This window comes from Carassius auratus, unplaced genomic scaffold, assembly GCF_003368295.1.
Source record: "Carassius auratus strain Wakin unplaced genomic scaffold, ASM336829v1 scaf_tig00214902, whole genome shotgun sequence".
In the NCBI taxonomy this organism is placed as follows: domain Eukaryota; kingdom Metazoa; phylum Chordata; class Actinopteri; order Cypriniformes; family Cyprinidae; genus Carassius; species Carassius auratus.
In genome coordinates, this window is record NW_020527851.1 from 8,362 (window position 1) to 130,257 (window position 121,896).

Genomic DNA, 121,896 nt, shown 5'->3' on the forward strand with positions numbered 1-121,896 from the left:
AGGTGTTCAAGCTGTGGGTGTGGCCCCTGAGGGGGCACAACTGTTAGCAGCTGGTCTCTCAACCGAGGTTGTTGAGACCCTCCTCCAGTCCAGAGCTCCCTCTACGAGGAAACTGTACGCCCTGAAGTGGTCATTCTTTACTTCATGGTGCAGAGATCGCCATCTTGACCCTGTTAACTGCCCAGTTGGTACAGTTCTGGAGTTTTTACAAGCTAGGCTCTCTGCGGGGTTATCCCACTCCACCTTAAAGGTGTACGTGGCGGCCATAGCTGCTTTCCATGTCCCTTTCAATGATCAGTCAGTGGGTAGACACCCCTAGTTACACGTTTCCTCCGAGGTGCATTGAGGCTGAGACCTCCAGTACGGTCCCGTATTCCCCCATGGGATTTGGTTGTGGTTCTAGAGGCTCTTTGTAAAGCTCCATTCGAGCCAATTCAAGATATCTCAGATAGACATCTGACACTGAAAACTGCCCTGCTACTGGCAATCACCTCGCTGAAACGAGTTGGAGATCTCCAGGCCCTTTCGGTGGCCCCTACTCATTTAGACTTTGCCCCTGGTATGGCCAAAGCATTCTTATACCCTCGAGCGGGTTATGTTCCAAAGGTTCCCTCTGTTACACCACAGCCTATCGTACTGCAGGCCTTCTGTCCTCCTCCCTTTCGGGAGCCAGACCAAGAGAAGCTAAACTGTATGTGTCCGGTGCGAGCACTCGACGCATACGTCCACAGAGCTGCCCTGTGGAGAAAATCCGACCAATTGCTTGTTTGCTACGGTCCTACTAACAAGGGGTCTCCTGCCACCAAGCAGACCCTTAGCCGTTGGATAGTCGAGGCTATCAACGTCTCTTATGAGTCCTCTGGTCTACCCCCTCCTTTGGGGGCCAAGGCTCACTCTACTCGGGGTATGGCGGCCTCCAAGGCCTTCTCAGCAGGTGTGTCCCTAGTGGACATCTGCAACGCTGCGGGGTGGTCCACGCCTTCTACATTTGTCAGATTCTACGATCTTGATATGCGAGCCGCTCCGGGCTCTTCTGTTCTCTCGTCCTAAGCTGTGCTCTCCGGATACACACTAGGCAGGGATTTGGTAGTCTGGCAGCGTGGGCACCTCGTTCCCCAAAGCGATATCGACGCAGCTCGAGTTCCCAAAAAGGAACGTCCCAAGGTTACGTATGTAACCCTAGTTCCTTGAGGGAACGAGACGCTGCGTCGCAGAGCCATACTCCCGGCACCCCTGCCGGCGCTTGCTTCCCTACTCGAAGCTGAAGCCAGCTGCACGGCACGTGCTTATATAGCTTCCTGGTCGCTACGTCACCCCGCTCCGTGACGTCACGCCCGTCCATTGGACAGTTTGCACACGATGTTCAGAGCCGGTCTCGTCAGGGACGTTCCCCAAAGCGATATCGACGCAGCGTCTCGTTCCCTCAAGGAACTAGGGTTACATACGTAACCTTGGGAAGTTTTTGTGCATATAACTTCTAACACATTAAAAACTGTCTTACAGCATTGCAGAAAACATTGTATTTCATATGGCATAAGCATTTATCAGTTTGGCAAGATTTGCACTGAATACTGAATGAAACAGCTTTCTCTATTAGAGAGACAAGCTTTTGAGCAGATTTGGGCTTGATTTCACTTCATTTGAACAAAAGCACTATTTCAACATTACTGGACTCAGAAAGCTGTAAACTGACAATCTTGATCATTAAAGTACTAACATAAGTTTTTGTGCATATAACTTTTAACACATTAAAAACTGTCTTACAGCATTGCAGAAAACATTGTATTTCATATGGCATAAGCATCTATCAGTTTGGCAAGATTTGCACTGAATACTGAATGAAACAGCTTTCTCTATTAGAGAGACAAGCTTTTGAGCAGATTTGGGCTTGATTTCACTTCATTTGAACAAAAGCACTATTTCAACATTACTGGACTCAAAAAGCTGTAAACTGACAATCTTGATAATTGAAGTCCTAACATTAGTTTTTGTGTATATAACTTCTAACACATTAAAAACTGTCTTACAGCATTGCAGAAAACATTTTATTTCATAAGACATAAGCATGTTTCAGTTTGGCAAGATTTGCACTGAATATTGAATGAAACAGCTTTCTCTAATAAAGAGACAAGCTTTTGAGCAGATTTGGGCTAGATTTCACTTCATTTGAACAGAACCACTATTTCAACATTACTGGACTCAGAAAGCTGTAAACTGACAATCTTGATCATTAAAGTACTAACATAAGTTTTTGTGCATATAACTTTTAACACATTAAAAACTGTCTTACAGCATTGCAGAAAACATTGTATTTCATATGGCATAAGCATCTATCAGTTTGGCAAGATTTGCACTGAATACTGAATGAAACAGCTTTCTCTATTAGAGAGACAAGCTTTTGAGCAGATTTGGGCTTGATTTCACTTCATTTGAACAAAAGCACTATTTCAACATTACTGGACTCAGAAAGCTGTAAACTGACAATCTTGATAATTGAATTCCTAACATTAGTTTTTGTGTATATAACTTCTAACACATTAAAAACTGTCTTACAGCATTGCAGAAAACATTTTATTTCATAAGACATAAGCATGTTTCAGTTTGGGAAGATTTGCACTGAATATTGAATGAAACAGCTTTCTCTAATAAAGATACAAGCTTTTGAGCAGATTTGGGCTAGATTTCACTTCATTTGAACAGAACCACTATTTCAACATTACTGGACTCAGAAAGCTGTAAACTGACAATCTTGATCATTGAAGTCCTAACATAAGTTTTTGTGCATATAACTTCTAACACATTAAAAACTGTCTTACAGCATTGCAGAAAACATTGTATTTCATATGGCATAAGCATCTATCCGTTTGGCAAGATTTGCACTGAATACTGAATGAAACAGCTTTCTCTAATAGAGAGAAACGCTTTTGAGCAGATTTGGGCTTGATTTCACTTCATTTGAACAAAAGCACTATTTCAACATTACTGGACTCAGAAAGCTGTAAACTGACAATCTTGATAATTGAAGTCCTAACATTAGTTTTTGTGTATATAACTTCTAACACATTAAAAACTGTCTTACAGCATTGCAGAAAACATTTTATTTCATAAGACATAAGCATGTTTCAGTTTGGGAAGATTTGCACTGAATATTGAATGAAACAGCTTTCTCTAATAGAGAGACAAGCTTTTGAGCAGATTTGGGCTAGATTTCACTTCATTTGAACAGAACCACTATTTCAACATTACTGGACTCAGAAAGCTGTAAACTGACAATCTTGATCATTGAAGTCCTAACATTAGTTTTTGTGCATATAACTTCTAACACATTAAAAACTGTCTTACAGCATTGCGGAAAACATTTCATTTCATAAGACATAAGCATGTTTCAGTTTGGCAAGATTTGCACTTAAAATTGAATGAAACAGCTTTCTCTAATAGAGAGACAAGCTTTTGAGCAGATTTGGGCTTGATTTCACTTCATTTGAACAAAAGCACTATTTCAACATTACTGGACTCAGAAAGCTGTAAACTGACAATCTTGATCATTGAAGTCCTAACATAAGTTTTTGTGCATATAACTTCTAACACATTAAAAACTGTCTTACAGCATTGCAGAAAACATTTTATTTCATAAGACATAAGCATGTTTCAGTTTGGCAAGATTTGCACTGAATATTGAATGAAACAGCTTTCTCTAATAGAGAGACAAGCTTTTGAGCAGATTTGGGCTTGATTTCACTTCATTTGAACAAAAGCACTATTTCAACATTACTGGACTCAGAAAGCTGTAAACTGACAATCTTGATAATTGAAGTCCTAACATTAGTTTTTGTGTATATAACTTCTAACACATTAAAAACTGTCTTACAGCATTGCAGAAAACATTTTATGGTAACACTTTAGAATACTGTTTCTTACTTACTACATAACTTATAAGGAATTATTGAAGAACTAACAGGTGATTATTCATTAACACTTAACTCACTACTGTTATATACTAAGGAAGATGTGTTAATTAATCAGTATGAAATATAATTTTATGATTATGTTAAGTAACAGTTAGCTAATCGATAACTAATGTATTCTGTCATACCTCCTGAAGAACTACTATTGATTATCTACTACTTAGGGTTCTAGAAAAATAACTATGAAGTAACTACTAATGAACAGTTTTACACAATTACATTGAATTGTGACCCTTTCATATAAATGCTATTAGCAATAATAGTAGTAGTATGAAAATGCAATATTAATGAATGCAATACATTTTATAGAGGTTTTGCCTATCTAGTAAATTGTTTTGTGAGTGTGTTTTGTAAGAAATCACCTTCTAGTAGGAACCCCACTCCAGTGCCTTGTGATAACTTACCTTGGTTTTTATATTTTATATCAAAACATTTCACTTTTGATCTTTTCGCGAAAAATAAATGATTATGTTACGTTTGTTTGTCTGTTATTTGTTTATTTATAACAGTAACGTTATTTAGTTTTAAGAAATGGTTATTGGTAGGTTTAGGAGTAGGTGTAGAATTAACGTTAGTGGCTCAAAATAACGTTTTAATGTTATATTTTTACTAAAATTGTGTTTTATTATGTTTTATTCTTTTAACATTCTGTATAAATTGGGTAGGTTTAGGTTCAGGTGGGGTTACGCATTTTTCTATGGATAACTAACTGGTCAGAGAACATGTTCTATCTGTAAATTTAGTTACGTATCGAACCTGTAATTACGTCCAGATAATACCTAAACAACACTGTAAATACGTAAAGGCACATACGTATTGGACAGTTTTCATTTACGTCTAAATATGTACGTTTTGATTGTGAGATCAGGCTGAATTATTAGATAATTCCGAAAAGAATTACTTCGAATCTGAAACAGTATTCTAAAGTGAAAACATAGGGAACCGATTAGTAATTAATAAAGAATTATCAAATAATTCCTGAAGAATTAATTAGAATCTGAAACAGTATTCTAAAGTGAAAACATAGGGAACCGATTAGTAATTAATAAAGAATTATCAAATAATTCCTGAAGAATTACTTAGAATCTGAAACAGTATTCTAAAGTGAAAACATAGGGAACCCATTAGTAATTAATAAAGAATTATCAGATAATTTCGCAGAACTTACAGAATTCTAAAGTGAACCTAGTAAATAATAAACTTCATCATTTGGCTAAGAACAACCTATAAAAGTAATCATAAACTTTGTAAAATACTCTCATCTGTTTATTTCAGATTTCTTAATACAGCATATTTTATTCCATTTTAACATGTATACTGCCCACATTTTAATTAATGTAACAAACATTTCATAATCAAAAGTTAAACATTTAGAAGCAAACTAAATCCTTATTTCATTTCCATTATAGGCTAATAATTGGGCTGTAACAAAGTTGCTACTGTAGTAGTTCTTTGTACTTGTCGTTTTACTCAAGTAATTTTGAAAATTAACAAGCCTACTTATAATTTTACTGGAGTAATATTCTATTGGGTTATCTGTACTTTTACTCAAGTACTTGATTTGTGGGACACAGCCTGATTATTATAGTGTTTTTTTGCGTTTAACTGTTCAGAAGTTGTTATTTCATAGTTATTTTTCTTGAACCTTAACTAGTAGATAATTAATAGTAGTTATTCAGGAGGTATCACAGAATATATTAGTTACTGATTAGCTAACTGTTACTTAACACAATCATAAAATTATATTACATACTGATTAGTTAACACATCTTTCTTAGTAGTTAACAGTAGTGAGTTAAGTGTTAATGAATAATCACCTGTTAGTTCTTCAATAATTCCTAATTAGTTATGTAGTAAGTAAGAAACAGTATTCTAAAGTGTTACCTGAACTTGTTAATAAATATAATGTACCAAAAGCTGTCACTGAGGTGGTACACTTTCAAAAGGTAATATAAACCATTTAGGTACTAATATGTACACGTCAGGTACTAATATGTTACCGTACCATAAAAGATCATAGCACCCTCACAACAGTGTTTCCAGTTATTCAGTTTTGTGTCATTGACACATTGAGTGGGTCAAACCTGTGGAGAAACAGGCCTGCAGGAACTCCAGCACTGAACCAACTGGGCAGTTAACTGGGTCAAGCCAGCAGTCTCCGCACCAAGAAGTGAAAAGCTTCCACTTCAAGGCATACAGTTTCCTCATAGTGGGAGGCGGGATTGTAGGATAGTCTCAACAACCTTGGTTGAGAGGCCGGAAGCTATGAGTTTGCTCCCATGTTGAGATGCCCAGGAATGTGCACTGAACTCAGCAAGAGGAGTTTCTCATGGCATCACACAAGGACATGGTTTTTCAGCCTGTAAAGGGAGCATGAATGCAGACCTTCCTGGTGGTTGATATAAGAGATCACCGCTTTGTTGTAGGTGCACACCAACACATGGCGATCTCTTAGGTCTGTGAGGAAGTGGTTCAATGCTAGAAACATGGCCAGCATTTCCAGGCAGTTGATGTGCCACATGAGATGGCAACCACTCCACAGACCACGGGCAAAGCGGACACCCATGACCACTCCCCAACCAGTGAGGGACGTGTCAATCGCTAGCATTCCACAGAACATGCAGAGTGGGTTTACCCTTGAGCCACCACTGTAGGGGTTGCTTTGACACAAACTTTTTAGTTTAAAGAGCTATATAAATGAAGGTTACTTGACTTGACCAGTCCTTGGACCTGATCTGAGACACAATCTGCTCGATAGTGAGCATCCTGAACTTCAGTTAGCATGTCTGAGCAGTTCAACTGATGCATATCTAAAATTGGACACAATACCCCTTTTTTGGATCAATGAAGTACCGGCTGTAGAACCCGGACACTCTTTAGTGAGGTGGGACCACCTCGATGGCCTTTTCCTCAAGAAAGTATTCACTTCTTTTTCCATTAACAGAGCCTGCTCAGGGCCCCCCCAGAGTGGGAATGAACCTGTTGAAATGAGGAGGAGGAGGACCAAACTGTATTCTGTAACCTCTCTCTACAGTGTGCAGGAATCATGAGACTCATTCAGCAGTAGTTTCCACACTGACAAATAGTCTACTAAGGGAATCAGTTTCTCAAGAATCTAGTTTTATCAGAATGGCTAGCTCGGTGCCCTGTAGCGGCGAACTGACAGAAGATGGCTGAACTAGCTTGTCTAGAGACCTCAAAAGAGGTAGCAAGCCTCTTAGTACTGCTACGTTCCCAGGCGGTAACGGAAAGAAGTGCTCGCATAAGACCCCTGGGCTGGAAGTGTAACTACATCTTGGTCAAGGATTTCTTAGCCTGAAGGACAGTCTGCAGATCCAGTTTTAGAAACCCCTGACCCAGAGTTGAGACTTGAACTTCCTCGCTCTGCTTTTGTGCCTCCCAGTATGAGGAGCTGGTTCATGGAGGGTACAACCAACAGCCCCCAGAGAGCAGTAAGGAAGGAACTGCTGAAATGCTGCCTCTTGTTTATGAGCCTCAAAATCTTTTAAAATCTTTTAAAATCTTTTAAATTGATCGTGAAAAACACAACTTGAACCCAAAGAACTAGTTAATTATAGACCAATCTCGAATCTCCCTTTTCTGTCCAAGATACTAGAAAAGGTAGAGAAAAATGGTATCTTTGGGGATTTCCAGTAAGGATTTAGACCATATCATAGTACTAAGACTGCTTACCAGACTGCATACCAGTTTGAAAAACTAATGGAATGCATAGTCGATATAAAAAAAACTGGATGACGAGTAATTTCTTACTGCTAAATTCTGAAAAAACAGAGGTGTTAATTATAGGACCTAAAAGCTCTACATGTAATAACCTAGAACGCTGTCTAAGACTTGATGGCTGCTCTGTCTTCGTCATCAGTTAGGAACCTAGATGTGATATTTGATAGTAATCTTTCCTTAGAAAGCCACGTTGTTAGCATTTGTAAAACTGCATTTTTCCATCTCAAAAATATATCTAAATTATGGCCTATGCTCTCAGTATCAAATGCAGAAATGTTAATCCATGCATTTATGACTTCAAGGTTAAATTATTGTAATGCTTTATTGGGTGGTTGTTCTGTACACTTAATAAACAAACTCCAATTATTCTAAAATGCAGCAGCTTGAGTTCTTAATAGAACCAGGAAGTATGACCATATTAGCTGGTTCTGTCAGCATTGCACTAGCTCCCTATCAAACATCGTATAACTTTTCAAATCGTACTTATTACTTATAAAGCCCTGAATGGTTTAGCACCTCAGTATTTGAACAAGCTCTCATTACATTATAGTCCTCTATGTCCTCCATGTTTTGATAATACCTAGAATATCAAAATCAACTGCGGGCGGCAGATCCTTTTCCTATTTTTCCCCTAAACTCTGGAATAACCTACCTAACATTGTTTGGGAGGCAGACACACTCTTGCAATTTAAATCTAGATTAAAGACCCATCTCTTTAACCTGGTTTACACATAACACACTAATACGCTTCTAATATCCAAATCAGTTAAAGGATTTTTAGGCTGCATTAATTGGGTCCACCAGAACCGGGAACACTTCCCATAACACCCAATGTACTTTCTACATCATTAGAAGAATGGCATCTATGCTAATATTTGTCTGTTTCACTCTTATTCCGATGTCATCATAGCCACCAGATCCAGTCTGTATCCAGATCAGAGAGTAATGCAGTCACCCGGATCCAGAACATATCCAGCCCAGATGGTGGATCAGCACCTAGAGAGTACCTCTACAGCCCTGAAAGACAGCGAAGACAAGGACAACTAGAGGCCCAGATACAGATGCCCTGTAATGACCTTGTCTCAGATGACCACCGGGACAAGACCACAGGAAACAGATCTATCTATCTATACACACACCTGTATTACACCATACCCACATTTGACAAGCTGTTTGGAAAAAGGATAGATGGATCCAACTGCAGATGCCATCATCTAGCTAGATGTAGGAATTTGTTCCGCATGACCCTTAAAGTGCATTAATTAATCAAAGTGCAAAGCACTACATCGGTTGTATGCTCATTATTGAAGTGCATTATGGGATTGTAAAATGGCCACACAATCAAGGAACGAGGCTGCCCCACTCAGAGTCCTTCCCCAAATCCGAGAGGATGCCACCTCACACCATGGCCATCCCTGCCTCCGGCCAGATAGCCTCGGACCCCTGGCATCTTTACTTCTTTTCACCTTTCCGTCCAGCCGACTCTACCAAGACCATCGTCAACTCCCATCATAACAAAATGGACAGTTAATGGATTTGCGGCATGCTCTTGCCTCAGCAAACATACATTTTTCCCATAGGCAAACCAAAGTACAGTTGTATGCTTATTACATGAAGTCAATATCTGGGCAGATTCGACCAATTGTACCTCCCACCTACTACCAAAAATCTTCCAACAGACCGTCTAAAAATGCTAGGCTAGCTTCTTTCAACACAGAGGCCGAGACAGCCTCAGGCTCTACCAGCGTTCCCTCCCTACATTTGTGTCACCAGTGTCACCTGTACTTGCGACCGCAGCCATAAATCCCCCCCAAACCCAGCAGTGCAGGTCTCGCAGCCATGGTCTTAAAACATTTGCTTTCACAGGCCAGTTTAGTCCATCAGACACGCTCCCAAGCACCCACCTCCACCCTTGCCAACACCATTATTCTTCCTGTCCAAGCCAACCTTTTACCCACCTCAGATTTGCTCAGCCTCGCCCATTCCTCACAAAATCCCACTCCTGTCCTTCCTCCTCTTACTTCTTTTCCAACTATCTCCGAAGTGCCCCCGAGCTTGAGGCTGCCTCCGCAATCGGGGTCCCATTCTGGTCTCTTGCCTGCATCCCTCCTATATTTTCTAATCTACTTCTTTCATTCCTCCCTCTAATGTTATTCCAGCCCGTCCTCCATCTGATACCCAGACAGCAACATAGTGTTGGCCCAGATCCGGCCCACATCTGGCCCGCATGAAATCCATGTGGGCCAGATGTGGGCCAGACCTGGGCCGAAATTGCTTGCTGTCTGGGTATACTCTCTACATGACTATTCCAACAGCACCTCCTGCTCACGCCATTACCATGGATCCCCATCTGAGTTCATTCCACTCCTCATCCAAATCCTCTCAGGTATGGACATGGACCTAGCATCTCTTCTATCTACCTTTACACAAAAAGATTGCTATCGATCCTTGGACTGTGGTTCTTTTTCCGTGACCCTTAAATGTTCTAGCTCCAATTGCATTCTTTCACTCAAATAATTCATTCTAGCAATTTGAAAATATACTGACGTAATCTGGCCTAACCTTTTTCTACAACACCCATGTCACGCTAGCCACCATTCACATATGCAGTCCTCTTCAGTTGGATTTGGGGGATGTTTCCATGGTTGCTGGTTCGCATCAACATGGCCTCCTGAACTCCTAAATTTGAAACTGTCCTTCTCCTCCGCTCTATTTGTGCTCTACCCAATCGTCGTTGATGCGACATTATGGGGAAAAGATCCAACCTGGCTTCATAAAAACATAGTTTAGCTCTATCCATTTTTTCCATAAACTATTTTTCAGCTACCAGTACCCCGCCATCAACAACCCTCAACTCTCCCTGCTCTTAAAAGGCATTGAAAAAATCCCAACCCCGCCTTCTAGATTCTCGCTTGCCCATCACCCACGAAATATTAAGCAATTGCTTACTCACCATTCGTTCAGGTTACCACTCTGAAAATACATCCAAATTAATCGATTCCCTTCTCATCCTCGCTTTCTTCAGTTTCCTCGGATGCTCCGAATTCACCTGTAATTTCAAATTCAATCCCAGGATCCATCTGGCTTTCTCCGACCTCCAAATATTGGACAAGGACACAAATTGCTTTAACATCAAACAACAAACAGATCACTTAAACTTACCCTCCCCCCTCCAGCCTTACAAATCCGCTTCCCTCCTCTAAGCCCACAGACTTTTTATTTAGTCTCCCACCGATCCCTTTTTTGTAGACGATAACAATAGCCCCATCTCCAGATTTTGTTTTCAAAAACATCTCAGATCAGTCCTGACTAAATCAGCCAATTTAGCAAACCATTACTCCAGCCATTCCTTTCGCATAATTGCCGCAACTTCAGCTGGCCAAAAGCTGGTTCTCCCCCTGAAATCCAAATACAGAATGAACGCCTTCCATTCTTACATCAGATCAAACCTTTTCCAAATCAGACAACCACACCAACCTCTCGTTTATTAATCCAGCTACCATGCACCTGTCTGTCATTAATCATCAAATTACTTTTGTTTCATTTCGTTTAGTTATGTTTTATTTATTTATATATTTATTTATTTTTGTGTTCCAGTCCTTTCAGAACTGAATGGTTTACTAGCGTTACTACTATTACTTTAAATACTATTATTACTATATATTTTAAATCTTTGATGAGCACAATTCACAATATCTATAAAGGCATAAAGAATATGGTACATATGTTTACTATACCCAATGGCAGAAACTGGAAAGGCCGCCTTTACATTTTATAGTGGTTCAAACATTGGCATTTCTAAATGTAGGAAGGTAGATGTTCAAGTAGCAGGTGGGAAAACTGCTTAATCAAGAGCTTTGACTGCTTTATACACAGATAGTTTATGCCAGGGGTTCCCAACTCCTTCCTGTGAAAAAGCAAACAAGACTTATTTATTATCTTTCTCTTTTACCAGGAGAGGGCGGTCAAACTCAACTCAAATGTTGTAATGGCCTCACCATTTTTAGAAGTATGTATATATATATAGTTCCTTTGTTTTTGGCTAAAGTGTGTGTCTGCTCCATATAGAAAATGTGGTTTTTTTTTTCTTTATTGCTTTTTTATGTTATGTATCTGTAAGAATTAAATCTGAAATATTTTTATTTTGTATGATGCCACCACAAGAAGATGATATCCAGAATAATCTATTGAACTGTCAAGTCATCATCAGTGTAACATCCCCTCACACAGTGAGTCCTACACACAAAAGCACAATCCTTCTTTCTCTTTACCATCACCTTGTTTGACTGTGCCACGAATGGTTATTCTATAGTTCATAACATCTGAACCTCAATTCAGCAGCAACAATAAGAGCTGCTGAAGGAGACATTTTCACCACACGCCCCATTTTAAAATTGTTGAACCTGAAATTACAGATGATCACAAATGCATGACATTTTTTTTTAAATAAAAATACAAAATACCTCAATTTAATTATATCAAATTAATATAAACCATACTGTATGGAAAATAGCCTAATGTTGAAAATAAACTAAATGGGCCTACATTTGAAATCGGCCATTAAATTGAATATCACTAGAATCAAATTTTGTGATATTCGAATTTTTCAAATTTGAAAAATGTATTATTTTTAACAGTGAGTCAGAGTAGTAAGCAAGCTGCAGCCTTACTTCTGACCTACATTTGCAAATCGCATCTAAATTAGGTTTGGGGAGCTTGAACTAGTTGATACACAAATTCAGCAGATTACTGGCCCAAAGGATTTTATGTAGGCTATTTTGAAAATGCCAAAATACCAAACATAAATGTATTTAGATACAGACATTACATTTTTTATAACTTTAAAATGCTAAATCTAATTTGTGTTTCAAGTAGGCTACATTTAGGCACTATATGAAAAGCTCCCCATTTATCTGAAAGCATAAAGTACCTATGGTTAAGGTTTGTCTATTTGTTTTATGTTGATACATTTATTAAGTAATTTAGATCTGAATAGTTCCTTGGACATCATTGTCAGACATACCTTTTTAAAAGGCATACTTTTGAAATCCTGCAATCTGCAGAGAAAAAAAGGAGGAAATATAGTTTAAACATATTTCTGGTCTACTTTCCTCAAAAATAATAGTAAGCCTGAATATAATGTAAAAGCGATTGTACTAATCAGAATTACGGAATGTTGTGAAGTGCCTTTTAAGGAGTCAACCTCATGCAGTCTACCGTTGGGCAACACAGTTACACTGAAACTTATTATGTTACAGTTATGTTAGTTATCACACTTTCTGTACATTTACATTAACAATTACATTTAGTCATTTTGAAGATGCTTTTATACAAAGCGACTTACAACTGGGGGATACATAATGTGATTATTCTTAAAGAGGCAACCAGACGCAGGAAGTGCTTGTAATACCAAGTTTTTTTTTTATTTTATTTTTTATTTTTTTTTTTTACGATGAAGCCAATTTGTTTTGAAAGAGATTATTTTAGCTGTCGCTTGAAAATGATCAGGGATTCAGCAATCCAGATAGAGGAGGAAAGATCATTCCATCAGTTTCATTTCCGTTTTCTGGACAGTGATTTTGAGTCTCTCTGTGATGGTACCACAAGGCGTCGCTCAATAGCGGATCTCAGATTTCTGGAAGGGATGTAGATTCGTAATTGTCAGTGGAAGAGGGCGGGTGTTGAGCCTGTGCCGAGCCGCAACCGGTAGCCAGTGCAAGGAAATAAAGAGAGGTGTAACTTGGGTTCGTTGAAGACGTGCCGCTGCATTCTGAATCGTTTGTAGAGGTTTGATTGTGCTTGATGGAAGTCCAGCCAAAAGAGCATTGCAGTAGTCCATCCTAGAAATGACAAGGGCCTGCACAAGAAGTTGTGCAGCATAATCCGTTAGAAGGGGCCTGATCCTTCTGATGTTGTGCAATGCAAACCTGGATTGAGCAGTCTTTGCAATGTGATCTTTGAAGGTCGGCTGGTCATCAAAGGTCACACCAAGATTTCTGACCGAAGTTGATGGGGAAATTGTAGAAGTGCCTAGCTGGATGGAGAAATCATGCTGTAGTATTGGAGTGGCAGGGAAGACAAGAAGCTCAGTCTTTGCCAGGTTGAACTGTATGATATTCTTTCACCGAGATTTCTGCCAGGCCCCTCCTCAAACCACCCTGAAATACCTATCAGTAAGTTAGGATTCAAACCAGCGAAGTGGAAACCCTGTAATGCCCAGTGATGAGAGGTCAGACAGAAAGATCTGATGATTGACAGTGTCAAAAACAGCAGATCCAGATGAATTAGAACTGATGATTTGGAATTAGTGACTGACAGTAGCGCAATCTCCGTTGAATTGCCAGTCCTTGTACCTTAGAGTGTTAATTTAATAAATTATCTTTATATTTAACTTCTTTTAATTTATTTTTCAATTCTGCTTAATTTGCTAGATGCAATAAAATACATTAAAATGAATTAGATTAAATCGTTCGTAACTGTAGTTAGTAAAAAGAAAGAATTATAACTGCGCTGTGCCATTCAGACAACTGTAAGGAGAGGAGCGGAGATGTTGAACGACTTGTTGCCATGAATGAAAAACGGCCTCTTTGTAACTTCCCCTCTGACATCCAAAGGCGCTTGTGCCTGCACCACAGTGTTGTGTGCAGCATAATTGTCACCTTTGGCACTTTGGGAGAGAAAAGGTTACACCACCGCGAATGCATTGAATGACATCTTTCACCTCCTCTAGTGACTTGTAACTACGAATGAATTCGTGAAAAAAAAGAGAAAAAAACGGACACCGTAGATTGTGTGTGTGTGTGTGTGCATATTTAATGTGTGTGCGTGTGTGTGGATAATTCGATTAATTATGTGGATAATTCGTTGAATGTTTAAGAAAAAAAAAAAAAAAACACGTTTCCTGGCTATTGAAAAAAAAAACAGTAGGCCTAGCCTATTTAAACATTACACAAAAATTATAGGCCATAAAAAGGTTTCACGATGATCAGCAATTTACATTTCAGCCTTTCATAAACAGACAGCGGCTCTTATAGCACCTACTCACGTTTTAAGAAACGTATGATGTTAACCACACATGTAGAGGGATCCTCTCAAATGTTAGATACGTCGTCGTCGGGAGACACGGTCCTGACTTTTTTAAAGCATATACTTTCTCACGTAATTTCATATGTGCAAAAACTAGGGCTTCCGTGCTCGCTTCTTTGTTCTTCTCCTGTGTCACGAAGCTGCTCTGCAGTCTGTAGCATGGCAGTGGGAAGCACATATTGTAACAGGCAGTAAGTGCTTAGATCTTAAACCATAATGAATTAGAAATATGTAAATATGGACTGTATAGCGCTGACGTCCGTAATTGTAATGTTGTTGTGTTGTTCTTTGTAAATTTTATTAGAATAATAAGTAGAGAATCCCTTACAACCTCGCCTGAAATTTGGTTATAAATGTTTATTATTCTTTACTTTAATTTATGAAATTGGATATCGCTATTTCTCAAACAGTGCCTCGTTGTAATCATTTATTTTGTTGAACTTAATTCTGTTTAATAACAAGTTATCTATTTACTGATTTGTAAAAGAGACATTTGCTTCATTGTATTGCTTCATTGTCTTTGATGTTATAAGAATGATCTTAAGAACGTGACTGCACGTTATCTGGAAAACTATTGTTTAATATATGTAGTCGCAGTATACATTTCATTGTGAGATTTCAGTTATTCACATTCGAACAGGTAGTTTTTGCTGAATCGGAACATCTATTGAGAAAAAAGTTATGTTTGTATTAATATATATAGTATGCTTTTTTTTTTTACTTTTAGTAATGAGTTTTCTTGTATATCTGCATACAATCCACTTGTACCACTGATTGTGCCGCAAAAACTGTTTTTAAACCTATACTGTATAATAAACGACCGTGAAGGTCCATAGTAGATATCTGAAGACAATATTCTGAAGATTACAATAAGAATCAGACAATTTCTGTCAATCCAAAAGCATCAATATATATAAGATGCTAATGAAACTTTGTCTGTATATTTGTGTGTTTATAACAGCAATAACACTGTTTATATATTTCAGTGTCGTGACAGCACCATTTACTGGAATCGGTATTAGCAGCCCGGCACCTCGGGCGGCTGTCCAAGGTGCTGAACAGGATATGCCCTCTCGGCCTCCAGAAGTAATTCAACCAAAGATCTTTGGAATTAAATTTTTAATTTTGTATGAATATTTAGAAGGTGTTTTAGCAATGTTTCAGGTAAATTAAGTGGATAAGTTAAAGAGGAAACGGGACAATGTTATTGCATCATACTCGTTTTTATCATCAACAACCATTTCAATGGTACACCTGAAAAACTATGTGCACATATAGAAATATTTCCTTCTTAAATATAAGCATCCATTACCTACATATAAATAATTCTAAAATCCTGAACAAAAACGTTTTACATTATGCTCACAAAATAGGGGAAATCATTATAAAATTGGACGGAGAAGACAACATGCAAATAATATATAAAGTAAAAACAATGTGTTGCATCGATTCCCTTTTTCCTCTAAAGAATGCGGCAGTTGTAACTTGTAAAACATTACAAAGACTCAGTGAACTACAAGGGGATGTGGTCTATGTTTATCTGGGACGTCAATACGTTTTAACACTATACAGTTTGAGCCACAAAAACACAGCTTTAGAAAGACACACAAAACGTTTACGTATTCCTTTCAACAATTGAAGTATGTATTTGTGCCATTTTGAAGAACATTTGCCTTAGATAAACAGTCAATATGTAAATAAATGTTGGCAGAGACCCTGTCTCTAAGGCTTGGTAAATTTATAGATAAAAATATATAACAGAGTGCCACATTTAGCTGTATTTTGTAATACAGACGTGTAACTTGCGCTATTGATACCTTTAGAGTCAATGTAAACAAATAATTATGGCGCCAAGATATAATGACGTGTATAATGATACTGAATAATAACATTGTATTCATGAGTCCTTGGTGTGTTTTCTTTGCAGCAGGAGCGCGCATCGCAGGTTAGTTTACTTAAATTCGTCAGAAATTATGTCGACGACCACATCCAAAACATAATGTGTGTGGTAGGCTATTGTTATCCAGCGTTTGGTGTAAACAAATGGCATCGAAATAGTCGAATGAGGACCAGAGGTGGTCTCTTCTTTCTACACCAGTGGGTAGAGATATAGTGCGTTCTCCTTTTGGCATTCTCCATTTTCACCTTATCAGTTGTCAGTGTATAAACGCTTACTTGTTTGTTTGTTGAATCTCGCAGTCGTCGTTTCTTTTCTGCATCCAGCACTAACTCAGAACATGCTAGTCTTTACTAAAGTGGTTTTGGCTCCGTTCTGTCTTTGTAATGAGGACAGAACACTAGCGAACGGTCCGCCTAGAGAGTCCGGAATGGAGGTGATGGTGCCCGTCGCTGAAGCCCAACCTTGACTCGGCGCAGTGCCTCCCATTCCAGCCACTGACGTCTTCACCTGTTCAACCGGGCCGTTCCCTGTGGCGCTGACCTGTCCGCCAGTGGGACTCGGTCCAACACAGTTGGAGGTTGGGTTTGGGTTAGGCCCGGGCCCACCAGTGCTGTCAGGATCGGTTGCCTTTGCCTCTTTGCTGTCCTCCTCTCGGGAGTCAGATTTCTTCCCAGACCCGTTCTTTGCTGCAGCAGCTGCGGCGGCGGCTGCACGTTCTTGTTTACGAAATTTGGCACGCCTGTTCTGGAACCACACCTGTAGAAAATGCACATCACAATGTCGTCTTTCATTGTACTTTCATTACTGATTAATACAATCTATGTCATTATTTAGTATGAATGTTCATTATATTAATAAAGAATAGTTCATTGTATTATTAGTAATGCACAACTGTATTTACATTTTTAAATGTAATGCAATGAACTATGAAGTGTCCACAGTTCTTAAACCAGAAAAAAATAATTAAAAAAAATAAAATAAACAAAAATAAAACACTTAAACGTACTTGTTCTTGTCGTACAATATTATATTGAACGAATTAACTTTTTTATGTTTTCTGTTGTAAGTTAAAAATTAAGAAGTCAGTGGAGGATATCCCACCTGCACTCTAGCCTCGGTGAGATCGATTTTTAGCGCGAGCTCCTCTCGTGTGTAAATGTCTGGGTAGTGAGTCTCAGCGAACACGCGCTCCAGCTCTTTGAGCTGCGCACTGGTAAAAGTTGTCCGAATGCGTCTCTGCTTCCGCTTCTCGTTCAGTCCTCCGTGGTCGGTAAACAGCTTGTAGGGGACTGTTCAAATGCATAAGTCAGATGTTAGCCATTTTGTAAGTATAATTATAAGAAAATGTTAATAAATGTCACCTTAAACTTTTTGAAGTAAAACGTGCAACTTGTTGAATAAAGTTTAAAACTAAGCGTGTGCAGTGGTTACTTGCGTCATAATTTTAGATAAAAGATAAAATCGTGGTAAAAGATAAGGTTATGAAAATCCGGAGTCAGCTGTAATCCTGCTATCTGTGAAATGCTGTTAATTAAATGTTGTTGGAGACTGGCTTGGAAACTTATAAATTATTCTATCTCTTCTATTATTGCTCCTGCAACTTCAATTCAATTTCAAAAATACGTTTAAATTACAGGTTATTTCATTATTTTCGAAAGTTTATGTCTCGTCGCAAACTAAATAAATTATGCCTATCATTTTGGCAGCTTAAGATAATTTTGTTGGCGGTTAGGGTGTGACTGGGATAGTGTAACCCCGTAACTGAATTATCTCTTGCCGGCAATCGCTTCTAACCTGATAAATTTTTTCATTTGTGTAAGCAAATTTCGTTTGGTAAATACTAAACACATTTCCATTTTCGAAAGCAATCAAGGCGTCCTATATACTGGGGCCATGATTTTTGTGCCTCTCAGCTGGCGAACTAAAGGTGACTCTGGGCTTACCTGCGGCGTACGGACTGCTCTGGTGGTCCCGCAGTGTGCCCAGACTACAGGAGCCCGGTGTAAGCGATGGGCACCCGGAGGTGGCCCCAAACGTCGTCCTGATGGGATTGTACTGAAAGCCACTGGCTTGACTGCAGGAGCTGAAGTCCGCATAGGCTGACGCCAGGCTCGAAGTGTCCATTCCGGCCATACAGGACTCGTAGGCAGAGGAATTGAGGTAAGAATACTCCATTTTATACATTGAAAAGGATCAGTGGAGAAAGAAAGCTGCACTCCCAAGGAAAAAATACACACAGACGTCAAATTCAAATTGGATTAAATTGGTGAAGAGCACATGAAGAAAGCAAGCCAATACGCGGACAAAGTTGGGGAGCTTGTGACGGCTGAATTTTTACTGGTTTAAAGGAGGCTCGTGCCGTCAGTAGATGTGCACTGCTCGGCGCCTGCTCAAAAACTGCCCTCCTTTATGGAAGCTGAGCCTTGTTTTATGAAAAGCCTCCCAAGGAGCCGCCTAGCCCCAGGTCTCTAGAGCATATAGTCCTCATAATAAACTTGGCTCTTTCCGCTTGGACAATAGCACGGCGTTTGGGTCTTATTGCTGGCACTTTTTTACATGACAATAACTCATCAGTCTACTGGGCTGGCACTGGGGGATCGGTCTGTCCAACCTCCCTATCATTGATCCCCTGCATCTCTATTTAGAATTTAATACCCCACCATTACTCGCTATAGCCCCCTCCACCTCGTATAGCCCTCTCGCTCAAACCGCCATCTTGCCCTTTAATTCAATCAAACCACTTGGAAATAATGAAAGCTGGGTGACGATTCTCCCTGATCCAATTTTCCCCAAGCTTTTAAGCATTTAAATCGGTGGTATACCTTGGGCTGAATTTTCGACAGTAGGCCTAGCCTATTTCCCCGTTTTTCCTCTCTCCCTTTCTCTTTTCTTTTGTACTGCACTGCTTGGGTACTCCCTTTCAGAAAAGAGACCATTGTGGTTGTCATTAAAGTTACGTACTTAATTTAGGAGGATACACAGGTATACAAGCTATGTCAATCTGAATGCAGCCGCAAATGAGTGTGTAATGCAAATATTCGTATTGCGTTATAGCTTAATAATAATAATTATAATTATCAATAAATAATTATCATCATCATCATCGTTATTCGAGCAATGGACAACTGCAAAGTTTGGATGTTAAACTATAGGATATTTGACTATATACAACAAGCACGGCTTTAGGTAAAATGTATATCTACCGCATGCATAAATAAAGTTAAACTGATTGAGCATTTATCTTGTCTATTTTATTTATTTTATTGTCGTTATTATTGTTTAAGGCCGAGTAACGCAGTAAATTCGCAAAAATAAAAATATAAAAAATAAAAATACAACAACAAAAACCAACTTAATCCCCAAACCTCTTATTTTCCAAAATTGCCTCACAACATAATTTTGTAACGGTAACAAGATTCTTGGTTTGCACCCATGTCTTGGGGATAGCACAATACATTTAAGGCATGCTTAATGTAGACTTCTTAAATGTTGAAATTAACTGTTATTATCAAACTATATTCTTTGAAAACAGCTGGGAATTTTTATTAGTGGCTTTCCAACAATTTTTTTTTTTAAATTATTATTATCACAAGTTATATAACAGGCTTTGTATATATTTATTTTAAATACACGAAAGATTGAAAAAAAGAATGTATGAGCCATAGATGAATTATCGCGTGTTTCTCACCTTTTTATCAACTGTTCGCCTTTGTTATTGATCGTATGTAAAGCACAAGCAAATACGAACAAAAGGCAACCCTATAAACGTTCAAAACAGTAATTAGTACTGTATAGGTTTAACCAGTGCTTTAAGTGGGCCGGTACGCACCGGTACTCAGTACCGCCACTTCCAAATATAGCTCTTGAGCGTACCGCCACCTCTCCGTGCGCCAGGAACGTGCTTTTAGCGTACCGGTACGCTCATTTGGACATCTGTTTTAATAGAGGTTTTAATCCTTTGCTGCCGTTTTTCAGAGCGCCCCTTCACAATGTAAGCTTCCTAATTCATCCCACCGAGAGCAGAGACTACATCACCCACACACCCATGACTTTTACAAGTGAGAAGCGCATGCGTTGCTTTTGTCGCTGTCAGTAACAACTTAACGTGGCCGGAGAGAATTTGTGAAACGCTCACAAAAATTCAAATACAGTGAACAACACTTAATATGTTCTCCTGGCTTCAGATTCTGAGTACTACAACAAAACGGTCAAAATCAAATGCCTCGCTGGCTGACACCCCGCCTTATCGCTGCAGGTCAGACGCAAACTATAATGAAGTAATGCAGTAGGCTAGCTCTTTCAGGCAAAATACCGTGGGCGGCTAGGCACGAATTTAGATATTCATTTATCGAAATAATCTATATGCACAAAGACAATGCGACCTTTTTTATCCCCTTTTTGTTTTAAATCTTGATGAAGAGAGCGCAAGTTGCTGCAGCTGCAAGGAGGACAGTGATGCACGCGTACAGGAGTGATTGACAGTTCGCGGTACTGTGTACAAAAAAATACTCCAATACACAATTATATATATAAAAACACTATATATATATATATATATATATATATATATATATATATATATATATATATATATATATATATATATGCTATAATAGTTACCGGCACCTCTTTTGGGCCACTTAAAGCACTGGGTTTAACTAACATAATAATTTACAATAATACTTCATATGTGCCGTTTATATATATATACAAAGTAATACGTAAAACACTAAAGGAAACGAGTAAAAAAAAAAGATCCATCTGGTGTTATACAAACAAAAATCTGGATGCAATATGCAGCAGACAGAGAGAGAGATAAAAAAAAAAACTATGATTAATATAAGGTCACTCGAATGAAAGCATCAAGAGTTTCGAATTTACATTTTCACCATTTCTGCACAGTTTAAATTCTCCTTTTTTACCTTCCAGTAAGCTTCGTATTTTTTTGTGAGAAATATATGACGATTAAAAAGTTCAGTCATTCTTGATAAAACCCGGCCCCTATTATGTTATTATTATTTTTTTCTTTCTACACGCGAGTTGTGACTAAACGATGTAGCAAATGGTCAATTTGATTACTGAAACCAAAGACCAACTGGACCGTCCTCCCTCCACGCGCCTAGAAAGGAAAAAGAAGGTACCGCGAGGAATTAATCTAATAAAATACAAAGGGCCGAGAAAAGACCATTCTGTTATTTTGCCGAGGCAAATACAATTACAGCTTTTACCACCCGTTACCCCTATTCAAACAGATCTTTATTCTCGAGATATGTGGTTCACCATCTACCGAAACGCCCATCTTTTATATTTTCAACATCTCCTTTCATAATGTCAACTGGTTCTGCGATCAGTTGGGCGGACTAAAATGTCAACGATAAACCTTTGATAATAGCTACTGTTTGAATGAGCGACCTGCACCTCCAAATTTAAAGAAAACAAGCACACGATTTTACAGGCTCGCGCGCAAACAGACGCACACGTTATTGTAAATGATAGCCTATATTTTTTTTTTATCCTTAGCTGTAATCTGTGATAAATCAGTTAAATCATCTTGCACTGGCACAATATTGTTAAAAGGTCACTTCACTTAAATAAATTAAATAACTACGGCCCTCACAGGATCCTAAATATTTGGTTGCAAAGTGGCTGACAACAGGGCTGTAAATTCGGAAGGCTCGGCAGAGACTTCTTCATTTTTCTGCAAGCCTGCTCTGTGTTGCTCTGGGCTGGTGAAATGCGGGTCGGCAGGAGGGAAAAGGAAAAAACAAAATGCATTTGTATGTGGATGGATAAGACGACCCCCCCCCCCACACTTCAAAAAAAAAAAAAAAAAAAGAGTGAAAGAAAGAAAAGGAGTGAATAAGAAGGGATGACAGAGGTGTGGGAGTCACCATGGCCGTAGCCAGCTATGGGGTCATCGAGGTCCGGACTTTGGTAAAATTTTCATGTTCGAAAATAAAATGTATACTCTGATTGACTAATTTGCTGCTAAACTCCTCATCTGAACGTCTGCATGAATAATTCTTAATGTTTAGCGTCCGTGGTATAGCTAAAAATAATCGCTGCGAGACGCTTCTGAAGTGAACGACTTTAGAATGTTAATAAAGTAGGAAGTTGCTGTTTATCTTATCTAATTTGCAAAATATTTAGAATAATTTCGGTAATAATTTTGGTTTTTGTTTATTTTAATAGCAACATCTGGCAACATTGCATCGCCGGCATTAGTTTGGCAGTTATCCAAAAACACAGCGGCTATTTACACTAAGTGCAAATAGCAGCCTTTTTTTAGTGATATACTATTTACACTAAGAGCAAATATCTCTAAAATATAGCTTAGTTTCTTTACTAAGCGTGCAAAACAACCACCCAATAAAGCATTACAGTAATCTAACCTTGAGGTCATAAATGCATGGATAAGCATTTCTGCATTTGACATTGAGAGCATAGGCCGTAATTTAGATATATTTTTGAGATGGAAAAATGCAGTTTTACAAATGCTAGAAACGTGGCTTTCTAAGGAAAGATTGCGATCAAATAGCACACCCTAGGTTCCTAACTGATGACGAAGAATTGATAGAGCAGCCATCAAGTCTTAGACAGTGTTCTAGGTTATTACAAGCGAGTTTTAAGGTCCTATAATTAACACCTCGTTTTTTTTTTTCAGAATTTAGCAGTAAGAAATTACTCGTCATCCAGTTTTTTATATCGACTATGCATTCCATTAGTTTTTCAAATTGGTGTGTTTCACCAGGCCGCGATGAAATATAGAGCTGAGTATCATCAGCATAACAGTGAAAGCTAACACCATGTTTCCTGATGATATCTCCAAAGGGTAACATATAAAGCGTGAAGAGTAGCGGCCCTAGTACTGAGTCTTGAGGTACTCCATACTGCACTTGTGATTGATATGATACATCTTCATTCACTGCTACGAACTGATGGCGGTCATATAAGTACGATTTAAACCATACTAATGCACTTCCATTAATGCCAACAAAGTGTTCAAGTCTATGCAAAAGAATGTTGTGGTCAATTGTGTCAAACGCAGCACTAAGATCCAATAAAACTAATAGAGATATACACCCATGATCAGATGATAAAAGCAGATCATTTGTAACTCTAAGGAGAGCAGTCTCAGTATATACCACATATACCATTTTTCTCTAAGAAGGAATATAATTGTGAGGATCAGGATTTCTAGTATCTTTGACAGAAAAGGGAGATTCGAGATTGGTCTATAATTAACTAGTTATTTGGGTCAAGTTGTGTTTTTTTTTCAAGTTTGTGTCCACGTTAAGTAATTCACAATTATTAGACCCAATCTCATAAATCAGCCAGCAGACCGTAATAATGGTTGAAGAAGCTTGGGCCACTGTCATTAACCAGAGCCCGTCTCCATGAGGCTAAACAAGCAGGATGGTCGGCCCCCCCAAAGGCATTTGGGTCTCTGTATGACCTGCTGGCTTAATATCACCCGTGTGTTGAGATAAATGCTTAATCAACCATGTGGAAGACAGCGGGCTATAGTATGGAACAAAGGTTTACTGGAATTAAGCGATTAATGACCAGCTATACGTAAAAGGGGACACAGCAACACATCAAGAATGATTAGGTGTTTTTTTAATGTTTGTAATGTTTTTCCCCCCTTCTGGTCTCTCAGGGTCTCCTTGTTGGCCTTCAATTTTAATCTCAATCACTGTAGGCCAAACAACCAATCTATTATCAAATGCTACATTTGCCTTTTCTCTCTCCCTAGCCTTTATTGTGTTATTGAAGATCTTTCTAGGCAAAATTCTTAATTATCAATCCAACATAATGCTATGTACATTTCGTATAAAAATACAATATATATATATATATATATATATATATATATATATATATATATATATGTTATATCCATGTTTATATATATATACATATATATATATATATATATATATACATATATACATATATATATATATATATACATATATATATATATATATATATATATATATATATATATATATATATATATATATATATATATATATATCCATGTTTCCTCAGCACAGTCACTGTTGAATATTGTCTCTCATTGGGAAAACAAGGACCGACATTCTTTATCAGTCATGTGATCCGTGTCATATTTTTTTTGTTTTGCATTTTTCTTGCAATGTAAGAAATGTTTTCGATGGATGAAAATTACGGATATTAGGTGTTACAGACATAGCGATCATGAACATTTAAACTCACGGTCTATAAAGCGTGGAGAGCCTTCTTCCTCTTTTTTCCGCTCTCATGTTGCTCTTTTATAAAAATCGTTATTGCATCACGCCACAATCTCCATACATTACTGATCACAGACAGCAACATAGTGTTGGCCCTGATCCGGCCCACATCTGACCTGCATGAAATCCATGCAGGCCAGATGTGGGCCGGATCTGGACTGAAACTGCTTGCTGTCAGGGATGCAAGGGTTTACAAGTGAATACTTGAAAATAAGTTAACGATATCCTCTCACTTAGCTGTTGATTTTTTTTTTTCCTTCAAATTTTCTGAGGTGCCCTGCTTTTAAAATCATTATGTCTCATCAGCATCACTTTAAATTATGATGAACCTGAGCTGGTGGTGATGATGAATTGCGTGATCAGCGTCTTCTTTTTTTGACCAGGGAGATTTATAAATTAGAATGAATAGTGTGAGATGACAAAATGCTCTGGGAGTTGATACCCAATACTCAAACGTATTTAATGTAGTTTAATGGAATGGTTCTGCCTGGAGAGCTGATGAATTACTATTGTATTCCCCAAACCTGCAGTTGCATTGTGTGATTTTATTCACCTCATCAATAGCTTTATTATTATTATTATTATTTTTTTTTTAAGACATATAATGTACATACCTTTAAACAGCAACAAAAACTATCACACTAATCAGGAGATAAAGCTATTAATGGTAGGCTAATGTCCTAAATAATTCTGTGCAACTATTTGTCTGTTTATATGACATGACATGAGGTGTACCAGTTGTCAAATGTTTTACTTGTTGACCTAGCTACATCCTAAAGAAAAGGAACTTAATTTTTATTTGAAAGTGGGCTGGGATTATTATTTACTAAATGTTATCTTTAGTTTGCTATTGATATTAAAGCTTTATTAAAATGTTTTATTAGTTGTTATGCTGAATTATTTACCAGTATTTGTTTTTGATTGTGAAATAACATGGATGTGATTAATACTTGTCATTATATATATATATATATAAACATACTAAAAATAATAATAAACTTAAAATAAAAATATTTTTGAAAGATATCATAATGTTATTGGAACATATGGATGCATAGGCCTAGAATGATGTAACATGATAATTCCTTCTTCCATAAGACAACTGTTAATAGCTAAAAAATAAAATAAAAAATCATAGAGTGCATATTTAAATCTAGTATAATTTTTAATACTAAATAGCAGTTTTCAGGCCAGACTCATATCATGGAAACAGAAGTTAGAGGCCTGGGGTAAGATATTGAGCTGCAGAGTCAGAACAACACCCGAAAGTGTCAATAACGCTAATGCAATAAAAGAAAATGGTTGTCTGAATATAGGTGGGTTGGAAGCAATAGCCAGAAATATAAATTTTCAAACCTTGATTAAAATGAAAGAAATAGAAAGCGAAACCCGTGCCAGACGCATTCCTCTTAGTTTCTCTTTAGTGAGACGGAGAAACTTTATTCTGACTGTGGATTTCATTTTTTAAATGTTAAATGTGTTTTGATTAAGGCCTGTTTGCCACAAAACATGGATGTCTGTTAATAGATTACATTTCAGTGAATGGATTATGAAAAACAGAAATTAAAAACAAACAAAAATAAATAAATAATAAATTGCTGTCCTACATAAATGTATTTTTGCATTTGACACATCTGTCATTAATCAAGTAATGGGTTTGTTTCTAGTTGTAAAAAACAAATGACTTCAGTTCTCATTTTATTACCCATCATTTAATATAAAATGCTTTATTATTATTATTATTATTATTATTATTATTTAATTGGGTGGAAAAAAAGGGAAGAGAGTTTTTCTTAACCACGTGCAGGGCAGATTTATGTCATTGTCCCGGCACACTGACCTTTGCGTTAGTACCCACATCAGACATCACAAACTCTCACATCAATTTAGTCCAATTGGATGTGGCATGTCTTGGGTAACTCAATTTGTGCAGAAATGCACCTGTCTCTGCCTTCTCTCCCTATAGATTTGCTCTGGGGAAGGAGGGGTTGCTTCTCTCACCCTCTCTCTCTCTCTCTCTCTCTCTCTCTCTGCAGATGCAGCCTCTTTGCAGAAGGCCTGGTGTGCCTTCCTAGGTCTGGGCAGAATGTCTCCAAGCACCAGAAGGAGAGGCCATTAGCTGCACACTAATCATATTACTGCACGTTAGGGGGAAGTGAAGGCAAGCAGGGGAGGAGGGAGAGGAAGGGAGAAAAGTTTAAGGTGTTATTGAGGTTGTTCATCTCTCATACAGCTTGTGCAATTTTGAATTGTCTGGGAGTGAGTCCTTGTGTGTGAGTGACTGTTTGTCTTGTATGTTTGTAATGTGGTTTAGTATATAGCTTATGGTATTTTGTGATTGTGTGTCTGCCATAGTTTTTTACTGTATATTGTACTTCTGTATATTACAGAGTTTATTTTATATGTATGTGGGTGCATTTGTATAAACTAGTTGTGTTAACTGTGTGTGCATATTGCATTTGTTAATGTGTGTTTGTTGAACACATGATAGTTTATGTGTGCGTGTAAGTGTGTGTTTGAGTGCAAAGGATTTGTTTAGGTTATGCAGAGCAGGCTGGCTGTCAGAGATGAATAATATGAGTGTCTTTATGAGCATTAGGTAATGAGAGGCATGCTGGGAATTGGGGGATCAGCAGCAGCTCTCTGCACAGAGTCTTTCATTTGTGCTGACCCAGTGATTACACCATACACACACATTCACATGCACATGCGCATACACAGACCCATGCTACCTATGTTCTCAAATACTAGACTTAGTCAAGCAGAAATATCTCTAAATTCAAGAATACATACTCATACAGACAGTTTAAATGTATATATGTATACTTCTTAAATTCACAAATTTAAAAGAATACAATTATTAAAAATGTATAATTAAATAATTAAATTCAGTTGAAAGTGTTTGTAAACAAATATTTACTGAGGCATCACAACACACATAAACACACAATGACCAGCACCCCCTTCCCCATCTGATACTGACCCCACATTGCCTCCCCATTACAAAGGCTTAAGAAAGCTTTTAGGGGTCCGGTAACGCTGAGAGATTGATGGTGTAAAACGCATGGTGGTGGGGGAAGAGCAGGTGGTTAAGAAGAAAATGTCTCTCTTTTAATAGGAGCCACAGAGCATAATTTAATAATTATGAAAAGTGAGTGAGTGGGGAGAGGGAAGCATGGCGGATTGGATGGACAATTCTGGAGTCTGGAGTGTCAACAGAGAGGTGAGGGGACAGAAGAGTGCTCTCCCTGATGTTCATAACAGAAAAAGTCTGAGATCACTAATAAAAATACATCAGTTTTGCATTTTTCTCTTTTATTACACCCATTAGCATTACAAGATACAATAATTAGTTAATTTCCATGAAATTAAACTTTCCAGGTTTGAATAATATTTTAAATCCAGTGTATGTAAGTATCAGAATAAGTGTAGGTGTTACATAATTGTTTTTATTAAATAATAACAGTAGCATCTTCTACTAAGTACAAAAAAAAAAGCTTGTCAGTCATTTTCTTTTGCATATAGAGGAACATGTCACTGTCATCACAACATTAGTGTGACTCATAGTTAGGCTTAATATTTTCAAAGCCATGCAATGGTAATCACAGTTGGTTTTTTTTACATTTTGGCGGAAAAGAAACTGGCCTCTCATGACAGTTTTCATACCTCTATTTGTTTCTATTTTTTTTTTTTTTTTAAATCTTAAAATATCAGATGCTCCTGTTCTGCAAACATGTCTACTGAAACCATTTGCTCAGACACCAGCCATTCCCATGCTTCCCTTCAACCTCTGTCCCTTTTGATCATATCTTCGTCCTCCTCTCCACCAGCTTCACTGCATCTATGTGTCTCCTTGAGTTCGCTGGGAAAGATGTATTGATAATTTCCTGCTAAATTGTTTATTTCAGTTTATTCTACAGATAAAAATCCAACAGTGGAGCCTCCAATTGGATTGGGCTTTTCAGTGGAGTAGAAACACAACAATAGAAAGAAAGAAGAGACTCGGCCTCTTCTCATTCTACATGAGATTATTGTTAAACAGAGACCTGATAGAATTACAGGGTACAATAGATGATAATTGCATCACAACATGATTTCTCTTTGTCATACAACAGCGCATATTCATCTACCTTATCCATCCACTCTGGGCACCAGTGTGCCATGAGGGAAGCAATGCTGGGACAAAAGGAAGGTGTAGACAGTGAGGCCATGAGTTGAAGTTATAAACAGGCGAGCATATAGAGAGAGCAGAAGAATATAGCTCAGTCATACTAGAACAGAGGTATATTGTCATATTTTAAACATTTTGTTATATAAAATGATCCACTGCAGAATATATATATGTGGTTCATAATTATAGACCAATTGCTATAAATCAAAAATCCTTTTAAGTTAAGTTAAGTAGCAGAACAACTTATCAACTATCAACTAAAAATTTTCTACTTCACCCTAATCAGTTTGGATTTAGACCCAAGTATACAACAAAAATGGCAAACTGTTATTTCACAGAATTTATTAAGGGAACTTTAGTGGTAATGTGGTAGGCGCAGTATTTTTGGACCTCAAAAAAGCATTTGACGCTGTAAATATACATAAAATGAATAAGTTTAGTTTTCCCCACCAGGCAATTAACTGGTTTAGAACATATATTTGGAATCTTGAGATCAGCGTGTTAACATAAATAACTGAATATCATCTTTACAAAATAATGAGATGGGTCTCCCTCAATGGTCAATTGTAGTTCTTCTGTTTTTTCCTCATACATTAATGACTTACCAAATTGCTGTAAACTAAATGTTAGGAAACTTAATGTCAGTTTTACAATTATGAGTGAACAGAAGGCAATAGAAACCGTTGGTGATTTTACATTTATAGGTGTTATCTTAGATTCTTAGATAAAATGTGATGTGCATGTAAAGAGGCTTTGTAAAATCATCAGAACAAACCTGAATTGCTTTTATATGATTAGACCATATTGATCACTTAAAGCATCTATATTCTATGGTCTTCTCACATATGTATTATGTGATTGTTTGGAATCAGGTCTCTCAATTGACTATCAAATCCAATCCCTACATAAACAAACCTTAAAATGTTTAGACAAGAAATCAATCAGATGGCATCATTGTAACATTTTTCAAAAATATAGTTTGCTTATTTTTGACAGTTAAAATTTTATTTAAATGTTGCAATAAGCTTGCTCCAGATATCATATGCCAATAAATAGTAAAACAGAGTGGTAGAGCCCTCACTACAAGAGGTGCAACTACACAGAACTACATAGTGCCTAAAATTAAAACTAAATTTGCTCAGTCCACATTTTCAGTTAAAGGGACACTGCTTTGGAACAATTTACCAGTTGAACTGATAATGCAAATATCTTTCTAAGAAATATCTAAAAATGGCTCAGTCAGAAGCAGATTTGTGAACATTGATAGTTGTACACAGTCTTAGAATTTTTAAAAGCCTAACCAGGGACTGGGGCTGCAAATAGTCATTGGATAGAAGTCTGTATGTAGAGCATCTTCATATATATATATATATATATATATATATATATATATATATATATATATATATATATATATATATATATATATATATATATATATGTATGTTTGTATGTACACATGGTTCTAGTAGTGGGACCTTGGTGGTGAAAGATTGCCTCTTTTACAAGGAACGACAAAGAGAAAGAAAAATCACAACAGAGCCCCACTCTAATGTTCTAAAAGTATAGGAAGCACTTCGCCTGGCTGGCTGCTTGGCAGCATGCATGTCGGCCACTGTGGATGTATATATAGTGGGGCGGGCCAGAAGGGTTAAGTAGGATGGAAGGCACCCATACTTCAGATCGGCAGCAAGCTGCCGCAAGGCTAATCTAATCAAGGGCCTTGCAATTCAATTAGAGCCATCTCAGGGGCCCCATAGCCAGCTTGCTAAAAATTCAGCTCTCCTCTCTGACTGCCTGACAAACCAAACCCCCCCCCCCCTCCATCATCCCTGCCCAGTGCCACCCAGCTGTGCTAGATGAATGTAGATGAAATATGAAATATGAATATCTCCAATAATTCATGGGAGCTGTGAGGGATGGGAAGGGGGAAGCGTTGGCTGGTGGTAGGTAATTCTCCCCTCAGGAAAGGAAGAGTCATCTCACTGGCAGAGAGACTGAGTGCAGCTGCTTATGTTGCAGAAATATATACGGTTGAGGAGCCCATACACACACATACACCCACATGCTGACTGTATCATCATTCCCGCCAGCAGCGCAACTCCATTTATTGCTCTCTGTTGCAACATCCACTTGAAATGGATGAGGCTCAGTTCAAAACACACACACACACACACACACACACACACACACAGAAAGAACTTGTACATACTTTGAGGCAAGTGTAACTCATTGGCGGGAGACAGACTAGGAGAGAGTGAATGATGGGCAGTCCATAACATACAGTGGCTGGGAGAAAGCAAGTGGGGGGAGAATGCTCTTAGACAAATTACACCTCATTATATCCTGGCTCTCACCGGCACATCATGTCAAGAGGATTTTTTTTTTTTATTTGCACAAATTTGCCTGGAATTCCTCTTCGTTTTCCTGCCTTCCATTATCAAACAGGGCAATTTGATTACATTGTGATTATTCTCTTGCTTGCGGACACTGCAACATGAGGCTGAGGGCTCTCTCTCTTTCCCGTCTGTCTTGCATTTCATATCCCAGAAGTGGTATAACTAGCAAAGACACTGCATCGATATATATATAGCTTAGGAATTCTTTATGAATTTATTCTGGAAGGGATTACAGTATTTCAGCTTGAGTACTTCACAATATAGTTCACACATTCATGAAAATAAAGGTTCTTTATTGGCTTTAATGGTTCACTAAAGAAACTTTAACAGTCATGGAAACTTTCCATTCCATAAATGGTTCTTTGTAGTGGTTAAAGGTTCTTTAAATTGTTTTAATGTTTCTCATACTAGCCTGGCCAAATATTTTATTTTTGTGTATATACATACATACAAACACACACACACATATATATATGTTAAAAAAAATTATAATGTTGGGTACCTTAGCATTTAGCATTTAGCATTTTTTTGTAAGCAGCTTCAACCTAATAAGCTCTATATGAAATGAAAGGATAGCTTTAGAAACTCTAACCATGGTAGAATCAAATCTTGGAGAGCAGGTGAAAGGGATTCCTATGGCTAAATTATGACTTCAATTGAGCAATTAAAACCCAAGTTGGAATTGAATTAACAAGATCCTGTGGCTCAAAATATGGCTTCCCACCCTTGCTCTAATCACAAATACAAGGAGACATACTGAACCAGCCTTCAACCTGTTAACCACCCCAGCTTTAATGATTTTGACAGTACTGAGGCAAAAGCAAAAGTCTTCACGAAGTGAAATGTGAAAATTGACCTTTATTGTAAAATAATTTAATAAAGATATTATATATATATATATATATATATATATATATATATATATATATATATATATATATATATATATATAGCTCATTTCTACCAATTAATTAATGAATTAATGAATTAATTTATTTTTTGTCTTAGGTACAAGCATAAGCACTACATTCCTCTTGTTCTTTATCACCCTCTCTTTCTCTCTGGCATCCAGGAACAAGGCAGTTCTGCAGAAAACCTTGTCTGTGGCCTTGGCTGGATGAAAGCAATCTTGGCAGGGGATTAGGGTATGCTAATTGTGTTTTTGACTGATGCTGTGTTTGTGAATGATGAGGTGGAGAAGAGCAGTGAACATGGTGTGCAGGCCATGTATGGAGTTCTTACAATGGATCCTGTTGGCACCTATTCTTGTTCATATTTGTGCTGCTGGGATATACTTCTTGCATTTTAAATTGCATTGGAAAGTTAAAACATTATATCCAATTATGGACTATTATGGAAGACTTGTTTTCTTAAAATAAACTTTTATATGTACATTAAATGAGAATCCATGTCTATTGTATATTTTTGTTTGTATACAGGAATGAATCTTCTTTAATTCAAACTTCACTTTTGCTGTTTGTTCCAGGGTGCTTGCTTGATGTGGGTCTGCAATATGCTCACTTTATGTATCTATTTTTTTTTCTTTCACTTTGTTGTGCACTGTCTTTCTTAACAGTTGCTGCAGGCTGTGCTTCTTTACTGAACCCCCCTCTGGGCTGTCCGACCTTCCTGTCCTCTGCTCTCCTCTGCCATCTTTTTTTATTACTCTCTATCATGCTGCAGACGGCTGGTGGCTCAATGGCTAACTGGATTATGGGACAACAGAGCACCTTCCTCTCACTGCCGTTGGCCTCAATCTACTCACACCAACATCTATTGAGCGCACCCAAGTCCCCGCTCAGGCCCGGCTTTATTGAGTCGTGTATGGGTCTTTATGCTGTGCTTGTTCGGCCTTGCCCCCATCCCTCATCAATCATGCGCCTGTGAGGGTGAGCTCAGAGCACAGACAGGCTTCAACCATCTCTATAGGAGAAAAGAGAGACAGAGAGAATGTTTACTAAAAGACTGATCACTCAAATCAATCGCACATTTGTTCTGAAATGTTTCAGTGAAGTCTCGAAATACAAACAGTTAGACAAGTTAAGAAAGTTCACTGTGAGCGTGACAATTTTTCTGTTTTAAGATGAGAATACAAAAATATACGATTTGTTGCAGGACCAGAGTTCCCAGCAGGTTATAAATAACCAAAATCAAAATAGAAAATGTTATAGAAAACATATAGGCTCTGTGGTGTGTCCTTGCTGCTAAGCTTATATTCTTTTGCTGAAAGCTTTAAAATTGAAAAAAAGCAACCCATTTTTACATATTATAACATTTTTGTTCAAGTTAAAGTTAAAACCTGGCAGCTGTGGTTGCTAGGACTATAATTTATTAATAATTTACAATAATTAGCTGAAGGCAAAATACTGTATATTACAGTTCCTAACTGCGATTCCATTATATAATGTATAGTATATACTGTTTTATATTTTACCTTATTATATATTGTGTACCTTATATTTTATATTTACCTATTTAGGCTAAATCGGATCGCTACTGTAAAATATGGTTATACAATGGAAAACCACATGATGCAGAGTTCATTATAACTATGGTTAACAATAAGAAAGGTAGAGCACTTTGCAACAAAATGTAAAAATAATAAACATTATCAGGGTAACACACTAGTCACAACACTAAAACAATGCAATAAACAAAATATTAAAAACTACAACACTAAAACAAGAAGAAAGTAGGCCTATTTAAAAATCTAAACATCTCATGAGTGCCCATTTTCTCATAAATTTTAAGGCTAATTAAATTTAACACTCATGTTTTTTACATATAATTTAAATAGCTTAATTTTTCTCCGTTAAAATAATAATAATAATTATAAATATAAATTTTTTTTTTTTTTTTTTTTTTTTTTTTTTTTGACATTTACACCTCTGGAGCAATGGTGATGGAGAATGATATCTCGTCAGCTCTGTCGATGATATCACTTTCTCCCCCCTTTTTCATCAGGCCTCAACAGTATGGTATGTCGAACTTCTCTCTCTGCGCCTAACTTTTTTAATAACGATTTTTCCCCTGGCCGTAGGCTCACATTCGTCTCCTTAAGGAATTCTTCAATCCGATTATGGCTCTATTTTACAGCAGACGCCAGGGCACAATAAGAGCAGAAACGCCACTTCACCCATCAATGAGATCTCTATTAACATCCAATGACCACCGTACTCCAACCAAGAACCAAAATTAAATAATTCTTCAAGGCAACAAGGTCAATTCAGACCTTATGCCTTTCTTTCAGAACAAATTATTTCACTTAATGGTTTATTTCTTAGCAAGTATTAATGATCTATTCAATAAGTAGAACTGGATTACATTATTCATTGTATGCAAATGTCGCAATCTAACAATAAGCATTTTTACAAAACTGTAGGCTGCATTGCTTCCCCCCTGAATAATATAAACAGAGTATGCTACAATATAATTTGTTTTAAACCTTTTTTATTCTCTCTATCTCTATCTTTATATACTATACTATAATGTTGCATTCTTAAAACACAGTAATACAACCCAAATGGACTCCTATCTCACTGTCAAGTCTTTTTATTCATAATAACTTATAAAACCTGCAGGACAAGTATCTTAAGCACATATTTCTCTGTTTACTAAGTCAAAAGTAGCCATTTATCATCGATCGAGACAGCGTCTCATTTTCTACCTAACTCTAGACCTTGTCCTAAATTCAGCATTTTTATGGAAAACTGCAGTCATTTTGATTGATGCAATCTAAATATGTTTTAAGCAATCCCAGAGATCCCCAACTGCTGAGCTGCTACATTTTATAAGCAAACAATACCAGTCTGTTGACTCCTTCAAAACATAGCCCTGCTCAAAACTCAATTATTTTATTATTGTGGAAGATTAATTTCCTGATGTAGAACACACTACAATCAAAAGTATACGGCCTCTTCAAAATAAAGGTGATTGCGCTAAATGAGTCAGGGAATTTGAGCACTATATTTTTGGTCTGGTTTATCATTTTCGTGCTTATTTGCCCAACATTCAAAACAGCAGGAAATTTGAGCACTATATTTTTGGTCTGGTTTATCATTTTCGTGCTTATTTGCCCAACATTCAAAACAGCAGAAATGTCACCTGCGAAATTAGCTACTGCCCTCAATTATAAAGAAGGATAAAAAGGCAAAGGCAAAATATCTTACTTCGCGAAACCCAAAGGGAGTTTTAATAAATCCCCTGTATTTAAAAGCGTTTTTCCTTAGACTCCTCCAGGCGAATTGAGGCCGTGTCACGATTGCGTTTGTGTGCTAGACCAGCTGCTCTCAAAAACAGACAAGGCCTTGTCAATTAACTGCTGACGAGCAGGTCTGGAGATCGCCTGAGGCAGTACCCGCTATTAGTATACATTTCTGTCCAAACCTCCTCGGAACTCACATCTGTGAATCGATCAGATACGAGCAGCACGATCAGCACGATCAAATAGCAAAACAGTGAAAAAAAAAAACTTTATAAAAATAAGAAATTGTGGCTATTAGGAAACACTGCCGATGAACAAATAATAAAAATAAAAATAAAAAAGAAGAAAAATAAAAAATAAAAAATGTGTAGGCTACTCCAAACAAAATTTAATTTTTACAAATTTAAAAAGAAGATAACTGCAAAATAAGCAAATAATAAACAGATATAGCTCGGATGACAATACATGTTTGACTGCTGCTGCTTTGTCAAGGTTGTCAACGTTAACAGCTGGTGGGCATTCCGAGTCCGTCTAGGCCCTGTGACCTTTGGCCTGGTGGGGGATGGATCTTTGGACAGGGCCGTCCAACAGCTTTAACAACCCACCGTTAGTTTGGGTCAGAAAGGCCATGTCTCTAACAGGACAAGCAAAGACCCGCGCCAGCGGATGTGTTTAACTAATTAGCAAGCTGGGCAGCCACTGGGAGACTTGTAGGACAAGACTTTTACTCCGGGGAAGATCTAGAGTTCAAAGTACAGGAATAGGAAATGTCATGTATAGGACACATAAGTTTAAGAACAGAGCAAACAGCACTTGCCAAAATGGACGACGCGTTCAACACGGTAGATAATGAGGCGAATGACCCAAAAGAAGAATACGAGGGGTCCCGCGTTAAATATGGGAAAGTTTGGGGAACGGGTCGATGGTTCAAGAAAAGTCAACAAGAGAAAAGTGTTATTGACAGACGGAATTTAATATATATAAAAAAATACATAAATCTTCCTCTTGAGTTTATCACTTCTCGGTACTATAGCTATGTGACCGCAGATTATGACAGTTTAACCTTTAATTAATGATGAACCGAAATGTATTATTTAAAATATCAGCTGAATATTATGTCTACTAACCTATATATCTGTCTCAACGAGAGAGATCACCCAATCCTCTTCATAGATATACAGACTTCAAAGGAGAATTTGCTAAACCAAATACACCTGAGCATGGGTATTACACTGAGAGGTTGTTTAGAACAGAGTTAGTTCTATTCTGTGCAGGAATAAACTAAGTGCAGTTTCGCTGACCACACAGAAAGGTTGAAGCATAATCAAAACTCTGCGTGACCTTGGGCATTGTCCCTCCCCTCCCTAAACCCTTGTTAGTCCTCACGTCCTTCCCCAGAAACGCCACATTCCATAACTCTTCATAAAAACCATTATATTAGGGGAATACTTTATTTTGACAATTTAATAGTGCAAACCAATCATGTGGGAGACACCAGCCATTCATCTACCATCAGAGACAAAGAGCAGGCCAGGCCTCTTCGCCATGCCGACGCAGGAGTCTGCGCTATTTTCAGAACTAATCCACAATGCAAGCATTGTATCTCCATAACCGTTATGTTTAGGAAACCAGTCAGAAATTTCAAAGATTTCTTTTATTTCAAATTTTTGGATTGCAACGCAGACCAGTAAACAAGACCAGTTATGTCCTTATTATATTATTTTAAGGCCATGAACAAACGCAATACCGAAAGTAGCCCAGTTTTTAAGACACACAAAATGCACTTGTCAGCTTATTAAAAAAGCTGAGGTTTTTGTTCTTCACATAGGTTATGAATTATTATTATTTTTTAAAATCAATTTAGCAGATTCAAGGTAATTTTGCAACTTTAGTGGGACTAATCTTTAGTGGGACTAACATGACAGAAAAAAATGCTTCCTCAGAGGATTCACCTTTAGGAGCGTCTCAATAAAAGAGATATGAGCTCCACGCATCAGCGTATAATTTTTAATATATATGCAATAAATGTTCAATTTGTTTTCTGCAATGACGGGAAATTATTTCGTCATATTTTAAAGCCATTATTACATCCGTACTCCCACTCGAGCTGCTTGTGTTTGATTAAGTCATTCTGAGATTGTAGTTGATAGTTAATAACGATACTGTTATGGTCCTCTTGACATTAAATTCTCCACGGGGCAGTTACAAAAGTGCTTCTTTGTCTGCAGACCTCCGCCTTGGCTTATTCCCCTCAACCTGTCAATAAGTCGTTTTTAATTTGATGTCTCTATTTAAACTGGGGAAATGAATCATGAAACATACTTTTTCAGGAAATAAATAAATAAATAAATAATAACAATAATAATAATAATAATTGTAGGCTTCTTGTGAAATTTTCATGTTTGTCATGCTTTAATTTCTGGTCAAGGTGTTGTTTATGTTTATCCTTCTGTTGAATAGTTTGCCTGTTTTGCGTAATAATTCCTGACAATTAGCCTAATAATTTTAGGAGAGTGATGTTGTGTGTATTTGCACCATCGCGTTAGTCTGCAGTAGGTGCTTGTTTTTCCTAATATTTATTTATTTATTTATTTATTTATTTATTTATTTATTTCAGAACTTGTATTCAGTATAATTTTTAATGATTAACCAACTGGAGTGTTATTTATTTTCTTGCTGTTATTTAGAATAGATGTGGTTTAGTTTATCTTCTAATGATGTATTTTTTTAATCTGATATTTGCCACTGTATATAAGAGGTTTATCATCCAAAATCATCCAATTTACATGTTTCTGATGTTATCAGTGAGATGAGATGATTAAAATTAAAAATAAAATGTTCACTTTATTAAGGTAATTGATTTTTATATCTTAATAGGCTACAAAATAAATCAAATAAATAAATAATAACAATTATTTATTTATTATTATTTTCATCAAAATACATATCCGAATTTAAAATCAGTCATTATTTAAATAATAATAAATATCTAACATTTTTCGTTTTTATTATGCATCCCATTATTCCACATTAGTTTGAGTGCAACCTAAACATCAATGCAGTGACAATAGTTCATGCCATTCTCAAAACTTTTAAACGCCTCTCAGCAATTTGGGGTGAGAGTCATCCAATCCATTTAGCGGGACCGGGTCCACTAACTAAAGCAAAAATAATAAAGAATACTCTTTCAATGAGTCTGATTTATGTTTAAAAACCTGTGTTAAGACCCGGTAAATGTTGGGAAGAAGAAAAAAAACCCCGCCCAAATGGCCTTTATAAATGCCAAAACAGCTGTTTAATATAGGCCTATTACAGTTTTAAATTGTACTTTGTTTAAGAAATAAAAATAAAGTATTGAAATATGTTCTAATGTTTCACGGCCATAAAATCGTAAAATAGACTATATTTATGCGATGTTTCTTTTGACAATAATTTGAGATTGATTGTCTTTTAAAAGTCATTTTTCTGCATCCCTTTTATTCCTTTGTTCCTTCTCGTTCCCCCAGAATTACGTTTGTTTCGCTCTATTTCTGATCCTGTTTGTTTTATTCTGGGTTTGATACACAGCTGCGGAGAGAATTACAGTCGTCAGTAACAAGCACACTCCTTTTGGCTAGTCTTTGATTTCTCTGGCTTTAAACCGTCATTGACTCTGAGATGTCAATCCGTCTCTTTTGTTTAGCTTTGGCTTCTATGCAGATTGAACGGAAAGCCCATCGTCTGATGTGATGGATCCGTTTCGAAATAGGGAAAGGTTAAGGGTGGACAAGTGAAAGGGTTTCCCTGGTAATTGCTTAGGTTTTACGAAAATGCTTTACTTCGTCGCTGTTTTCTTTTTCCATGACTTGAACATTCATTTTAGTCACTACATCTGCTTTGACTTGAAATAAAATTTTAATATATTTTCCAAGTTCAAATGTTCTCGAAATTTGTCACTTCATAATTATATCATACACGGTTTATATGAAATAAACAGTTTATCTCAAAATGCATTAACGTGACACATTGCAGAATAAACCAATATATTATGCGCAGGGCAAAGCAAAGCATTACACTATAGTATAACCCTTATTTGTTTTTTGTTTGCTACGTTTTGTACCACTCACTGCAATATATCTATACAAATTTGCTCTTTATCAATATGAGCTTCAGTTAAACACTGTGATTCCTCTGAGAATATCAACTATTTGCAGCTGCTCTGGCACGTAGGTTGATCAGTGTTCGAGCCGGCACAGCACTTTCAACGTTCGCTAAAACCGATTAGCATTCAGCATTAGACAAAATATCCAACATAATTAAGTTCATTTAAAACAGATTTTAAGAATGAGAGATTCAAAAGTATAAATATAAAACATTAAAATGTACTGGCTACTTACAGTGCCGTGATGCACTTTTCCATTTGGTATCCTGTCATATCCTAACAGAGGGCTAATGTAGAGTTTGTCTTGTCTTTTTCTCGGAGATTCACTTTAACAAGTGGAAAGTTTGTGTCCTTCTGCGCCATTTTATACATGTTGAGTCGTCAGTAATGGGATTATTAAACAAAAACGGATTCAGGCGCTGGCGTTAACCTTTTTTAATGCCTAATTAGGTTTTGCAAAGAAATAATTAGATTTTGCATCGCTTACATTGCCTATTTTCTACTGACATAGAAACAATTCAATCTTTATTCCACCCTCTTGTCGATCAGCTTAACAATATACATTCAGCGTGACTGTATACAAGATGATTTAAAAGATGATGTGATCAAATATTGTATATAAATTAATTATGTTGCACATTTGGCCGCATCACTGCTGTGATGCAATGAAGAGAGCGCCCTCTGTGTGCCAAGACCACTTATCGCACATTTTTCTTTATTCTTATCCTCAACCCTGAAAAGTACATACAATTAAACATAGGCTATATCCTACGTTTGACGACACAACTGCTCGTGGCAGTTTACCTGTTTTTTTTATTTTTATTTAAAATTTATGACTGTCATGAAAACTTTACTATATACAAATTAACAACATATAAAAGACAAATTAAAGGCTCGTTTACTTACTAAAGATCATACAAACCATTAGTTAAACGTTAGTGACATCATGAACTGTTTATCGACCGAACCTCTCCAGTGTCCAAAATCACCCCGTAGAATGTTCATTACAAAATGCACGGGAGATGCAAATAATAAAGTGTAGGCTATGTTAAGACAAACATTTTTACATACTTTTTTTAGGGACGGGGGATAAATAAATTTCATAATTATGGTTATAAAAATACGTTAATTGATTGTGAGTCCAAAGATTCTGTATTAATCCCATCACTGTATTAATGTGATTCATTATATTGGTGCTGATTTGGTGGACGTTTGCTAGAAATAGTTATTAATCCACACAACGCATCGCTCTACTGTGTAAATTTGTAAGTAGTCATTGTGTGTGTAGGATTTATTTATTTATTTTTCCTGCCAGTGAATGTTAAGTTGCGCAGTGTGCTCCATCTTCATTCACATCATTCACATATATAAGGCACAAGAGCACGCTTGGGCGGATCGGAAAAAACGAAAGGGCGAGGAGGAGGACAAGAAACAGAATGCTTACCGTAATATATCCTACATTCCTTATTCTTTCTTGATGTTCAGATTTATCTAGGATATATAGTTGTAGGATGACTACTATTATACTACACTATATAAACATACTTTTAGGTGGGAAAATATGGGGAATTGCATCTATGTCACATAGCACATAGCATGTACACAATGGGTGAGTATCGCTTAATTAAAATGTATCGCTATTTGATTTATGCAGCGCAATGCTGCATATGGCAAACCGTCTTCTGAGGTAGTCGCCTAATTTATCTTTATTGCATAATTCTAAACTTGCGTAGCATGTATCACGTTAAACGTTCGTATAATTTTCTTTAGTCCACTAATAGGCTACATACATTTTATCCAGAGCGACTGTGCATTCAGGTTAACACTTTTTAACATAGCATAACATATAAGTATATAAAGTATATAAAGTATATTATATATTATTATTATTTAAAGTATAATACTGTGTTATGTAAAGTATAATACTGTGAACTATAATAATATAATATAATATAATATAATATTGTTTTGTATTATAGTTATTATATCCAAGTTGTCTGTCTGGAACACAGCATTAGGTTAACGTCAATAAACGATAGTGTACTACAATTAAGAGCCATTGTGACATTTCAGCACTTGACAAAAGGAAAGCGACTCCTAAGTAACACTTAAAGCAAAGCTACGTGCGATTGCTGTGCAGATAGCCTACATTGCTGGGAAACGCACGTGAAACAATAACGAACGATCGTAAAATTACTTGTAGAAAACGTTCTTAAGCGCTAAGATCAGAAAGAGAGAAAGAGAGAAAGACTTAACCATTATCATGTAATTGTATTTGGTTTACCATGGGGCACACACTGATTTATAATAGAGAGTGGGGACACATCATTTTTATATGCTGTCATGCACAAGCATCAAATAAAATGATCATGAAAGTAGCTATCTTATTTTTTATTTGTTTTATCCATGTGATGTTCGGTGTGAGGAACAGATCCAAATTCAAACAATTAATCGGCGATATACGTATCGTCTTCCTCTGTAGCTATAGTAGCCTAACCTAACAATTAAAAAATTGCCGTTAAGAAGTTTTACAACAAGTTTTACTTCAGCGACATCAAACGCTCCGGTTTGATCATTGACTGCGACATGCAATGTTCACTGATGCGTGTTTTGAATGAGAAACGCGTCCCTTGACGGAGTGAATCGGGCTTGGGCAGATCGAGGTTTAGTGAAGCAAACAGTTGAAGCATATGTGCCATATTGGGTCGAGGCTTCGAATCAATCCGACACGCTTCTCAACGGTGACACCTAGTGGTCACTTGCAGGTGTTGATCTGAAACAACTTTGATAACAAGCCATTACAATTTTGACAAAAAGCCATGTAGGCTTCTCACTGCGCATAATGTTCTTTTGGTCATGAAAAATGAATATTAATTAAAGAAATCAAGCCACAATGTCTCACTTTTTTAGAGATTTATATTAAAAAATATTAATTTCTCTGCTGTGGAAGGACTTAGCCTACTTTTTTTTTTTTTTTTTTTTTTTTTTACAGATAATCCAGCCTTTGAAAATATCCTCTCACAAGGGACACTTGTTGCTGCCATGCAAATATATTTTTTAGCAAGGACATACAAATGAGGAAAGATTACTGCTCTCTCTTTCGAGTAAATTAGGGGATCATGAGTTCTGGGCAAAACGCATCATGGAGGTTTTTTTTTTTTTTCACTTCCACTGTTGCATCAGCTGTAACATTGTGTATCATCTGGGTTTCATGGATACGATTATCAAAGTTCCCATAAACTGTCCTGTGTTTCTACTGGTGTTGATGTTGATGATGATGATGGGCTTGATGTTGACATTTAGGGCTCTGAATAAAAATTTAAACAGCAATTAGTAACAAATTCTAAACTGACAGCATATATGAAGTATATATTATATGAATCAGATTACATAACATAACATATAATGTAACTTCTCACCAGGAATTGTGTTTGAATGCATCAGCAAAGCACACTCCAGTGTGATGTGCTTTTCAGCGTCCTGGGCTTTGACAGGATTTGCAAATGCCACATTTTTTAACCTTGGGTCCAGCAGTGTAGCCAGTGCCAAGGCTCTAAAACTCTCATAACCTCCACAACTGGAGTGCAGACCTTCTTGCGTTATCATCAGTAAAGTGTATTCTGAGATCTGAGCTCTTATATCACAGTATTAATTGATTGAGGAGCGTTACGCGTCATTGGGGAATCCTAGAGTGTGACGTGAGGGGATCCCCAATATTACAGCACAGCGTCACACAAGCCATGACACAAAGTTATGGAAACTAAATAACTGAAAGCAATATATGTCTTCCTTAGATGTAATGTTAGTTCTGTACAGAATAACATAGGTTTCATAGACAATTGGATGAGCTTTTGGGGCAGACCTGACCTGTTGAAAAGAGATGGTCTTCATCCCTCCTGGGGTGGCGCCACTCTTCTCTCTAGAAATATGGCAAATAGTCTTAGTGTTTATACTTGACTAACTGAGGCCAAGGTCAGGATGCAGACATACTGGCTAAACCGCCCGTCTGCTAGCTGCCTCACTTCACAGAGGTCAGTTAATTCTCAGCACATAGAGACTCTTTCACCTAGATATTGGTCTCTGAAATGGCCAGTCTGCTTTAAACAAATCCGATTTCATTACTTCTATTATTAGTCATTCAAAGCTTAATCTCATGGCCCTAACAGAGACCTGGATCAAACCAGAGGACACTGCTACACCTGCAGCACTCTCCAATAATTTCTCATTTTCCCACTCTCCACGTTTAACTGGAAAAGGTGGAGGTACTGGTCTGCTCATCTCTAATGATTGGAAATTTAATCCTTTACCATCTTTGGGTATCAACAGCTCCTTTGAATCTCATTCAGTTACTGTTACCTACCCTTTTAAAATATTTTTTTAGTTGTCTATCGACCCCCAGGACCACTGGGTAACTTTTTGGATGAATTAGATGTGTTGCTCTCAACCTTTTCTGAGGATGGTACTCCCCTAGTTATGCTTGGAGATTTCAACATTTATCTAGATAAACCTCTGTTTGCCGATTTCCACACTCTGCTTGCCTCTTTTGATCTCAACCGAGTGTCAACTACTGCTACTCACAAATCAGGCAACCAACTGGACCTTATTTATACAGGAAACTGCTCTACTGATCATGTTCTGGTTACTCCACTGCACACGTCGGATCACTTCCTCCTCACTCTTAACCTCAACATGATCCCTGACACATCACTTACCCCTCCACATGTCATCTTTCGACGTAGTAATAGCTATAGTAATAGCTGACAACTTTGCAACGTTTTCATTAATAAAATTAAACACATTAGTGCACAATTTTCCACACCACAATCAGTCAAGCTCATATCACCAGCAAACTTACACTCATTTGCATCCTTCTCTTCACTCTCTGAGGCAGAAGTGTCAAAACTCATCCTTTCTAATCACCCTACAACTTGCCCGCTTGATCCAATTCCATCTCATCTCCTTCAAGCCATTTTTCCTGAAGTTGTACCTGCACTCACTCACATCATCAACACTTCCCTCCACACTGGTGTTTTTCCCTCATCATTTAGACAGGCACGTATAACTCCACTACTTAAGAAACCCAACCTCAACCCATCTCTTTTAGAGAACTACAGACCAGTTTCCCTTCTTCCTTTTATTGCAAAAACACTTGAACGAGCTGTGTTCAAACAAGTCTCTACATTTCTCACACACAACAATCTCCTTGACAGCAACCAATCTGGCTTCAGAAGTGGACATTCAACTGAGACGGCCTTGCTCTCAGTTGTTGAAGCTCTAAGACTGGCAAGAGCAGAATCCAAATCTTCAGTACTTATCCTGCTTGATCTGTCCGCTGCTTTTGACACGGTTAATCATCAGATCCTCCTATCAACGCTACTGGTGAAAGGCATCTCAGGAACAACACTTCAATGGTTTGAGTCTTACCTATCAGATAGGTCCTTCAAAGTATCTTGGAGAGGTGAGGTGTCCAAGTCTCAACATCTAACTACTGGGGTGCCTCAGGGTTCAGGTCTTGACCACTTCTCTTCTCTGTCTGCATGGCATCATTAGGTTCTGTCATTCAGAAACATGGCTTTTCATACCACTGCTATGCTGATGACACTCAACTCTACCTCTCATTCCATCCTGATGATCTGACGGTAGCTATTCGCATCTCAGCTTGTCTAACTGACATTTCTTCCTGGATGATGGACCATCACCTTCAACTCAACTTTGCCAAGACAGAACTGCTTGTGATTCCAGCAAACCCATCGTTCCATCACAATTTCACAATCAAGTTAGGCACATCAACCATAACTCCTTCAAAAACAGCTAGAAGCCTTGGAGTTATGATTGATGATCAGCTGACTTTCTCAGACCACATTGCTAAAACTGTCCGATCCTGCAGATTTGCTTTATTCAACATTAAGACGATCAAGCCCTTTCTTTCGGAACATGCTGCACAACTCCTTGTTCAAGCTCTTGTTCTGTCCAGGCTGGACTATTGCAATGCCCTCTTGGCAGGTCTTCCAGCCAATTCTATCAAACCTTTACAATTAATTCAGAATGCGGCAGCAAGATTAATTTTTAATGAGCCAAAAAGAATACACGTCACACCTCTGTTTATCAATTTGCACTGGCTTCCAATAGCTGCTCGCATAAAATTCAAGGCATTGATGTTTGCCTACAAAACTACCACTGGCTCTGCACCCATTTACCTAAATTCGTTACTTCAGACTTATGTGCCCTCTAGAAGCTTGCGTTCTGCAAGTGAACGTCACTTGATTGTGCCATCCCAAAGAAGCACAAAGTCACTTTTACGGACTTTTAAATTAAATGTTCCCTTTTGGTGGAATGAACTGCCCAACTCAATCCGAGCAGCTGAGTCCTTAGCCATCTTCAAGAATCGGCTTAAAACACATCTCTTCCATCTTTTTTTGACCCTCTAACTTTAACACTCACTATTCTAATTCTATTCTTTAAAAAATCTAACTACCTTTCTAATCGTTTTGTATTCTATTTTCTTTTCATTTATTATGCAATTGTATATGTACAGTATTGTTCAAAATAATAGCAGTACAATGTGACTAACCAGAATAATCAAGGTTTTTCGTATATTTTTTTATTGCTACGTGGCAAACAAGTTACCAGTAGGTTCAGTAGATTCTCAGAAAACAAATGAGACCCAGCATTCATGATATGCACGCTCTTAAGGATGTGCAATTGGGCAATTAGTTGAATTAGTTGAAAGGGGTGTGTTCAAAAAAATAGCAGTGTGGCATTCAATCACTGAGGTCATCAATTTTGTGAAGAAACAGGTGTGAATCAGGTGGCCCCTATTTAAGGATGAAGCCAACACTTGTTGAACATGCATTTGAAAGCTGAGGAAAATGGGTCGTTCAAGACATTGTTCAGAAGAACAGCGTACTTTGATTAAAAAGTTGATTAGAGAGGGGAAAACCTATAAAGAGGTGCAAAAAATGATAGGCTGTTCAGCTAAAATGATCTCCAATGCCTTAAAATGGAGAGCAAAACCAGAGAGACGTGGAAGAAAACGGAAGACAACCATCAAAATGGATAGAAGAATAACCAGAATGGAGTTACCTGTAAGTACTGTGACAGTTAGAAGACGTCTGTGTGAAGCTAATCTATTTTCAAGAATCCCCCGCAAAGTCCCTCTGTTAAAAAAAAGGCATGTGCAGAAGAGGGTACAATTTGCCAAAGAACACATCAGCTGGCCTAAAGAGAAATGGAGGAACATTTTGTGGACTGATGAGAGTAAAATTGTTCTTTTTGGGTCCAAGGGCCACAGGCAGTTTGTGAGACGACCCCCCCAAACTCTGAATTCAAGCCACAGTACACAGTGAAGACAGTGAAGCATGGAGGTGCAAGCATCATGATATGGGCATGTTTCTCCTACTATGGTGTTGGGCCTATTTATCGCATACCAGGGATCATGGATCAGTTTGCATATGTTAAAATACTTGAAGAGGTCATGTTGCCCTATGCTGAAGAGGACATGCCCTTGAAATGGTTGTTTCAACAAGACAATGACCCAAAACACACTAGTAAACGGGCAAAGTCTTGGTTCCAAACCAACAAAATTAATGTTATGGAGTGGCCAGCCCAATCTCCAGACCTTAATCCAATTGAGAACTTGTGGGGTGATATCAAAAATGCTGTTTCTGAAGCAAAACCAAGAAATGTGAATTAATTGTGGAATGTTGTTAAAGAATCATGGAGTGGAATAACAGCTGAGAGGTGCCACAAGTTGGTTGACTCCATGCCACACAGATGTCAAGCAGTTTTAAAAAAACTGTGGTCGTACAACTAAATATTAGTTTAGTGATTCACAGGATTGCTAAATCCCAGAAAAAAAAATGTTTGTACAGTCAAAGGTAGACACTGCTATTTTTTTGAACACACCCCTTTCAACTAATTGCCCAATTGCACAGCCTTAAGAGCGTGCATATCATGAATGCTGGGTCTTGTTTGTTTTCTGACAACCTACTGAACCTACTGGTAACTTGTTTGCCACGTAGCAATAAAAAATATACTAAAAACCTTGATTATTATGGTTAGTCACATTGTACTGCTATTATTTTGAACAATACTGTATGTGTGTGTGTGTATGTGTAAAGACCTCTAACTAGCTTGCTCTATTCTTTTATTTTTTTATTCTATCTGTTTTCTTTTCATTTATTGTATTAGTTAAAATCCCATGCTACGTGTACTGCGTTAACCTAACTGAGACTTGTTATAACACTTATATATCATTGCTCTTTTTGTTGTTTTTGATTGCTTCCACTGTCTTCATCTGTAAGTAGCTTTGGATGAAAGCGTCTGCTAAATGAATAAATGTAATGTAATTTAAATGTAGATATCACACTATAGAGACTGTGTCTGTTCCCCGAACTAGAACATACAAAAAACGTCCAAACCAAGTTAAGATGAACAATTTAATTGAGGTTCAACAAATAAAAAACAGATGCAATATGGATAAACAAATGATAAAGCTTGGCTTATTGAATATCAGATCCCTTTCTACGAAAACACTTTTTATAAATAATATGATCACTAATCATAATATATATGTGCTCTGTTTGACAGAAACCTGGCTAAAACCTGATGATTACATTATTTTAAATGAGTTCACCCCCCAAGATTACTGTTATAAACATGAGCCGCGTCTAAAAGTCAAAGGAGGTGTTGCTTCAATTTAATAACGTTTTCAGGATTTCTCAGAGAGCAGGCTTCAAGTATAACTCATTTGAAGTAATGGTGCTTCATTTAACATTATACAGAGAAACAAATGTTAATGATAAATCCCCTGTTATGTTTGTACTGGCTACTGTATACAGGCCACCAGGGCACCATATAGACTTTATTAAAGAGTTTGGTGATTTTACATCTGAGTTAGTTCTGGCTGCAGATAAAGTTTTAATAGTTGGTGATTTTAATATCCATGTTGATAATGAAGAAGATGCATTGGGATCAGCATTTATAGACATTCTTAGCTCTATTGGGGTTAGACAACACGTTTCAGGACCTACTCATTGTCGAAATCATACTATAGATTTAATACTGTCACATGGAATTGATGTTGATAGTGTTACAATTATGCAGCCAAGTGATGATATCTCAGATCATTATTTAGTTTTGTGCAAACTTCATATAGGCAAAATTGTAAATTATACTTCTTGTTACAAGTATGGTAGAACCATCACTTCTACCACAAAAGACCTTTTTAAGTTATCTTCCTGATTTATCCAAATTCCTTAGCATTTCCAAAACCTCAGAACAACTTGATGATGTAACAGAAGCTATGGACTCTCTCTTTTCTAGCACTTTAAATACAGTTGCTCCTTTACGCTTAAGGAAGGTTAAGGAAAACAGTTTGACACCATGGTATAATGAGCATACTCGCACCCTAAAGACAGCAGACTGAAAAATGGAGCGGAGCTGGAGGAAAACAAAACTAGAGGTATTTCGTATTGCTTGGCGGGAAAGTAACCTATCCTACAGAAAAGCATTAAAAACTGCGAGATTCTATTACTTTTCTTCTCTTTTAGAAGAAAACAAACATAACCCAAGGTATTTATTCAATACAGTGGCTAAATTAACAAAAAAATAAAGCCTGATAACAATTCCCAACACCACAGCAGTAATGACTTTATGAATACTTTACTTCTAAAATCGATATTATTAGAGATAAAATTACAACCATTCAGCCGTCAGCTACAGTATCGCATCAGACAGTGCACTATAGACCACCTGAGGAACAGTTCCACTCATTCTCTACTATAGGAGAGGAAGAATTGTATAAACTTGTTAAATCATCTAAACCAACAACATGTATGTTAGACCCTTTACCATCTAAGCTCGTAAAAGAGGTGCATTAATGGTTGTGCATTAGCATGGTTTAAATCGTATTTATATGACCGCCATCAGTTCGTAGCAGTGATTGAAGATGTATCATATCGATCACAAGTGCAGTATGGAGTACCTCAAGGCTCAGTACTAGGGCCACTACTCTTCACGCTTTATATATTACCCTTGGGAGATATCATCAGGAAACATGGTGTTAGCTTTCACTGTTATGCTGATGATACTCAGCTTTATATTTCTTCGCAGCCTGGTGAAACACACCATTTTGAAGAACTAATGGAATGCATACTCGATATAAAAAACTGGATGACAGGTAATTTCTTACTGCTAAATTCTGAAAAAAAAACAGAGGTGTTAATTATAGGACCTAAAAACTCAGCTTGTAATAACCTAGAACACTGTTTAAGACTTGATGGCTGCTCTGTCAATTCTTCGTCATCAGTTAGGAACCTAGGTGTGCTATTTGATCTTTCCTAAACTCTGGAATAACCTACCTAACATTGTTCGGGAGGCAGACACACTCTTGCAGTTTAAATCTAGACCCATTTCTTTAACCTGGCTTACACATAACATATTAATATGCTTTTAATATCCAAATCCGTTAAAGGATTTTTAGGCTGCATTTTTAATTAGGTAAACTGGAACCGGTTTAGAGAAGAGCAAAAAAAAAAAATGGCAGTGTTTCACACCAATTAACCACAACCTGTGGGTTGAGAATCATCAAATAATCAAAAATCACCTTAAAAGGGGCTCAGACTTAAACATGCATCTTAATAGTTGTAAACTTGTATTGGCTTCGTTGCTGAACAAGAGTCCTGATGTGGTAGAAAATGGAGGTTCTTTATGAGTTCTTATTAGAGGAAGCTGGAGATTTTCCTCTGGTTCTTCTGAAGACAGGAAAGTCCTTAGCGGTTCGACAAAGTTATTTTGAAGAGAAAAACTGCCGTTAAGTAAAACTCAAGAGAGTTTTGAGAAGTCTTGGAGAGTGTTTGTCTCGAAAAACCAAGGGTTTCTGAGCCCAGATTATCCAAAGATAATGATTTTTAACTGTTTCTATTCACACCCACCTTTTGGGTGGAATTCCCAATCAGAGGCATGAATTTTGAGCGAGAGAATGTTCCTTTGTCTTCGGTTTATGGCCCATTGGATTGTTTATGGCTAGTCTAGAGAACTTATGCAGTTTTAGGATCACATAATGTACAAAATTGTTTGACGAATAAAAAGCAGATCATTTTAATACTAACAACGAAACATGTAGAAGATCTTAGAGAAGAGATACACTCTTATACCTGAATATAAGCAATGAGAGTCTAACTAATACAAATAAAGAATTTTAACTAGGCTACATACAATAGTGAAACATACAAACAATACATGCATATACCAGATACATTTGTAACTGATTAATTATAGTCTAAATGAATTAATGTGTGTGTGTGTGTGTGTGTGTGTTGTGTATTGTGAGAATGTGATTTGGCTGGGCAGCCAGGACCATTTGGTGTCTGGCATCGAGGGCTATCTAATTATCTTGGAATGTATTTGAAGTTGGATGGGGAGACCCAAAAGAAGGTCTGCTCAGTCTCTACCAGATAATGGGGGTAAACCTTGCCATTAAGCACATTTATACTATTAGTCCAGATTCTGTAATTTATATGCAAATGTCAAAATGCTAAAGGAATCCCTCCACCATAAAGCCCAAATTATTGTATATGATCCTAAGCAGATGTTACAGAATCCCGCAAACATCATCATACAAGGGTTGTCATGATGGTCGGACAGCAGGTTGATCATGATGATTGGATGGGGTGTATCAGGAAGGCCGGATGGCAGGTGCATCCTGATGGTCAGATGCTAGGTGGTTGCTAATTTTCTTCATCCTTTGACCATCAGCTTGGTTGTTAACCTTGGTCAGGTTCAGCTTTGTCTCAGCCTGGGACCCTCTTTTCCGGTGGCTCCGTCTGAAGGTTCAAGGAAGGGCAGCTGTGCACCTGTTCATGGACCTTTGCACCCCGTTGACTCTGTTAAACAGGACAAAGTCAAAGCCGAAAGTTAGCGTGTATCCGATTGCTGTGGCAAAGCAAAATGCCGTGTTGACAGAGGTCCAGGATCGGGTGATGGGAAAGGTGGTCTGGACAGGCAGCCGAGACAGTACTAGGAGGGCTGTGTCGATTGGGGTGATGTCAATCGCCTGGGACCCCCCTTTCTCAATGCTCAGTTCCAATTCAGGTTCCAGAGTGAGATTGTGGTCCTTGAAGAAAGCTGGAATTTCTACCTCGGATTGGTACTCTTCACTTGAAAGGTGGTAGAGCGCCAGGTCCCAGAGGTGGAGGATGGCACCTTTGGGCACCTGAATCCACATACTCTGGTTGGGCAGGCTGACACGGGTGGCTGTGTCATGCTGGCCATAGGTCAATGTGGGAGTCTTTCCCTGCCAGCAGCCACATGTCTCTTGATCTGGTTACGAGGGATCCATTTGAAAACTGGTTCTCTCTGTCCCTGGTTTAGCTTGATCCGTTATGCAACAGGGGAGAGTTTGTCCACAATCTCATGCAGTGTTGTCCAGCACTGTTTTGTGTTGCTTTCCTGTCGTAATATACTTTCTGGCCTTCTGCACTCTTTTGTAGTCGTTGTAAGGCAAAAGCAAATGTGGTTCTCAAATGCCGGTGTAGTTCATCAAGGTATAGATGAGTGGTGTAGGCGGTGACAAGGTTGGAGACTTCCAGCTGGTACAGTAGGTGGAGGGGCAATGTCATTTGCCACCCTGTCATTAGTTCAAATGGAGGCACACCTGTTGACTCATGTGGAGTTGCTCTGATGGCCATAAGCACTAGGGGAAGTTTTACATCCCAGTCCTTTTGGTTAGCAGACACATATTTTCTTAGCATGCTGACCACAGTCCGATTCTTCTGTTTCACTTGGCCCGAAGAGATTGGATGGTGACTGATGTGCAGTTGTGAAGTGGGTTTCTATTCACACCCACCTATTGGGTGGAATTCCCAATCAGAGGCATGAATTTTGAGCGAGAGAATGTTCCTTTGTCTTCGGTTTATGGCCCATTGGATTTGCAAAAGCAAATGTGGTTCTCAAATGCCGGTGTAGTTCATCAAGGTATAGATGAGTGGTGTAGGCGGTGACAAGGTTGGAGACTTCCAGCTGGTACAGTAGGTGGAGGGGCAATGTCATTTGCCACCCTGTCATTAGTTCAAATGGAGGCACACCTGTTGACTCATGTGGAGTTGCTCTGATGGCCATAAGCACTAGGGGAAGTTTTACATCCCAGTCCTTTTGGTTAGCAGACACATATTTTCTTAGCATGCTGACCACAGTCCGATTCGTCTGTTTCACTTGGCCCGAAGAGATTGGATGGTGACTGATGTGCAGTTGTGAAGTGGGTTTCTATTCACACCCACCTTTTGGGTGGAATTCTATGCGCTTGTACTCCTAGGAGTTTCCAAATCTGCTGCATGATCTTAGCTGTGAAGTGGGTGCCTCTGAGTTGACTCTCAGTGGTAGCCCAAACCTGGAGAAAATGTGATTCATAAAGAGGTATGCTGTAGTTTAGGCAGTGTCGTTGGGTGCTGGGGGGCATTCTACCCACTTTGTGAACTGGAACATGACTGTGAGGATATACTTGTTCCCCCTCATTGACCTGGGTAAGGGTCCAACCCAGTCTATTTGCAAGTCTGACCAAGGAAATGTGACTCCTCTGCGCTGCAGTGGGGCTCTGTGGTTTGGGTTTACCGGTTGGAATTGACAGCAAACAAAGCAACCTTTTACATACTCTGCTACATCTTGCTGCATGTTGGGCCAGTACGCCACTTGTTTCAGTGTCTCATAAGTGGCTCTCGTGGCATGGTGTCCCGCACATGGTGTGTCGTGAGCGTACATCAGCACCACCCCCCTTTGGCATTGTTGCACCACCAGCCTTGGTGCAGTGAGGTTATCAGGGGCATAAAACAGAATGTTGTCAGTCACACGCAGCATGTGTGTTATGTAGTATAGCTATTTGAGGCTTGGGGCAGCTGCAAGTTCATCTGGTGTGATAGGGTGGCTGGAGGGGTCAGAGAGGTGGTGAAGAATAGTTTTGATGGAGGAGTCAGAGGTTTGCATGTCAGCAATGTCATTAGTGGAGATTTGGGTTGGTGGAGACCAAAAATCGCCATGTAGTGCCCCTGCTTTGGTTATGGCATCTTTTTGGTCATTGAGGTTTTTGTCTGGACCAGGTTGCTTTGAGTGACCTTTCCCTTTCTTCCAGTAGACAATCATATCATGCTAACTTGTGATGTCGTTGCATGCCTGGAACAGGTGTTGGTGTTTAACTGGTTTGTTGTTTGCGGTCTTGAAACCCTTTTGCTTCAAGATGGCATGTAAAGGCAAGTCTGGCATAGTTGGAGTCTGTGCAGATGAGGTTTATGAGAATGTTATGGGTCGATGCTATCTGCAGGGTTATGAGAATAGCCACTATCTCAGCATATTGTGATGACTGTGGACCCAGCTTTAAGTGTTATGGTGGGCAAGGTCGATCATTTAACCAGAGAACACCAGCACCTGCCTGTAGGATGTCCTTGTGGTTGTAGGAACATCCATCAAGGCCGTGGGCATGCCTTGGCAGACATTCTCATCAAAATACCTGTGGCAGGTAGGTGGCAGCAGTTGGGGCCTTTCTGCTTCTATGATCTCAGTTGGTGTGTCATCGGAGCAGCTTTGGCAGGCTGCCTGGCCATTACCCAGTGCCGACTTGTTATTTTGAGCATATCGTGCTTCCACATTGCACCTTTTTCAGAAGGGCAGTGAGAGGGCCTGCAATGTCTGAATAGTCTGTGAATAGTGGCATATGCCTAGAAAACTTCTGAGTTCTGAGACATTGGCAGGTGGATTTATGTTCTGAATGGCATGGATGCGGCTGGTTTGCGGCTCAATGCACCATGGTCCGATGAGAAGGCGCACATCGTTGACCTTGGTTCCTGCAACATTGTCTTTTGTGGAGGGCAATCTTGGCACCGGCAGTGGTCAATTGGTGCAGGACATGATCAACTTCTTTCAGATGGTCATCCACAATGTGTGTTTCATCAGAAGGGCATTAACATAGATCAAGTTCCCTCTAACCCTGACATCCGGGCATGCTTTGTTGAGGAAAATGTTAAATTCGGCTGGTGAGTTGGCATAGCCGAATGGGCACCTGGTGAAGGTGTACTGCTGATTGCAAAAGGTTAAAGCCAGCTTGTTTTAGTCATCTGGATGCACTGGTATAGTCCAATATCCTGAGGCCACATCAACAGTGGAGAAGATTGTAGCTCCTCTGATTCTTGGTATCTCCTGTTCCAATTGGGTCATAGGCCATCGCAATAATGGCACCTGTTGGTTTAGTTTCCTATAGTTGATAGTTGGACGCCACTTGCTGTTTGGAGGATAGGCCAGATGGGGGCACAGTAGGTGCTGTTACATAGACGGATGACACCCTTTTCAAGCATAGAGTTGATGATGTCCTGTACGGGTTCGTACGATTCAAGGGGGAACTTGTATTGCTTGACAAACGTGGGTGGAGCTTTTGGGTGTGTTGGTACATGACAACATGGAGATTAGTGAGGCCACAGACTAAAGAGTCCTTGGCAAATTAATCTTTGTATTTGTACAGGACTTGATGGAGTCTGTGGCAGTCTGCATCCTCCACTATGGCATCAGCATCTTTCAGAATTTGCTGGACTTGTGTCTCAAAACCAAACGGGCCTTTGGTTCGGGCTGTTCCATTTCCTCTGTTTTGGATAAGTCACCACAAGGGAGTAGGAGATCCCTATGTAGGGTGCGACTGGGACCATCTGCGTTCAGGGGGTATACTGTGTATACAGGTAAGTCGCCCATCTTTTTCAGAACTTTGTACATAGGGGGCTCCCACTTATCCGCAAGCTTGTGTTTGTTTCTCAACCGCAAGTTCCTTACTAACACTTGGTCAAGTCAAGTCAAGTCACCTTTATTTATATAGCGCTTTAAACAAAATACATTGCGTCAAAGCAACTGAACAACATTCACTGGCAAAACGGTGTGTCAATAATGAAAAATGATAGTTAAAGGCAGTTCATCATTGAATTCAGTGATGTCATTTCTGTTCAGTTTAAATAGTGTCTGTGCATTTATTTGCAATCAAGTCAATGATATCGCTATAGATGAAGTGACCCCATCTAAGCAGGCCAGAGGCGACAATGGAATGGAAAAAAAAAACTTAGGGAAAAACCAGGGTCAGCTGGGGGGCCAGTTCTCCTCTGACTAGACAAAACCAGTTGTTCAATTCCAGGCTGCAGCAAAGTCAGATTGTGCAGAAGAATCATCTGTTTCCCGTGGTCTTGTCCTGGTGGTCATCTGAGACAAGATCTTTAGAGGGGATCTGTATCTGGGGCTCTAGTTGTCCTGGTCTCCGCTGTCTTTCAGGGATGTAGAGGTCCTTTCTAGGTGCTGATCCACCATCTGGTCTGGTTGCGTACTGGATCTGGGTGACTGCAGTGACCCACTGATCTGGATACAGACTGGATCTGGTGGCTACAGTGACCTCGGAATAAGAGAAAAACAGAATAATATTAGCGTAGATGCCATTCTTCTAAAGATGTAGCAAGTACATTGGGTGGTATGGGAAGTGTTCGCAGTTCCGGTTTACTTAATTAATGCAGCCTAAAAATCCTTTAACGGATTAGGATTGTAAGGGAAACAAGTCAATTTAGCTCAAAGGGAATCATTTAAGATTTTAAAGGGAATTTGAACAGAATCACTGTTTCACGGCTGATCACTGCGATTCACTGAACGAGCCGTTTAACATCAAATCTGCGCTGGATACTAATATCCAAACTATAGTGAAACACTATCAATTAGCACAGTAACAAGATCGGCAGTTTAAGACATTAACTTGTAAGCACAAAACACAAGATACTTCTCTTTTCAATATGAATAAGGCTTTATTAGATAAATCTAAGACATATAAACTAATCTAACACATAAACGCACGCACACACACACATTCACACAAGTTGCAGGAAGGTCGAAAGTTAGGGAAAGATGAGTTTAAGAGAATGGAAATATGGAATCCCAAGTTCACAGCAATACTTTAAATTGCATAAACATGAACAACCATCAATCACGTAATTAGAGCTCACATTGAGTTCCTCAATGAGGTTAAAATTATATTAGATACACCAGTAAAGGTCACAGTCTGGAGGTAAAGTTACTTGCATCTCCTGTGAAGAAGGAGCCTCGGTGAAAGGGCTATCCCGAGGTCATTGATTGGCTGGAAGTTCAGTCTCTGAAGTGACGTCTTGGGAAGCCCGTGGTTGTTGGGCGTTGGCTGAAAGTGCAGAGTCGTGTGGGCTGGTTGAAGTTGAACGGACGTTACAAAACTTAACTCAGAACACGAAACTCTCAAATGGAAAAGAAAAGAAATAAAGTTTGAGAGACTAGGTTGTGTTCCTTCTCATCGTGGCATAGTAGCAGCAGGCAGGCACGCTGGAACCGCACTCAAAGAACAATGATGACTAACCGCATGGCTAGATGCTACAAGCTAGCCGAAGCATAGCTAGAGACTATAAACTGGGATGACTGATAGCACAAGCAATGCTAGAACTAAAAGCCAAATTTCATGGTGTCCAAAGTATTTAAACTTCCCTGTTGGCCACACCTTAAATGTTGTCTTGACCAATCAGATATTGTCTTGGCTCGGGGGGCATCATAAATCATATGTTTATCTTACCAAGCATGTGGTCCGAATGTTCCTGCTCTGGCAGGGTCTAATTTTGGACATGATTCCTATAACACGATTATGATATATTTTACAAATAACTGATTGTCAGGACAATATCAAGGAAGAAAATTCGATTATATCAATACTAGACATGACTATGTATCCTATAGTTATCAAAAGACATACACAATAAGTGATTATACATGATAGTCAAATGTGTGGGTTACACATAAATGAATATGGAGTTAAGCAATGGAATGATTCATTTATAAGTCTTTTTGAGTTCATTCTGGTCCATATATATGTACAAAAGAAGTTTCTTTGCCATTCTCTGGCAAAGGACTTTTCTGTGAAGACAGAGGTTTAAAGCCCTTCCCCCCCTTAGGAATTTCAGTCTGGTTCTGCTAGGTGGGGGGGGGGGGGGGGGATTTAACTACTGGTTTCGTCTGGTCAGAGGAGAACTAGCCCCCCAACTGAGCCTGGTTTCTCCCAAGGTTTTTTTCTCCATTCTGTCACCGATGGAGTTTCGGTTCCGTGCCACTGTGCTTCTGGCTTGCTTAGTTGGGGTCACTTCATCTACAGCGATATCATTGACTTGATTGCAAATAAATGCACAGACACTATTTAAACTGAACAGAGATGACATCACTGAATTCAATGATGAACTGCCTTTAACTGTCATTTTGCATTATTGACACACTTTTTTCCTAATGAATGTTGTTCAGTTGCTTTGACACAATGTATTTTGTATAAAGTGCTATATAAATAAAGGTGACTTGACTTGACTTGAGGGTGAGTAATTAATGGGCTAATTTTTTTCATTTTTGGGTGAACTAACCCTTTAATAAGTCAATAAAAACTGTCTCAGGTTACGTATGTAACCATAGTTCCCTGAGTAGGGAACGAGACACTGCGTCCTCTTAGGGGGTCGCTTTGGGGAACACCTCGTCGTGACCCGTGTCTGAAGCATACTTTTGAAAAACACCAATGCGTTGGCCGGCGACAGCCTCTGACGTCACTACCGTCGCGACTATAAATAAGCGACCGGAGAGCACGTCATTTATCTTTTTCGTTTGAAGCTTGCGTCCAAAGCATGGCAGGGAGCTAGAGGTCACAGTGTCTGGTTCCCTACTCATGGAACTATGGTTATATACGTAACCTGAGACAGTTCCCTTTCGAGGGAACTTCAAACTGCTTCCTCTTAGGGGGTCACTTTGGGGAACAGTATACCCACGCCGCCATGCTGAGGGGAGTGCAGGCCGGAACATGGCAAATACTAAGTAGCAACTCTACCATTTCCATGGGAGTTGCCCCTGGGATGTTTAGACGGCTGTCTGTGACATTATCCCTTATGGCCCAAGGCCTAAGCTGCATAGCCAGTTTATTTGTTAGGGCCTTGGCCCGGGGTAGAGCTTAAAGGCTTGGAATCCAGAAGGATTCCTTTAAAGGGATACGGCTAAGAAACCAGTATTTATACAAGGTCTTGCCTGTCACACAGGGGCTACCGCTTGCTCTCACACAAGTTTGCTGAAGGAGCTGTCTCAACAGATCCCTGGTAGCAATACCCTGCTTAGTGGCGCCCAAGATGAACGGGGCTTTTCACCAACTCAAGAAAGGGCACGAAGCAACCGCGCGAAGCCCTTACCATAAAGGATTTTTAGAAAGAACGCAGAGCATTAGCGTGCGAACTTACCACAGTGTGGATTTCAGAAAGTGCGCAAAGAATTTACGTGCACACTTACCATAGCATGGATTTTTTAATACTATTCTAGGGAGGGGTTCTCGTGGCACTCTGAACGAGCAGCTCTCAGGGCAGGAGTACTTAATATTCATATTACAGTTATTTTTACTGATCTCAGGGCAGGAGTACTCAATATTCATATTACAGTTATTTTTACTGTTCTATGAGCTCTACTATTTTTGTTGAAATACTAAAATGTTTACGAGAATACTTTTTCAGAAATGCTCCATCACAGTGATTGTATGCTTATTAAGAACAAAAAGACCAGAAAGCACGTAAACATTTGAAATGGGTCATTATTATGGCAGTAACAGGTATGCAACACAAATTTTAAATATTTATAGGCCTACAATTACATACTTAAAAATGCAAACCAAGTAGCTTTGTTTGCCTCGTGTAAATAAGAGGTTGCATTTACTTATTAATGCTAATCTCCACATTTTTAATAACACTATCATTTTGAGAGATAAAATTTAAGAAAACCATTTCAGCTATATTGGGTCTATTTTCCTTTTAAACCAGATATTTAAATAAATAATAAATATTATATTATTACATTTAAATCTATTATTCCAAAAGTATGACATTTTATTTAGAGCAGACAACCATGCAACTGGCAATGTCTGCAGTGCGTTCCTAGGTTCACACATCTGTCTTCTCCACTGTGAATAAATCATCAAATCCATGAGTTATCACTGAGGTGTCATGTAAATAATTATTTCTATATGTTCATATGAATAACAATTGCCATCTGAATTGTGAGAGAAGTCCTGAGTTGAATTGGTGATACAAGAATGTGATTTCAAAAGTTCCGGGTGTCAATCTTTGTGCAACCACTTAATGTTCTCATAGGCTGTTGCAGAAAAATTAAGCCCTGTAATTCTAAAAATAATCAAAATGTATATGTGTGTATATATATATATATATATATATATATATATATATATATATATATATATATATATATATATATATATATATATATATATATTGTGCTGTAAATGTTGTTTCATTCAATGTATGTTGTACAGATTATTTGTGTAAGAACAAAATGAATGTTGATTGAAAATAATCAGTTTACAGGTCAAATATTACAATAAAAGAATAAAATATAATTAAGACTTCTTTCCTTTTTTAAACAATTACAATTACAAATAAATCCAGTGAATTAAATGCATGTACAATACACAGGAAGATTTTGCTGCAAAAGGTAGGTGCATCATTAAACTGCTGTAGTTTGAACATGCTCCCTTTAAACCAGGCCCTAGGTCATCTTGCAAGATATCTTCTCAAAGCCAGTTTCAAGTCTCCAGAAGTGTTTGCAATGTCTTCCTGCATTTGAAATGCATAACGAGTCTGGTTTCAATTTACACTTATGATTATGAAAAAATAAGTAAAAATATAAAAACAAAAACATTATTTAGTTTTGGACATTGAATGAACTTCATGAACATCCTCATTTTCATATATTTCCTGGACCAATTTCTTGTGTGGAGCAAACTTGCAAACCAGGAACATTACATATATGAACAACTCACTGTCCAGCATCTGAAATTTAGCAATGTAAGCAAACATAATTACTAGTAAAATCATAAAAATCACATTTCAACTCCCTCAAAATTGACAATTTCTTAATGACACATAATACATCATTAAACCCTGCCATTTCTACAGCCTACTGTACTCTGTTTGGCCTCAGCTACAACTACAGTGATTGAGGGCAGATTAGAATAGTAGACGTTTGAAGGACAGTCGATGACATCCATAGACTGGCATTATGCAAACGAACCTAACATGTAACTGGTAAAATAAAATGAGATTGGAGTTTCTGAAACTCATTTCAGCACAGTAGTTCAGAATCAGTTTTCTTACTTTTCAGAGACAAAACTTTATTTGTTGTGCAATTTGATCTTTAAACCTTTGCAGACCTTTATACATTTACAAACAGCTAAATTGCAATTCATGAAAAATAATATTTGAGGGGAAAATAATATGGGCACTTATATCAGCAATAATATGGGCACAAAAATATCAGCAAGATTCTCAAATAAAACTAGAGGAGCTTACAGCTTAGTCCAGAAATGTCCTTTCTCCAAGAAGGGACCACTGAAGACTTCTGCCTTTTCCAAGAATGCTATTCTGCAAAGAGAAGACAAACGACATGACACAGTCACAGCTGTAATAAAAACAAATGTATGGGCCCTGAGTCCAGCACATAGTTTGGTAAAATAATAGTTATATGAATATTAAACAATCCCACCCTGAGAGCAGGATATAATACAATAAAAATAACAGTAATATGAATATTGAGTACTCCTGCCCTGAGAGCTGCATATAGTTTAGTAAAAGAAAAATAATATGAATATTGAGTACTCCTGCCCTGAGAGCAGTGCATAGATTATTAAAATAATAGTAATATAAATAATTAGTATTCCTGCGCTGAGAGCAGGGCATAGATTATTCAAATAACAGTAATGTGAATATTGAGTACTCCTGACTTTAGAGCAGTGCATAGATAATTAAAACAATAGTAATATGAATATTGAGTATTCCTGCCCTGAGAGCAGCACATAGTTTAGTAAAATAAAAGTAATATGAAAACTGAGTACTCCTGCCCAGAGAGCAGTGCATAGAAAATTAAAATAATAGTAATATGAATATTGAGTATTCCTGCCCTCAGAGCAGCACATAGTTTAGTAAAATAATAGTAATATGAATATGGAGTACTCCTGCCCTGAGAGTAGCACATAGTTTAGTAAAATAACAGTAATATGAATATAGAGTACTCCTGCCCTGAGAACAGCACATAATACAATATTGAATACTCCTGCCCTGAGAGCAGCTCATAGTTTAGTAAAATAATAGTAATATGAATATAGAGTACTCCTGCCCTGAGAGCAGCACATAATACAATATTGAATACTCCTGCCCTGAGAGCAGCTCATAGTTTAGTAAAATAATAGTAATATGAATATTGAGTACTCCTGCCCTGAGAGCAGCTCATAGAACAGTAAACATATCAGTAATATGAATACTGAGTACTCCTGCCCTGAGAGCAGCACATAATTTATTAAAATAACAGTAATAAGAATATTGAGTACTCCTACCCTGAGAGCAGCGCATGGATTATTAAAGTAATAGTAATATGAATATTGAGTTCTCCTGCCCTGAGAGCAGCTCATAGAACAGTAAAAATAATAGTAATATGAATATTGAGTACTCCTGCCCTGAGAGCAGCTCATAGTTTATGTAACGAAGGCCAGCGAGTAGTGCTGTGCAGGTAAACCTCACTCCCCGATCTCAAGAGACGCACTAGCGATAGGAGCTAGTGGCTGTAGCCATTTAGCCTCCTTGTTAGTGCGTCCGCCTCCCATGCCGGAGACCTGGGTTTGAGCCCCACTCGGAGTGAGTGCAAGGAGTGTCAGTGAGGACCTGGGTGAGAGGGGTTACATTGGTGCCGTGACCCGGATGGGAGTGAGGTTTAGGGGGGTGAGTGTAACGGAGGCCAGCGAGTAGTGCTGTGCAGGTAAACCTCACTACCCGATCTCAAGAGACGCACTAGCAACAGATGCTAGTGGCTGTAGCCATTTAGCCTCCTTGTTAGTGCATCCACCTCCTATGCCGGAGACCCACGTTCGAGCCCTGCTCGTCGCGAGTGCGAGGAGCATCAGAGAGGACCCGGGAGAGAGGGGTTACATTTAGTAAAATAACAGTAATATGAATATAGAGTACTCCTGCCCTGAAAGCAGCACATAGTTTAGTAAAATAATAGTTATATGAATACTGAGTACTTCTGCCCTGAGAGCAGCACATAGTTTAGTAAAATAACAGTAATATGAATATTGAGTACTCCTGCCCTGAGAGCAGCTCATAGTTTTGTAAAATAATATTAATAAGAATATTGAGTAATTTTGCCCTGAGGGCAGCACATAGTTTAGTAAAATAACAGTAATATGAATATAGAGTACTCCTGCCCTGAGAGCAGCACATAGTTTAGTAAATAACAGTAATATGAATATTGAGTACTCCTGCCCCGAGAGCAGCTCATAGTTGAGTAAAATAATAGTAATATGAATATTGAGTACTTCTGCCCTGAGGGCAGCACATAGTTTAGTAAAATAACAGTTATATGAATATAGAGTACTCCTGCCCTGAAAGCAGCACATAGTTTAGTAAAATAATAGTTATATGAATACTGAGTATTTCTGCCCTGAGAGCAGCACATAGTTTAGTTAAATAACAGTAATATAATATGAATATTGAGTACTCCTGCCCTGAGAGCAGCTCATAGTTTAGTAAAATAATAGTAATATGAATATTGAGTACTTCTGCCCTGAGGGCAGCACATAGTTTAGTAAAATAACAGTAATATGAATATAGAGTACTCCTGCCCTGAAAGCAGCACATAGTTTAGTAAAATAATAGTAATTTGAATAGCATAAAATAGTATACATTTAAATATTGAATACTCATGCCCTGTAAGCAGCACACAGTCCATTAAAAATAACAGTAATATCAATATTGAGTACTCCTGCCCTGAGAGCAGTGCTAAAGCTAATGCTAACGCTAACTGACTGATCTAATTTCAAGGAGAGTTCTTTTGTCGCTCATATCGGTTTCACAGACAGCGTGGAAGCATTGGAAAAGCATGTTTTACTCCAGATATCTCATAACTAGCTTTGGTGTAATCCACTGATGAAGCAGTCAAGTGAAAATGCATACTATATAATATTTAGTCCATGATTACTTGTTCTGTGCATCTTTGTTTGCTAATTATCTTATTAAATGTTAGAGATGTGATTTTTTTTTCATGAAAATACATGGTAAATGAACTTACCTTGCAATAAATGCCTCACACAAAGTGTCAGTAACGTATCTGTCTGAAGTATTCCTTCCACATGTTCAAATTTCCTGACTCTGCTTCAATTTCATTGGTTGAATCTGTAAACCAATCATTTTCCTTTCTGCCCTCAGAACAAACTCCCATCTGCATCCACTAGCAAATCTAGTATCCAGTAGCAAACGTGAAAAACCTACAATTATTTTTATTGATTGAACCAGGGTGATTCCAACTCCAGTATCTGCAGTACTATATTGCAGACAACCTGTGTGGAAACACGTTTTTTGTTGTTGGCATAGAAATTGCACACGTCACTTTTAAGAGCTAACTCTGTGACATAAACTCATGCTGTACATTAGGAGATTTATATTAAGGTTTTCTGGTTGTCAACCTCTGTAAGAAGGCACACATATACGTACAGTACAAAGCTCAGAGTTGGGTTGCTCAGTACAGGTTGGCAACTGTCAAAGGACACACACATGAACTGACACACACACACACAAACATGTATACACTCTCCCCAAACCGTCTGTTGCTCTTTAAAGCGTGTGTCACTGCCCCAAGTGGTGAGGGGGAGTGTGGTCATCTGTCTGATCTTGCCTAATTTGTGTGTATGTGTTTGTGTTTGTCTTCCACCACGTCCCCCTGTAGCTCTGAGAATGTGCAGTGATGAGTTAGCTGGTGGGCTAAGATTATTGTCCACAGTATATAGCCTCAGGCTCGGCTGCATTATTTGTGCAAAGCACACCAAGAACAAAGGGCACTTATGACAAGGAGTGACCTACTACTGCGTGTTTGGTTTCCGCAGACTGTGTCCCGTCCCCTGCCCTAACCTTTGATTTTCAGTGATGAGTGAGCTTGTGGGTACAGATGAAAGTATGTGTTCTTACGTTTTTATGAAATACTCAGTGTTTATCATGTGGTATTTCATAATGTCCACTGAGAGAAAGCGTAGGAGAAGTACAAGAACTGTAAAAGGTGTGCATATCTGCACACGCACATGATCGCTTTCTGGGTGAGTGGACTGTGTGCATGTGTGTGTACAGATAAAGATAATACCATTAGCTCAGTATAAAAAAAGGTCAATAAGAAAGACAAAAACAAATGTGTCTGCATGTGTCATGACATGGGTACACAGGTGTGTGTGTACAGATGGGCTGCATCATGCTGAAGTTGGAGCACACTGACCTCAGTCATGTTCAGCGAACAGAACTCTTGACTCAGTGCAGCCCATACGTGACACTTGCACACAAATGCATACATGAATTTCTAATGCTTCTTTTACACAACCATTTGCAAATGCAGCAGATTTTTGTCTGTTAAAACTGTGGTTCTGGAAATCAAAAACCCTGCATTGCCAATGAGTCCCTATAGTAAAAATGTTTCAGGTTATTAGGATCTAATTTGTTTGCCAGAATCGTCTCGGATATGATTGTATATTGATCTTTAAAAGAAATCACAATGAGAGCTATAGGGGTTTTAAAATTCTAAAAGATTTTTGTTAGAATCACCAACACCTGATTTAGTTTACAAGTAATTTTAGGAGGAGTGTGATCCTCTTTTCAACTCTGTGATTCTGTATTTAATTTTTAATTTTATATTTTAAAAGCTATAAAAGTAAAAATACAACTGGATAAAACTGTGTCTGTTCCCTGTTCCGGCGGATGGCAGCAGGCTCCGGCCCCCTGGCGAACGGCCCCGACTCCTCTGCTCCCTCATTGACGGCAACCGCCCCTCCACATCACGGGCGGCCGGCAGCGAGCTCGCCCCTCCCCGGCAACTCGCTCCAGCCCACCGCCTCGAGCGTCCATGGCGGCACACTCCTCGCCAGCTCGATGGCACCGCGGATTCACCACAGCTGCGAGGGATCTTCAGCAGCGCTTCCCTCCTTCTCCTGGGTTTCGGCACCACTGTAATAATAAAAACTCCATACTCATTGGGAAGAAGGAGGTGGGAACCGGCGCACAATCAAAATGAAACTTTAATATTTCAAAATAAACACAAAACAGCGCATCAGCCCCTCACAGATGACTGATGCGCGAAAATAATAGCAAACACAACTAAAAACCCAGGCCTGGTCCTCTCTCGTCCTTCACGGTCGTCGCTCCAGTTTTATATCCTTCCATCTCCTACGTGGGACTCGAGACCGGTGGTGGGTCGCAGGTGTAGCTCATCTCCAATCACTACACCTGGCCTCACTCCTCGTTCCCACGTCTCTCGGCCACGCTCCACTCGTCACACCTATAAAGCCTACTAAAGTACAAGTGTATAAATATACAAAAAAACTGAAAAACACGTTGTACGTAATCTTCTAAAAGCTTATATAAGCTTAATAAGACATTATTGGAAGATGTAGTGTCAACTTATATTTATATGAATGTTATGTACGTAAATACAGTAAATAGTCTGCCATAATTGTTTTGACTAGGCCTAATGTTTGTATGCCAGGCTTTACAGGATTAATATTCCACATGAGATTTATCCCATGGGAAATTTACATTTCTTATACTGATGTTTTATATCATATTGGAAACTATTTCTTTATTCAAAATACTGTCATTCACAACAATGAGAACAGAGTTGTTTTCACAGACATAGCAATTATTTCCTGTGGCAACACTCATATCAAAATGCAGCAGATTTTTGTCTGTTAAAACTGTGGTTCTGGAAATCAAAAACCCTGCATTGCCAATTAGTCCCTATAGTAAAAATGTTGATGACCACAAAATTCCAAAAAGTTTCAAAAATTCAAAAATTCCAAAATTTTATTGTGGATGACCACAAAATTCCAAAAAGTTGGGACCAAACTGATGTACAGTACTGTGCATGTGACTAATCCTAATCGCACTGCTCCAAGCAGGATTCAAACCAGCAAACAGTCAGCCACTAATTTGTCTCTTGAGGCTGGGGGAATGATTATGTTCTTACCATTATTATTATACTTACATGAAAGAAGATATTTATATACTGTACACCTAGGATGACTTGACAGATTAATATCCAAATCCGTTAAAGGATTTTTAGGCTGCATTAATTAGCTAAACCAGAATCAGGAACACTTCCCATAACACCCAATGTACTTGCTACATCATTAGAAGAGTGGCATCTACACTAATATTAGTCTGTTTCTCTCTTATTCTGAGGTCACCATAGCCACCAGATCCAATCTGTATCCAGATCAGAGTGTCACTGCAGTCACCCGGATCCAGTACGTATCCAGACCAAACAGTGGATCAGCACCTAGAAAGGACCTCTACATCCCTGAAACACAGCGGACACCAAGACAACTAGAGCCCCAGATACAGATGCCCTGTAAAGACCTTGTCTCAGACGACCACCAGGACAAGACCACAAGAAATAGATGATTCTTCTGCACAATCTGACTTTGCTGCAGCCTGGAATTGAACTGCTGGTTTCATCTGGTCAGAGGAGAACTGGCCCCCAAACTGAGCCTGGTTTCTCCCAAGGTTATTTTATCCATTCTGTCACCGATGGAGATTCGGTTCCTTGCCGCCGTCGCCTCTGGCTTGCTTAGTTGGAGTTACTTCATCTACAGCGAAATCATTGACTATATTGCAAATAAATGCACAGACTCTATTTAAACTGAACAGAGATGACATCACTGAATTCAATGATGAACTGCCTTTAACTGTCATTTTGCATTATTGAAACACTGTTTTCCTAATGAATGTTGTTCAGTTGCTTTGACGCAATGTATTTTGTATAAAGCGCTATATAACTAAAGGTGACTTGACTTGACTTGAGGGTTTCAAGCAGGATTCAAACCAGCAGTCAGTCAGCCACTAATTTGTCTCTTGAGGATGGGGGAATGATTATGTTATTACCCACTGTTTTGGGTGTGTGATCACGGTTTGTTCACTTCTCACTGTTGTGTGTGTGTTCTTGGATGGGTTAAATGCAGAACACCAATTCCGATTATGGGTTACCATACCTGGCAAATGTCATGACTTTCACTTTCACTATATATTATGTACTTTGTCATCTAGTGTATGAATTTTAGATATGAAGGATAGGGTGTCTCTAATAGAACACTTAACATTTTTTTTTTTTTTTACTACAGGGAAACAAAATGAAATTTCAGCCTTGATATGATGAAGCTCCATTTAGGTCCTCACTTTCCCCGCTAGTTTGGTTTATTTTACTTTATTTTATCCTTATTGTACTTTGTTGTATGAAGGTAGCAGTATACCACAGCAACACAACACACATCAGCTTGTCTCCCAAAGCTACAACTATATATATATATATATATATATATATATATATATATATATATATATATATATATTATAACTATATATAACTACTATGAGTGCATATTAAAAATGGGTCACCCAGCTACTGTATATACTGTACTGTACCACCTTGACAAACTGGGAGAGCATCTTAACCAGCTAAAAAAGCAAACCAGGCTGGTTTAAGCAGACATTTAGTCACAACTTATATTCACAAATATATTTACATTAAAATAAATATTAAATTATATGACAGCTGTCAATTGAGAGAAAAAGAAGAGCTTCCTCTAAAGTTGATGCTTCCAACATCATGGTTTTCTAAAAGGATGTGAAATGAAAACAACATACTGTACATCAGGGATAGGCAACTCGGGTCCTGGAGGCCCACTGTCCTGCAGAGTTTAGCTCCAACCCTAATTAAACACACCTGAACGAGGTAATCAGTGTTTTTGGGATTACTAGATATATACTAAAACAATAGGCTATATTAAATAGAACAATCAAATGCATTATGTGTAACTCTGACAAAGATGTAAAAAATGTTTACTAGTCAGAAACTAATAATTTCATAATTTATTCATGTGAATGAAAATTTATGCTGAAATCATAAAGAACTAAGGATCCATATTATAATAACTAATGGCTTTTTTAATACCTCCATAATATAGGTTAATAAGCATATCTGTAATAAACAAATACATTTATATTATAATTTAATCTTACTTAAAATTTTATTTAGTTTTTCGACCATTAACCTTATCTGTAGTCTACACGCTGATTTCATAGGTTGTTGTAACCTAGCCTGTTTACTAATATGACTCTAGAGAAAAGAACAGTCATCTATGTAAAACAACCAAAGTTAATTTGTCATCCCCCTGACTGAGACACACAGTCCGGTTTCCTCCCCCCACCTTACGTGCTTCTTGCCTGCGTGCGCGTTACATTTGAGATTCCGCTTCCCGTGTCCGTGGGGAGCCGATGCTGGACTATAAACAGTCTCGGGGTGCGTGTCGCTCCTCAGTCGCAGTCGACTCGAGCACCAGAGCTGACTGTTAGAACAGATAGCAGCTCACGCACAGGCTAACTCGCTCTCGGTTTGGATTTTGGGATGGAAACTCGTGCGGCTGCGCGGAGCGCTCGCGTCTCCAATACTCTTAGATTCAAGAGTAAGTACAAACTTTTTATTATAATTATTAGTTAATGTTTGTGCATAATTTAATTTGACATTATTTATCTGCATTTTTGGTTAAATTGTGTTTTTTTTTATGTTGTACATGTTATAATATATAAATGTATCAATAAATATCTATCAGACAAAAGTAGAGATAATTATAATCACTACTTTTGTTTGTTACGCATTTATTGCTACATATTTATATTGATGTTTGCAGCTTGTAAAATTAATAATATAACGTTGATATTTTTTTTACATGTACATCAATACATATGTAACATACATACAGATAAATACAATTACAAGATATGTATGAATAAAAATACATAATATATACACATGTTCACATAGTAGCTTTACATTTTTAAGTTTTCCATTTTTATGCAGCAATTTCTGATTAATTCATTCAGTTTGGTCTGACCTCAATACAGCAATTTCTGATTAATCCATTCAGTTTGGTCTGACCTCAATACAGCAATTTCTGATTAATCCATAAGTGTAATGCGACTAGTCAAACTATCTTAATAAACCTCTTTGATGTAACGAGGATACATGCAGAATATAAATCATTTCTTCACATTGAGAAACTTACAAATCTATTCTGTGAACAAAAACGTGTATGCAGTTACGCAAAAAGGTAGCACAATTACAGTTACACCGTACAATTTTTCACAATAGTCCTGTGCAGTGGATTAGTACATCTTTTCCTGGAAGGGATGTGGAGTGACTTGGTCATGGGTCAGGTCATAGGAAAATCTTGTGCACGTAACATGAACGCACGCAGCATGATTGATTCAAGTCATGCCTGTCTTCAGGCGCCATGTTATTGTCTAGAGTCACTGATCCCTGTGAGGTCCCTCTTAAATATTTATGAGCTGCAGTAATTGAATCGGGTTCAGTTTCACAAACCTGAAATTAATCTGGCCTTTTTGTTTCATTCACTCTTAGACACTGTACTGTTCTGTCCTGGATGGACATGGACAGAGGTAACCTCTGACTGGATAGAAAATCTTACCTAGAACTGCTTTCTTCAAGCAGAATAAATGTAGATATTACTTAACCCAGCAATGATATCTCAAACAGTAGCTGTTATATTGTATTTAAGCTGGCATGAAAAATTACAATTTGTTTCCTCATGTCTGCATCACTCCAGAACTTTAAGAAGATGCGGAAAAGCTTCTTCTGAAATATATACATGAGCATCATGTTAAGTCTACTTCTTTTTCACTTCACAGGTGGTTTGTCTCTTTGGTTGATGATATGGTTGTTGGCATGCCGCTGTGCACCGGGTCAGGCATGTCCCAGGTTGTGTGTATGCTACCATATGCCCATGACTGTGAGCTGTCAGTCTCAGAACTTCACTGCTGTTCCTGCCGGAGTGCCCTACGACTCCCAGCGCGTTTTCTTGCAAAACAACCGTATCACTGAGCTCAGAGCCGGCTCCTTTGGCTTCGAAACACAGGTGAGAGCATATCTTTAAGTAAACATCATGATGAATCTTTTTGTGTAAAGACTTGCAGTAAGCAGAGATTTACCTTTGTCTTTACTTTCTGAATTCGTAGGTCCTATGGCTCTACTCCAACAACATCACAATTATCGAAGCAGGTGCATTCAGTAATCTGCGTGTACTAGAGGAACTAGATTTGAGTGTCAACCCATCACTGCGCAGGCTGGATGGGGGTGCGTTCAGGGGGCTGGAGCGCTTGCAGAGTCTACACATGCACCGCTGCCACTTGACCGAGTTGCCCGCTGACCTATTCCACAAGCTCTACAGCTTGCAATTCCTCTACCTGCAGGAGAACCAGCTGAGCCACCTTCCAGATGGCCTCTTTTCCGACTTGGTCAACCTCACCCACCTGTTCCTGCATGGCAATCGTATCCGTATCCTGTCTGAAAATGCCTTCCGCGGCCTGGTGAATCTTGACCGCCTGTTGCTGCATGATAACCGCATCCGACAAGTCCATCGGCGAGCCTTCCGTGACCTGGGCAGACTGACCATCCTCTATCTCTTCAACAATTCTCTGCAGGAGCTTCCAAGCCAGTTGTTAAAGGATACGTCGTCGATGCAGTTTCTCAGGCTCAATGGTAACCCCTGGACCTGTGGTTGTGAAGCGATGTCGCTATGGGAGTGGTTTGGCAAAGCTCGGATCTCCAGCTCAGACATAACATGCTCTTCACCAGCCCCTCGTAAAGGCCAGGACCTGAGGTTCTTGCGGGAGCTGGACTTCGCCCTCTGTCCACTACCTGAACCAGGATCCCTGGCTGGCACTACAACAACCACCTTCAGCACCAAGACCCGTTGGTGGTTCTCAAAGAACAAACCGGCCTCTTCATCCAAGAGACACTTTCACAAGAGCAGCGAGACCTTAAAAGCTTCTCCATTCACCTCTGTCAAACATTCCTCATCCTCATCATCCTCCTTCTCATCCAAGTATGATCTCACAGTGGAGGAAGCTGCTTTACCCAAGCTAGAGCCTGAAGAGTACTGGGCAAACTATGGCAATGAGGATGCAGCCTCAGTCCACTGTTTCGAGCTTGAATGTCCACCAGGTTACAACTCTCCCATTCTTCCATCTTCCTCTTCGCCTTCTCTACTGTCTTTCCTCTCACTCATGGCACTTACTTTCTCTTTTCACGTTCTCTTCAGCTGAGTTTTCCACCTCCTCCTCTTCTTCTGTTATGCTCCACTACATTTCTCCTGCAATCGGGCTTATGCTAATAAATGCATAGAAGCAGCCATGCAGGAAAGGGTGACAAGACTGGCACACAACAACAAATACAGTAAACACAACACAAACTGTGCAATTCATACAGTACAACAGAGACAGGGCTACTGCATGCATGCACTGCCCTGTCAGCAGGCTTTGCAACACCACCTCAAGTCATGTCCTTCTCAAAAACCAGAGAACACAGGACAAGTAGAGGGGCAAAGAGTAAAAAGTGAGTGTTGTGGAAAATTAAACTAAAGGTTTCACCATTGTGAAAAATGGTGGGGAAAGTTTCTACATGGAGAGGAAAACTCTCTTGTTGACAAATGAGCATACCTGAGTTATCAATTTACCTTCACATCATCATATAAATATGAACATACACAAACTAGACTACTCCTACTTTTCCAACAGGAGACAAAAGATTACAGAATAGATCTCTTGGTATTTTTGGTGAATGTTGGGTACTAAACCAGATACACTATCACATACAGTAGCTCCAAAAAGTATTTAAGCACTTATGCTACAATGTCCACATTTCGAGAAGAACATTTTACAAAAAGGCTTATTAGGTTTTAAATTATAAAATAATAGAGATATTGTATTTGGACACATTCTGATTGTTAAAATGAAATGTGCGTAGTTGAAGTGATTAAATAAAAGCAGATGCCATTTGCTTTGATAATTTATTTCCTAATGCAATTACATATTTATGCGTGGTTTAATATCTACATATGTTTGGCCCTACTGTAAATAATACGCTGAACAGATAGCTAATGGAAGAACTGACTAACAAAGACCATCACTAATGTTTTTCATTTGTTAAAACCATGTTAAGTACTTTGGTTTGTGTTAGTTAATCTGAGTTGTGCCACCTGAGTATCAGATGAAGTTAGGACAGGAAGTCGATGTTTAATTCAAACTGAAGAGCTGCTTGAGGTGAGAGATCTGTGTTTTCACTGTGTGTAAGATATCACAGTCTTTCTCTCTGAGCAAGTTTACAGAAGATGTCAGACACAAACGGTGTATTTGTCTAAAAAAACAACAACTTGTAAATAAAACCACCATTAATAAATATAAATTGTTATCAAGTGTTTTATTGAGCATTTTCTCATTGCAGTATTTGATTTGTTGGTATAGATGTGTATAAGCATTAACTGAGCAGATGGTGATGGAGAGGCAATTAGATTTTTTGAAATATTACCCTAGTGTTAAAATGTCTAAAATACAGTTTTTAAGTCCATGACAGAGCATTCAGTTAGCTGCCAGTACCATGCATGTAAGAGACAATTTCTCTTAGCTAATAAACACAAGCTAACATTAATATGTAAACTGATAGTCATATCTCTATTTAGAATTTCTCACCTGCTAAGTCACTAAACAACACCCTTCAGCAATACAAGTAATCTAAAACTCCTAGAACAATGTGTATTGCTCAGAGGTTGCTCTTTCATTGCACATTTAATGTCATGGACTTTCATGTTTAATTTGGGAATCAACTTTATCTCTGATGTTTTTCCATACATTTCTTAGGAGAAATAAACTAAATGAGAAAAGCAATTACTAAAATAATATTTATATGAAAAGGTATGATAATGTTGATAGCAAATGATAATCTGACCATCACAAAAAAAAAAAAAAAAAAAACCTCTCCATTTACTCTCAATTTAATCTCAATGCTGTCTACGAAAAACAACTGAGGTCATATATCTTTCCTACGTCCATATGTGTGCATACAATCTTTCAAAATAATTTGACTATAAATTTCTCTATTCTCCCACAGAATGTTGCTTAGGCTTTCTGTTCTGCATTGTTCTGCTGTCTTGTGTGTCAATCACTTGCATTCAGACATTCATGAGCTGGCTATTCATTCATCTCTCGTTTCCTAAATCTCATCATCTCCTCATACGCTCTCTCCAGATGGTTCTGATTGCATGGACGTGTGTTGGCTTGGCTGTGACGTGCATCATCAGTTGTGTGTCATGCCTCAGAGGGTACAAGTGTATGTGCTAATGTGTCCTTAGACAGAGCACAAGTGTAAATGTTTCGCCTCCAAGATCATTAGCGCTATTAATTTAGCAGTGAACAGAATGTGGGGAGAGTCTAAAAAAAGATCAAGTTTGAACCACAAATAACATTCTGCTGCTGGGGACAAATAAGGCCATACTGAGGTAACACAGTACTCTATCTGCAATAGCAAGTGTCGATCAGATGTATACACTAGCGAATATTATCGGATGGAGTGTACACTACTGAATGCAGATGGAGTCCACATTAGTGAATATGCATCAGATGGAGTGTCCATTAATGAGTGCATTAGGGAAAGTGTACATTAGTGAATATACATCAGATGTAATGTACACTATAGTGAGTATGGGTGATACATTTGGCATTTAATAAAGTTAAAAAACTGTTCACTAACAGAAATTATTTCCAGTATCTTATTGAACACATGTTAAATTGTAATAATTCAGTGCTTGCCAAACACAAGTACATACATTCCAACATTTGGATTAATATTTATATAAGTATATTATATTATATTATATTATATTATATTATATTTTATCTATGCATACCTTAAAATGAAATAAATAAATAAATAAATACATATGTCTTCATAGAATTGTCCACTTGGAGCAAATATTTTTCATTAGAAAATTTATATAATTTTTTTTTTATAAATGTAATATTATATACAATATCCAGAAAAAAAATAAAAATAAAAAAAAAAATGTAGAGAGAGAGAGAGAGAGAGAGATGTTGTAGAAATCTTATAAGGGTGCATCATATCTCAATAATGAGATTTTTAACAACAATTGTATTTATTTTTTTATTTATTTTTTAAATGTGAAAATAGTTAATTAACAGACTTGACCGTTTAAGTAACATAATTGTAAAGCAACAGTATTGACAGAATTGTCCGGTGGACTGTTAATTCTGTCACACTATTGTCAGCATTGTTACCTTGGTAACAGAGTTTGACGGTAACAGAATTGACAATTTTGTTTTTTCTTTTTGCCAAAAACTCCACTTGCTAGCATAAATGCTGAGAGCATACGACACTAATGAAATCATGATTATAATACCTACAGTATAAATAACCCAATTTGTGATCAGTAATATAGTAATACATACGTTTTCCTTTTGATATTGTGGTAACATTGTTGAAGTTCTTAAAAATAACTCTTGGTACTCTATGGAGTGAAAGCACAAGTGAGAGCAATGGTTGAAGTAAACACTAATGTGTGCATTAATGTACACTTATTAGATGGAGTGTACTTTAGGTTATATGTACAAGATGCATATCACATGGAGAATAAATGGAAGGATCATATAAAGTGTGTGAAATGAGGAGGGGGCCGGCGTGAATTAGTTGGGGTGATTAAGAGAGTGCGTCAGCAGCATGGGGGACTGCATCTTTTCCCTTTGATCCCCACCAAACTTCTGTTCTGAACTAAAAATACGCTCTGGCATAAGGCACCCAGAGAAGAAGACAGAATGTGTGTGAAGGACATTTTGAATAAAGGTATCTGAAAATACCAGATCAAACAACTCTGAAAATAACTATCAGTTTAACATATGGGAATTCACTAGCTGGAGCAGCTTGTTTTTGGTGGTTTGCATCAGGTGTCCATCATACTTTATATCGTCGTTCATTCATCGTTCTTTCCAGATGAGTGCTAATCTGCACTATGTTTAATCATGTAGATCACACTGACTAAATCAAATCTCTCTTTTTCTGTCCAACTCTATTTTTGACAGGCAAGTTTGTTTCTTTAGCTGAGATCATCTCTCTGGCTCAGGAATCTGTGCGTAAACACGTGGGTTTATTTTCAGCTTGTCAGCGAGTACAAGAACCTTCTAAGGTGTTCAACCTCACTTCTGCTGATTTCTTTTACACTTACGCTCCTCCTTCTTTCACTGCCTTTATTCACAACATGCATCCATACTTTTCTGGCTGCACCTTCTTCTCACATGGCTTTTTTTCAGTGTTCTGCCAACTTCTTTGATTGGGACTAAGAAAGTTGTCATCTCCATGTGGTAAGTCTAGCACAGTGAGGTGAACTCAGGTCGGGTGAGTGAGACAGTCTGCAGTACTTTGCCCATCCCAGACAACAAAAGGATGAGGGATGGATTATTACTTTACTGCCACCTACTGGCTGATCTAAACAATAGCTTGCTTTAAAGTAAATAAATGCACACCACCCATTGTCTTGTTCACATCTGAATTAAACTTTAAAAATGTACAGTTATCTGTAATTTTAATAAAGCCTTCAAGAGCACATGTGAAAAAAATACAACTTTATTAAATTAAAATAAAAGCAGTCTGACAATTGCTAAAGTGTCTTTAATACTCATTATAGCAAATATTTAGGGTGCATTCATTTATATTTGTTCACACTATTTTCAATCGAAAAAACAAAAACAAAACAAGATTAAGCAGCCTCTTGAACTGTTGAAATACAAATTATTCTCTTCTGAAATGTTTCATAAAATATAAAAAACATGTTTTGTACAACAAACTGAGAAATGATTGTGTCACCAAAGTTTCTAGAGGCAAAAGAGTTTGTATCTTTCGTCTAGATACTGCACCTGTGTGTGTTTGAGAAAGATAGAAGGAGATATAGAGAGATAGTATGATGTGTGTAGGTTTTAAGGCCAGAGAATAAAAGCTAGGGAGAAAAATAAGAAAAGGAACAAAAACTATAAATTATAAATTATAATAAACACAAATTTCAAACAAGAGAGAGGAGAGGAGAGGAGAGGAGAGGAGAGGAGAAGAGGAATCAGTCTTACAGTATTTATCCAGAACATGATCGAACACACTGATAAACACGAGAGAAGGTCACATCCATACACACCTTCTCTTCAATCTCTTTGATTTGTCTTCTCTGCGTGTCAATCTTATCTTCAAGTTCTCTGATCCTCTGTAAGTCAAATGATAAAGTACCAAATCATTGTTGAATTTTTTTTTAACACAATCATTGTTAAACACACACACAAAAAAAGATAATTGGCAGAATGTCCAAGCTGTTTTATACAATGAAAGTGAATGTGAACCAGGGACAATCATTGACTTTAATTATGTGGAAGAGCAGCTTGGACAAATACTTTTTGGAAATGTTTGTAATTATCAAATGCACAGATCCCAACCTGCTGTGCAGACTGGAGGAGCTCCATGCGTTGTTGTAGAACGAGTGTGTCGGCATGGCGACTTTGCCGCAGGATCTGTCTCCGCACTGCATCCATTGACTCGGCCAGCTTCGCTCGCTGCCTGTCACTCAAACTCTCCCCCAAACAGCTGTCTGGATCCTGTTGCAGGGCAGCATATAATGTAGCCTCCAGCTCCTGCACCCTCTAAACATAACAAACAAACATGTACACAATGCTTTCTAAATGGCAAACGGTAATGAGTTTGGCCATATTATGTAACGAAATTGATTTTTAAACAATTTCACATCTTTTCATGAATTTGTAATTTACTTATGGTCAAACAGACCAAACTGGCACTTGCCACAAATATGGTACAAACTGTTGCCCTGTCCCTTTCTAAAAAGAAATGAAGGTACTTAATATACAAAATAAAAAATTTAAATGAATATTTTCTTATTGTAATCACTAAAAATATACAATACATTCGTTTTTTTACTTGAGCTAACAAATACACTTCCAGCGATCAACTAGCATACCAACGTAACAGTATTGTTTAAGATTTTGGGCTCAGTTAGATGTTTTTTAAAACTACTTCCAAACACAAAAATTTAATAGTAAGTGTATATATTATTTAATTTATGATAAATATAATTTAATCACAACATTTGTTTCCAAGCTAGCTGCTACTGAGTTACAACATAATTAAGGGTAAATCTGAAGAATTATTGTCCATTTCAGTAGAACCTTGGAATTAATTAATTCTGAATAATTTTTTAATAAATATTATCAAATTACAAACAAAAATATTTTATAAAATATGCAAATATATGTATCTTGGCCAAATAGTTTCATATTTCACCTTTCCTGTGTTAAGCCAACAACATTTATATTACTGACACATTATAGCAAAAACGTCACACAAAGTATTCAAGTATACTCATTCGTTATAAGTATCCAGAAGTGTTGTTTACACTGCTACATAAAAGACATATAAAGTCCTACCAGTTGGGCCTGATCAAGAGCTTGCTTTCTGTAGTCTAGTTCCTCTTCCAGGAAACCTTTCTGTTTACTGAACAGCTCCTGTTGATAACATCAGTTCACCATGGTCAAGACAGGAGCACACACAAATTATACATTTTTAATCAAGTGACATCAAACCCCATCTATCACTAGACTGACTTTTAGAACAAACCGTTCAAAAAAATTTATATCAGATGGCATGAATGGGTGTTCTTACCTTCTCATTCTCCAGATCAATCATTTTCTGTGTCAGCGCTGCCTCTGTGTTGTCGATCTGCTTCAGCCACTGGTCACAAAGACACAGCAATACAATAGAACTACTGATAAAATGTAATGCATCTTACATATAAAGAGACTGAAGGACATGATACCTTTTCACATAAAGACAGCACAGTGCCTGCTTGAATGACTGTGACCTGCTCCTCGTTTCGCAAATTCTGCCAATGAAAACTGAAGTGTTCATTCTCTTTTTTTGAGAAACAGGAGTAAAACGTGCACATATATATATATATAAAAAAAAATAAAAAATAAAAAAAAAAACACATACCCCATTATCCCCAAGAATGTCAAGCTTTTTCATGAGGTCAGGAATAATGACATCCTAAACCAAAACACATGAATATGAGGCCAGTATACAGTATGTTATCATACAGTACATATAGACAAATGTAAAGTGTGCAATTTGTGGTATTGTATATGAATTGTACAGTATAAAGTATATTTTATCATATTGTATATTGTATAAATCAATGGTGCTAAACTCACATTCCTTCAACCACACATTACTATAGTTAGTGCATTATGTAGTTTTGAATTAAGTACCTTAACATTAAAAACTTTGGCATTACATGGTAATAATGCCAGCAGTGTGTGGGTTTTTACCTTGACATCCTCTTGCTGGCAGTGTAGCTGTAGAATACTGTTGTTTTCAGAGGCAGAGATTTGCAGGTTAAAGGCAGGAGAACGGCGTTCCCTCTCCTATAAAAATAAAATTTTCTTCAGAAGTAGGCTAACTGTTCAACAAATCACAGGCAGCTCTTCAAAATACAAAAAAATACAAAATAAAAATTGAAGAGTGACTGAGGGGAGCAAAAAAGTAGCACATAAAGATGATCCATGTCTTTTTAAGTCATAAAATAGCTACTGAAATATGACTTAAATTTTGGTCTTTTCATCACACAAATGCTATTATATGACTTCAGGAGACTGGACACTATGCACATTTATGGTACTTTAATGTGTATTTTCTTTACCATTATTGAAGCATGAAAGCACCACTCTAGTGAAAAAGAAATGCACATTAAGGGTTAGTTCACCAATAAATCAAAATTATGTAATTAATAACTCACCCTCATGTAATTCCAAACCCGTGAGACCTACGTTCATCTTCAGAACACAGTTTAAGATATTTTAGATTTAGTCCGAGAGCTCTCAGTCCCTCCATTGAAACTGTGTATACGTTATACTGTCCATGTCAAGAAAGGTAAGAAAAACATCATCAAAGTAGTCCATGTGACATTAGAGGGTCAGTTAGATTTTTTTGCAGCATCGAAAATACATTTTGGTCCAAAAATAGCAAAAACTATGACTTTATTCAGCATTGTCTTCTCTTCCGGGTCTGTTGTGAAATTTCAAAGCAGTTCAACAAAGTTTAGTGATATCTGGTTCGCGAACGAATCATTCGATGTAAACGGATCTTCTTGAATCAGTTAAATTGAACTGAATCGTTTAAAACGGTTCACGTCTCCAATAAGCATTGATCCACAAATGACTTAAGCTGTTAACTTTTTTAATGTGACTGAAACTCCCTCTAAATTAATATAAACCAATATCCCGGAGTAATTCATTTACTCAAACAGTACAATGACTGAACTGCTGTGAAGAGAGAACTGAAGACGAACACCGAGCCGAGCCAGATAATGAACAAAATATTGACTCGTTCTCGAGTCAAGAACCGTTTCTGTCAGACGTGTCCGATTCGAGAACCGAGGAGCTGATGATACTGCGCATGTGTTGTGTGATTGAGCGTGAAACAAAATAACACACAGAGCGTATGAACCAAACCATTTTTTTTTTTTTTTTTGGTGATTGATTCTGAACTGATTCTGTGCTAATGTTATGAGCCCAGGTAAACCGAAGGCTTGAATCAAGTGCAATCATCGCAAATGACGTCATTATGTCAAGCGCAAAGGAACCGGTGAACCGTTTTCTTTAACCGGTTTATTGAATCAAACTGTCCGAAAGAACTACTGGTGAGCCGAAAACCGAGGCAACCGGTTCTTGACTCGAGAACGAGTCAATCTTTCGTTCATTATCTGGCTCGGCTCGATGTTCATCTTCAGTACTCTCTTCACAGCAGTTCAGAGTACTGAGTGACTTTACTGAGTAAATGAATTACTCCGGGATATTGGTTTATTTTAACTCAGAGGGAGTGTCAGCCAAGTTAAAAAAGTTAACAGCTTAAGTTATTTGTGGATTAATGCTTACTGGAGATGCGAACCAAAATGTATTTTTGATGCTTCAAAAAATTCTAACTTATCCTCTGATGTCACATGGACTAATTTGATTATGTTTTTCTTACCTTTCTGGACATGGACAGTATACATGCACACAGTTTCAATGGAGGGACTGAAAGCTCTCGGACTAAATCTAAAATATCTTAAACTGTGTTCCAAAGATGAACGGAGGTCTCACAGGTTTGGAACGACATGAGGGTGAGTTATTAATGACATAATTTTGATTTATGGGTGAACTAACCCTTTAATTGCACTGAATATGAACCAGCAATGTACTTCAAATCTTAAAAGTATATATAACTGTACTTGCAAACAATACATAGATTAAATAAAAGGCAATTTGAGTGTAATAGCAAGTATACTTTCATCACTGTTTCTTCACAAACTATAGACTTAAAAAGTACACTTTGTAATGTAATTAAAATTTAGCTTCATAGTAAATAATGGTTTTACTGATTCTTTGTCATGTTTTAAAGAACACAATATGCATTTATGTGTTCAAAAACCTTACATTTTAATAGAATGCTGAAGTTTGCTTTTTTTTTATACAAGGGTAGTTTCCTTTTACTTGTATGAAAAGAAAAGCCAGGATATTCTCCAAACATTCACTACTGGATTTGTGTTTAACAGAATAAAGAAATTAATATGGGTTTGAAACAACAAAAAATGTGGTGGATGCTTATAAAAGATTTAAACATACAGATAAGTTCAGATAACACATAATGCAATTTAACAACATTATGGAACAGAATGTATGTATATACTGTGAATGTTGTAGGTTCTGTGACAATCTGCTTATGTTCCTCTATTGCTTTGGATAAAAGTGTCTGCAAAATGAATAAATAAATATAGAAACCACCACCAATCACATGACTTAACTACAACAGGAAAATCCATGTGTACAATATTAGGAATGTTCTAAGGGGTGTATAAAACACTCAGTCTAAAATACTTTTAAAAAGTAGAATGTTGAAATTCAAACAAATAAATAAATGTTTTGAAAAATGTCTTTGTTTTTGTCCATAAAATGAAAGTCAATGAGGTACAATGTTGTTTGGACTACACTCACATTCAAAATGATTATAAATATTATTATTATTAATTTTATGTTTGTGTTTGTTCCACAGAAAAAAAAAAAAAAAAAAAAACTAAAGCCATATATGTTTGGAGAAACCCGCTGGAAGTGTTGCGTGGAGTCAGAGATGTTCGGACCCAATTGCAGTTTTTATTAGAGAATGGTCAGACAGGCAGAATTCAGGTAACAGTGTCAAGTGTGTCACGGGATTTCCAGATTGAATAACAATACCAGGCAGGAGTTTACAAAGCCCCCCAAAGAGCGGCTTCCAGATGCTCTAAACAATCTAGAAGGGCGGTGGAGCGGAGGCAGAACAGGGGTGAGGGACGGAGGGCCAGGTCCTTGTGGAAGTGGAGTGGCCGGGGACCAGGGCAGAGCCAGCAGAGCAGGAAGCCCGGGTGGAGTAGACAGAACAGGCATACACCAGACCAGAGTCAACAGAACAGGCATCTACCATGGCGGAGCAGGCAGAACTGGAGCCCTTCCTAGGCTTAACTGGAGATCTGAAGCCCTTCCTAGGTTTAACTGGGGAACAGGAGCCCTTCGTGGGCTTAACTGAGGAACAGGAGCCCACCAGGCAGAGCTGTAGCACACCAGGGCGGAGCAAGTGGAGCTGGATCCTACCAGGGCGGAGCAGGTGGAGCTGGAGCCCACCAGGGCAGAGCAAGTGGAGCTGGAGCCCACCAGGGTGAAGCAGATGGGACAGAAGCCCACCAGGGCGGAGCAGAGGACCACCACAGCCGAGCAGATGAGACAGAAGCCCTCCAGGCCGGAGAAGATGACCACCACAGCGGAGTCAATGGCACAGGAGAGCAAATACGGTTAGGTGGGACTGGAACAGATAACATAAACAGATTAATAGTGGCCTCTGTGGCCATGATAAGGCAGGGAGAAAGTTCACACATGGCCTCCATAGCCATGACAGGAATGAACGAAAGTTCATAGACGGCCTCAATAGCCGTGACAGGACATAATGAGAGTTCATAGGCGGCCTCCATGGCTGTGACAGGACAGAACGAGAGTTCATAGGCAGCCTCCATGGCTGTGACAGGACAGGCGGGGAGTTCATGGATGGCCTCTGTGGCCATGACAGGACAGACAGTGATTTGGTGGATGGCCTCTGTGGCCATGACAGGACAGGCAATGAGTTCATAGACAGCCTCCATAGCCATGACAGGACACAATGAGAGTTCATGGATGGATACTACTGACACCTTCAAAGGTTCTGCAGCAGTTGCCACCACCTCTGGAGGTTCCACAGCAGTAACAGTCTCATTGACAGCAACACAACAGGCTGAGAGAACATTGCTGGGCACAACAGACAATATGAGACGAGGCTCTGGATGATCAGCTGAGACGTGTTGATTCTCTGGAAGACATGTGGTGATTTGACTGGGCTCACAAAGATCAACTGTGGCTTGATTTAGTTCACGAAGATCAACTGGGACTTGAATTGACCCATGAAGTCTAACTGTGGTTTTACTTGACTCACGGGGGTTAATGGTGCCTTGACCTTACTCTGGACGGTCAGTAGTGATTTGACTGGACCTTGATTCTGGAAGATTGACGGTGACTTGAATTTGTTCATGAAGATCAACTGTGGTTTTACTTGACTAATGGGGGTTAATGGTGACTTAACCTGACTCTGGACGGTCAGCGGTGACTTGACCCGACTCTGGATGGTCAGCGGTGACTTGACCCGACCTCGATTCTGGAAGATCGACGGGGACCTGACTTGACTCTGGAAGATCGACGGGGACCTGACCTGACTCTAGAAGATCAATGGGGACCTGACCTGACTCTGGAAGATTGACGGGGACCTGACCTGACTCTGGAAGATCAACTGTGTTATCAGGCATAACTTGTCCATGTTAGGCAAATGGACCAACTCAACAAAGTCCATCACATAGTCCACGATGAGCCAAATTCCTTGACGTAGACAAATAAGTTGGCCTACTGGGTTCATGATTGACCTGGATGTACTCCTTAAGGCTGCTGGATCCTGGTTTGACTAAGCCTTCTGTAGCGTGGAGTCAGAGACGTTCGGATCCAATTGCAGTATTTTTTAGAGAATGGTCAGACAGGCAGAATTCAGGTAACAGCATCAAGTGTGTCAAGGGATATCCAGAATGAATAACAATATCGGGCAAAGGTCAGGGCAGGCGGCAGAGTATCACAGGCGTTATTTACAATCCAAAGTCAAACACAGAAAGAACAAACACAGGGAAACCGCTCGGAAATTCCAGACAGAACTAAACAAGACTTAGCAACTTGAGTGTGGATGAGTGCAACCTTTATAGTATCACTGATAGGAAACAGGTGTGGTTCAATAATGAGTTCCTAGGCAGGGGTTTGTGGGAAATGTAGTCCAGGGTGTACTGAGTCATGTGAAAGTCTGTGTGTTGAATAAACGGATGAGCAGTGACAGGAAGGGTAAGTAAAAGATTATTTTTTGGGGGTGAACTGGTACACTCATTTAACCAGATGTTTCAACTGAATTATTTTTTATAACCACAGACTTTGTGTAATTTCTGTAATCAAACGGCATGCACTTAATTATATGCAGTAATTTGAACTAAGAAAGTGTTATTTCTAACTGGCAGCTGCAGTTACCATATGCTGTAAGTTGGACTCTGTAAATTAAATTACATTCTCACAAAAAAATGTAAAATGATCACAAAAAAATATTCAACATCTCACAGAAGATGTATAACATTCCACACAAGTTTTTGAAATGACCATTAAAAAAATAGTGAATTTTTGCGTTGATAAATTAATAAAAAAAATACATGCAGGAGGTGTAGTAAAAAAAAAAAATAAAAAAAATAAAATAATGAGAGATTGGTGAAGAGTTTCATTCAAATAAATTTTATTCCACTGAAACTTATAATTAACAAAACAATAGTGAAATAAATACAGTTCTTAATACAGAAAAATAAAAACATTTAAAATGTGTATGAAAATATTTATAACAACATGAAAACATAAAACTCAAAGCATTGCTGGTTTTATGTACAGTATTGTTCAAAATAATAGCAGTACAATGTGACTAACCAGAATAATCAAGGTTTTTAGTATATTTTTTATTGCTACGTGGCAAACAAGTTACCAGTAGGTTCAGTAGATTGTCAGAAAACAAACAAGACCCAGCATTCATGATATGCACGTTCTTAAGGCTGTGCAATTGGGCAATTAGTTGAAAGGGGTGTGTTCAAAAAAATAGCAGTGTCTACCTTTGACTGTACAAACTCAAAACTATTTTGTACAAACATTTTTTTTTTCTGGGATTTAGCAATCCTGTGAATCACTAAACTGATATTTAGTTGTATGACCACAGTTTTTTAAAACTGCTTGACATCTGTGTGGCATGGAGTCAACCAACTTGTGGCACCTCTCAGCTGTTATTCCACTCCATGATTCTTTAACAACATTCCACAATTCATTCACATTTCTTGGTTTTGCTTCAGAAACAGCATTTTTGATATCACCCCACAAGTTCTCAATTGGATTAAGGTCTGGAGATTGGGCTGGCCACTCCATAACATTAATTTTGTTGGTTTGGAACCAAGAATTTGCCCGTTTACTAGTGTGTTTTGGGTCATTGTCTTGTTGAAACAACCATTTCAAGGGCATGTCCTCTTCAGCATAGGGCAACATGACCTCTTCAAGTATTTTAACATATGCAAACTGATCCATGATCCCTGGTATGCGATAAATAGGCCCAACACCATAGTAGGAGAAACATGCCCATATCATGATGCTTGCACCTCCATGCTTCACTGTCTTCACTGTGTACTGTGGCTTGAATTCAGAGTTTGGGGGTCGTCTCACAAACTGCCTGTGGCCCTTGGACCCAAAAAGAACAATTTTACTCTCATCAGTCCACAAAATGTTCCTCCATTTCTCTTTAGGCCAGTTGATGTGTTCTTTGGCAAATTGTAACCTCTTCTGCACATGCCTTTTTTTTAACAGAGGGACTTTGCGGGGGATTCTTGAAAATAGATTAGCTTCACACAGACGTCTTCTAACTGTCACAGTACTTACAGGTAACTCCAGACTGTCTTTGATCATCCTGGAGGTGATCATTGGCTGAGCCTTTGCCATTCTGGTTATTCTTCTATCCATTTTGATGGTTGTCTTCCGTTTTCTTCCACGTCTCTCTGGTTTTGCTCTCCATTTTAAGGCATTGGAGATCATTTTAGCTGAACAGCCTTTCATTTTTTGCACCTCTTTATAGGTTTTCCCCTCTCTAATCAACTTTTTAATCAAAGTACGCTGTTCTTCTGAACAATGTCTTGAACGACCCATTTTCCTCAGCTTTCAAATGCATGTTCAACAAGTGTTGGCTTCATCCTTAAATAGGGGCCACCTGATTCACACCTGTTTCTTCACAAAATTGATGACCTCAGTGATTGAATGCCACACTGCTATTTTTTTGAACACACCCCTTTCAACTAATTCAACTAATTGCCCAATTGCACAGCCTTAAGAGCGTGCATATCATGAATGCTGGGTCTCATTTGTTTTCTGAGAATCTACTGAACCTACTGGTAACTTGTTTGCCACGTAGAAATAAAAAAATATACGAAAAACCTTGATTATTCTGGTTAGTCACATTGTACTGCTATTATTTTGAACAATACTGTATGTAAGGGTTAAAATGGATTCATGTATGTAGCTTGTGTAGACATGAGCCGGGTTTGACAATCCCTGTTTGCTGCTGTGGGAGCAAAACAGATTCTCTTACTTCCAGTTCTAGAATGCGGAATTCAAGCAGCTCATTCTGATCCAGGTTGTCCTGAACTTCTGAGCGTAATCGCATTTCACACTGCTCCAGCGATACTATCTAACACGTACACACACACACACAAACAAACACCAGAATGTTAAGTGTTTATGTTTGAGTATATGTATATTATAGGATACTAAGAACCCAGGCTGTACCTTTTCTCTGAGTTCCTGGTTCACCCTTAGAAGATTTTGCTTTTCCTCCACCCACTTTGAGTCCTGCATAACATAAACCCACACACAAACACAAACACTCCTATTATCACTAATCACACACAATCCACACTCTCATTTTCAAAAATAAATAAAACACATCAAATATCAAATACTCAGTCTTAAACAAAGAAATGCATAAAGAAAAAAATAATGATAGAATGAGAAGTTACCGATGGAGAAAATAAAATTTATTAGGCCGCATGCAGGTAAGTCCATTTCCATATTTTACAGAAAAAAAAAAAAAAAAAAATCAAGTAACCAATAAGAGACAAGCAGAGAATAGAAAGTAAACACAAGCATATGGACCAATGATAAACATACACTGATCATTAAGCCAAAAATAGCTACATTCGGAATAGCATACTATCATACTACTTTTACTATTTCTGTTGTATAAAGTATGTATACTATGCACAGTATAGAAAATTCACATGAACTTGATATTTAACTCTTTCCAAACAAAAATTTGAGCAAAAATACTACATTTTTATTTCTAAAATAATAGATGGCCAGCATTCACCTAATGAAATGTTCAACATTATGTGATCAAGCAAAACATTGTTGCACACTACTGCTTGAAACATTTAGTAACTGTTAAATAATTCATAGTTCTGTTTCATACTATTTAAAGGGTCATCAAACACTAAACTACATTAAGATTTTAACAATAGTTGTTTGTGTTGCACATCACAGAAGACAATGTTATCCTCCATTATTATTATTATTATTATTATTTTTATTATTATAGGATAAAATGGTTAAGCTTTTTTCTGATCTATAAGCTTACCACACCCGGTTTTGCACCCTTTTTTCAGAACTGTGGAGAGAACTAACAGATGTTAAAATAGAGTGCAACAGTTCCAGAAGTGAAAAAATTAACTAGAGAAAATGACTTTTAATGACTTGCAAATCTTAAAGACTGTTAAAAACATGTTGTGAGCTCTAAGGTTGTTAATTGATGGTATATGCCTGCTGAAGCCACAGGCCAGATTCTTTCAACATTTTTAAAAGAACAATGTTTTCAGAATTTGTGGTGAGAAAAGCTCCCATGAAGCATGTGAATCCCATAATTAAATATCCAAACATCTAACTATCTATCTATTTATCTATCTATTCAGTTTTTAGAGCAGTTACAGTCTCATCTATTTCTCTTTTTGTCAGATTTTAACATACTTTTTTAATGTACTGTAGTGATACACCTCATAGCTGGTTGGCTAGGTTACAATGCTTTACTGAAGACTTTTTTTTTAAATCCCTATGTGAAAATTAATGGAAAAAAATATTCTGGAACCAATGCCATTGGAAAAGTGGGTGTGCACTTATGCACTTTTTAGGAGGTTTCATGACCCTTTAAAAAAACAGTAAGCAGTAAGCTAGTATTCCATTCCGAGTAGGACTGAAACGAAAGACCAGCAATATATTTGTATCCTAGTAAACCCCCGATTTTTGGTCATTGAACAGTACAATTCTCAAATCTAGTGTTAAGGCAGGCTGTGAAAACAACCTTATAGTATACAGGGGAGACAGCAGGACAAATAGCATGAATATGAAATGATTACACCATAATTAACAGTGCTGATTGATTTGATTAAATATACATTGAAAAAGCAAAGTAAAAAGCATTGGTCAAGCAAAGGAAATGTACAGAAATGACAAAAACTGTAAAACATGACTGATCCTGTGGGGGAAGTCACATGATTTGGTGCCATATCCTGTCTGTGTAGTGCAGCACACAAGCATGGCTCTCAGAAAGACAAGCAGGAAAGCCAATGTGACTGGAGTCAGGGGTGTCTTCTCCCTGCCCTCTTTCTTATTTACCTGCCCCTTCTCTGCCAAGCTCCGCTCCAGGTCAGCAATCCGTGCCTGACAGGCAATCAGCTCCGTCTGCAGCTGCTCCCGTGTCTGACGGACAGAGCACAGAGCCAATCAAAGAGCCAGCCTAGGGCATATGTATGCATAAACAGTCTATATTGTCTTATTTTGAATTTCAAATGACAAATGTTTGATTTTTTTTTTTTTTTTTTTTTTTGAGGCAGGAATTTTCGGCCATGCTTGTTACAATGCTGGCTGTGACCAACAGATGAGTGGTATTTCAGTGTGGGCAAAGGAGATTCTGAAAAGATCTTGGAATTCATTTAAATAGTTTTTAAACATTGATGCAATTTAATTCAGATCAAAAAATTATCAAAAATAAATCAATAAATAGTGGTAAGAAAAGGATCCTTCAGAATGTCCAGTGTTGGGGGGTCAAACATGCGTCTGTGGAGTTGGCATCAAGGGCCCTCACCCTGCAGTGTCTCTCAGGGTCCAGAGGACCTGTAGTCTCCTGCAGAAGTGCGTAAGCTCGCTGCAGTGCCTGGTACTCTCGTGTCAGCTGCCGAAATCGCAGCTCTGCCTCCTCTCGGGAAAAGCTCTGATGAATATCAAATGCAATTCCATGTGTCACATTTGATTTTGAGCTGTTAATGTAAAATATGAAACAATTTCACAAGACATTTGCTCGACCTCAAGTTGCTCCATCCCTGTAGGACTTACTTTCTCCTGGTGAACACAAATTAATATATATTGAAGAATGCAGATAACCAAAGAGTTTTGGGGGAGTTGGTGTGGAGTTTATACAGCACCAAGAAAGTCATACAGGTTTGAAACGACATGACGGTGAGAAAATTATGTCAGAATTTTCATTTATAGGTGAACTATTCTGAGGAAAAAACTAGTTAAGTTGTTTCTGAAAATCAAAAACACAATATTTGGTTATTATTGTGTATCTATTTTTTGGTTATGGTTTTGCTTGCCTGCAGTGGCAATCTTTTTGAAGACAATTTTATTTTTTTTATTTTTTGGGGTGAACTGTGAGATACAGCTGTGCGGTACATACAGATGAAACTTAATACAGTGCGATAATACAGTTTACATTTTGCTACAATAAAATGTTTGTTGAAAACAAACAACCGTTAACAGTTAGTAACAGTTTCAGTCAGTTAACTAAAATCTAACTCAAAACAAATCAAATTTGTGGATTTTTTTATGACATTTACTGAAGAAAATGTTATTTAATGAAGAGCATATTCGAGATAGCTGAGAAGAACACTACAAGAACACATTGTAATGAAAACGTCTTCATGGTGCAGTTATTATAATCCCACTCCTCGTTAACTAGCTCTGACTATCAGGAAACAACATGAAGGTAGGGGGCCACTTAGGAACAAGAGAACTGCTGAGATGCCTCATCATGTTCCCTTGAGCACAACAATTAACTACATCTGACCAACTAACAAGCCAAATTCAAATAAATGCTTTGAATTAAACAAACACTGTAGTATGACACCATGTTTACACTCTCAAGGGCTGTCAAATTTATTAAATTGATATGAAGACTACAGTTTTACACTGTCAGAAGATAATCAAAATGTTAAGGTGGTGTTAAAGATTTTCATATACTGCTATGTGGCTGCTAACATTTTTGGAGTTGTTTTTCTTTTGTATTTATATGTGGTTGCTCAGAATTAAATTTAAGAACTCAATTAAATTTTCATGGACATTAAGCAAGTAGCTGTACTGGGTTGTTGCTAGGTTATTTTGTACATTTATCTTCAATAAAAATAAATAAATAAATAAAAACTTTCTGACACCAAACTTTTGAACCTTAGTGTAGTTGAGTTGCAAGAAAATTTAGAGCAGATATTAAGGTTTGTAAAATAATTTATTATTATAACATACATCTTCAAGATCCTCTTCGGGGGTGGCAGGGGTGTGATCGGTTCGATCGGTGTTATATGATGTCAGAGAGGACGTTTCAGAATCGACAGATTCTTCGTCAAATCCAAAATATGTCTCCACAACATGCCTCTGAGAAAGAAAGAGACTATTAAGTATTATACACATATTAACATTAAACTAGTGTAATAAAATCAATTACTAACCTAACTAAAGTCCAATTTATATCTGCAAGTATAACAAAAATATACATGCTGTAACTATCCGCACAGTACAGTTAGCCTCTCCTCTCTTTTGATTAGGAAAAAAATTATGGTACTATATGACCTGCCCAGGGAGAGCAGTGTGTGTAAGTGATTTACCAAAAATATTGTATGACCCTGACCATTTCTGCTTTAATATCTTTTGGAATGTCTTACCGTAAGCGCATTAAAAAAAAAAAAAAAGTGAAGTGAAGTGACATTCAGCCAAGTATGGTGACCCATACTCAGAATTTGTGCTCTGCATTTAACCCATCCGAAATGCACACACACAGAGCAGTGAACACACACACACAGTGAGCACACACCCGGAGCAGTGGGCAGCCATTTATGCTGCGGCGCCCGGGGAAAAATGTAAATTACTGTAAATGTAAATTTTTACAAAATTAAGGAGTCACAAATATTGTCAGTACTACCCACATATGCCGTGAACACAGTGTGACTGCTCATTTTCATGGACCGTACAGTGTATAACTGACAAGTAGATGTACTTTGATTGCATAGACACTTTTTGAAGAGAACTGAACTGAGCTGGGTGATAACATCACTGAATCAACCGTGAACAGATTTTAAATGAAAAACTGTTTTTCTATTGCCCCTTTGCATTTTCAGCACACTTTTTTTCCTGTAAAGCTGCTTTGACACAATCTGTATTGTATAAAGCACTATATAAACAAAGATGACTTGACTTTGAATACACTATGCAATCGCTCTTACCATCGTGTTTGTAGGTCATCTCCTGACAGCCAGAGAAATACAGACACACCAGAGCACACAGACACAGGAACATGGAGAGATACAGCACCAATAGGAAGTACTCTGGCATACTGGATGTGTATTTGTGCTCCCCAGTCCAGTGTTAGGGTATGCGATATATCCTTTTAACCTCTTTAACCAGCATCGTCTTCCTCAGTGGTCACAGGAAATGAGAGTTACAAATGTTTGTGTGTTAAAGCCAGTGTTACGGTAATCTCTTGATGCTTCTCTCTTGCATGAATTTATAGTCAGGTCCACTGACTCCACCTCCATAGCAATGGTTCTTGAAAACGAACAACTAAATCCCACCCCACGGTGCCACAAACACACACACAGGTTTACTTACTAATCATAATAAGCTTTATATATTAATTACTTCATATTTTAGTTACCCAAGCTTTTAGAATAAAATAAAATACTATTTCTTTTATTTAATTTTTTCTTTTTTTCTTTCTGTCTTTTCTTTCTTTTTTTATTCAGGACATCCTCAAATGTTTTCAAATTAGGTTTTGTCAGATTTGGCTAAAAATTTAATTTAATTTTCTATCGAATATACAGTGAAGTAAACCCACACATATGCAAACTCTGAAGCACAGTGAAATTGCATCTGCGCTAATAGACTTTTGCATTGTGAAAATAGGATTTTTAGTTGTTTGGATGACTGGCTTAACCTTTTAGACAAAAAAAGTAAAGAAAAGAAAAAGAAAAGCAATCAGAGACTGTTTAAGTGATGTTAAGCTGGTGAAAGCATGAGAAAGAAAAAATAACATGGCTTGGCTCAGAGGTCTTGAGAGGCCAATTAATGTGCCAATGTAACCAGCACACACACAAAGAAACACACACATGCGTGCACCAAACACACACTCCTCAGAGGAGACAGTTGCTTGGCAACAGTGTCCATATGCTTTGAAGAAAAGAGAAAGTAACCAGAGCAAAACTTCCATCAAATATGGTTCAAGATAATTCTATCAATGAGAGGATCAGCTCACCTTGGGCAACTTGATGTTTTTTCGCCTGTTCTTTTTGTTCATTATCAGCCTGTCCCGTTCCTGAAAGCACATCCAGACATTACATTAAATAAGCTGTTAACAATACAACACATTAACACATAACTCAGAATCATCAGCAGCACATCCAAGGAGTAAGTTTAATTTCACACTGAATCAAGTATGAATGTTATAATGTTATGTTATAATTCAAGTTTACACTACCGTTCAAAAGTTTTTTTTTTGTTTTTTTTAATCTCTTATGCTAACCAAGGCAGCATTTACTTTATTTGAAATAAAATTAAAACAATAATACTGAGAAATATTATTATTTTATATAATAGCTGTTTTAACAATATTACTTATTTCTGTGATGACGAATGCTGAATTGTGGTACTGAATTTTCAGCATTATAACTCCAGTTTTTAGTGTCACATGATCCATCAGAAATAATTATAATATTCTGATTTGGTACTTCAAAACGTATTATTATTCTCAATTATGATTTTTATGAAAACATGAAACATTTATTAAGGATTCTTTAATGAATAGAAACTTCAATTTCAACTAGAACTGTATAGTATATTAATTATGTTTTGACAGCCACATTTGATCTATTTCATGCATCCTTGCTGAATAAAGCTATAAAAAAATGAATTTCTTAAAAATAAATGGTAACACATTAAGTGTGGTAATGGGCCAAATTCTCACTATTAACTAGCTGCTTATTAGCATGCCTATTATTAACATATCAGCTGTTTATTAGCATATTCTGCATGACCATATTCTACACCCCTAATCCTACACAATACATAAAATCTTAACAACTACCTTACTAACTATTAATAAGCAGCAAATAAGGAGTTTACGGAGAAAAAAGTTGTAGTTAATGATTTGTTAATAGCGAGAATTGGACCTTAAAGTAAAGTGTGACCAAATAAATAATAAATAATAAATAAAATATTTGAGTGATAGTGCATGTAAACATTGTCACATGCAATAGTACTCTGATGCTGTCAATATTGTATTATCAGCGTGCATGTTAACATACGTCATGAAGAAGGGAAGAGAAAATGAGTGATGCTGTAATTCCTTTCTAATTAGGCTTTGTCTTAATGAAGTAAACAAACTAATTAACAGACACAGCACTGATTACCAAACACAAATAATTACAGGGTAAGACCAATTAGAGAATTAGCACACACAGTGCACACACACTGACACAAACAGGACACAGACTATGTAACTGGAAATAGATTTAAAGATGAATTCTTGAAAATAAATCAATTTTATTTATTTTTTTAATGTCCTGATTTTACTATTTTCTTATTTGCTGATGTAACCAGAGCTGTGTGAGTGAGGGAAAATAATAAGTTCACCTATTATGGTTTTTCATAAATTGCCAGTCATGTAGTGTATATATAATGCCATTTGAGAATGTAAAAGATCTGCAAAGTTTCAAAGTGAATGATAAATTGAGTTTCTTTCCCAAATGAAAGAACCGATTCTGAACTGCCTGAAACAAGTCATCTGTAATTTCATTCTGACTTCCTGCACAAACCTACATAGGTTTTTCACAACTTTGGCTAACGTGTAGAAGACAGTATTGTCTGTGCAGCGAAAGTGAAACCACTTTGCATGTACTCCCAAAGGATGAGGACTGAGTATATTTTCTACTGAGTGTTCAAAGCGCAGTTTTGTGTTGTATACAATGTACAATAAGTGCACTGCTGTAGCCCTCTGCTAACTGGCTCACTTAGATTTTTATCTTGAAATTTTTCTGCTAATCAGCTGTAGGCCCACTATTACCCATGTTGATACCTTCACTGCAAATATCAACATGTGTGTGTTTATGGTTCACAGAAACAAACCTGTGTGAGCTCATCTATAATGCCACGCTGCTCGTTTATTTGCAAATGCAGATACTCGACTTCCTGTTGCTCATGGGCATGACTCAGGTCCGTTAGAGAAGTGTGTCTCTTCAGCCCACCCAACTGCAAGTTCTGCTGGGATTTCTCTTTCTGAGGAAACACAGCGACAGATTTACTCTATAAACACTATGGTTAAGTACAAATGTAACACATGTTAAATGTTTATTTAATGAATTCTGAATAAAAATAAAATATATATTTTCTGATGATGTAACAACAGCTGAAACAATCAGATCCTGATTATTAAAATCATGTCCTCTCCTACATTATTTCCCATAATTTTCCATTTTCCCTTTAACAACAAACCTGTTCTGCGTTCTCTCTACTGAGCGTCTTCAGTTTGTCCTCCATCCGCTGTAGAGTCTGCTGCAGCTCTTCATTCTTTTTATTCAGACGTTTATTCTTCTCCATGAGAGGCTTTATCTCTGCATCTGTTTCTCGCACCCGTTTCAGCTGTATGACAGAGACAGACTGATCTAGATACAGAATGCAAGACATTTGTGCTAAACTCCAATTGGAATTTCCATCAGAATCTTACAGATTTCTACACAACAAAATACAAATCTTTTGAGAACAGTGGCTTCAGTGGGTGAAAGGGTCAGCAAAGAAATAGATAATGCCAAATGCAAACAATAAAATACAACTAATCGTATAATCATTCAATGTTAGGATAAATGAACAGAGGAGAAGATGCAGGTTAAATAATACACATAATACATTAAATGAAGGTTTGGAACATGCTATATGATTATTGCATTATTTTAGTATAATATGTTACCCTGATGGTGTTTTTTCTGTATCACCCTGTGCATCAGCTATACATGAGCACTGGCCATGATGTTTTTGATCAGGCCATCATGTGGCTTTCTATTGTTCCACCTGGTTAATGGTTCATTTTAGTATTTTGGTAGTTAAAGGAGATTGGTATATTAACATTATTTTACTTAATTAAATATTTGGTTATAATTGTTAAAATAAACAGGTACCTATTAGATAAATTCCTATATGATTTTGGCTTTCGTTGTTGAGAGTATATGTATACATACCAGTTCATTTCTCTCATCTGACAGCAGGGTGTTTCTGTCCTCTAGTTTCCTGATTACTGCCTGCAGCTCAGCGATCTTCATCTGAAACCTCCGTACATCCCTCTCATCCGCGTCCTGTGGATAAACACACTTTATTGTGTGATGGCAAAGTTCATCATGCAGGAAAAAGTTTTCGCCATGTTAGTCCAGCTCTAATGTATGTTAATGTTCCTGATGATATATACAGTAAAAGCTTTTTGTGAGCTGTTTCTGATAGCAGAACAGAACAAACCTGGTTATTGACAGAGTCTGTGTTTTCCCCAAGCAATGGCGCAACCTCTCTCTTCGGACTCCCATAATGTCGCTCTGATTCCTCTTTCTGCAGCAGTAGACGCTGTGTCTGTCCCGCCTGCACACCCAGCTCTTTTTCCAGTGACTGCACCACACGATCCCTGCTCTTCAACTCATCCATCTGACACAAACACAAACATACTTTTCAGTTCATGCTTTTTGTGGTCCAATTCATAAAATGTCCTTCCTTCAGGTCTACCTGCTGTACTAATAGCAAAAATGGCATTGAGGTAATTCCTAATAATGCACTGATATAAAAACTTGAAAGGTTTTTGGCAAGTAAAATTTTGTTTAAAGATTTAGATTTTTGACAGTTAAGACATTTACAATGTTGCAATATCTTTCTATTTCAAATAAATGTTTTATTCATCAAGAAATCCTGAAAAAAGGTTTCACAGTCTCCACAAAAATATGTAGCAGGACAACACTTTTCAACACTGAGATCATAAGAAATGTTTCCTGAGCACCAAATCAACATATTAGAATGATTTTGGGGGATCATGTGACACTGAAGACTGTGTTATTATGAAGCTGAAAGCTGCAAGTTCAGCCTTGACATTACATTAATAAATTACATTTTGAAATACATTCAAAGAGAAAAAAGATATTTACCATTTTTATAACATTTTTACAATAAACCAAAACATTTAAAAAACTTAATGACCCCACCCTTTGGATGGTATTATACATAAACTGTTTAAAAAATGTATGTATATCAAAAATAAGCTTTTGGTCTTGCCAATAATTTTAAGATGTATTGAACACATCCAGTGTCTTTTATTATAAGGGGGTTTATCTAATCGGTGCAAAAAATACTTAAATCCTCTCTATTTGTTCTCTGTCATATGAGTCATATTTGTTCTCTGTCATATGAAACACTGTCTGTGACTGATTCATATAAAGAATGAGACTAAGACATTTTAAGGGTTGATATTATACATTAATATCATCTTATCAGCTGATATTTGAAAGGTGATGCATGTCAACATTTTCTTCTATTCAAGCTTAATACACAGAGACAACTGTATAAGTGTGTAAGTATGAACATTTGTAGGTTGGTTACCCACTGTGTCTTTGTTTCTTTTATTCAGAGAAGTTACACTGATTCAACCAATGGCTTGAGACTGGATCAGAACTATCAGCTATTATTTTTACAATTCTATGTGGTGACATCCACTGGAACTTTTTTTTAAATAATTCCATCAGTCCTTCTTACCAGTCTCCGGATTTCTCTCTCGCTCTCGCGTTTGATTCTCTGAATCTCTTCCTGATGAGCTTGATGGGCCACCCTGAGATCAGCAGCTTTGGCTCTGTCGGCCTGCACAGCATTGGACAGTGCCTCCTCTGCCTGCCGCCGCAACATTTTTGCCTCTTGCAGCTCCTGCGTGAGCCTGAGTTTCTCTGCCTCGTAGCTCCTGCGGGCCTCCTCTCGTGCCTCCTCTTTCAGGGCATTACGTAGTTCACCGCTGGCTCCATCCCGTAAAATACACACCAGTGCCTGAAGCCGGGCCAGTTCTGTCTCACGGAGACGTGCCGCCCGGGCCAGCTCGGTCTCATGTTGCCGAGACAGGCTCTCTCGTGTGGCCGCCACCTCTCGCTGCTTCTCTTCATGGAGCTTGACGCGGAGTTCAGTGAGAGTGACCGAGTGCTTGTGCTGCTCAGTCTCTCGTTGGGCCCGTAACTCTTGGTAACGTTCCCGTAATTTACCCACCTACAAATTGAGAGACAAAGTGTGTACACTGACACCAACCAAGGTGAACATTGCCATTCACATTAAGTCTTAATTCTCATAATGTCACAAGTTTACCAACAAATTTCCATTACTTCATGCATTCCATAATTAGAAAACGTATATTGAAATGTCCCATTATTCTCCCAGACATGCATCCTCTAAATTTACTGACCGGATTTGTGCCTAGCTCTTTGGCACTTGGCACATATTCTCCAGACTTTGTTTCCACCATTAGCAAATGTCTTCATATTATATTTTATAACCTTCAGGTTTTTATAATGGTTTAGAGAGAGGGACAAAACATAGTGAGCTAGCAATGAACAAGAAGGAATGAAATGTACCAAACTAGTCAAGCTCCCCATGATTTGATTTATTTTACCAGGTCTAAAACTATGTTTGATCATATCATTTGATTTGACATCTGTCCTAGCTTTCTAGCAGTGTTAAGATGTCCCATTGTTGATGCTTCCAGAGGGTATGGCATGTTATCTCTTCTGCTCATCATGGCCATGAAACAATCACTGGCACAAATTACTACTCAAAACGGGCAATGGATTTTGGGATATTTTGGGATTCGTGAATGCAGAAATTTGTGATTGATTATGGATGCTTACATGTCTGAAAAACATCCAGATTATGTTTTCTGGATCACACTGGGATGTCATAAATAAACATAAGCAGAGCACAAATTTCCAGTCATCTCTTTTCACAAATCGTAACTTGTGTAACTTTGTACTGATACTTATGTCATTATTATGGCAACTGATGTACTGGATACTGTAGCAGAAATGAGTCGAATCAGACAAATCAAAGAGTCTATCAGAGCTGTGTGCATTGAAACGAGAGCCGAACTCCTCAGGAAGTCATAAATCAGTTCTAGTGCCACAAGAACCAAGCAAGATAACCAACCAACCAACTTGTTCACACAACAGCTTTCAACATTAACACCAATATAACAATTATTGACAATTTTAATTCGAAGAAGAGATTGTCAAATTTATTGTTCGTGATTGGAATGCAACGCTGGACATCACATGTAAACCCAGGAGATCAAGTTAAATACTTGCATTGACTCCCCCCCCCAGCCAGTGAAACCAGACTGAAATTCCTAAGGGGGAAGGGCTTTAAACCTTTGTCTTCACAGAAAAGTCCCTTTGCCAGAGAATGGCAAAGAAACTGCTTTTTATACATTATGTATGGACCAGAATGAACTCAAAAAGACTTGTAAATGAATCGTTCCATTGCTTAACTCCATATTCATTTATGTGTAACCCACACATTTGACTATCATGTATAATCACTTATTGTGTATGTCTTTTTATAACTATAGGATACATAGTCATGTCTAGTATTGACATAATCGAATTTTCTTGCTTGATATTGTCCTGACAATCATTTATTTGTAAAATATATCATAATCATGTTATAGGAATCATGTCCAAAATTAGACCCTGTGAGGCAAGAACCACATGCTTGGTAAGATAAACAAATGATTTATGATACCCAAGACTCAAGACCATATCTGATTGGTCAAGGCAACATTTGAGGGGTGGCCAACAAGGAAGTTAAATACTTTGGACCCCATGAAATTTTGCTTTTAGTCTAGCATTGCTTGTGCTATCAGTCATGCGGGCTTTTAGTCTGCTTTTAGTTCCAGCCTTGCTCGTGCTATCAGTCATGCTATTAGTCATGCCTGCTCTTAGCTTTTAGCTTGTAGCTTTGCTACCTAGCTTTAGCTTGTAGCATCTAGCCATGCGGTTAGTCATCATTGTTCTTTGAGCGCGGTTCCAGCGTGCCTGCCTGCTGCTACTATTCCACAATGAGAAGGAACACAACCTAGTCTCGTCAAACTTTATTTCTTTTCTTTTCCGTTTGAGAGTTTCGTGTTCTGAGTTAAGTTTTGTAACGTCGACCTCGTCTGCGCGTTTGAACTCCCACCAGCCACACAACTCCAGCTTCAGCCAACGCCCAAGCACGGGCTCCCCAAGACGTCACTTCAGCCAACTGAACTTCCAGCCAATCAGCGACACCGGGATACCCCTTTCAACTGGAGTCCCTTTCACAGCAAACAAAGGCAACGTATTCCCAGATATTTGTTGTGCTGGTGTATCTAATATAAATTTAACCCCATTGAGGAACTCAATGCGAGCGCTAATTACGTGATTGATGGTTGTTCATGTCTATGCAATTTAACGTATTGCTGTTAACTTGGGATTCCATATTTCCATTCTCTTAAACTCATCTTTCCCTAACTTTCGACCTTCCTGCAACTTGTGTGAATGTGCGTATGCGTGCGTTTATGTGTTAGATTAGTTTATATGTCTTAGATTTATCTAATAAAGCCTTATTCATATTGAAAAGAGAAGTATCTTGTGTTTTGTGCTTACAAGTTAATGTCTTAAACTGCCGATCTTGTTACTGTGCTAATTGATAGTGTTTTCACTATAGTTTGGATATTAGTATCCAGCGCAGATTTGATGTTAAACGGCTCGTTCACTGAACCGCAGGCGCGTCTCCGTGAACAGCCGTGAAACAGTGATTCTGTTAAAATTCCCTTTAAAATCTTAAATGATTCCCTTTGAGCTAAATTGACCTGTTTCCCTTACAATACTAACAACTCTGTCTGAAGAAAAAAAAACAGATCAGATTTCATCAACTGCAGCATAATAATGAAGACAGTTCCTCATAAAAAAAAAAAAAAAAAACAAGTCTGCACTTGCACATATACTTTTAAAGCGTTCACACACCTGTCTGAATATTGATATTTTTACCCACTTAAGTAGGACTTAAGTACATCTTTATTTGAAATTTCATAATTACTTCTACTGTCTTGTATGGTTAAAGTATTCTGCTAAATGTACTAACAAGCATTTATGTTAAACTAAAATATACTTTATTGGGTAACACTTTAGTATAGGGTCCAATTAACACCAATAACTAGTTGCTTATTAGCATGTCTATTATTAACATATTGGCTGTTTCTTAGTGCTTATAAAGTAGGCTACATATAATGCATAACATTGATAATCCTACCCAATACCCTAAACTTAACAACTACCTTATAAACTATTAATAAGCAGCAAATAAGGAGTTAATTGAGGCAAAAGTCATAGTTAATGGTTAGTTAATAGTGTGAATTGGGACCCCAAAATAAAGTGTGACCCTTTATTGTTATTTCTATTAAAATGTGTATGACATGCATTTAAATACATTTTAAATTACACATTTGTAATGATAAAGTTGCAGTTTAGTTGCAATTTAATTTTAAAATATGTAAACTAGAAATGTACTGTATTATTGAACAGCATTACAAAAAAAAAAAAAAAAATCTAATGAAGTTAATGTATTTCTTGAAAGCAAGACAAAAGATTATGTAAGACTGGAGCGGGACCATCTGGACTGAGGGATGACTTCCTAAGAAAACAAAGGACTTTATTGATAATTAACATTTGAACACTCTCTTGAATACCTTCCATCATAAGTAACAGTGCCAACGGAGACGAACTACACCTAGCAGTTCACACTTCACCATCACATTCCCTACACTCAGAATTGCTAATAGTATAATATTCTGCATTAATGCAGTTGATATTTACAGTCATGTTTGGTGTCATTTGAATCGTCTCAGGGCGACTGGTACAATGGTCTCAACCTTAGAAAAGTAGATTAAAAGATAATACAGATCCTAAGAGTTAAGAGATATTTTGATTACTGTAATGGGAGTGCCCTTTTCCAGGGTCTTCCATGTAAATTACCTTCTGTTCCCATTGAGGTGTAAACTACCCTGGTCTGGGACCTGACCTAATCGAATTCCAATTGTTAGTTTCTGTCTTCATCTCTGGGGATGTTTGTTTTTGGTCTGAGATATTTAAAGGATTGCAGCAAAAGGATCAGGGCGATTCTGTAGACAGAAAGCCTGTAGTGTGGTGAGTCTCTTCACTTCATACTATGTATTTTCTAAGGTCAGGTATGCATATTTTACTTTTAGATTAATCTTTGAGAATTTTATGTTTTATAATGCTATGATTTGATATGTTTCAATTGGATATATAATTTGAAGAACACATATTTACCTGACTGATAATAAATTGTTACATTTTATTTTATTCAGTTTTACTCTGTAATTATTGACTCTAGTAGTTTACGTTGTATCCCTGTTAGCAACATGAGCACCATTAAATAATATTAAATAAATATTTCATTAAATAATAAAATGGAGTCAGATTTGATTCAACCTAAATTGAATAACTCTACGTGCTGAAAGACCGAACACGCAGGAAACCTTCATCCTGCACCGGATACCTTCCTTGGGCCGAGTGCCTGGACCAGTTATTAAAACATAATGGTTTAAAATGCAATGTAAAATAAAAACCTTTAATTTGGCATGATTACAAAGTCCTTTTAAAAGTGTACTTAAGTGTCATGAAAGTGTATCTTTAAGTACACTTAAATGGCTTTTCTATATTATTAATATTATATTAGCATTAAATTACTATTTTATTATATATATATAGGATTTGAAGTACTACTAGTGCTCAAACTCATATTGGGTGTAAATGTGAACGAAGCCGTGCAGTAGATGGGTGTACCTTGCCTCTTTCCTGTTGTAGTTCATTTTGCAAGTCACTCAGTCGGTTCCTCAGCTCTTCATTGGCTGCTTGCAGAGTTTCTATTTCCTGTTTTCCTCTGCTCTTTTTGGGAGGCGGGGCTGATGTGGGAGTAGTTGCAGCCATCCTGCCCAAATGATGATTCACCAGTCAAATCCTCACTTCCACAGTCAGATCTCACTCTAAACCTTTTGTAAAACTGGAAATCGACCACACCATCACTGGCATCTTCCTCTTCTCCTGCTAGAAACAGAAATGGCCGGTCTGTGAGTTCAACATCCAAAGTGCGAGGGTATTGCCCTTACACATGTTCACAAACTACAGTCAACACTAACATATCTTACACACATACTGATCTGAACATTCACATGTGCCATTTGTTCACTGGAATTTGCTCAGAGATATTTTGCATGTTTGTGCCACCATCTAGTGGTGTGTTATGGTATTATGCGACAACAAAAGGTTGTGGTGTTGTTGGTGCTGCTGCTGTTGTTGTGTTTTTATGTGACAATGCATATATATATATATATATATATATATATATATATATATATAGAGAGAGAGAGAGAGAGAGAGAGAGAGAGACTTTCTAACATCTCTTTAATTACAATCTATACCAGAAATGTATACACCCTCAACACCTTAATACATAAATAGCAAAACCTAATAAAAAACTATTTTACAAACGCTGATATATAGCAAGGCAGGCACGGATCTTAAAAAAACAGAACAAAATTCAAGCTACATGGACGAGGGATTGCAAGGTATGGATTAAATTGAATGGATCACCTGAGGAAGCAAGCAACATTGTGGTAAGAGAGCTCAGTGATAGATACAAATAACGATTACTGCTTGATATGCTGATGAATGAGACATACAGTCAAACGACATGTACATCGGAACTAAATAAATAAAACCTTTGAACTTTGTATGGACCATGAAAGCCTAGAACTGATAACATTCAATTATACTGAGCATAAATTACAAGATATGGAGAACGAAATTGATCCTGAGAATATTTTTTTTAATAACATGCAAATAAATTGTGGAGATGAACAATTTAAGTTAAAAATGAATGGAGAATTATCCATAATACATTTTAACAGCAGGAGTTTAAATTCAAACTTCTCAAAAATCAAACATTGTTTACAACAAATTGAACAAAAAATGACAGTTATAGCAATCTCTGAGACTTGGCTTATTGATGAACAAGCTGTGATGTATGAAATAGAAGGATATGAGGATCAAAAAAAAAAAAAAAAAATTTGTAAAAATAAAACCAAAATCATGACTCAGGTTATTTAACACACCCATAATTCCTTCTAGCATGGGACACCCAATAAATATATGAAACACTGTTTCTGGTAGCCCACAAAACAAACACGCTTCTCCTTGCAAAGGATTAAGATGAACTTTATAACGGTTTATTGCTAAAATCCAATGAGAAATCCTCCAGTGCAAGTCTCCAATTCTTTTCTCAATTGGTTTCTTATACAACGTCCTCCAACATCCTTTTGGAGAGGCCTCTGATTCAAGTAAATTAGTCCATTTGGTCTCTGGAATATCTTTCAATACTCTTAAATTCAAGTATTTTATGCATACCACAAAAAATGCCTTTTTGGACATTGCGTCGAATCGACCAATTTCAAGTATTTTAAAAGACAGTAATCTTCCACCACCCTCCTGCCAATCTCCTACATTTACACCCACCCTGATGCTGGGGAAAACAGTTTCAACCATTTCTGCTTGCACAGGTACAGTAAAACACTCCTGCAATTCAGCTAATAATTTCTCAAAAATCCTAACAAAATGAACACCAATCCTCGAGGCCAGTTTTTCCACAGCAATCCATTTGCCCCCCAACTGAAGCTGACCGATTTTACATATTCCTGCTTTAACTAAGCTTGCACATACACCTTTAGATTTTAACATCACACTAAATAAAAGAGGATTAAAAATCAAAGGTTCTTCCAGCACCCACTTCAGACAGCTCTCTTTTAACAATAAATATTTGCCACAAATTTCTGATTCATAAAAAGAAGGGAGTCCATTAAAATTTACTTCCTACAAATTCATTAAGACTAGGTGTCTATTCACATTCATCCGCCCAACTCTTCTTAATAAAACACAAGCTATTTCAGTCCAGTTCTGCGGCTATTTCAGTCCAGTTCACTTCTGTTTTTACTGTACATTACCCCTCTTGGAAATATTTTGAAACATTTTAACAATGTGTCATACCATTTTTATGCTGATGACATACAATTGTATTGCTCGTTTAATGATTCTTTGTTTAATGATGATAGTTTGAGTTCCACAAACTAACAGATTTATTGAATAGTATATCTTGTGTTAAATCGTGGCTTGCTAGTAACTGTCTCTAATTAAATTGAAAAAGACTGAAACCCTGATTATAGCCCCAGACAACAAAATTCCACCAACAATTGTCCAACACCTTGGTTCTCTGAGCTCCACTGTCCAGTCGAGCATCAGAAATCTAGGTGTCTGGTTTGACCAATCGTTGTCTTTGGACTGCCATTCGAGACTTCTGGTCAGGAATTGTTTTTATCACCTAAGAAATATGTCATCACCTAAGAAACAAAGTGCTTTACAAGGTACAACCACATTAATATTCAAATAAAATTAAACAAATAAAAAATCCAAAGTAGTCAGGCCCCACAATACATCACTGACTTGCTATGCGCATAGTTCCCAGGTCGTTCCCTTCGATCAGCAGGCCAAAGTCTTTTAATTGTCCCAAAGACTCGTTATAAAACCCGGGGAGATCTGTCCTTTGAGGCTATAGCCCCCAGACTGAGGAACGCCTTGCCTTTGTTCCTCCGTGTGGCTGATTCTGTTGAGTCCTTTAAAAGGCAACTCAAGACACTGTTATTTAAAAAAGCTTTTAGTTGATTGGGCTTAAGTTTACTTTGGACTTTTTATTTGTTTTATTTTATTTGAATATTAATGTGGTTGTACCTTCTAAAGCACTTTGTGATTGTATCTGTGAAAAGCACTCTATAAATAAACTTTACTTACTTACTACTGATTATATAGGAGTCTTTTCACAATTTGTAGTCTGAATGCAGCGACCTTGGACTTAATGTCCATAAGGCCTTGACCTCCTTCACTTAACTGCAGGTACAGTACTGATTCTCTTAGCCAGTGTTGTCCATTACAAAAAAAAACAAAATACCAACACTCTCTGATTTTCTTTAATAAATCCATCTGGTGGATTTAAAACAATTAATTAATGCCATAAAATAGAGGCCGCAAGATCATTAATGACCAGTACTCTCCCTCTATATGATAATTGTGGTACAATCCAATTCCATTTTGATAACCTCTTACAAATTTTATCATTAACACCTTCCCAATTTTTCCTTTGGTGTTCTTCTGAACCCAAAAAGATGCCTAAAAACTTAAATCCATCTTTTTCCCACCTTACATTTCCAGGGGTAACAGGTTTTACATTGATATGACAACATTCCTCTTTTTCAGTGCACCAAAAAGCTTTGGTTTTGCTCCAGTTCAGTTTAGCAGAAGACGCTCTCATATAAAGAGATACTGTAAATAACAACATCAATATCTCTTTGATCTTTCACGATCGCAGTTATGTCGTCTGCATATGCTATTAACTTAAACAACATTGCAGCTATCATCTACCTTTAGACCAGACATTTCCTTTCTCAACATACATAGGAGTGGTTCCGCTGCTAATGTGTATAACTGACCGGATAGTGGGCATCCTTGTCTTATGCCTTTAAGCAAACTTATTGGTTCACTTAACCCACCACCTATTTTTTGAATACAAGAGGCATTCATATATAAGAGTTTGATCCACGACATAAAACCATCTACAAACCCAAAAGCAGTCATTGTATCATACAGAAAACCATGATTCACTCTATCAAATGATTTTTTCTGGTCTAAGAACAGAAAACCAACATTCACTTCATGTAGTTTAGTGTAATCTAAAATGTCCCTGATCATAAAAATGTTATCATATATGGATCTTTATGTATGCAATATGATTGATCTTGATGTATTACGTCTCCTAATACAGTTTTCAGCCTATTTGCCAACACTTTAGCTATTAGCTTAAAGTCTATTGTTAGAATTGACACAGGCCTCCAGTTTTTAAGATCACTCAAGTCCCCCTTTTTCGGTAATAATGTTAATACTGCCTGTTGGCAACTTGTGGGAAGGCGTTTTTCTTAAAAAAAAAACTCTTGGATCACCTCATATAAATCTCTTCTGATGTAGTTCCACATAGCTTTAAAAAAGTCCACTGATAGTCCATCGATTCCAGGGCTGTTCCCGGCTTCATCTGTTTAACGGCATCAGTCAACTCCTCAAATAATACATAACTGTCCAAACTCTCCCTCTGTGTTTTAGTGAGAGAAGGCAACTGCTGCAGTATCTGTGAAACACATTCAGGATCCGTTTCTTCCTTTATATACAAGTTTGAGTAAAAGTCCACCGCAAACTTACTAATTTCTCTTGCCTCAGAAATCTTTTGTCCATCGGGTTTTGTCAGACAATAAATTTCATTTAGTTGTTTTGACACCTTTTCTAAATTAAAAAAAAAAAAAATAAATGCTGTAGGAGCATTGATCTCATGAACAGATATAAATCGTGATCTTAGGCTACCTTTTGCCTGCACTTGCAACAAATTTTCTAGATCTCATTTATTTTCCAGCGGAACATGCATTAGATTCCTGAATCATACCAGATGTAATGTATAAAATCTCTTGTACTATTTCAGAAATTTTCTGTTTTATTTTACTTGTTGAAAAACATGAATACTGCTGACAAAATATTTGTATTTGTGTCTTTCCTATTTCCCACCATTGTATCAAATTATCAAAATCATTTTTCTTAGAGACCCATTCCTTCCAAAACATTTCAAATTTCTCAATAAACTTTTCTTTCAACAATGCAGCATTAAATTTTTGTTTTGAAAGGACCTCGTAGCCTGTCGACTTCTGTGCTTTCACTACGGATTTTATAAACTTATTAACATCTGGGAAATATTTTGCAACATCAACCTTTTTCCCTTTAGTTAAATCCAGAAAAGCATTTAATTCTTCGACAGAATACACCTCCTCCACCACTTGACTACAATCAATCTCTGAGAAAACTGAACAATTGTCACAATCCTCCAAGTCTTCATCACTGTTTTCACTCTTCATAATCACATTATTCTGTAGCACGCTAACACTCGCAACCTCTTCAACATACACACTTTCCTTCTCCTTAACAACATCCACTACATCACCCAAAGCAATCAAGCCTACAGCATTATCACCAGCTCGCACAGATTAAATAAACTCACTCACCTCCGACTTTGAACTTTGATCTAATTTTTGATGGAGAACCAGTCTGAGGGATAACGCTGGGTTTCTCTGCTTAAACTATAGCCTCTGAATCGTTCTCGTTAACCGCGTTTATCTTTTGTTTGTTTTTTTCCTGGAATCATTCCTTTGTGACTATGGGCCTTTTTCTTTATCTTGACTTTCGCTTTTTTCGCTTATCCATTTAGTTCTTTTTTTTTCTTTTCTGACTGAATCTTATGCGGGTACGTGAACTTCTTATGTCATAAATTCCCGCATTTGTAACATCTGAAGCTATCCGTTATTGCAAAAATCATATAGGAACTGTCCCCATGTTGAATACGAAACGAGATATCCAATTCCTTAGATTGCATTTTTAACAACATGAAAACTTGTCTTTGAAAAAACAGCACATGTTTCTTACACCCGAACGGCAACATTTTAATGGATCCAGCAAACTTTCCAAAGCGACTTCTTTTATATTTTTCTCACTGGAAATGAATGGCGGAGCATTTGAAATGGTAACCCTGGTAGCAGGTGCGTGCAAAGGCATTACTTGCACCAGGGAATCTGTAAGAACAATTCCTTTTTCAACAAGGCTGTTTACGAATTTTTCATCTTTTAAAAACACCACTACCGCCTTGTTCATTCTGGATGCCGATGCTATTTTTTCGTGCCCCACAATCTCGCCCATTGCTAACAGTACATCTTCTACAGTAAAACCTTGATCCGAGAGCACTTTACACCCATTTTTGATTGATAAAGAGACGCAATGGCCTTAATTAAATCAATAAATTACCCCAGTTCTTTTTATTTTTCCCCCTTTTTCAAAACCATAAAATAAAAGAAGTGATAAACCAAAAAAAAAAAAAAAAAAAATCAAACCACAGAAAAAAAGAAGCTTAAACTTGAAAACTTGCCGCTCTCACCCCCCACACCACACTTCCACTCCCTGCATGCAACCCACACGCAGGGAGAGAGAGAGAGAGAGAGAGAGAGAGTGGTGTGGCTGATGGGCAACTGACAGCTTGAGGTCAATACTATTATTTTTTTAAAAGTACTACTTTTATGCAACAAGGATGCATTAAATTGTGACACTTAAGACTATTTCATTGTTACAAAAATATTACTATTTCAAATAAACAATGCAAAAATGCATCACAATTTTCAATATTGATAATAATAAGCAAATCAGCATATTAGATTGATTTCTGACTGATCAAGTTACACTGAAGACTTTGAAATGGTTGCTGAAAATTTATCTGAGGAATAAATTGGTTAAGAATATTTTAAATTATAATAATATTTAACAATATTATAAATATTATAAAAAAAGTTTTACTGTATTTTTGATCAAATAAATGCAGCATTGTTGAGCATAGGACAAGAAACTTTTATATAAACATATATATATATATATATATATGCAAGTTATCATCACACAACTTTTCAATGGTACTGTAGGTCTAAACAAGCTAGCTGATAGTTTAAACATATAAGGGCTCAAGTTTTAGGCTATTTTTTTTTAAAGGATTTATGTATTTATTTTCTTCTTCTGTCTCTATCAGAAGTTCACAGATGGGATAAATAGGGGGGAAATACATTTATAACTGTTATAACTTCAGCATACATTGTCTGATTTTGATGAAACTTCAGCAGTTTCTGACACATCAGAATCAGAATCAGAAAGAGCTTTATTGCCAAGTATGCTTACGCATACAAGGAATTTGTTTTAGTGACATAAGCTTCCAGTACACAGAGACAACAACACACAAAAAAAAGAAAAAAAAAGAGATTTACAAATTGACAAATAAATAAGTGTATAAACAATTGTGCTATAAATGATAATGGAATAGGATTGAATGAGAATGTTCTAGGATGGAGGGTTAACAAATAAATATAAGGATATTGCACGTTTATAAGCATAAGTAGGGAACATTTAACTGTTCATGAGGTAGATTGCCTGGGGGAAGAAACTGTTCTTGTGCCTTGCTGTTCTGGTGTTTGCAGCTCTGAGGCGCCGGCCAGATGGCAAAAGTTCAAAGATGGGGTGACTTGGATGTGAGGGATCCAGAGTGATTTTATGAGCCCTTTTCCTCACTCTGGATGTATACAGTTCTTGAAGGGTGGGCAGGGGAGCACCAATAATCCTTTCAGCAGTCCGAACAGTTCTCTGTAGTCTTCTGATGTCTGATTTTGTTGCTGAACCAAACCAGACAGTTATTGAAGTACAGAGGACAGACTCAGTGACGGCCGAGTAGAACTGTTTTAGAAGCTCCTGTGGCAGGTTAAACTTCCTCAGCTGGCGAAGGAAATACAACCTTTGCTGGGCCTTTTTAACAATGGAGTCAATGTGATTGTCCCACTTCAGGTCCTGAGAGATGGTGGTTCCCAGGAATCTGAATGACTCCACTGCAGTCACAGTGCTGTTCATGATGGTGAGTGGGGAAAGTGCAGGTGGGTTTCTCCTAAAGTCCACGATCATCTCCACTGTTTTGAGCGTGTTCAGCTCCAGGTTGTTAAGACTGCACCAGACAGCCAGCTGCTCAACCTCTTGTCTGTAAGCAGACTCATCACCGTCCTGGATGAGGCCGATCACTGTAGTGTCGTCTGCAAACTTTAGGAGCGTCATCATGGATGTGACTTATGGGTTAAAGTTTGACAACTGAAAACAATGACAACTGCCAGCAGGAGGCATCATTTTCAGAATGCTTTGAAATCACCCTCTTATTTTCAATCCATTTGCTTAAAAATATATTAGAATAATTTCAAAACATGGCAGGGATTCTTAATATCTTAAATACTGTGGCCATGGCTACCCTTCAAACTTTCATATTTTGCTCATATATTCTAATCAATTGTAATCATACAATTTGCACCAGACTTGGTCTATATGATGCAAAAAACACTAAATATGTGTTTTAAGTATGTAAGAATGTATGTTTAATGTTAGGGCACAAAATTATGTTAAAACACAAGTAAGCCTTTGGAAACTCCATGACAAAACAAACATTTAGCCCATGAATGAGCTAAAGGTCTTCACGGGTCCAAAAATTCTTGCCCGAACCCGACAGAGACCCGTAATGTACTACACCGAACCGACCCGGACCCGTCTATTATTTCAAAAGCTGGACCCGGACCAATGTAGATCCGAGAAATGTCTACCCGGACCCGACCCGGACCCGTATATTACTTGAAATCTGGACCCGAACCCGCCGGGAAGACACAGACCCGACTGGACCCGACGTTGACATATTCCACCTTAAATTGCTATTACAAGTCAATAAACCTGTTGCGAAGAATACAGCTTTTTGTCTTACCTAATTTAAAGAGCCGTGATCTCTCTTCCTTGTACCTGACTGCCTGTGATGCATTACAATCCTCCGTCAAGAAAGTTATTCATGTTATTCCTCTCGTTATTCCAAGTCCAAGCTGAATCCACTCATTATTTCACCTTCAAAAGTCCACTTGATGTCACGGTGACGGATGACAAATGCTACTGTGCACATGTACATTCTGACTCGAGTTAATTCGCATAATAACTTAGACTGTTTGCCCTTCTGAACTATACTAACGATCGCTCATGCAATGCCATGGCCGCTGACGTTATTTATTTACTATCATCATCTGATCTCTGTCTGTGCTCTCTGCTCTGCATCGAGTCTGAATCTGAACCACTAAAACTTTAAGATTAAACGGTTCATTTATAATATTATAAAAATGGGAGAAAATGTAAAACGCGGTTTGGCGGTCGAAGTGTCCCTCACTGCTTGCCATAGAAACATGACTGCACATGCGTGCTAGCTTTATCAACCTAAAATGCCTTAACGCAATTTGAGCGTAATAGAAAGCATTCATGTGACAGTTCACCTCAGATTGTGTTGCTGATTTGAAATATATTAAACATGAGTGTGTCAAGTCTGCAAGCATTACCGTGTGCACTTGTATATTAACTCGAGTCTGCGAGCGAGAGAGAGAGAGAGAGAGAGATCACTTTTTTTTTGGCTCACTCTTTTCTTTTCCTAATTTTACAAGTTGCAAGTTACAAAAAACTCAAGCAGTCTTTGATAACGGCCGGATGTTCTCCGAGTCCGATGACTCCGATCGGCGATCGCACGGGTATTACACACAATGTTAAACAGACCCGGGACCCGAGGTAATAGATTCGGACCCGACCCGGACCCGGCTGATGATTTAAAATATAGACCCGAACCCGTACGGGTCCCGGGTCGGGTCCGGGGTCGACGGGTCTCGGGTGCACTGTGAAGACCTCTACTCTGGAGTTCTGGAAGAATGTTTTATGCGATGATGTGACCCAACTGAAACTTGTTGACCCATAGATCAGCATTATGCCTGCAAGAATCACAAAGCTTATGAGCAGAAGAACACCATTTCCATAGTCAAGCATGGAGTCGGGCTGTTCTTGTTATGAGGATGTTTTGCTGTTGCAGGAAGTGGGAATCTTGCCTGTATAAAGACAAGCATGGGTTCTTTGAAGTATCAGGCCATTTTGGCAATGACTGCAATCTCTTTGGTGCAGAGACTGAAGCTTGATGATCAATGGACTTTCCTGCAGGACAGCCATCCCAATGTATACATCCAAATCCAGTTATTCTTGGTTCAGGTTACAGTTCTAGAATGCTCTTGAGTGGCCTTTTCAGACTTCAGAAATAAATCTTATTTAAAATATTTTGTGGAATTTAAATAAATCAGTGATAATGAAAAAAAAAAAAAAACTAAGATTATCAGTGATCTGGAGTTTTTTTCAAGTGAGGAATGGGCTAAGATTGCAGAAGAATGAAAAAGGCTTCCAAGCACTGTTTAAGGCAGTGTTTATTGGAGGTTGTAAAGAATAAAAGATTCTGCACAAAATGTGGGGGTTAAATAATTATGCACAGGGATGTTTAGAACCAATTAAAGTTTTTCATCAACTTTACATTCCCAAATGTTCTCAAATAATTTGAATGAGTGTTCTATAACAGTTCTCACTGTTTTCATAGAATTTTGGTGTTGGTAGAAAAACATGTTGCAGATCAAGGGAGTTTAATTTGATTGCATTTTTAATTTTTTTGTTTGTTTTTTGTACTATTAACACAATATTGAATTGTAACTTTATGACCACTATAAATTCATGAACACATTCATAAAAATTCATATTTTAAAAAGCAATATTCAAATGAACACTGTTTACTATTTTTTTTTTTTTTTACATTTGCAAGACATAAAAACACATTAATAAATGCAAGACACTGCATGATACTGACAATGAAAATGCATTTGCCCAAATCTCCCAGACTTATTGTTAGTCTTATTGTTGAGCCTTAAGTACAAGCACTGCATCAAATAAATAAATAAATGCCAGACACAGAGCATCAAGTAAGGATAGTTTTTTTTTTTTAAATTAATTTATGAGCCATTGCATTATAAAATAATGAGCCATACAACTTAATTAACCTTAAATTAAGTAGTTTACCTTGACCTGTTTGTCACATAAAAATAAATAAATAAATAAATAAATCTACTTCAAGAGTACAAACACACAAAAGTGATTACAAAATCTCTCTTCTATGGAGAATGAACAACAGCAGTTTTGGAGAAAATAGCATAACACAGCACTACTGGTGACTTGTTATATGGTCTACAACACACTGAAACACATCTGGATTGTAGTTCAGCTTCTTGGAGAAAATGAGTACTTAATAAACTAGTTTGAACCAATAATGACATTTCACAATTACATCATCTGTTCCAAAATGTTATTTTTCATTAAGCGAAATGACAGCAAACCAGGGGTTTATAAAATAGTGAACAATTGCATGAGTTAAACATTTGCTAAATATATCCTCCAGACACACAAACACACACACACACACACACATACACACACACACGCACATACACACACACACACACACATTTGGCTCCCAGATGTCCAGCCAGTCATGAGTTCACAGTCTGCAGACATTGCAAGTTTATGAGAAACATCAAAGTCAAGTTCCCTATAAAAACTGCAAAGGGAAAAAAATATATATAAAAAATAAAACATAAAGCCAATTTATCACATTTTACATTATTAAGTAGCTAAGAGTCAAATGCAGGAAGATTCCAGAGTCTTTATCTTAAGAAGAATATATATATATATATATATATATATATATATATATATATATATATATATATATATATATATATATATATATATATATTTCAGATAGTGCAGGGTAATTATTGTTAACTAAAACTGAAGCTGTTAAAAACATTTTGTTAATTGAAAAACGCTGAAATAAAATAATTATTAGATAAAAATTTACTAAATTTAAAATTAAATAAAAAATTAAAATTAAACTATAAAAATAGAACTGTTGTCTTGGTAACTAACTGAAATAATTTGACTGTAACTAAAAAAATAAATACATACATAAATTGAAATAAAAACTCAATAAACATAAATATTATTATTTAAAAAATATAATATAAATTTGTTGAAATCACACAACAAAATTATAATAAAATATACATTTAAAAGCTAATGAAAAAATATTCATAAAACTGTAATGATATGTCAGTAATACTAAATTAAAACTGGCAGATACAAGATGGCCCCTGGGTATTTTGAGCTGAAACTTCACAGACACATTCTTGGGACACCTGAGACTTATATTACATATTGTAGAAAGAGGCATAATAGGTTGCATTGCATTACATAAAATGTCAAACCAAGTGGTATCTGCATAATAACAACCAAAAATGGTACATTTTACAGTGTGACTTAAGTGACTTACATACATTTTGGAGCCACATAAAGTACATTGTTTCCATACAGGCCAATAGTGCATATGCAAAACAAATTTACTCTTGAGAAGTTTACAAATGTCCCTAGGAAAACAAACCAAACTCACTGAAGTAAACCACTACCAGAGGACCTGGGAATGAAAATGATTAAGTTTATTAAGTCTACCTTGGTTTACATTTGTGCTGACCTTTGAAACTTGTAATGCCCTGATATCTGAAGAACTTACATAAAGTTTTAATCTAAACAGATGGGGAATGAAACAGCAGTGTTTTATCTCAGCATATTCAAATTAATGAAGCTGCTTGCCGGTCATGGGTGAACGCATGTGACCATACAAGTCTGTGCTATGGAGATATGCTTTAAAACTTTCTCAGTTTAGAGTAAGAGTAAACAGATTAAAAACTTTCAGTCTATGTGGTAAAAGAGCTCTATACAGATGCAGAACATGTTTCAATCACAAAGGGAAGTTCTGTTATGGTGTAACAGTTGTGTTGCCAATCTAAATACTGCAGTGTGTTTGGCAAGGAGGGTTGTGACAGTAATGTGCAACGTATGGGATCTTATTGAAGCCACCCAACGAAATGTAATCAAATAAGGATCCGTAAAAAACAATAAGAAGCACAACAGTAAGACTTATGATACACGGGGCAACTTTTTTGAGCAATTTTGCTGGCCACATTTTTTTGAGAAATGTTGCTTGGCCACATTTAAGGGTAACCACCTTAACATAATTTTTATATATTTTCATTTTATTTTTATTTATTACAGTACTGTAGACTCTTAGATTTTTTTTTTACTGGGGCGTTACCCTTCCAAAAAGTACATCTTTGTACATTATTAACCCCTAAAAGTGAATATTAGTACCTAAATGGTACATATTAGTACCTTTTGAGAGGATAACACCTCAGCGACTAATATTGTATGTTTTTTTTCTGAGAGTAAGTCCCTTAGCAAACAGAACCAAAAATAAATAAATAAATAAATTATTATTATTGTATTTTTATTTTTTATTTTACAATTACTGAATAAGTACTTATTTAATTGAAAACATATAAAAGGCAACATACAGAAATATTAAAACAGTATTCTGGCTATCAAAAAAAAGAAAAAAAAGGAAAGAAAAAAGGAGTCAATGGCATAATAAAAATAACACATTTAATAACTTGCACCAATGTGAGGTTTATAAAAATTGCTTCTTTTTTTTTCCTGGGCCACAGTTCAAGCTTTCTGTTAAAACCTTCCATTAAGCCTCTATCTGTGTAAAGTTAGAGTAAGATTAAACCATTTCAGTCTATGTGGTAGAAGATATCTAGTCATATGCATTACAGGTTTGAATGGCTAAAACCTCTGTACTTGAAAATCTTCCTTAAAAATTTAGTTAACCCTTTCCCATGGCAGGATTATAGTCCTATGATGAACCTTTATACCTGTATTGGGAGGCCCCCCAAAAAAATGTTTATTGCATGAATTTCAGGTGAGAAGAAAAAAAAATGAGGTACTTTTATACTTTTACTTGCATCCACCCCTAGGTGTCAATGCAACCTACAAATGAGAGACTGTTTACTTTGCTTTCTTGGGTTGTCACTTTTGTGAAAACAATCCTGTTTAATTTGAGAGCCATGTGTTCATTGAGTCAATTGTAAAATAGATTTTGCATGTCTAAATACGTTTTATACGGCAAATAACACCAAATAAAGGTAAATCCACGGAAAACAGGCAGGAGGAATGTAAAGATTCAATATATTGGTAAAGACCAATATTTCTGATGGTTTATTGGCGTGAAGTTTCGTGCACAATGACAAACAGGAGTGCAACATTCTCGAAAAACTATAAGCAGAGTGGACTGCCATAACAATGCAAAACATTTACTGCAGGCTTCAACATGGCTGTGTTTACGATTAGAAATGTCAACAACTAAAAATTGCATAGGCGATTCTAGCCCGAATCTGTGTCTGTATGCATGAGACTGTCTGAATACAGGCAGAATTCACATTTCTGTTGTAAAAATAGAAACATTGATTGATTGATTGATAACCCTTTATCAAAGAAACATTGCGCAGAAGTATTTGCTGTTATGCGTCCCCGAACCCGTATGACTTATAAATATAATTAATATTATTTTATTGCTTTTGTATTAGTTGTTTGAAGAGTAAAAAAAAAAAAATTGGTCGGTCTTAACGCAAATTTACAACCTGCAAGTCGGTCGGACCAAAAGAAAAAATAAAATAAAATTTGAGGCGGTCCTAAATTGACAGGGTATGTAACGATCGGGAACACAGGAGACAAGAGATCCAAGTGCAATGTGAGTTTTAATTGGGTAATCCAAAATCAGAAACAAAACAAGCAGGGGTCATAACCAAACATCAGTCCAAAACAAACAAAAAGGGAAACAAGAAACTAGAACACAATTAGCGCGATGAAACTGGGTGACGGAAAGTAAGGACTCCATGAAACAAACAGAAACAGACTGGTTTAAATAGGCAGGGTAATGACTATGAAGTGAAGACACCTGAGTGCAATTAACAGGAGTGCCATTACTGTGATGAAGGGACAAGGCCTTGTGGGAATTGTTGTGTCTGCGGTGATGTGCCTATGGGGAAGTGAGACCACTAGTGGAGACCCAGGGAAACACAGAACAGACACCGTGACATTACCACTTCCTCTACGGAGCAGCTACCAGATGCTCCACCCGATACAAGAACAAACCAAGGAACACAGAGACCAGGAGGGAGGTGGACCGGCGGAGACCAGGGGGAGGGACAGAGGGCCAGGCAACAGAGGGAAACAGAAACAGGAAGTGCAAAAAACTAAACCAAGGAGACCAGGAAGGAGGTGGACCGGCGGAGGACCAGGGGGAGGGATGGAGGGCCAGGTCCATAGAGGGGAACAAAGAGAAAACAAAAACAACAACACAAAAGGCCAGGAGAGAACAGAAAGTTCAGGGGCCCCGGGACGAACCGACAGGGCAGGAATCCAGGGTGGAGCAAGGTGGAACTGGAGCCATGTGGTCGAGAGAGAAACCCACCAGGGCGGCGCAGAAGACCACCACAGCCGTGTGGTCGAGACAGAAGCCCACCAGAACAGATACCGTGACAGTCGGTCGGGTTACAGCAAACAAGAATATTTTTAAGGATGGCCTTATAGCTCTTGTTCTTGGAGAGAAAAACTATGATATGCAACCCTAAAAAAAGTTACAACAATTAAAAAAATTGCTGAAAATGTGCACACCCTTAGGCCAAGGTGTATGAGTTGTTCTGTTTAGGTTACCCATACTCAGAATTGGTGCTCTGCATTTAACCCATCCAAGTGCACACACACACAGCAGTGAGAAGTGGACACACCGTGAACACACACCCGGAGCAGTGGGCAACTATAGATCCAGCGCCCGGGTAATTTGGGGTTCAGTGCCTTGCTCAAGGGCACTTCAGCCATGGATATTGAGGGTGGAAAAGAGCGCTATTCATTAACTCCCTCCCACCTACAACTCCTGCCAGCACCAAGACTCGAACCGGCAACCTTCTGGTAACTAGTCCAGCTCTCTAACCATTAGGCCACAGCTTCCCCAAATGACATGACTCCAGAGCGTCAATTAATGTATTGTGAAGTGAAAAGTGATGATTTTAACTGTAGCCAAAACACGTGGGCATATTATTATTTCCTAGTGGAAATGTCCCTTGTTGTCCTCTCACAAAATCCACTGACATCTTGGTTTAGAACTGTTTCGGTGCTTGATCTTTGCATATTTCTCCCCTGATTTGGACTATTAATTTAAAGAAGCCCAACAAGCTTACAATATGTCCAAAACTGGCTACAGACCAGTATTTGATGCACAAATATAATCAAACCAAAACTAAATAATTATGAATCACAAAATTATTTGAAAACATCAAACATACCAAAACATAAATAAAGAAATGAATGAATGATATGATATGATATGATGAAATTATTCCAGTTTAAAGAAGGTTTTAAACTGGGCATCTGAAACCAAAATACAAAACCACTGACCGAGAAAACACACACATAGACCTAGTGACAACTAGCCCCATTCTGCAGTATTCTGAAGCTGAGTATAACTAGAAAAACATATATATTCATAGCCTGCAAGAAATTCTCATAAGTTTTCAAGGCCTGGAAATCACGATTCCACGATTTCACGTTATTTTCAGTTTTTCCATCATCGTGGGAACTGTGTAAGCAGTGCATCCAGAGACACAGAGGCAGAATTCATCAGCACCGGGCGGCCAGAACCACACCCACACAGCACCAGTCATCACAGACCCACTGCAGCTAAACATATCTAATCATTAAACCACAGCACAACACATCAAACAAACCGCCGGATGACTGACAGCGCTCCGTCAGCGTGACTGACAGCCGAAAGATAAAATAGGATCGACACCATATCATGCGTGTTTAATCTCGAACTTCACCGTTTACATAGCTTCACGAGGACAGATGTCACTGTGACATTATGATGTTGAAAGGGATGAGCGCCGGTATAGGATCATCAACTCTCTCCAGTGAAAGTGATGAGACAACCAAATTAATTCGTTACGCTCATACAATCATTCGCATTAAATTATTGATTTATGTTATAACAATGAAATACCACATATCATTCTGTATGCTGGCAAATCAAATGGAATCTCAGTCCCCTGGGTTATAAATTAACATTTGTTTGTACGATCCCCAGTAACTTACCGTGAGCGTGCGTCTCAGGTGTCCGCGGTCCAGCAGGCCGAAAATATGCCCTTAATTCCGCTCTGTCCGGAGAAACACGCTTGGCGACGGCAACTGGCAGCGGTTGCGGAAGTGTAGATGAGGGTGGTGAGTGTCGATGCTGTTATAGTGGTCACAGCGTTACATTAGTCTCCACTACACACGCAAGAGAAATCCGACGTCGAATTTTTACATCCTACTACTGTGAGGGTCTCGTCTTTAATATTAATGAGAAACACTTCCGCTATTGGAACGGAACGATGCAGCGTCAACAGTATATTTTATATAAATAAGAATTGGAATGTATTAACAAAAGTTAGCTTTACATAAGTAATATTCATAAACTAAGCCTTAGTTATAGTACGATGTGTATGTGTAATTTCACCGATCACCTCCACGCCCACAGTGAAGAACGTCCAAAACTCCTCAGCAAAGCCTCACTATAAACATAATAGTGCTGTATTTAATTATTTTATGTTAATTGTTTTATCTTAAATTGTAAGCTCTATAAATGTTGTGTATTGTGATGTGGATATGTTGTTTTTCAGTAATATTCATAATAATAATAATAATAATAATAATAATAATAATAATAATAATAATAATGAAAAACAAAAATACATAAAATCAAGTAAAAAATGTGAAATAAAATTGAAGTCTAGTATAAACATTTCTAATTTATTTATTTATAGTATTAATAGTGTGTGTGTGTGTGTGTTATAGTTATTCAATAAATGTTCTTAAACAAACAAACAAATAAATAAACACATTTATTATAAGAGACAACTTACAATAATACACAGTTCTTTTCGATACTGGTTTTTCAAATAAGTTCCCAACTGATTAATTCAGGGAAGAATTCATACAAGTAGGGAGAGAGGAAAATGTGGTTTCAGCATGAATTAATGAAATAGTTATAGTGCAGGCAAAGCACCACCAACCACTGCCATGTAAGGGGGAGCGAGGAGTGTGGGGGTTGACAGTGGGTCTGTGCTGAGTGAAGTGGAAAATCAACCTCGAAAACATCACTAAAGTACCATCATTCTGACCTAGATTTCCTTGTCTGCTTGCCTCTCAGTCCCTCCTTGTTAACGTATGTTGGAGTGCAGTAAAACACAGTAAAAAAATTACAGCATGCATGATTAACACAATATACAGGCACTGCCTCTCTGGATTTTTGTATTTTCACTTCCTTCATTTTATTGGAGGATAAAATAATGAAAGCTTGACAAGAAAAAAAATTTATCTTCAAAAACATATTTTCTATTCTGGCAAAAACTGAAATCTTGCAAATGGGTGAAAGACAGGTGAAACACAATATGTTCAATTAAATGATCATATTATTTCTGAGTATTTGTCTAGTTTATAGTCTCAGATATACTCTTTTTTTAAGTTCAAAATTATGTTATTGTTACTGCATAAATATTGAATTATATTAGTGGTTTAGGTAAGTATATTTCTGATGCTAAAATGTTTTAGCACTCATACTATGTATTTTAAAAACACAGTTTGGTTAATACACATAGAAATAAACTCTTCATCACCATTACTTATATACAGTGCATTTTATTAACAGTAAATTTAAACTTCTTTAACTTTTTGATACTTCGATATTTTAAATGATTTCACATCTTGTAAAAAAATGGGGGTGTCACTAAAAGGGTCTAAAAGTCATTAAAGAGCATGACTTATTTATTTATATCCATGCAGATTTTTAAAATCATATTAATTGAGAGACTACATGCATCTGCTTTAAAAAAAGTAATAATTTAAGTAAATAAAAATGGTCAAATTTGTGAAAAAATGTCACATGAAATTTTTCATCATATATGATTAAAGTTGTGGTGGGAAAAAAACAAACAAACATAGGCCTACATGTGAAACCATATACGTGGACGCTCTCATTCTCACTTGTGTGAAATGCATAACAAGCTCATTATCTTAAACCTGCTGATTCTCGCACAATCTGACTTTGCTGCAGCCTGGAATTGAACTACTGGTTTTCGTCTGGTCAGAGGAGAACTGACCCCCCAACTGAGCCTGGTTTCTCCCAAGGTTTTTTTCTCCATTCTGTCACCGATGGAGTTTCGGTTCCTTGCCGCTGTCGCCTCTGGCTTGCTTAGTTTGGGTCACTTCATCTACAGCGCTATCATTGACTTGATTGCAAATAAAAACAGACACTATTTCAACTGAACAGAAATGACATAACTGAATTCAATGATGAACTGCCTTTAACTATCATTTTGCATTATTGAGACACTGTTTTCCAAATGAATGTTGTTCAGTGCTTTGGCGCAATGTATTTTGTTTAAAGCACTATATAAATAAAGGTGATTGATAAGCTGTATTACTAAACAAAGCTTGTAAAGTGTGCATGTTTTTATCAGGACACAAATTTGTATAATGACATGGGTATGACACAGGTATTACAAGGAAAGGGTGACTTATGAGGACATTACCCATGTCCCCATTTTTCAAAAGGTTTATAAATCATACAGAATGAGTTTATTTTTTTGAGAAAGTAAAAAGGTGCATAGTTTCCTGTAAGGGCTAAAGTTAGGTGTAGGGTTGGTGTAGGGCAATAGAAAATATGGTTTGCACAATATAAAAACCATCACGCCTATGGGATGTCCCCACTTTTCACAAAAACAAATGTGTGTGTGTGTGTGTGTGAACCTTCTGTTCAGTTAAACCCTGGTAAAAAAAAATCCAACTCGAATGA

At 37.6% G+C, this 121,896-nt stretch overlaps 3 protein-coding genes across 6 annotated transcripts; 1 reads left to right on the forward strand and 2 right to left on the reverse strand.

Annotated features, from left to right (window-relative positions):
- Positions 1-16,542: 16,542 nt before the first annotated feature.
- On the reverse strand, positions 16,543-19,456 carry LOC113093165 (paired mesoderm homeobox protein 2B-like). Its single transcript, XM_026259027.1, has 3 exons — positions 18,636-19,456; positions 17,794-17,981; positions 16,543-17,448 (listed from the first exon to the last, which is right to left on the reverse strand). The coding sequence occupies exons 1-3, from the start codon at positions 18,874-18,876 to the stop codon at positions 17,023-17,025; spliced, it is 855 nt and encodes a 284-aa protein (XP_026114812.1). The 5' UTR covers positions 18,877-19,456; the 3' UTR covers positions 16,543-17,022.
- A 21,798-nt stretch (positions 19,457-41,254) lies between these two features.
- On the forward strand, positions 41,255-73,248 carry LOC113093164 (reticulon-4 receptor-like 2). 2 transcript variants are annotated; one of them, XM_026259026.1, is made up of 3 exons: positions 41,255-41,328; positions 70,717-70,943; positions 71,044-73,248. In XM_026259026.1, the coding sequence occupies exons 2-3, from the start codon at positions 70,737-70,739 to the stop codon at positions 72,130-72,132; spliced, it is 1,296 nt and encodes a 431-aa protein (XP_026114811.1). In that variant the 5' UTR covers positions 41,255-41,328; positions 70,717-70,736; the 3' UTR covers positions 72,133-73,248. The 2 variants fall into 2 exon arrangements, with proteins under 2 accessions (XP_026114811.1, XP_026114810.1); XM_026259025.1 differs by lacking the exon at positions 41,255-41,328 and adding an exon at positions 69,117-69,473.
- A 3,264-nt stretch (positions 73,249-76,512) lies between these two features.
- On the reverse strand, positions 76,513-119,408 carry LOC113093159 (janus kinase and microtubule-interacting protein 1-like). 3 transcript variants are annotated; one of them, XM_026259019.1, is made up of 21 exons: positions 119,157-119,405; positions 102,309-102,566; positions 97,204-97,698; positions 95,929-96,108; positions 95,658-95,771; positions 94,918-95,064; positions 94,552-94,701; positions 92,684-92,743; positions 90,682-90,810; positions 89,249-89,374; positions 88,780-88,863; positions 86,902-86,964; positions 86,705-86,803; positions 79,249-79,344; positions 78,914-78,967; positions 78,738-78,803; positions 78,584-78,652; positions 78,349-78,426; positions 77,347-77,550; positions 77,055-77,120; positions 76,514-76,896 (listed from the first exon to the last, which is right to left on the reverse strand). In XM_026259019.1, exons 2-21 carry the CDS (start codon positions 102,450-102,452, stop codon positions 76,846-76,848), a joined length of 2,475 nt encoding a protein of 824 aa, XP_026114804.1. In that variant the 5' UTR covers positions 102,453-102,566; positions 119,157-119,405; the 3' UTR covers positions 76,514-76,845. The 3 variants fall into 3 exon arrangements, with proteins under 3 accessions (XP_026114805.1, XP_026114804.1, XP_026114803.1); XM_026259018.1 differs by having other exon boundaries at positions 102,309-102,569; XM_026259020.1 differs by lacking the exon at positions 88,780-88,863 and having other exon boundaries at positions 76,513-76,896; positions 102,309-102,569; positions 119,157-119,408.
- Between the last annotated feature and the right edge of the window lie 2,488 nt (positions 119,409-121,896).

Coding starts and splice junctions, on each gene's coding strand:
- LOC113093164 (XM_026259025.1), top strand. CDS start 69,416: ATGGAAACTCGTGCGGCTGCGCGGAGCGCTCGCGTCTCCAATACTCTT. Junction 69,474..70,716: donor CAATACTCTTAGATTCAAGA/GTAAGTACAAAC, acceptor TTCACTTCACAG/GTGGTTTGTCTCTTTGGTTG. Junction 70,944..71,043: donor CCTTTGGCTTCGAAACACAG/GTGAGAGCATAT, acceptor CTGAATTCGTAG/GTCCTATGGCTCTACTCCAA.
- LOC113093165 (XM_026259027.1), bottom strand. CDS start 18,876: ATGTATAAAATGGAGTATTCTTACCTCAATTCCTCTGCCTACGAGTCC. Junction 17,982..18,635: donor GAGCAGTCCGTACGCCGCAG/GTAAGCCCAGAG, acceptor GCATTTGAACAG/TCCCCTACAAGCTGTTTACC. Junction 17,449..17,793: donor TCACCGAGGCTAGAGTGCAG/GTGGGATATCCT, acceptor CATTTTCTACAG/GTGTGGTTCCAGAACAGGCG.
- LOC113093159 (XM_026259019.1), bottom strand. CDS start 102,452: ATGGCTGCAACTACTCCCACATCAGCCCCGCCTCCCAAAAAGAGCAGA. Junction 86,965..88,779: donor GCTTGGCAGAGAAGGGGCAG/GTAAATAAGAAA, acceptor TATGTTATGCAG/GACTCAAAGTGGGTGGAGGA. Junction 76,897..77,054: donor TCAAAGAGATTGAAGAGAAG/GTGTGTATGGAT, acceptor TATAATTTATAG/TTTTTGTTCCTTTTCTTATT.